A 113,426-nucleotide genomic window follows, 5' to 3' on the forward strand; every position below is an offset into this window, starting at 1 on the left:
AGCTGCCCTGGCAGCCCCCTGCTGTACAGACTCCGCTGCTGGTGCAAACCCATCCTGGGACTTGTGGTTCCCAGCCCAACTTTTTCACCCCCACTCTACTTCACCATTGGGCTGAGCATCTGAATTCTGACAGCATGTTATTAGCAACTACAATCCTCCTAGGACTTTCCCGTTTATCATCTCTTGTGTTTGCTGACGATGGAGTCCTTACTGTATCAGTAGAGTGCGGCACACAGATTTGGACAAACATCACACTCGATTTTTCGTGAAAATTCTCACGGTCAATTTATCATGCTGTTCGCATGCACTGTTGGCTTTTCTGCAGATCTTCCTCCCTGTCCTGGCATCACAAGAAGCAGCAGATTGGTAAAAGAACATAAAATATTAATTTTAAAATGCAGAGATATCCTGCAGCCTTCACGTCTTTACAACAGTCCCCCATGCCCGGAGGGCACAGTTGAGCAAGGTGTTGACTAAAGCTATCTCACAGGAGGCCAGCTGCCTTCTGCGGCTCCTTCTCTAGTCAATGGAGAGAGCAGGGGTCTGATTTAGGTACCCTCTGTTGCCACTGGATGAACTTTCTCCCTTAGTGCAAAGCCTTCCTCAGCTAAAACAAGCCCTGGTGAACATTGTCCCCATCCCCACGCCCAGGGTGTTCTCCACAGGGCCCTAGGTGGGCTTCCCACAATGCGGCCCCTCACTGGCCGTGGGACAAAGTGACCCACTCAGTCTGGCTGCCTTAGGTATAAAATGGGCACAATGTCCCGGCACAAGAAAACAGTCTGTCCTTTGCTGCACCACTTGCTTTATCACCCCAACATCAAGGAGCTGCCACAGCTCAATTGTAAAAAAATGCTGATAGGGAACAGCGTTGAGTCACCATCCATGACCATTGTTCCTGGGCTTGTTCTTGAGTGCACAAGTGATTTTCTTACGTCAATAAAGTATGAATCAAGGTATATCCTGTGCTGAAATTGCATGTCCTTTGCTTGCATCTGCTTTTTGGGCCAGGGAGGCATGGAACATCCTCTCCTGCTTGTCTCTAGCAAGCCATTTCAATGTGAGTATGGAATGCTGAATGAGCTTATCCGGTACATCTGGTATGACTGCAAGCCGTGCAGGCAGTTTTGCTGAAAAATGTGCAAAAGAACCTTCCCTCTGTCAAAACTTAAATTTTCATTTTTATTAAAGCATAATGAGTTTTGAAGGGGGAGCAGAAAGTGGTTTACAGAAATGCCAACTTTGCATTACATCTATGAGATCTTCAGGTTTCCCACTGCACTGTAGGATGTACAGCACGTCTGTATCCGCCTGACTTCGTGATTCCGAGATAATTGCTAGCGAGCAAGGCTCCCATTTTAAATGTTACTTCATGAAGTAATTCAGAATTTTTCCAGGGAAATAAGGACTTGAGTGACTAGTTACATTACTTCAAGAGGCCACCTGGATTACCAAACCTGGACCACACCCTGGCTTTCCACAGAGATCATGCCAGATCATCTTTTCTGTTGATGGGCTGAATTTTGTCCTAGAAGTTGCTAGAGTTATTGGAAGGAGGAGACTGTTTCCAATCCTTTGGAAGGTTGTCAGAGGTCCTCTCCGATGCAATGGTGAGAACCTGCTCTTGCTTTCCAGTCTAAATGTAATATGATTACTTGGGGTTTTTAATTCTTTTCCTTAAATAGCTCTTCTCTGTTCCTGGTATTAGGCCAACCAATATATTCTCAGAAAGAAATCAATACTCTACCATAGCCTTTATTTTTTAGACTAAGCAGCACTTTATGTCATCTCTTGTATGACATGCTTTGTGGTACCTCTCTGCACTTGTTGCAGATGAATTCATCTTTCTTACAGAAATATGACAGCAGCTGTGTGGCTGATGATAGGCATTCATGCGTGCCTTCTACAGTGAAACTCTCTCTTTGTGTTGGAAATACCTTGTCTGATGTATGCTATGAGTATGTACACCTTCTTCGTGGCTTCATCCCATGGTCGATTCATAGTCACCTTGTGATCACCTGTGACACCCACAAGTTCTCTCCGCCTGAATCATCTGTCATCTCCCTTAGAGAAGAAAGTCCTCATTAATCCTGAAGTGCCACTCCTTTACATTCTGTTCTCATCAAACATTTCTTCCCATTTATCTACCCGTTAGAGTCAGAAAGGTCTTAATATATGATAGTCTCCTTCCATGTCAGGAATGTCTCTTCATCTCCAGATTTCAAGAGCACACTGACTTCATATGTTAATGTAGTTAATGAAAATATTACCAGCACTGGTCCTAAAATTGACCCTTGAGGAACTTTTGCTGTAACTTGTTCCTTGACTCTTTTGTTTTCTTCCTTTTCCTCTGCCCTTTTCTGTCAGTCAGTTCTTCCCCACCTTTTGTGTCCTCTGTTAACCTCCATCTTCTTTTGCTTCATTAATATTTCCCCACTTAGGAGTGTATCAAGTGCTTTGCTAAGGTCCAAATGAGATTTACCACATTTTCTATTTTGGAAAATCCATTATCTCATTTAAGGAAAGCTATCAGATTATTCTGGCACCACATTCCCTTGGTAAACCCAGGCTCCTTTCATCTTGTTTTCTATTTAACTAGAAAGAATAATTTAATCATTCTTTCTCCTTTGGTAATTACATTATGTGTAGAAATGCAGAAAAAAAATTGAGGTAAATCACATTTACTTCCATCTGGGGCATATTTATATGTATATACATGTAAAACACGCATATACGTATGTGTACGTGCATATGCATATGCATGTTATATGTTTATATATATACACAGACAACACATACACATACATGTAAAACTATGTTTATACAAAAGTTTCCAAGCCACACTAAGCTTTTTAGTAAGTATTAGCATTTTAACTTTTCCATGCAATAAAGATCAATTAACGCTCATTAATTTTAAGACTTGTCGATATTTTCCTCCTATTCCACTCCAGTTCTTCTGGAGGCAGCTGACAGCCAACGAGACAAATCCAGTGTCCAGAATGGTTTTACCCGGCACTCAGACTGTTTCCTGCTGTCAGTCGTCATTACAAAGTCTAAGTGCAATCTAGTTGTTGGATAATTGCAATGATGAAGTTTGGACATCAGTGTAAAAAGCTGCTTTAATGGTCACGGTGAACGGAAAATGTCCATTCACCACCTATTTTAATGATGAGGGTCTGGCTCTTAATGAAAGAAACATCATCACACGACAAGAGTTTAATTAATGGCTGTTTGTCTTGTTATTCTTTCTTGTTTGACGTGGCAGCATGTGCTTTTGTAAAACACAAATTTACTGTGAAAGAAGGTGGGGGAAGAGGGGCGCAGCGCCTCTCTATAAGGTGGCTGTCCAGACAGGTGATCTTCTCCCCCACGTATACACAGAAGATAGGTACCGTATCAGCATGGCAGCCTTCGCTAATGGCTTCAAGCAGCTGGGATTGCCCGCCTCGTGGTGCACAACTCACTTGCCATCTCAAATGATGGGCTTCAAAAAAGAGAGAAAGGAAAGCCCAGGTTTCCAAAATTTGCATTCCTATCTATAATAGGGAGACATCATGTTCCCAGATGCATCTGAGCTGCGGATAACTTAATGACAACATGGCATTACCATAACCAGAGTCCACCAGCTCGTGAGGATCGGGCTCAAAGACACATAACTGTAAATTCATAACTTTAAACACTCTTACAAACAGCTTTTTTTTCCCAGATTAAAAGCAAGAAACATAGAGCTTTGAATGCTGCACAGGGGTAATTTTGCTCACCACTGTGTATAGCAAGCTCCAAACAACAGCAAAATTGTGCTCATGAATTAGAAGATGGCAAAGATGAAAATACAGCACAGATTACTTTGCTTGAAAAGTGGACTGTTGATGAAAGCCAAAAAAACAGAATTGCATTGATTTTGAGAACCTCTCCCCACCTACATGCCCATACCTACTCACAAGCTCTAGTCTGAATCAGTAAGAAGCTGCTGTCACAGACACCGTTCTGATACCTTTGCGTGGAACATTGAGAATGTGCATTTTGGGTTAAATGCACGCCTCTGCAAACACCCAACACGACACAGGTGCTGCACAAAATCCCCTTAGAATAAGGCTCACGTGGGACTCAAAATGGATCCAGATCCATGTCCCAGTTCATGGCTTTGGGGCCAACATCCACCTGCTAAAACAACGCTGGTAAATACAATTCCACTAAGTCTGGTTCCTTCGTATTTTCAAAATCCTTCCATATCATTCAGTGGTTTAATGAGTGGCACAGGGACAGCAACAGGTTCATGGATTTTCCAACCAGATGGGGCCATTGTTGTCACCAAGCACAGACCCCTGGATGGGGTGGGAGGGTTGCTGACTTCTTCTTTATCTGATCTCTTCAACCAGAGGCTGTTGAGGCCCCACCCCTGGAGGTGTTCAAGGCTGGATGTGGCCTTGGGCAACCTGGTCTAGTGGGAGGTGCCCCTGCCTATGGCAGGGGGGTTGGAACTCAATGATCTTCAAGGTCCCTTCCAACCTAAACCATTCTATGATTCTTCCCTTGACGCATTATGTGAGTTCTTTTTCATTTTGCAAAACCAAAGAATAACAAACTTGTGTTGGTTTGGATGACAAGAACCTGCTCTGTCATCAAGGCCGGTCCCCAGCTGGACCGGGTGTCACCCGTATCATGTAATACCTGTTATGAGCAGGTTAAGCTCCACCCCTAGTAATGTGACCGGTCTTGCCCAAATCCATTTCTTTCTATCCCAAAAGTATAACTCTACCTCTATCTATCTGTTTCAAGAGTTTTTTTTTTCTGTTACCACAATATTTGAGTGCTTTTTAAATAAAATGTATTGCAAAAATGAAGCTTCTATTGATCTTCAATAATGGATCACTGAGAATTCTTCCCTTTGAAATCTAGGGTCAGGTGGTGGACATGGCTTTGAGAGTTTTGTTTTGTTTTGTTTTTTTTTTTAATTTAGCCCATTAATTTCTTGCTTTTTTATATCCTCAAGTGCTGTTCTTCACATCCCTGCAATTCAATGATCACCTGCATTTTTATCTGACCTTGTGTTTTAAAACAAAACCACTAAATACATGTATATTTAAATAAAGGCAAAATGAAACTCAGATGCAAAAGCCACTCGCAAGGAGTTTAATGGAAAAAAAACCCAAGCAAACTCTTTAATTACATTAAATGGGGCTCGGATTTGAAGGATGCAGGCAATAAAAATTATTTTGTATTCCAAATGCTGTTTTTTAATCCTCTTTTTATAGGAAGCTGGAAAAATACTAGTCATGTTGTTGATGTAGGAGCAAAAGAGAAATGCCAGGAAACACGAGCATCAATTCTGGCAACTATCAGCAAAGGCAAAATTATACTTGTACAGAAACCTGGGAAGTATGTCTATTTAAGTGACAGAGAACCGGGGCACTTCTGCACATTTCCCATACAGGAACTAATGAATTACCTAACTACTTAAATTGTCTCCGGGCTTTGTGTTGCCTAATAAAAATGCTAACAAAACAAGTTAGTGTAAAGTCTAAAAAGGAAAACAGGGGAATATCAGCCCTGTGGAAAATAGTTTACTACCAAGGTGTTTATTGAGGCAAACACAAATGTCATTGTATGAGTAATTTCCCATAATGAAAGGAGACTGAACAAATAGCCCAGGTTAACAAGCAATAACCACATGGGGAAGGTGGGGATCACGGGAGTGTGGGGTAGGTCCCCGTTTGGAAAAGTCTGAGGATCTCTTGTGTATGTACCATTACAATACACCCCACTATTTGTGGGGCTCATAGTTTGATATTTTGGCTTGAGCCCCTGGCACATCTGGATGCTCTTGATTGTAGCAAGCTACTTGGTATAAACACTGCTGCTTCATTTATTCATCTCACACAGACATTAAAGAACAAAGCAGTTCCCTGTAAGCTCCCTCTACTTTTCAGCGCTATCACAAGCTCCCTCTCATCTAAAAAGAGTGTAATTGGCCCCAGTTGTTTTCTCCGACTCTTTTTCCGTTTGTCATACATATAGCAGGTGAAGTACCTCCCTTTCACAACTTGGCCAATCTTCCACCCATCCGAACACGCAAACAGAGCACAGCAGACAGGAAAACCTGACCTCCCACTGGTGGATGGGGAAAGTATCTCAGAGAGGTTAGCAGAGCTGGATGAGACCACAGAAAAAGTCAGTATCAGGTTTTGGAGGAAAGCTTTTCATTGTCCTTTTCAGACCATGGGACAATCATCCATTGTCATTTCTTGGACTTACTGCTGACACTGGATCTCAGTATTCTTAAAATAGTGATACCAAACAATTAGTGCTTAATAGGTACTTACTACTAATCTTACCATGAATACGCCAATGAACAAGCCCAAATGCCAAACATGCATATCTGCATGTTTTTTGATCTTCATAGATTATTACACTACTGAAAATACCTTTGCTCTTCTTTCTTTCTGTGTATACTTCTAATTGGTCTCAGTTTTTCCCACCTCGTTTTAATTTCTGTTTACAGATAATCTTGCACCTTGCTTAGTGTCATCTGATATTGGTTGCCTTCATCGCTATCAGGATCCAGACAGCAAAATGAGCTTCAGTAAAATGGGAAAGTGACACAAATGAAGAGTTCAATACATTACTGGAATAAGTTCCCAGTAGTATCTTGACAGAAGTCACCTTCTACATGTCCTGAAGTAACACACAATTCAAAACTGTGTTGAATGTGCTTGGCTTGTTTTTATTAGCCACTAATCAGAATCATACCAGCAAGTCCTCCCAGAAGAAAATAAGGAATGATAGAATATTACATTCTTCATTTGTTATTTTTTCTCCAGTTTATTTTCTTGAAATAGCCAAGACCTGGCACAATACTGTGGTTCTAGGAAAACTTCCACCCATTTATAAACCCCTCTGGCAGTTCCTGGTTTAGCAGTATCAAAAGCTATGTCTGACTTTGACCCAAGCCCAGTTTGAGTCGTTGCATTATTTGGTGAACAGAGAAGTGCTAGAGGCTCCACACGGGCCAAACCTAAGTGTTTCCAAGATATGGCATGTCTGCATTTGTGTATAGCATCCATCTGACTTCTTTGGAGGCATTTAAGATTGTGATTAATTTAGTATTAATCTAAACAGATTATCCTCAGCTTCAAGCAAATGAAATACATAAGTAGATTGTCAGGACGAGAAAGCAGTATTTCAGTGAAATGAAGGGATTAAAAAGATAAGATAAAGGTCTGACTGCTCGATCAGCTATAATCTTGATGGCAGGCCTTGAGAAATATAGGTCAATATGTTTAATGTTAGATACTTCAACAGTTCAGAGATTTAAATGTATTTAAAAAAATCATAATTCTAAATTTGAGACAGTGATTGGACTTTCAAAATGTTTTCAAGACAACACAGAATAATTCTCTCATTATTTTGCTACCTCCTCTCACTCTGAGCTCTATCATGTTGTCCCCAGTCAAGGTGAAAGGCACTACACACACAAAGTAAAGAGCTTTTTGTTTGCAAACAAGGACAGCCAGCTCTCTCCACGTGAAGTCCCTTCTCTTTGGAAGTGGGAACCTCTCAGGTGCCTGAGCTGAATCCAACAGGGATCACGTATCAGAGCTGTGAGCTGCCATAGCTCACAGCCCACTATATGAATGAAAATTAAGTTCAACAAAGGTCCATCTTAATAGGTCAGGCAGGGGCTGGATACACTGCTCGCTCATCTGTCTCTCTTTACCAGGCAGTAACCCCAGGAGAAGAAAGGGAGCGAGAGGGATACAAGCCCTCAAATGGCCCCATGTGAATCAGGAAAGCTCAGGAATCGGGGCTTGGTGTGAGGGAAATCATCCTTTGACGTGAAAACATGTCCCAGCTGGTCACAAGCTCTCGTTTATCCTGGGGAAGGGTCTCAGTAGAGGACCACACTGCCTGTTCCCTCCCACTGCAAAACGCCCCGTCCTCGCCCAGCCCCGGAACTCACACTGCAGCGAATTTGGAGAGAGATTTGGGATGGGAAGGTCTGTTAGACCAAAGTCACCACCGCTTGCTGAAAGGGAGATCAACAGGAAAGTGAAGCAAAATTATGCACAGTCCTGGTGAAACTGTACTAGTTTCTAAGCAGGGTAAGCATCAGAGCTGCTCTCAGTTTATTTTTGTGGTGAAAAGGTTGTAATTTAAGCATACTTGACACCTGCAGACAAGCAAGTAGAGAACTTATACTCAGTACATACTTATTTTTAGTCATATAAGAAGCCCCTATCTCTAGAGTACAAAAAGGTTCACCTTACTGTAGGCATTGCATTGCATAAACAGACTGTGTTGGTTTAAACTCTGCTGGAAGCACAACAGTGAAGAAAACAGTTTACAAATGAATCAACAGTTGCCAGCAGCAAAAGGGCACAATCCACGGGAAAAACAAAAAGTATTTTTTGTTCCTTGGAGGCTACCACAAGCTACTTGCAAAAACAACTCTGAACTGTACAGTGTTGACAACCGAGTTGTTGTTTTCCAGCCAGAGGTAGAATTAATTATGCTGTTCTAGACTGTCTTTATTGACTTCTGTTTTGTTTTGTTTTCTTGTTAGTTAAAATGACATCACAAAACAACTATTGGCTTTATTTCAGAATCTGCCTCTTTAAAAAAATAGTTACAGAAGGGAAATACTGAAGAAAAAATGCTGCTGAGATCTAGCCCTGAATTATATGGTCACTTTACAGAGCACCTGTATATGCTGTGGAGGGGAAGCAAAATTAATCACTGCGCAAGTTACACAGATATTCAAGCCCAGTTGATTTAATCTTTTTATTCAGAATCATAGAATCGTCTAGGTTGGAAGGGACCTTTCCTCGAGTCTGACCATCAACCTAACACTGCCAAACCCACTACTTCACTGTTGATCTCCCAGGTTTACATGTTCAATACCTGAAATACAAAGATACAGCGACCGATTTCGCCTCACGCTGCCCCGCACGAGACCCTTCTGACCCTTCAGCAGCGCCCTTTATGTGCCACCCAGGTCACTAGCCGGCCTTCATCCTCTGCCCTCCTCAGCGAACACCTACTGAAACGGGTGTCCCGGGCAGCCTTCGGAAAGGCTGCCGTTTCGGAGGGGCCACGCTTCCCTCCCATTCTGCCTGCTTTGAGACCCAGGGCTTAGAAACACGGGAGATTTCCTGCAGGTTTCTCGGCTTTCAGACCGTTCCGTCAAGGCTGAGGGACCGAGCTCAGCTCGACTCCAGCGAAGGCCCCGCCGGCGGACGGCGCATGCGCGGGAGGCGAGGCGGAAGCGGCGCAGGCGCCGTAGGGCCGCCCTCGTCCCCCCAAAAAAACCCGAGACCAAGATGGCGGCGCCCAGGGCAAGGAAAGGAAGCTGAGGGCGTGTGAGGCGCAACGGTGGGCTCTCGCGCGCAGGTAACGGTTCCCCACCACCACTTTTCCCCAGCGGTTGGGTGCGAGCGCGGGGCTCGCCTCCGGTCAGCCTCAACGGCTCTAACTGCTGTCTGCCTCTGCTTCTCTTCACGCTCAACCCCGGGCGGACTTCGTCTCCGGTGTCTGCAACCGTGCGCTCTCGGCCGCTCGGTTAGCCTCACCGCCCCGGTCGTGCCGCTGCCGGGGGGACAGCCCCTCGCAGGCGGCCCTCCCCGCGGCCCTGTGCCCCGCAGCACCCCGCCCCGCCGCGCCTGCTCTCCCGTTCGCTCTTTCCCGCCCAGGGAGCTGCTGGCTACCGTGCCCGCTTCTCCAGCAGCGGGCCACCCCCATGGGGCTTTTGCTGATAAACTGCAGGGGGAGAAAAAACGTAGGGAGATTTTTCTTTGGTGTTTTTGTGGTGAGTTTGTTTTTTGTTTGTTTGTTTGTTTGTTTTTTGTTCAAACTTGAGCAGCAGGGAAAAGAATGTGACTGCCTTCCTTGCTCGCAGGGTGAGTGCTGGCCCATCCCAAGTGATCTTCACTACTTTAATCTAAATTAAAGTAGTAGACCTTTACTAATAAAGGTCCCCTGTCCTGTGGGCTTATTACATCTTTCCGAAGCAGGGTCTCAACCTTTGTTCCTCCATCAGTCCAGCCCCCTTCTCCCTTCTTGGCACACCTTGCAGAGTTGGACAGTTTTGGGATGTAACCTGCTCCTTTGAAGACCCCACACAGTGCTGAGCTGAGGCGCCCATAACAGGGGCGGGGAGGGACACCCTTCTTGTCCTAGTCCCATGCATGCAAGCCCGGAAAGGCAAAACCACCGAGGGCCATATCTCTTGCATGTGCTACGTGGCCTTCCTTGGCCCAGTGTGTGACTTGTTGATTATTCACAGCTTGTGTATGAGGGGGTCTGGGACCATGAAAGAGGCTGCCAATCTTTTTCTCATCCTGGAATTCCATGTGTTTAAATGAGCTTTGCTCTAATGCTGTGTGACCCAGGCTGTGGCCCCTTTCACTCTCGCATCCAGTGCTCTGACACTCTGCTGGCGTGACCTCTAGGGACTGAGGTCACCCAAATGTGCCCTGGGAAGCATGACGTCGGCAGGTAGGCTTCTCTTGAGCTGTGTGCAGGTGTGGGGTCTAGCTTGTATCTTTCCTTTCTGTCTTCTACAAAGGATTCACATGTATATGCCATTGATGTTTTAAAAAATATATATGTATTATAAATTAGCAATGCTGAAAGTGGCCTACTGTAAGAAAGGGAAGTGCTCCTTTCTGTTGTAAAATAAATTGAAATAATAGAAATAAGTAATAAGGAAATAATTGATAAAAATAAGCAAAAGACTGCAGTACTGAAATGTTCTTGCTAATTATCAGCTGAGTGAAGAAGTGTAAGGTTACAAAGGGGGATAAATTAGGTGTCTTCTGAATAATGCGTGTGCACCTGCACTGGGAATCCTGAGTTCAGCCATGGATTTGTTATTATTACAAATATGAGAGATTTTAGAGATTAGCAACAAAAAATTCAAGGCACTGGCGTAACTTACACAGATAAAAAAATCTTTTAAAGAGGCTGTTTGATAAGTAACAGAGAAAAGGTGCAATTACTTAGATATGTAATGGTACGAGCAATGAGGGCTTGTGTGTGCATACACGGTGAATGTTAAGGAAGTAGAACTCCCACTAGCTATACTGGGGACCTAATTTAAGTGGTATAGCAATTATTTTTACTGATAGTGTTGCCATCATATGGGAAATGAATAAAAAACTCTGTTTCTTATACAGAGTTTCTCTACACAGAGATTTTACTGATATAACTCTGCAAGAAAAATTATGAACTGACTGAAATAGCTAGCTTGGTACAACAGTCTATAGTGTATAGGCCAGAGTTCAAAAAAAAACCAAACAAACCAACCAGAGATGATAGGAAATATTGATACAAATAAACAAGATTTAAGAAAAAGGAATTAGGACTGAAGATGGGGAAGATATCTTCTCAGCATGGGGTTTTTTTGAATGTCATATTCTCTACTGTAGGATGTAAAATCAGTAAATATCTTGCTGAGACTGATCCTAAACTTGCAGACTATTTGATCTTTTTCACATATGAGTAGTTTTATTTTATAAGCTTCACTCTAAAGCACATGGGGAGTCCTTTTAACTGGATTTTTAGTTGAAAGAGGGCTGGATTGCTTCACTTACTTGACTTAGAATCATAGAATGGTTTAGGTTGGAAGGGACCTTAAAGACCATCTAGTTCCAACCCCCCTGCCGTAGGCAGGGACACCTTATACTTTATCAGGTTGCTCAAAGCTCCATCCAGCCTGGCATTGAACACCTCCAGGGATGGGGCATCCACCGCTTCTCTGGGCAACCTGTTCCAGTACCACACCACGCTCATAGTGAAGAATTTCTTCCTGATATCTAATCTGAATCTACCTTATTCCACTTTAAAACCATTACCCCTTGTCCTATCACTACACTCCCTGATAAAGAACCCTTCCCCATCTTTCCTGTAGGACCCCTTTAAGTACTGGAAGGCCACTATAAGGTCTCCCCGGAGTCTTCTCCAGGCTGAACAACCCCAACTCTCTCAGCCTGTCTTCATAGGAGAGGTGCTCCAGCCCTCTGATCATCTTCTTAAATTGTATCTTGTCTGAACAATAAGTTTCTCGTGTAGTTCTTTCAGGAAACTATACTGACGAGGAAGCCCTTAGCAAAATAGTCAGTTTAGAATATCTAGTTGAAAACTACTAATTATAGTCATCCTCCCCCATCTCTTCTCAGTGATGACAAATTCACTAGTTTTACAGGATAATTTCATCCAACTTCCTCTTCTCCCTGTTTCATTCTGAATTTTTACTAACACCCTGTTAGCCATCTTCTTCTGTTCAGTCAGCCGAGTTTCTTGAACCTTCAGTTCACTGATCCTGCTTTTATGGGAGATTGAATACAAGATTTGTATCTTATTAGAGAAGAAATCTAACAATGGTTTTGTTCCATGCAAGGGCCACAGTTAGTTCTCTTGGCTAAAAAATAAATGCTTTTATAATTCAAACACATGGGAATAAAATGCAAGTACCGTGGAAAACAGACAAGTAATCTAAATCAAGCTAAAATATTTTTCATACCTTCCAATTTGTCTATAATAATAATAACCACTGAATTCCTGTTACATGTTGTAGACTGAAGTACATATTTTTGTCTTTTTCAGACCTTAAGAATGCAGTCGGTTTGTCAGAGAGTTGGTACTTGTTCCTCATGTTTGAAGAGACAACTAAGTGGCTTCCTGGGATTAATTAAATGGCAGAGAAGACTGGTTCCTGCTTGTGTCAGAACTATTTACAGTGAGACGGGGAAATGGGAAAAAAGCTATGGGTTGGAGACAAGAAAGAGAGTTGAAAGTTGGTGGCTCCCAAGAATAAAGGATCAGTTCTGCAAAATTTCAGAAACTGATGTAAGATATGGAAATTACATGTTTGATATTTTTGTTTTCTCAGAATGAAATTTATTGAAAATCAGTTGGTACATTTGTCTTACAATGATGAGATGTATGTTACATTTCAGGAGAAAATACTTTTACATGATAGTAGATTACTAAAAACATTTGATGAAATAGGTGGAAAAATAATAAAAAAATCTTGAGGAAAAACACAATCAGCAAAGCATGAGCTTGTAAATTTAGGAAGTGTTTGAGTAAGCAATTATTTCTTTGTATATTATACCACATTTAGGAACTAACTGTTTAAGGTATTAAAAGAAACATCTACATTCATAACTTTTGTAAACAATTAATTTTCTAAAGATCTTGTTCCCAATGGTTATGACAAGACACACTGTGATTCATTTAAACCTGTGTTAAGGAAAGGTGAATTTTTTAAGAATATCTTCAGGTGTTCAGTGTCCTAGGAGTGATAAGTGACTTGCAGGAAAAAAAAAAAGTTTTCCCATGCAATAAAACATCTTGAAAACAATTGTAATCTTGGTCTCTGACTCTTTTTGCCTTCACAGTTATGCTCAGTTACATAGATATCAAAATGCCCCTTCATGTTTGTTTGTTGTTCTTTCCTAAACATGCCCCATGTCCAACAAAAAAATGATTCTATCAAAGTATCAAAGAGAGAAAAGGAGCTTTTTCTGAGGAAGAAAACAGATGAAAATGGTGTATATGCATATGTGTAGCAGGGCAAGCATTAATTTAGGTTTGCGTCTGTAATATCTGACAATATATGTATACATAGGTATCACATATATATAGTATACATATGCTAAGTTCTAAATTGTATTTTTAATGATATTTTAATTTTATCCTTACATTTGAAGTAAATTTAATAATATCTGCTATTAAGAGGCTAATAGTGTATTGTGCTGCAATGAAGTATTCAGATTATTTTGCTATTATTGGACAAAACCTATAAAGCAGTAATATTTGATAAATATGAATAGAGATTGGTTCAGAATAGTAAAAGCTGCACACAATATTTTTTTTTTCAGTATTAACAAAAATAATTTAGGAACTTATCAAGCATATATCAATGGTAATTCAATGGTAAACAAGATGTATTAGGAATAATTTATGTGAGACATAATGTTTTTGTAACTTTTGTCAATTTACTCAAACTGAACTAAATGAAATTTTACTTTATTTTCACTATGCAAGATACTGCTTGTAAGATGACTTTGGGTCTGAGCATATGTAGTGGAACTGAACAGTGTCCCTTCAGCGAATGCTCGTGCAATTGCAAATGATTGAATTAGTCAGTCAGTGAGTTACTCCAGTTCAGCTGATGAAAAGCAATGGGCCCTGAGTGAGCTCCATGTTTGTTGTAAATACAAAGTAAAACACCAATGTAACTGTTAAGAGGATAATTTAATCTCATGTTTTCATTTTTTGGTGGGACAGATCAGGAGCATTTGGATAATCAGTGACAGATGCAATGGTGGGGAATGATGATTTGTTAAGCTGCAGTTGTGTTAATATATCTTTTGTTGAGTAAAAGTTGATTAAAAACAATTTTCAAGTGTCATATAAATACCAATATAAATTGATGAGATGGCAGCAAAGTCTGATGACACATATCCATTTACAGCCCTAAAAAATTTGATCTTAGAAACCTTGTCAGTGCTCACTTGGATCACTTCCAGCAGAACCTTGTACTTTTTTCATGGCACTGTGTAGTTTATAACGTGTGCATGTATTTATTTAAGTGAAATGCTAACTCATGTAGTTATAACTTTATAAAAATTTCTTTCTAGAAATCAAGACCAAAATTTTATGTGCTTTCTATGTTCCCATATCCTTCTGGAAAGCTTCACATGGGCCATGTTCGTGTCTACACCATCAGTGATGCAGTAGCTCGGTTCCAGAAAATGAGAGGAATGCAGGTAAGAAAAGACCAGCAGTAGGACTGGGTGCTTTTTCGATGTTTTAGTATCACAATTGGTCAGGAAATTATTATTTTCCAAAATGCATGAAGGTGAAGGCTTAGTCAGAATATATGCTACAGATGCATAAATAATGACCTGTGGAGCTTTGAATATTGAAATTTGAGATTTTAAAAACAGGTGGTGTTCAGACCTCACGGTTGATAGCTTTTAACAATTTGTTATCTCAAATGATACAGCTGATTCTGTGTCAGGTACATGAATCTATTGACATACGGTACAGTGTCGATGAGACGTGTAGGGCCACACCATTTCTATGAGAGGAGACTGAAGACCCTACTGCCATCTAGGTGGGAACATGGGGGAGTAAAACATGTAGCTGGTAAGAGAAAACAGAGATACCACAGAAATCGACTCACCTCTTCTGCTCCTGATGAAAGGTTGATGTCCTTTGTCTGCCTCGGAGGGACATCCTGCTCCTCTGTGCCAGCTTGGAGGGAAACCCGTTCTCATGACTGCCATAAGTTGGATGAACGGGGTCCCATTGCACACCACATCACCTGAGTCTAACTGTAGCAGTTTCTGTTCTGTAGCGGCCGACCCCTTGGCTTGCCTGTTTTAGCATTGCTCATACATATGAAACGCTGTCTTCTGAGGTAGACTAAGACAACTACAGGCAGCCTCTGCAAGGAGAAATCGCACTTTCCCTTCCACGTTCCTTTGTTTTCCAGTCTGCCCCATGCCTGCCATCATTTTTCCCTCAGTCCCTTCCCTCTCTCCGGTAGGTAGAAGGTGTAGGTGAGAGCCTAGTCCCTGCAGTCTACAGGTGGGATCTTAGTTGGTGTTCTGCAGTAAAGACTGGAGGGTAAAATTTGAAGGATGTGAGTAAGCTGTGGGAGAATTGTGGCCTGAGTGACAACCGTATTAAGGAGGAAGACGACCTTCAGGAGGGGAAAACGTTAAGAATCTGGGAAACAGTAGGAAGGAGGAATATGGAAAGAGAATACCCAATTTTAGAGTAGGGAACAAAAGGAAAGAAATGGCCATAGGCAATAATCTAGGATGAGACTTGGAAAGGAATCCTCTCTAATGCATGAGAGAGAAGGAGCAGTTCAAGAATATAGGAATCAGACCCTCAAAAGAATACAAAGAAGATGAAATGGAGAAATAAATGTTAGTTGCTGGTTGTGGTGCTAAGTGCAATTTCCTTGCTACAAGTGCTGCAGAAGTGTAGTGTTTGCTGAATTTATCACCATCCATGAGACTCTTAAAGGTATTGTCACTGAATTATTCAGTGTGCTGCCTTTCCAAATACTATGTATTTTATGCCAATGGTGAACATACTGTGCACTGAATATGTGCTGTTGCTTTACAGAAATGCATTCTCATGCTTTTAAAATTACAGGAGAAAGGAATAACTACTTAGACTTTAAATGAGGAAAAAAAATCCCAACTTCTGTTGTAATACTAGTTTTTCCTAACTCCTCTGAATGACCAGAACTTAGATCTCATTAAAAGAATTGAGCCAACTGGGCTCTTGAAGGGGCTTTTGATTCTTGCTTGACGTTAAGACCGCTTGGAGATGTTATTTCTGGACATAGCTTGTCTCTCATCAGTAACAGTGGAGACATCCGCTAAATTTCTGTTCAGAGAGATGAAAACATGCTTCCTCCTCTGCTAGCTAAAATAAAGTGAAAATAATTGTCTACATCCAGTAGGATGCTGTAGGTGTTAGCTTTTGAATACCAGGGAAGTAAGCATCTTTAGCAACTTTTGGAGAAAATGTAAAGATAATAGAATTGCAATGAAATACAAGAGCCACTGTGAAAGCAAGTTCTCTCTTCCATGATTGTCTTTTTTTTTTTCCAGAATAGTTTTGCAAGTCTTTAAAAGTTTTAAAAATCTTGCATTTCAGCTTATTTGAAGGGTGAGTGCCTGTAGAACATGCTGAATTTCTATAAATACACATCTTCTGTTGTGTTAACCACTTTGAACATCTATTTATGACTAGAGGTGGGCAGCCAAAGATTTTAACCTTCATGTAGGATTAAGAGACATTAAAGATCTCTCAAATGATTTTCTGAGTATATCGGTCTAAGAGCTGTTGTGTTAGTGATGAACATTTGCTTGCTGGAAGTTATATTTACCTTAAAAAACCCTTTTCTTTATTAGCCATGCTAATTTATCTATCATTTAGAATTAAAGTCTTTATAATTGATTTTCTCCTCACAATTAATTTATCAGCCTCTAGATGTTTTCTCTGGCCATTGTCACAGTTGTCCCATCTGTTAAAGATTTCTTTATAGTGATGGTTATAGGCTATGACATGGTTATGTCTTACCATACATAAAATTTGATATACCCAAGAAAAATGTTTTTCCCTGTATTCAGGGAATTACTGGAATTCTTCAGTACATAAAAAGAAAGAATGCTTTAGAGACAAAAAATATTAGTGTGAATAATTTGGAAGTTATTCTATTGATTTTTATTTTTTTTTTCTTTCTGGAAATTCAGATTTAATATTGCATGTTTGAAAGTTTAGGGACTGCTAATTTTTCCCAAGTCAAAATTCTAAGTAGAAGTGAATGAATTTCAGGTATTCAAGGCAAGTTTAGGGTGAGATTTTTGAGTAGTAATTGCTTCTGTCATTTCCAAACTAACAAAAAGGAAGAGTCATTGAAAATAATCTTAGGAACTATATCTCTACATCTAGATGTAGGACTGACCTTGGTTAGCAAGTCATAAAACTGTGCTAGAAGCAATACAGGTGGGTTGAAAGTCTTTGTAAGGCAATGAGGAATGATGAGCTGTTACCATAAAAATACAGGCAAAATCATTCAGACTTACAGTTACTGGGGAAAACTTCAGACTACAATGTATATTTGTTGTCTAATAAACAGTGAGGGAAAATATCTATGGTGTGTACATAGTTGACTAGTATATAAGGTTGAGTAAGAGAGTAATGTATGTTGAATAAGGTGGAGATATTTTTCTTAGGGAGCACCTTCATGAGAAAATAGTAAATTAATTTCACGTTGATTTAATCTGAACAGGCAAGAATTGTCTTTTTTGTTATAATACTTAATAATACAATACTCTAAGTGCTTGAATGCCTTTACAAAGTGATTAGAGATCCTTTAGTAAATTGGAGCCATTCATTGGAATGCATTTGTGTAATTTCTTCATATTAGAGGTAGTTTGAAATCTTAACTGGGAAAGTGTTAAATCATTTGGATGCTGTTTTCTTGTTTTTCTAAAATGGAAGATTAGTATTTCATTTTTTTATGTTTTTCTATATTTTGTTTCAATTAAAATATTCTAGAGAGGTAATACGCACTGAAATCTACTAATATTTGCCAGAAACCTGTACTTCACCAGCATTTTAAGTGGGAAAATAAATATTTGTTGCTCTTCTTTTCCCCATTGTTTTTGGAAGAAATACCGTTTCAACATAAAGCTGTAGATGATACTGGTGAGTAATGACACCGAAAATGGACAATCGAACAGATTACCTAATGAACAGCAGCCTTTTCTGCAATACATGACTGGCTGGTCATTTATTAAATGGTGTGCCAGGGTGGGATTTAATGCAAGTGTAACATCATGATAGGCAGTCACTTTTTCAATGTACCGATGAGTGATAAGTCTTGCAGAATTTTCGGCAGGAGGTGTACGAACGTGTGTATTGCAGTACAGAGGTAATCACTAGAGTTGTGTCGATACAGGGCCAGCACATTGATTGTGCTGATGGGTGATGAAGTCCTGTTTGTTTTACCCAAAGATCTGACCAGTGAAGCCTTGTCTTGTTCCAGCACTCCTCAAGTACCTGTAGGCAGTGCATGGAAAACAAACTCTGTCATACACTTGGATAAGATTGCTGGGTAAATGATTTGTAGAGTACATCTGTTGTAAGAGAAGTTGTTTTCATTCTAATTACTGAAGATGAAGTTTGAAGTCTTTGCGTGGGAACTGTAAACCATATCGATTACTTAGCATGAATGCAGTGAGCTAGTCTTTCAAAAATGTGTTAAGGATAACATTTTTCTTGAAGTGCAATTAAAACAATTTTTGTGCATGGAGAGTTCTAGTCACAGATCTTATTACAAACATATTTCTTTAAAAATGCTATGAAAAATCAATTTATATGTTTTAAATTACAAGTTTGTATGTATTAGTAAACCAATCCAGAACTAAACTGTGAAGCTTCTAGTTGTGCTTTTCTCTGTAAATTTACATGCATGTTGTGAATTCAAATGTATGGGTTTTGTAAGAAGTTAAGAGAGTTCCTGTTCATTATTTGAGAGTGCAATGTACAAATTATAGAGATATTCATGGTGATTTTCACCATGGCAGATTTCCAGTCTGCTGCTGCTTGGGGAAAAGTATTTACCGTTTCTTTATCATGCTATCATTATCATGCCTTTGATAAATTTCAAAGTGGATAATTTGTGCCTCTCAGAGGACTGAGAATAATTCCCTTAGCAATCAGTAAACAGAGTGTGATTCAGTTCAATAGTTTCTGTGATATCTTTTTAATAAAATTTTGAATTGTAATATCACAGCAAGGCTGTCCTATGGAAGTTGTGCAGAAATTAGTATGATCACTGGACAATTCAGGGTGAAATTTCTGTACACTGGATCAGATTTCTTAATTTATACTTAACCTGCTCCTCATAGATGGGAATGGAATAATGTCAGCGATATTTCCACAATATCCCAAAATGACTTAAACAATGTTTTCATTTTATCCAGAACATTTGTTGTTATTTTTAATTGGATGTATTTTCATTAGTTGTTGTCCCTTTCAGCAGTGAATCTTAATACTCTTGAAATTGCAAAAGTGAATGGTATTGAAGAAAGATAGGCAAGTTTAATTAAAACTTTATAATGAATTCATCAGTAGGATGAATTATTTCAATACAGTTCCATTTTCCGATCATCATTAGCTGCTATTCTTCACCATTTTTTTCTGTGAGGCTGTTGTGTCCTTTTGCCGGGTTATTTTCTGTGGTATAAACCAAGTGGAAAGCATTACAAGTATCATATGCGAATTGAATCTTCTGTAAATTTAGTTTTCCAGTAGCAAGTACTGAAAGTATTAATTACCTGTTTCATTTTGAAAGAAAGAGAGAGAAAAGGATATATTATTTTAAATGCAGTTATACAAGAATGTGTGAGATTAAAGAGGTGAGTGACACCTTTGTTTTCTAAATGTTTGTAGTGGTGTGTAGATGTAGAATAATTTCTTGTATTTTGTATCTTGTGAGAACACAAAATAAATGAGAGCATTTTATAAGCAGAGCTATTTTTGATAGAAATCTGTGTGGGTTGATTATTTTTTAATTTGAAAGTGCCTTATCAGAATGCAAATATGCAGCATTCTATTGCAGAGAATCATTGAAATAGTCCTTGTGAGGATGTACACACTTGTCAAAAATTCATTATTTTAATGTGTTTCCAGGTGTGCCTTGTCTGCTTGGTTTTTTTTTGTTTGGTGGTGGTAATTTTTAGCTGTTGCGTAACAGTGTTTATTACCTAGTACACTTAAACAATCTAGGCTGCATTCAGGTGGAGGTCTTGTATTTAAAATGTGTTGTATCTGTAATCTGTCAATTGACAAATCTGATTTTCAACATGTTCAGCCTAATTGGGGACAGCCAGTGGAAGGAGTTCTCTTTTTTTCCCCTTTCCAACCATGTGTCCTTACTGTCTCACTTGTATGTGGTTGGACTATTGTGAGATCAAGTGCAAGAAGGATAACAGAAGGTTGCTGCTGGAACAGAGGGTGTTTTCTGGCAGCTGGAACTCGTGACCACGGATGACCTATTTTGTCAAATTTTTTTTGGTTAGTTCACGTCGAGTGTCATGCATCTGTAACTAGAGACAGGAATGTAGACTTTGCTGTATTGATTCAAATCACTAATCTGTCAGCAAACCTCTGTTTTCATTTTTGGTTCTCTTATCACACTTTCTCTGAAATAAATATATTTATTTACAGGCATTTTTGACGCTGATTCAGCTGTCTGTCTTAAAATTTAGAATGCATTGATGCGGATGTAAGAAAGATACATCAGCTCCCGGGTCACAGTTTTGAGACAAACTGAGCCCATCAAGGAGAGCAAACAAATTCTTTGTTTCTTTGCAAACATTAAGGAAAATTCACTGACTCGTCTGTCCTTGTTATGTTGATAGAGGCAGAGAACTGAGTGTTATGAGATCATTGTCAGCTTTGTGTTATATAGTACTTGCTGATCTCGCCTACAAATGTCAGTGTGATGGGCTGATTGCTATGGCAGTGAATAGATGAAAATCCTCTGAGAGGAGGAGCTGAGATCTCAGAAGTGAATTAATGGATTTATTGTGTCTTCCTCTGCTTCGTCCCATGGTCGCATTAAGAGCTCTGGCCATTGTTAATGACAGATTTTTGACCATGCTGTGAAATGATTCTTACAGCAATGTTTCAAACTAATATGAAGTCAGAGTCTTTGGGATCTAAAATGTTTCAAGATGCAACTGTTTTCCTTTTTAGAAATCCGCTCCTGAAGAGAGCACTCAGTGTGGTAGTTACCAAGCACTTTGTTCCCCATGCAGCAATAAATCACTTCCTTCCAACTTCGTGTTCCTGTGCAAAACACAGTATTTCGAGTGGTCGAAAATGCCAGTCGTTTATAATTGATCCTGCCAGATCATGTGAACTTCTGAGGATCTTAAGCCTTCTGTGTTCAAGACTAACCTGGTAGTTTTAGCCAGGAAGAGTTTACCTGGCTACTTTATCGTGAAGACCAGAAACACACAGCTGCCTTTGGTGATTGTACTGGCTCCTGCTTTCTTAAAATGACTGTGAAACCATAGCCTGCCTTCTTTTACCAGGCATAGACATCCTTGGACTTAATGCAGGCCTCCTCTCTTACAAGATATGTTCATTATTTGTTTTTCTTTCTCCTTGCGGCTTAGAGAAAATACTGTCTCTACAGAGAGAAGCGATGCTTGGAGGAAAGGTCACTCGAGTGAGCAAATTGATCCCTCGGTTGCATAAGGTTTAGGAACTGCTGTTGGAAGCAATCAAGTCAGCATTCAAGAAAGTGGATGACTTTTTCTTCTTTTCTTCTGCTCATCTGTAATGCTGGAGGGAGCAGCCGTGTTTTCTGCCTAGTTAGAGCTTATGACGAACCCATCAAGGAGCTACAAGGAAAACCCTTTGGTCTTCAAAATTGCTTTCTTCCTATTTTTTTCTTTGTTTCTCTGTTACTTTATTCTTTGTGCCAACTTCTGACATGTTAGTAGTTTGTTTTCTTCTCCCCTTCCATGTCTCTTGAGATTTTTGATGTTTTTCAGAACTATACAGTTAATCTCAGCCTTGGGTTTTATGTTGGCTAAGTAGAGTTAAGATGTTACACCAAGCGCTGCCTGGAGACGGTGGCATTTTAACTGTAGATATGCAACACACATTCCAGCCAGAAGAAGCCAGCCTATTGTTTAGACAAATGCATTTCACAAACCTTTCAAATCCATTCACGGTAGAGAAGAAAAAGAGACAATAAACCTGAAATCATTTTCTAAACCACTGTGCGTGTTACATTCATCTCTATAGCAACTACATAAATAGATCTATCCTGGAGATTAATTTGAGGATATTTTTAATGTCTCTTTAAATTCAGGTTTCTGATTGAAACTTGAATTAGCTTATTTCTTCAGCCCTTTAACTTGAGGAGTGCTATTGGTTGTTAAATTGAACTGTCTTTTGAATGTGATAAGTGAATACACTGTATGATATTTTTAATATACATGCTAGAATTGGGAAGATCTGTGTGAGCAGATAACTCTTGCGAGCGCTGATGGTACAGTGATAAAATGTCTGCACATTAACTGTCTGGAGCATCAGTCAGCTCTTTTGGGGAGCTTGTAGCCGGCAGTGAAGCTGTTCTTCCCACATCCTTTTGCTCATGAGCATGAGAAATGAGATTGTACCTTGCTTTTGGCTGCTTATCTATAGCCAGGATATCTTCAGAAGCCAAATTTTACAAAAATTAATCAAGAGTAGTTTTTTTAATCTCACTTTATGTGCATCAGCTTATAGTAAAAGAAGGTATTTGTGGGGATGCAAATGGAGGGCATTTGTCTAAAGAAACAGTGTTTAAGTAGGAGAAAATACATATTCTAAGTGGACCAAAAAAAATGGTTTATTTGATCATTTCTGTCCAGAGCCAGTTGGTCAGCATTAGTAATGGTCAGAAAGAGCTGAGCTGCAGAAACTAATATTTATTGTGTCCTTAAAAAAAAAATCTATTGTGATTTGTAGTTTATGTAAAGTTTACCTATTTTTTTCTTTGCTTCTTTATACCGATAGTTTTGATTACTGGCAGGGGGAGGGAGAGGAGAAGGGCTGGGAGAGGTGTGCTTCAATGGGGTGTTGGCAAGAGGTCTGGGCTCCAAATGAGATTTTCCCTGTAATGCTTATAATGTGAGGAAGTGAGGAGTTAGGAAATCTGACTTTTCTATTTTCTGACGCTGTGATAGGAGGAATAATAACCTGTCTGATAATGGGGAAAATTTGTAACACAGGACAGCATTCCAGTTTCTGTGAGATTTATATATCAAAAATGTGCTGTGCATGGACCCTTACTGTACTGGCTTGAATCACAGTTGATCACAGTTTAATACCTTTGGTTTTGTTGCTGCACCAGCAGAGTAATGATAAACAGCACGTTTGGTTTTAGCTCAGTATTGAAATTGAGAATGCTGAGGAGTCACGTCTGTTAAATTCTGTTGCTTTTACGCTGAGTTGGTGCCTAAGGCACCTTTATAAACAGTTCTATACGATATTTTTTATTAAAGAATCCAATGAAGTCAGAGAATTGGAAGGTTGTGGCAAAGAAGAATAAAAATAATTTAAACCAGTGACAAAAGTAGCTCTTAAGCTTCAGAAACTAACAGATTTTTCACATGGATATAGCTTATGAGATTAGTATTGCTGGTCTTGCTTTCTTACTGCTTGTTTGCTTGCGTGCCACTGAAGAACAAGTTCTTTATATAAATATATATTTCAAGGGATAAAAAGATTTATTCTTTTAATTCTTACAACCTTTAAAATGTTACTCAGTCATGTTTTGCTATTGTTAAACTTGTGTAACTTTAATCATAATTATTGAATTTATAACACATTTGTAGGGATTGGTTTTATCAGGTTCACAATATGTGTGTTTAATGACAGGTTAAGTTATTCTTTCCCTGGTTATTAAACAATTTTTTGAATACTTACTGTGTTGCTAGATTATTTTTTCTACTTAATTTGCATGTTAATAGGGAAGATATATATCTAGTTAAAAAAAAGTCTTATATTTTGTAGTAAACATTTTTTCCATCTTTGAGGTCTTGAAATACAGTTTTTCAGTCTGCAGTCTATATTTACAAAAGACTTTTTAGTAAAATTTGACTATATTTTTTCCCTCATCCTCTTAATTTTATCTGTTGGATTTAAGGTTATCATAGAGTATTTTAAATTTTTTTTTTCCTTCAACAAAATAAAAAAATACTAGGCTATACATCAGGTATAGTTATAAAACTGTTGATTTGATTAGTTTTGGTTGCTTTCTTCTTCTTCTTTAGGATGAATATTTGATTCTGTTTAGCAGTAGCATCAACTGCTAATTTTGCCCACCACACAAATTTACAAAGGATTGATTTTTGTCATTGTTAACGTGGTATTGAAATAGTCATGAAGATTTATTACATAAAACTTTAAGCTCCCTCTAACATCGCATTGTACATGGCAAGTATGCAATATTCATCTTTTAGAAGAGACCTAGCCATAGCGGGCATGTTTTGAAGAGGTTCAATTCAGACAAAGCGAATGCTGAAATGCAAAACACTGTTCGCTATTTGGATACAAAACACCGATTATTATTTAGAGGCCTGTGTGTGTTGTTGATGCCAGTCCAGAAAATTATGTAAGATTGTTTTTCCTTTTTGCTGACAGGTGATAAATCCAATGGGATGGGACGCATTTGGTTTACCAGCAGAAAATGCTGCAGTTGAACATGGGCTTCACCCCGCAAGCTGGACACAAAGGTAGTTTTTAATGAATTTAAGTAATATGACATTTCCACTGTGAATACCTGTACTGTGCCCCCCCCCCCCCCCCCCAAACAACGAAACAAAGCAAAGCCAGTGTAGAAATAGAAGAAAAACAGTACAGAAAGAGGGTTATTGTCCAGCGTTTTATGGGACTGTGCAGATGATTCAGTTTCGAAAAACAAGTGTATCAGGATGATTTTCAAGGTTTTCATCTCAATTACTTTTAACTTGTAAAAAGGTAGAATACTGAGAGAGTGACATTTCCCAAATACCCAAATCAGTGAGTAAGAAACAAATCAGAATTTCGTTATGGTGAGTTAAATCTTAGTACAGAATACACAGTTGAAAATTAGGAGCTACGTGGTTAGATTTACTAGCCATTTTCAGTACCATGCAAGGAGGAAGAAGGTAGTTTTTTCATTTGAGACTGAGTCTTGGAATGTGATAACCAGTCATTATTGCTGCTGATTTCTGTGAAAATTTTGGGCTTTAGACCACAGAACTGGATGTTATATTCCCCTAATATCCTTTAAAAGGAGTAGAAAGTTATATAAGTAAACATTAATTTCTATAAATTACTCAGAAACCAATCTTCTTAAGTGAAGTTGTTGTGCTCTGGGTGCAGTAATCTAGCTGTGGCATCTTTTTGGACCTTGATCGATTTCCTCCTTTGATAATGTTGTTTCTTTTAAGTTTTTTTTCATGCTTCGGTCCCATGTTAAGATTGATACTTTTCCAGCTAAAATATGATGGCAACTGATTTCACTTAGGGAGAATGCATGAGTGAACTACACAGAAATTCTGAGTTATTTATGCTCATTGTTAAAAATTTTCTTCATGTATGGTTTAGATGAGAATATGCGTGAGAACCGTTTACCATCAAGACACAAAACCCTGGGTTTGTTCTTTTGAGAGTCTGAAACATCACTGTGCACAGTGTGTTGCGGGCTCTCAATTGTATTGTAGCACAGTCAATAAATTGATGATTTCTGTCTTCCCTCAATAAGCCTTCTGAAGCTCAGCTGTAAAACAAGTCTACGTATCTGTTATATCTGAGTGCCTTATTTTTAACTCGATTGTGTTGATGGAACCTTCACCAGGTAGAGTGTTATTGTGATCCTTACCTACATGACAACTGAGGCACAAAGAAGTGAAGGTTGTAGTTTTGAGACAACGAGGCTGATATTAAGTACTTGGTGACTACGGAAGGGTTAGTGTTCTCCCCTTCTCTCTACTACGTGGTCCCTCCTCACCAATTGCACTGGCTTTGGCACTCGTAGGATGTCTTGTCAAACTGACTCAGCTTGCTAACTCAGAAGAAAGCCATTCTGCCAGCTGACTGAGTTGAATGGCTCAACAGAAAAGCAGTGAGCGTGTAGGGCAGAGAGACTGCGATAGCAAAGTGCCGTATCAGCTTGGCCTGTCTCCTCTAAGTGGTTTGTCAGGATCATAACATAAAGTGAGGCACAGCTTGAGCTGAATCTCTTCTGCTACTTTCTGTGCCGTTATTTTTTTTTTTTCGCTGGTCTTGTTAATGGCTGAGTATTGTTCCATACACTTAAAGCAATTCAGCTGGTAGTTACAAGTACAAGATGTTTTATACTGGAATGAAATTTTGCTTTGAAAATTTTGCTTTGGAAATTTCCTTACTACTGAAAAGAGTGATTGTCTAGTTTTAAGAGTTGGATGAAGATATTATAACAACAACTGAGACAAGTTAGCAAATCATCATTGGGACTGATTCTAATAACATCCGAATAGGAAAATTAATTACATACTCAATTGTTTTGATTATGCTAAGGAAGGGAAATGGTTCATCATTTGGGCAGTTTAAATTATGACCACTGAAGTAACTGCTGTCTTCCGTTTTCTCCGCTGTCCCTGTCCTGAATGTTTCTCATGCCTGCAGCAGGGATGACTGAACTGAATGCGGAGCTGTGACAGTGTGGTAGCAACCTGATGTGTTTTAGTCATCCCTGGAATAGAGCCAGCCACCCATGTAAAAGGGGGCACCCTTTAAGCATTTCAACGTGCTTGGTTCAGGAGTGAACAACCATATTTCAGAGCATCATAATTTTCTGAAGAGGTGATTTAAAATGAGCTCCAATTGGCTATTACTTCTTATAGTCTCAAAGTTAGGAAAAAAAACCCACAAAACAAATTGAAGACAGTGTTACTTATACAAAACACACAGAAATATTTGTTAGTGAGAGTTAGTATAGTGGCAAAAGCTTTGTGAAAATATGCTCAAATTTATTTTTTTTTTTTTTATTGGTGCAGTTCATTTTGAGTGGGACTTTAATATATAAGCAGTACTGCTGAAAGTGTGGTTTCTCCCAGTGGAAACTGTGAGTCCATAAGAGGATTTCCTGGTATACCCGTACTGCTGAGACCCTGCTGGCAGGCCCCTTCTGGTGTAACTGGGGCTCTGCAACTGTTAGCACTGGATACTTGCATTACTCAGTTATTCAGCAGTACAAGTTTGTTTGGGGTCAGAATTAAACACTTGGTTTCACGACTGTCAAATTAGTCACCGTGGGGGGATAGACGATACTTTATCTGACATAAAGCATTTTAGTAGAAAGTTAAAAGTCCATACGAAATTTTAAGCAATTTTAAAGTATGTGATTGAATTCATACCAGGTCACTAGTTAATATTGTGTAATTGTGGGTATTTTGGTAGACTGTATTTAGTGCATTTTCAAACTAAAGCTTCACTGTATATTCTGACGTATCTTATTTTATAATTTTAATGTAATCCATCTGGGACAAGGCGTAGCCCGACAGGTTCACAGTTGACTTAAGTTTATCTATGACCATGGTGCCACCAGAAGTTTATGGATTCCTTGTTACCTCCCAGTATATGTGTTCCCACCACCTCTTTTGTACTGGCTCAGATGTTTTTGCAGCCACAGTATTGGTTTGATCAGCCTGTTGATCAGAGCGAAGCAAGAAAACTGGTGGAGTTTTTTTGAGAACTTTTTTTAGGGCATGTCTTCAGTTGAATGTGTAAGCTGATTCAACTCAACCTATAGCCACACAATCACCAGAGCCAAAGCAAAATACAGCCAGGATAGCATTGCCAAATTAGAGCAGGATTAAGCTGATTGCGAAAACATGTCCTACAGCATCGTGAAGATTTCAGAGGGTCCTTTGGCTCAACTGCAGTAAAGATAATTAAAAATAACACAAAGTGATGCTTCAGGAACGTTTCCCTCACACTGCAGTACCTTATTTGCTTTTCAGTTATGCTCAAATCAGGAGAAGAAAAATCATTGTCTTGTACACACAGCCATTGAAATTGAACAAAAATACACTAGGGACTTTTAAAATTATTATTTAAGATGAGTATTCTGATAGTTCCTTGAGTTTCACTGTTAGCGAGATACTAGTGTTTTGAGGTTAACTAGTGCTTTTGATTTCTCAGAACTTTATAAGCACCTGATTTTAAATATGATCTCATGATAGAAATATTTTTAATTAATTTTTTAATGTTTTATTTTGCAGTAATATTCAACACATGAGGGAACAGTTTGATGCACTAGGACTGTCTTTTACATGGGAAAGGGTAAGATTTTCTTTTTTAAGAGGTGCTGCTTTATTGTATGATGGAACATTGAAAAACATGGAATTTCACCTTTTTTTTATGGCAATATGGAAACTTCTGAAAGTATCCAGTTTCAGTTGTTAAACTGTAAAATTAGACTTGAAAAAGTGGGAAATTGAGCTTCCCTCAAGCTTCTTATCAAACTTCTCTTACTTTTGGCATACTGACATCATCTGATAATCTCAAGGTTTAAGAGAATCTTTTCTTTAAAGTAATTTCAGTTTTGCATTTCAATTTTTCTCCCTGCTTTTCTGTCTCTTTCAAAGTAGTAATTTTCTGTGTTAGCAGTTAGTCTAAATAGATATTTATGAAGCAGCATGCCTTTGTGTTAAGGTATATATGTTTTGAGGAGTGCTTTTTTCAATGTGTATGTTTTTATAACATACTCAAGGGTTTAAAGCTAGTAACTTGAAATCGTGGTCTAAGTTATGTTATTCCAAATCTGATGCTTAAGTCTGCATTTTCATAGGTGTTCATATCATGACTGTTTTGGAAAATAGAAATTTTATTTAAAACACTACTGCTTGAGAATCGAGTGTTCACCTTAAAAACCTTACCAACATGATCACACATAAAGTAATGTCATTTTCAAGATAAGAAATACATTAATTTTTGAAGCAATTGTAAGGTTATTGCATTTACCACTGAATCAATGTCAGTCACTGCCTTTATATTCTGAGCAATAACCATTGCTTATCACCTTAATATGATTCTGAATAGAGTGATGGAGATGCTAATCTTGGATTTTTATAGCAGCGTTGTAGATCTGAAAAGGAAAAAGATTAGTTTTCTGGCAGTCGGAGACCTGCCATCTGTTTTCTTTAATCTTGAAGGTGAAGTTGTTTATTTGTATGTCTTACATCTAAAAAACATATTTCGTTGTGTCATATATATGGCAAGATTTTCAGTATAAGCCTTTTTAGTAGGATTTTCATCTTCTTGATAGCCAAAAAAGTTGCTCTGAAAATAAAAGGTTTGTTGTGGAAGGCTTACTGCACGCATTCTTGACAATTATTTTCTTATATTTAAAACTGTTAGCATCTCAGAGATTTTCTGTATGTGCAATACAGCAATACTTCAAAACAGTATTGGAACACACCAGAGTTGAATGTTGCAGAGTACCTTTCAAGAAATCTGAGAAAATTCACTTCTGTATATGGACTTTTGTTTAACCCTTCTATTCTGAAGGAGAGATGGAGAACTGCTAGTGCTGAAAACCATGGCAGGAAGTATAAGTATACAGGGGAAAGTAATTTTTCATCTCTGTGCCTGTTCTTTGAGGCCTATCTTCACTTTTCTACTAAACTATGTTTTGGTTAACAAACTTTCAGAAGTCTCTGAATACTTGTGGAAAGGGCTTTGATGCTGTACTTAAGTTAATTTGAACAGTTGTATAACTAAAATTATTTAGAATGCTCTAGGGGCACATAGTTTGTGATTCTGAAAGGTAAGTTTTTTAAAACAGCTAAAAAGTATTTCTTGATACACAGTGAATTTTGGAGTTTTCACTCCTTAGCTTATTAGTTGAGTTTTATTTTACCTGTAAAGCCTGCCATTATTAACTGGAGTAAGAGTGACCTGAATGGTAACCATTAGAAATAGATATGTTTATTCATTGCAAAAAATGTATGATGCCTGATATTACATGATCTCCAAATGCATGGATACTTGAGCTAGCCATGAAAGAAGTACCTTTGGAAGCGGAACGGCTAAGCTGTGGCAGAGTGTAGTTTCCGAGCTGATAAAGCCTGCTTCTCTGCAAGGCTAATTAGGCTGGGCAGAGCATCTTACTGCCTTAGCTGCCCTGCTTCTGGGCTAACTCAAGCATCTTTGCACAGCAATGCACTGCACTGTGCAGATACTAATCTTAAAAGTGATCTCTTTGAGGTAAGGAATTTTCTTTTTATTATTCTGTACTTGTATGGCACTAAATCAGTGGCTTACAAAATACTGTGACAATGCAAACAAACCCACTAGCATTAGTGACTCCTATGGAAAATGCAAGAAAACCACTTTTTATATGGGTTAGTCTAGTTAACCAAGACTGTTGTACAAGACAAGAGGTTGTTTTTAATTTAATTGCATTGGTGTTGCTTAAATGTGCTCCTTCACTGTGCTAGAGCATAGTACCTAGGAAATATATGCTGGAGGGAACCCATTCCTTTAACTTAGGCCCCTATTTTAGCATGCAGTGAGTTGCCTTTTTAAACTGCAAACCTTTTATGTTAAACTGTTTGTGTTCTCTGTGGCATGCCTAGATGATGTGAAGGAAACTTAAGTAAATTTTAAGTAAATTAAGTAAATTTTACCATTTTACAAATGTTAAGGGGGGAAAAAAAGTGGGAAAATAATAAAAAGTACATTTTTAATACCTAGTGCATGTAGCTGTGCTGAAGAAGCTGACTGCTTATAAAGTCACATCTGGTGTTCAAGAAAGTCCTATCCAGGAATACAAAGGCTAATTGTAGTTTTATTGCTTGGTAAAATTATTATGAACAAATCCCAGTGCATGTGGGATGCTAGAAGTTTCCTTTTATTTATCTGTGGTTTTTTTTCATTGTTCTCTCTGTCTTACAAATCAAAATGCAAAACCATTTTTATGTTGTAGCAGTGAAATTACTTAACCAGTGAGGCACCACAAATACGGCATGATTAAAAGGTAATTAGGTTATTTCAGAAAGGCAGGTTACAAAGACACTTGAAAATTATTCTCCTAAATGTAATTAAATGCATAAAATAGCTCTGTAAGTACTTTGCTTTAACGTAATTTTGAATACTAATAGTGATCTGATATGTTTTCCCTGAAACATGTAGAAGGGCCTCAAGTAATAAATGTTATATTTTTAAATCACTTTGAAAATGGTTTGATCTGGGGGAGAGATGTTTAAAAAAATAATAAATAAGAGAGAGAACATTTCTATTCTGAACGCTTATGTTTGTGAGATCCAGGGTTAAAAGCTGCAGTTTTAGGATGAAAGAAATGTCTCCGAGAGACATTAAAACACCTGGAAAATAAAAGATATCTTGATTATGTTTTGTTTTTAAGATAACAATAATTTGGGCATTCCTGGTGATTAGATTTCTCCAATATATCATCCTAGACAGCGTAGCAAACTGCCTGCCATTTCTTTTGAACACAATTTTCAGGGGAATTAGGCAATATCATTTTCAAAGATTCATATCATCAGCAACAAGGGATGGAGAGTGTATAACATTTTTTCTTTCTTTTGCTCAGGAGTGCTGTCGGACTGAACGCATGTTCCCAGTAAGCCATCAGTTCGCCAGTGTATTATCAATCTGTAACTTTCTTCTAGAAGGCAGCTCGTACTGCCAGCATTTTTTAGTCTAAACAATTCCTGTATGCCAAGTGACATAATTTTTTGCATAAGAGTAATGTTCCCCTTCTGCTCTCTACATTAAAAAAAGATGAAATCTTTGCTAGATTTTCTTTGTGCAGATATTTTTCTGTTTAGTTTTGAAGTTGTCATTCTTGTGCACTGCCTGAGCATACATAAAACTGTAGCAGTAGATAGAGAATTACATATTAAATTTTCTTTTTATCCACATATCTCTGATAATCAGTCACCCTACTTGTAATTAAATGAAAAAGGAAACCGTTGATACAAGGCTACTTTTTTGCAGGAAAGATATTCATGCTCTAAAATTGAGGCACTGCATGATGTTTGTATTTGTAGCTGATAAAGCATGAAACTAACAGACTTTGAAATACAAATATTCAAATTAATTTAGAAACGTAGTTTTATTTAGCTGTAAACCTCTGAAAATCAAATAATTGTACTTCCAGATGAGGTGGTACATGCCCTTTAATACCAAAATAGGCAAATAATAAATTAAAGACTATTTAATCTTCCCAAATAGATTTAAAAAAAATCTGTTCAGACTTTCTTTCCTAAGCACCTTTTTAATAAGTATCAAGTGCAACATGGCTGTCTTCAGGATAGCATGAGGCTGTGCTAGAAATAAAATTATTAGTAACAATCTAGGAAATTACTTCTCTCCAGTCTAGTTATGTTATTCACAAAGCCTGGTGGATCTTAAAACAAATAAACACTTTTATGCAGCCTGTAAATGTTACTTTAAAGAAAAAAAGCCATGAATGTAGCTTGAAGATGTAACCTTCTTAAAAAAACAAACCAAACAAATCAGTTTTAGGTTCAGAGCTACATAATAGAAAGTTGAGAGAATGGAATAGATTTAGAATAAATGATGAATTATAAAACAAGGCATTTGAAAATTAGTTTTTCTTTTATTAATGGCCAAAATCTTCCATCCAGTTTGGGGTTTTATTTGTTTTTCTAGGATTCTTTACTGTTGGTTTTCCCATATTTTTGGTACCTGGAGTTTTTTTATCAGATTTTTTAATTATGAAAGGCCTTTAAAACTTAATGTGAAGCGGTTGCTTCCCAAGTCATGCTGCTGTCAAATCTAAATTGTAATACTGCTATTTAACCTGTAACTGAGAATTTATTTGCAAAAGTAAATCATGCTATTTGTTAGGCATAGCTTGCCGTGCTGTGATAGAGGGATTAAGCAAGGCAGTTTTGGGTAAGGGTAGGGACCTTTCTCTTATATACCTTGGCAATATCTGCTATTTTTAAAAGCAGACCACTTTTAAAGGTGGTTTGTTTTAATTGTTTTAATGAGTTGTTTTAATGAATGAGCGTCATTCCTATAGGAATAAGGAGCAGTAGCAGTAACCAATTATAATGGTGCATTTTGGTGACAGTATTAGATACTCTTTTCAACTAGGAAGCTGACAAAAAGACAAGGGAAGATGGTTGAGGGGGAAGAGGGAGTTACTGTCCCTCCCATTTTGTGGTAGTTTCTGAAATGCTGGGGTGATGGGTTATCACTAAATCTGTCACAGAGCACTGGAGAGCACGTGCAATGGACAGCTGAGCAGCATATTTTGTATTTGTAAAAAGAGTTCTGATTTTTAGGATATATTTTATCTTTGGAGATAATATTATAGAATCATAGAATGGTTTAGGTTAGAAAGGACCTTGAAGATCATTGAGTTTCAACCCCCCTGCCATAGGCAGGGGCACCTCCCACTAGACCAGGTTGCCCAAGGCCACATCCAGCCTGGCCTTGAACACCTCCAGGGGTGGGGCCTCAACAACCTCTCTGGGCAATCTGTTCCAGTGCCTCACCACCCTCAAAGTGAAAAACTTCTTCCTAATGTTCAATCTGAACCTGCCCTCTTCTAGTTTAAAGCCATTCCCCCTCGTCCTATCACTACATGCCCTAGTAAATAGTCCTTCCCCAGCTTTCCTGTAGGCCCCCTTTAGGTACTGGAAGGCCGCAATAAGATCTCCTCGGAGTCTTCTCTTCTCCAGGCTGAACAGCCCCAACTCTTTCAGCCTCTCCTCATAGGAGAGGTGCTCCAGCACCATCCTCGTGGCTCTCCTTTTGACATGCTCCAGCAGGCCCATGGCCTTCTTAAATTGGGGACTCCAGAGCTGGATGCAGTACTCCAGGTGGGGTCTCACGAGATTGGAGTTAGGGGGGCAGAATCCCCTCCTTTGTCCTGCTGGCCACACTTCTTTTGATGCAGCCCAGGATACGGTTGGCCTTTTGGGCTGTGATTGCACACTGCTGGCTCATGTTGAGCTTCTCGTCAATCAGCACACCGAGGTCCTTCTCCTCAGGGCTGCTCTCCAGCCATTCCCTGCCGAGCCTGTTTTTTTGCTTGGGATTGCCCCAACCCATATGTAGGACCTTGCACTTGGCCTTGTTGAACTGCATGAGGTTGGCTTGGGCCCACCTCTCCAGCCTGTCCAGGTCCCTCTGGATGGCATCCCTCCCCTCCAGCATGTCTACCTCGCCAAACAGCTTGGTATCATCGGCAAACTTGCTGAGGGTGCACTTGACCCCACTGTCCATGTCGCCGACAAAGATGTTGAACAGTACAGGTCCCAGTACCGACCCCTGAGGAACGTCACTCGTCACTGCTCTCCACTTGGACATTGAGCTGTTGACCGCAACTCTTTAAGTGCGACCGTCCAGAGAGTTCTTTATCGAGCTAGTGGTCCATTTGTCGAATCCATGTCTCTTCAATTTAGAGACCAGGATATTGTGTGTCAAAAGCATTGCACAAGTCCAAGTAGATGACATCAGTTGGTCTTCCCTTGTCCACTGCCACTGTAACGCCTTCATAGAAGGCCACGAAATTTGTCAGGCATGACTTGCCCTTGGTGAAGCCCTGCTGGCTGTCACCAATCACCTCCTTGTTTCCTACGTGCCTCAGCAGAGTTTCCAGGAGGATCTGCTCCATGATCTTGCCAGGCACAGAGGTGAGACTGACTGGCATGTACTTCCCTGGTCTTCCTTGTTTCTCTTTTTGGAAATAGTGGTTATATTTCCCCTTTTCCAGTCAGCAGGAACCTTGCCAGACTGCCACGACTTCTCAAATATGATGGCTAGTGGCTTAGAAACCTCATCTACTAGCTCCCTCAGGACCTGCAGTTGTATCTCATCAGGTCCCATGGACTTGTGCACCTTCAGGTTCCTCAGGTGGTCTTGCACTTGATCTTCACCTACAGTGGGTGGTTCTCCATTTTCCCAATCCTCACCTTTGCATTCTGTGTCAAGGGTAGTGTGGCTGCAGTCCTTGCCAGTGAAGACTGAGGCAAAAAAGTCATTGAGTACCTCAGCTCTGTCTCTGTCCCGAGTAACTAGTTCTTGCATTTCCTTCCAGAGAGGGCCCACATCTTCCCTAGTCTTTTTTCTCTCGCTGACATACTTAAAGACGGATTTTTTGTTTGTCTTAATGCCCCTGGCCAGATTTTGTTCTATCTGGGCTTTAGCATGTCTAACCCGATTCCTGGCTGCTCGAACGATTCCTCTGTATACCTCCCAGGCTACCTGCCCCTGTTTCCACTCTCTATAGGCCTCCTTTTCCCTTTTGGTCATTTCCAGGAGCTCCTTGTTCATCCACGCAGGCCTCCTGGCTTTTCTGCCTGCCTTCCTCTTTGTAGGGATGCATTGCTCCTGAGCTTGGAGGAAGTGGTCCTTGAATATTAACCAACTTTCTTGGGCCCCCCTTCCCTCCAGCGCTTCATCCCATGGCACCCAAGCAGATTCCTCAAGAGGCCAAAGTCAGGTCTCCCAAAGTCCAGGGTGGTCAGCCTGCTGCACACCTCCCTCACTGCCTTGAGGATCTCAAACTCGACCATTTCCTGGTCACTACAGCCCAGGCTACCCTTGAGTTTGACACTGTCTACCAGTCCCTCCTTCTTGGTAAGAACAAGATCCAGCATAGTTCCTCTCCTCACTGGCTCCTCAACCACTTGGAGAAGGAAGTTGTTGTCAGTGCAATCCAAGAACCTCCCAGATTGCCTATGGCTGGCTGTGTTACCCTTCCAACAGATGTCGGGGTGGTTGAAGTCACCCATGAGAACCAGGGTCTGTGAACGTGATGTCGCCCCTATCTGTCTATAGAGGACTTGATCCACTCGGTCTTCTTGGTCAGGTAGCCTGTAGCAGACCCCCACTGTAATGTCCCCTGGTCCCAATTTCCCTTTAATCCTGACCCATAGGCTCTCAGTTGGCTCTTTATCCATCCCTAGGCTGAGCTCCATGCATTCCAGCTGCTCCTTGACATATAAGGCAACACCTCCTCCTCATTTCCCGTGCCTGTCTCTCCTGAAGAGCCTGTAGCCTTCCATGGCAACACCCCAGTCACAGGAGTCATCCCACCAAGTTTCTACGATGCCAAGGAGATCGTAGCCTTGGAGGTGTACACACATCTCTAGCTCATCCTGTTTGTTCCCCATGCTCCGTGCATTGGCACAGAGGCCCTTCAGCCGTGTCTTCGTTGAGGCTGACTTGGCTGGAGCAGCTGTAATTACTTTGCGCTGCTCTCCAGGCGGCATTCCTTTGCTGTGTATTAACGGTGCCTCCCCATATATGGTAATATCCTGTTTATATATATTCACTGAACTGCTTTACGGTATGGGCTTCTGTATGTATGCTGTTATGCTAGTGCTCAGCTCACAAGTGAGAAGCAGAAAGTTACGTTTTTTGGCACGGTGGAAGTGCTCCATCATGCTATTTTGCAAACCCTTTTATAAACCCTTTTCTGTATTTCTGAGTTGTTAGTTCTGTTAATGCACTACAAATCTTTGCCATGCTCATAAAGTATAAATAGAAACGTTAATATTCACCTTAATTTAAGCATGATAGCAGCCTAATGGAAACTTTTTACCAGACATTATTTATTTAATCAAGATCAGTAACTGGCATACGTGGAAAATTATTTTTCACCGTCAGTCTTAATGTGCTAAACGGTAGGGAAAAAAACAAAACATTTTGAGATTGACAAGAAGTTGCTGGCTTGTCATCAGCAGCTCATTTCACTTGGTAGTGATGTAATTTTTCTTTCTTCGTTAACTTCAAATGTTACTTCAAACTTTCATGGTTATAAAGTTAAATTATGAGCTTGAGTGATCTTTTTGCAGCTCATTGACTACACAACACGTTTTCTTCAGTGATAAGTCTGCTGCTTTTCTTCCTGAAAAACGTCAATTTACAACTTGTGAGAGCGCATGGACATGAGAATGCGTTCCCAGGAGTTAGCTTGTCTCATCTCCTAAACATGCCTGTTTAGACTGAGAAACGTCATCTCTTTTTGTTTCAGTTAACACACATCTGCCGTTCAGGACCAAAAGGACAAATCTCAGTCCATTTTACTATTTTTATTTGACAACTCACTTCAGTTGTCTTATCTGTTTGCCTGTTGGTCAGATAATCTTATATTGTACCAAAAGGGATTCTCTCTCTTCGTTTGTGTCTCTGATACTAGAGTGATGAAGCTCTGTTGCCTGTAGTGGCATCACACTGGCAGAACAACTCCACTGTGTGGAGAAGTAGGGAAAAAAAAATGAAAATTATTAAATGGATAGTGTTTAGTTGGAGAGATGGAAATCAGAATTCTATCAAGTGTTTTTTTCAGTGCAGAGCACAGGGATTTAATCAAGCAACTGTTTTTCATGACTAAGGCTCTGCATGCTGTGCTGAAAACTTGCCATTAAATGTCTCTTTCTGGTCTTGAAAGCCTCTTATACGCACTTTTGAGGCATATCTATTCAAAGGTCATATTAGTTGTTCAAAGCAACGTTTCAGCACTGGAATATCAAGTTGTAGAAAAAGAATAGAATTTAATGCTAGAGTGTTCCAGATGTCATTTGAGTAGCAGATGATACTGCTGATGTCATGTGTAGGGGGAAGCTTAGACGGTAGGAAAGCCTGGGTGAAAGATGTCACATTTGAAGCTATTTCAGGTAGTTCATAACTATTTGCAAATGGAATAAATTGTATCAGTGGCTTGCTGTCAACCCTGTAACTCTAAAATCAGGAGAAGTTCTTCTTGATTTGGAGTTCAGCGTAGGAGTCATCTTCCACTTTAATAAGTAAAAATGTGGTCAAACAGGAAGTTTGTAGAAATGTTTCTTCCTTAAACAAGTGCAAGTTAAGCAGGAAAGCTGTTGAGGAGGGAAATGTGATCTGTTTATTGTTACACATTTGTGATATAATTAGAGCTTTAAATACTGAGTTACAGAGTTGTTTTCACTTTGGCCAAACTTTAAAATATGTGGGTGAAAGTGTACGCGTATCCATTGTGCCTGTAAAACACTGCGTTTGCGTAGAGAAAATTGAGACGCTATAATCATGTAATCCTGCAGTCATTGTTACGTATTGAGACGTTTATTTGAAATGCACTTTGTTTTTTTAAGAACAGACATTTAAAGTGTGGAACTTTGTAAGCAAGTGATAAGTAGGTTGGTTTTTAATTATTAGAGTTCACTAAGAACTTATAAAATGTTAGCAAGTTTAAAAAAAGCTATCTATTACATTGTTCCTGCCGTTCTCTTAACCCCCATTCCTTCTTCTTATGTCTTTTATTTTTATCTGTCTTTGTTTCCCTCTTAACAATCACTCTCATTTGTGACTTCTTTCACAACTCTATCTTTTTCCCCACACTCTTTTTCCCCACACTCTTTTTCCCCACACTCTTTTTCCCCACACTCTTTTTCCCCACACTCTTTTTCCCCACACTCTTTTTCCCCACACTCTTTTTCCCCACACTCTTTTTCCCCACACTCTTTTTCCCCACACTCTTTTTCCCCACACTCTTTTTCCCCACACTCTTTTTCCCCACACTCTTTTTCCCCACACTCTTTTTCCCCACACTCTTTTTCCCCACACTCTTTTTCCCCACACTCTTTTTCCCCACACTCTTTTTCCCCACACTCTTTTTCCCCACACTCTTTTTCCCCACACTCTTTTTCCCCACACTCTTTTTCCCCACACTCTTTTTCCCCACACTCTTTTTCCCCACACTCTTTTTCCCCACACTCTTTTTCCCCACACTCTTTTTCCCCACACTCTTTTTCCCCACACTCTTTTTCCCCACACTCTTTTTCCCCACACTCTTTTTCCCCACACTCTTTTTCCCCACACTCTTTTTCCCCGCATGTTAACCCAGAGCATTCTCCTACCTTGAGCTGGCTTGCCTTTGAAAACGATCTTTTATTTTACCTTTGATTGTGCGATAACCTTTGCAAGTCTTTCATCTTGAAGTTTAGAGTCTTACCCCATATTCCTTCCTGGCTGCCCCACACGTTCTGTCAACAGCCTTGGTTCCTCAGTGCTATTCTTCTGTCCTTCTGTACCAACTGCTTCTTCGGGTGTAGGCTCCTCCAGTCTGCTGGCTTCTCTGCAGCCAGCTCCCAGCTGCCTCTGAACAGCCGACAGTCTCTGTTCCAGCTTTTCATCACTGAACAACAGAGGAAAAAGCAACATGGCTAAGATCACTCCTTTCATAGAATTCTGCTTTCTTCTAGTTTTGCTGTTTCCCCGGTCAGGCAGCTGTGGTCATTTCCATTCGTCTTCTGTTCTTATATCTATCAGCACTGATTTTACAGGGTTCTTATAATCCATGTTAATGGGGAAACTTTTCTTTGCACATCAAACCCACACAAAGCCCATGTTCTCTGGTTTTGTGTACAGGTGAATATCACTCATTATAAACATTAGCCAAAACTGCATTTATGTTTTCTCTGTGGCGTATATTATACAGTCCTGAGTTAATTGTTTAAGTTAAAACACCGTAAGAAAATAGTAAGAATAACTTCAGGATTTTTATTTTATTTCATTTCTGCAGGAAATAACCACTTGCTTACCAGAGTACTACAAATGGACACAATATCTCTTTCTTAAGCTTTTTGAAGCTGGGATAGTGTATCAAAAAGAGGTAAGTACAAACTTTCTGCTTTAATACTTTGCAGGTACACTAACTCAAGTCACTCGTGTCAGTGGCGCGGCTCTGGATCATCCATTTACATTCCTTAAGTGGATAGGTATTTATTGTGCTCTGTTGGTTTTAAATCACTGCAAAATATAATGAATTTTATATATAACTGAATTTTATATATACGTAAATTTTATATGTCACTAACTAACATGAATGGGTATTGTAGCAAGTCAAACCAGAAATGTTTATTATCAGTGTTTTACACTGGAGTGCAGGATAAGAATATAGCTACTATTAGTTTATTTTGTGGCTTTAATATAGAATTTTCTAGATCTTAACTTTCCTCTCATGAAAACATATAAGATAATGGGATCACGAGGAGTGTCTTGCAAGATTATTTAACTGCATAACATTACTGTGAAGCTGCCTCAGAACTGATAAGATTGGATAGGATAGTTGGAGATTATGTGCCCAACCATCCAATTCCTGGACCTTATTTGTGGTCTCTAAAATATTACAGAAATACTTGATGCTGTAAGACTATCACAGCTGTTTTTCTGTTAGAGTACATTAAACAAATGTACTTATAATATTTTGTAAATAATACATATCAGACTATCTGAAAAGGGTGGGGTTCAGTTAACTTCTTACGCGGGAGGTGAAACAAAGGTGTTAAATGAGCATTCCAAACAACTCTCTGTATAGCCAAAGCAATGCAGTTCCAAAATACCTGAACAGCTGCACCTAAGCAAAGCTTCAATTTAGTGAATGTTTCTAACTTAAAATGGAAAATAAGTTTTCTTAAATATGCTTTGACATTTCATTTGTATTCTGTAGAATCCAGGAAACCCTATAGGATATAATTAGTGATGTACTCATTATTCTGTGATCGCGGAGAAAGAGGTTGATGGTGAAGGGCAGCATTTGGAATGGCAGGGTGTTACTGAGCTACTTCTCTTATGTCCATTGGCAAGAGGTATTCAGAGATCTTAAATGACAACCAAGCAAAAAGATTCAATATTGTATATGTCCTAATATGCTGGGTTGGGGGCAGTGGGGGGTTCTTCCTTTGTGTTTTTTTTTTTTTTTCTGTAATTATTTTCTGTGTTTGTAATAAAAAAAAATGAAACCCCTAGCTTTATCATTTTGCCACTTATTTTTATCTGCAAATTTGCTTGACAAGTGTTCCCAGGTGAATCTGAAAAGCACAAGGCTTGCTGCTTTGTTAGAAGCAGTGATGATATACAAACCAAATTTTCCTTGCATGCTCCCAGTACTGTGGGATCCTGGAGGTGTTTGGGTACCAGTGATTGGATCTGCTTCCTTCTTAAGAGTCAAGGATCAGTTTGAGGACTTAAATCAGCATCTGTTAACCTGCAGGGGATATAATCTCTGGTGGATATAAACCAGTTGCTTTTTGACAGGAAACAGATGGCAGAGATAGCCCATAACCATGGGTCCTTTCAAATAATCATATATACTTAAAGCATGTATTTATCCCATGTCTTCAGTCTACCTGCAATATATGTTAGGCAGTACTTTTGCACAGCTTCAAGTTTCCTGTCTTAGAATTTCATTTGGGTACATGGAGATAATTCATAGCCTTACTGTGGCAATAAGAATAATATAGGTAGAGTGTTCGTCTAGGTAACGTTCTGTTCCAGGAGTATGTGTGTCTGGCCAGAAATGACACTGGTAGGGAGATACGGACTTGGTATGTCCAGGAGCTGGAATTAGTGAGAATTAACAATGTCTGTCTGGGTGCTGCAGCATCCATAGAAGGCATCTTTATTCCCTGTAGCAAAATCCTCTCTCTTCTTCCTGCAATCCTGATCTAGTCCATGTAATTTAGAGGTTATTGACCTGGACAGATGTCGCTGTCTTATTTAGGTTGAGATTAACTTCTACCTACACCCTATTGATTATTTTGATTAGGTATCTGCAGACTATAGTGGAACCTTAGACACTAAAGCTGGAGACAGAGACTTATGCTATAGATACCTGAAGTTAGATGAGATGAATCCTATCTTGAAAGCATATGGTGTACATTGGTGTAGTGAGGAGTTCTAAATAATTTGTGGTCTCTCTACACTTTTGCACTGTGCCTGCTTTGTATAGATGACATTTAATGGCTTCCTGGGGCCATAGTTTCAGAGGCTGTCATTGTCAACAAGTTGCCTGTGTGAGGTTCGAGTAGAAACTAAGGATTTAATTTAATATCCTGGATATTAGTCAAAAGGCTGTGAGAGATGGAAGGAACAAAATGCAACTCCAAAAATTCACAGACGAGACCATTCAGTAATGGATTTCTAAAATGGGTATTTGCTTTGTTTTGCATGATTTATTTAGATAAATCTTCCTGTTATGACTCATAAGAATATGTTATACTAAATAATTATACTCATATAGATCAGTTCAGTTATCTTCTAAAATTTTCGCCATAAATTTTATTTAAGATCATCAAAACAGAAACAGTATTTTTTCTCAAATTTGAGTCATAGCCAATTTAATATGCTAATACTGCTTTAGGCAACTGGCATTTTATTACTTAATATTGTCTGATTTACCTCTCTTTAGCTGTTATTTTAACTTGGTAGTGGTGTGGGGTTTTTTCAGAACTTACAAATTAGAAGATCATTACTTTAGAGCCAACTTCGTAATGTGTTGTATCGTTACTGAAGAATTTGTGTGTTCTGAAAGTCTAGAAAATAGGTCTGTAATAGTGGAATATAATGATTCCTTTTAATTTCCAAATGAATTTTCAGAAGCCTTTTATAAAAACCAGCATGTGGTTATTGATAGGTAACAGATAAAAGGCAGGCAAACTGTAAAAAGTTTAAATTCCAGTGACATGCTGAATTCACACAATCTTCATTTGAAAGTGAGGATTTTTTTATGTGAAAGAATGGCTTTCATTCATTTCATTATAATAAATTTTGTATAAATCGATGTAGGTGATCAGACTTCATGTGCATACGGGTGCATGCATATACCACACATTGATAACAAAACCAGCAACAGTATTCCTAAGGAAGAGGATACAGGCATCTGTCTTTCTGCTGTCCTCACTGTAAGATTTGTAAAATGGTTATGATATTTCCTCTCTCTAAGAATATGTAGCATATTTAAAACTTAGAAATATCAGTTGTTTGGAAACTGGGGCATTTCAGAAGGTGATCAGTGATAGATAAAATGTAAAGTGAGTAATATGAGGACAGCGATTAGTTTTTAGGTTGAGTTATACTAAGTCTTCCCCATAACCAAAGAATGCATTTGAAATTTTCAAATTATGTTTAATGTATTAGAATGCTCTGGAGCTGGAGCTACAGTTTTTCAGTCAGGCTGATTTAACTTTGGTTTATCTCAAATACTGACTAACACTTAAAATAATGGATTACTTTATCGCTTTGTTTGTTTTTATATTTTTTCTTTTTCCTTCTGTCCATTTTTTCAAGTTAATGTCTAGCATTGAACACCGCTTCTGGAATGACCATTAGGATTCTTTTGTGGTCTTAGATTCTTTATGATAAAGGATCAGCTAAATTGTAAATAAACACTGGGGGGGTGAGTTTGATTTTTGCTTCCTCCCCAGAATGATATGTCTGGTATTTCAGTTGGCCCTCACAAAACAAGGTTTGTAAAGTTGAACACCAACATTTATTTTGCTTTAAATTTTCTTTAATGTATTTGTATTGATAAGGAAAGATGATTCCAAAAGTAATTCACGCAGTTGACAGAAGTTACGTGCAGAAAATATCACCTCTTTGCCTTGAAATATAGTTGAACACTATAATACATGTTTGTGATTCTGCCCTCTCAACTTGGAGATCCTCAGTTATTCATCCCTCTCAGCCTGACTCAACGCTTTTGATGCTTAAAAGCTGTCCACCACTAATCCAGACAATGGAATTTGCAGTATAGTCAATTGGTACTTACCTATTTAATATTCAAGTGTCAGCCTATGATGATCAATCAAGGCAGATGCTGCCAACTGCATTCTTGGTTTTTTTGAGTTCTGAGCAGATGAATATTCAAAACCTCTACAGTTGGGTCTACGTCGCTGATTCAAATGGATGTTATAGAAGGAATGTTTGTGGATAATTCTTTTGGTGTCTGAAAAATAAGATTCTGGTTTTGAAATAGCTGCTGAAAATATTTTTTCTTCTTGCAACTTTTTTTAGGCCTTGGTTAATTGGGATCCAGTGGATCAGACTGTTCTAGCTAATGAACAGGTGGATGATAATGGTTGCTCATGGCGTTCAGGAGCAAAAGTGGAACAGAAATACCTCAAACAGTGGTTTATCAAAACTACTGCTTATGCAAAGGTATGAGAATACAATTTTTGGAACTTATGGTAGCCCTTAAGAGAAGTGACTTTTCATCCAGAAATATTCATCAAGCTGCATGTGGTCTTTTATATATGCATGTCTGTGTAATATATAATTATATAATAGTATACATGATCTATCCTTGTGTATGTGTGTATATAAAAATTATTATCCCTGAAGTCTTTCTGTTCACAACTTCAAGAATTCTAAGTAATCAGTGTGGGATTAACTTTTGAAGAAATCAAAAAGCATAAATTAGATGTGAATGAATGAAGTCTGCATTCACACATTGTCATCCCATATTTACCATCAAGTGCTTTTCTGTATATTTTGAATGTACAGCTGTGCAATCTTTTGAACTAGAAACTTGTTTGTCTAATCAGCCTGTTGTGTTTATGGACACGGAGTACTTATAAGCAATGGAGTACAGCTTATTACCTAGTGTTCATTTCTACATGTGTCTGAACCATAGTTCTTTATGATTAACTGCTCTTTATTGAAGATCATCTGGACTTTCTGTTATACTTTACGTCATGCTCTATTTGTTTATCTGTAATTTTAAAAATATTTTCAAGTTATTTAGACATCCTTTTTTGTTATGAGCTCAAATTTTGATTGTGATGGGACAGCATAGCTTTGACACCTAGGAATTCTTCAACAAAATTTTTGGCTTTATGCTCTCTGAGATGAAAGTACCGACTTCTTGTTTTGTCTGGGTGAAGTTTTTATTCCATCCGAGTGTTCTGTGTGTTGAGACTTTAAGTATAGATTGAGAAACTTATTCCCAAAAATTCATTTTTGACTCTTTTTCTGAGGCTCAGGTTCAAGAGACCAAATTTCCACTATCATCCAGGGAGAAGAAATCCAAGTCTCACTCTAGGTCCATTCATAATAAAGAGAAAAACCTTAGATATCCTGTCTGATGCTTTGATTCCACATACATAGAGGGGGTGCTTGAGATGCGCGTTTTCTGGTTGTGCTGCCTGTTCTGGCAGTAAGGAGGGAACATTTGCTGTAGCTGAAGGAAAAATGTTGTATGTCTGCACAATCACAAAATGATCACAACATTCTGAGCTTTTCCTTGGTGCTCTTGTCACCAGATTTCATGATCACCTTTGTGATATTTCAGGGTCTGCCCCAACTCACTGTTTCCCTCAATTTGAGGCTGAAGCTTCACTAGAGTTTCTACCTGTACTGATACGTCTTTTGTCTATTGTCTTTGTAGAGGTTGTAGGAAATAATGACTAGTATTCTGGGCTGTACCCATGCTTGCACCAAATCACTGTTTACCTCTCTCTCTCTCTAAGCGGAGTGAATCAGCCTTAAATTTTTACTCATGAAGACCAAAAGACAAGACGGAGGAGCTTTTCAGTAACCTTGAAAACACCCGTGGCGTATTGGATTATTAACTCTTGCTCAATATCCACCCTTCTCTAGGGAGGACGATTTATCTTTGTCTTTAGTCCCTGACTTAAGAAATGTTGTTACAGGAAAGGCATCAGCTCTTGGGATGATCACGTCTCCCACATGTCATTCTCCAGCAAGTAGGCTCAGCAGATGATAAGAAGGAACTTGTGCCTTCACAGTACCTCCTCATCTTCCCCCCCAAAGATGTCACCTCAGGAGACTACCATATCCCCTATCTACATGAAGGGCAAAAGGGCAAACCATCCCCTTGTTCTTGAGCATCTTAGTGGCATCATGAATGAGAGCTGCTTCTGCTTTTCATTTGGGGACGAACATTTATATCAACCTCTACAAAACCCTTAAGCATTATTACAGAGGACAGTTGAGTGCTCTAGAGATCTCTGTACAGGTTTTCAAAAATTTTGTTTGGTGCATGATGGATATTCTGTATGGTCTATGAATGATGCCATATTGCTCCCAGCTCAAGTGCTTTGGCAAGCATTGCTTTCATGTGCTCCCACTTCTTGTACAGTGACAGATGCTACCAAGTATCAGCAGGTGGTTTGGATTTTCCTTTTTACTCACCCTCCACTGACTCCCATTTTTGTTGCTGTGGTTCTGGCACATTTTGAACAGTCTCACTCTACTTCTTTTGGCAAGGGCTTTAAATATTTGGTTGTAGAGGGAGAAAAAAATACTGTGGTTTTTTTTTTTTTATCCTAAACCTTCAAATAAGAATGGCAGATTACCAGGCTCTACTATTCTAAGTCCAATATCTGATATTAGGTGGATTTCATGCTTTGGAAGATTAAGATAAATAAATTCCCTATTCTTTCAAGTTGCAAAAGGCTAGATAACATAGCAGGTTGTGTCTTACTTTCTGAGGAAGACTGTTTTGGCCATAGAGCTCTGAATGGCCCAGAACTGCAAGCCGCAGCTGAAGATTGTCCATTGGAGGGAGACTCTCTCTGAGCTAACACTGGACAAATATTTCAGTCTCATAGGGACTCTGTACCACACTGACATAACCAGGAAGCTTCACAACAGCATGTTGACAGAAGCCAAATTACAGATCTTAAATACTACACTTTGGCTCCTCTTTCTGAATATCTTGACTAATTATCCTCAAAACTCAACTTTGCACACATTTCTTCATTCCTTACAGTAGTCATACCAGTACTTTTCAAGGAGTAGTAATAGACATGAGTACTTCCTTCTAAATCTGTTTCTTTGGTATACTTTTTCTTTGGATTCAAGCTGTTGATGGTTGATCTGAATCCATATCGTCCTAAATAGCATAGTGTTGAACGCCATGGTTACAGCAATCCCCCTTCCTAGCCTGTTCCTCAAGCCTTCTTCCCCACCTCTATTCAAAAGCCCTTCCCAGGAGACTGGGCTTTTATTGAGATGCTAATTTACAGAGCTTTTTGTCTTGGAGCAGAGGGGCCAGATTTTACAGAGCTAGCTCTAATAGGCGTGGAGGATAGAGACAAGTCGTAAACTTTGAGAAGCTAAAGACCTTTAATCACTAATATGATTTTAGGATGATAACATTAGTGGTGATAATACCTTCAGTTCAGCAGGGGGGGTTGTTCCGTGTATCTCGATCTTGAAGAAATTAATTTCCATAAAGATATTTTCCTGGCTTACATCATGGACCGAAACCACTACCAGTACAACTTCCTTTTCTTGAAAGTCTTTGCTATTCAGAGACTTCAGATATTTCTGCTTCTAATGATAAATGAGTACAACAATTAGGGTTCGTTTTTTTTATCCTTACCTGACAGTTTGCCAGTGAACATACCTCTCTTGAATAATACCAGGTTCTTTATGGATCTTACTTCCCTTTTTCTTCAGTTGTTTGGGACTCACCACGAATCTGTGTATAGTACCTTCTCTGCAGTTATTTTCAGGCACCTGAAGGCTCAGGATGCTACAGTAGTAGTAGACCATTTTTATCCAAGCTGGGCTTAGATGGTAAAGTTTACTTACGATGCTCCATATGCCAGAACAAATGTCAGAAAGCGCCACCTTCCCTGCCCTTTTTCTGCAACAAGGCTCTCTGCAAATCTGTTCCCTATTCCTTCCAGAAGTTATCCCTGAGTTTTCTTTAAGTTGACATGGTGGGAAAGCATGTTGAAAGAAAGCTTTGTTTCTGGTAAGTAACTCCTTTCCTGTGTGGCTTAGAAAAAAATCGAAGTCTTTATTTCATAACCATGTTTCATAGACAAGGTTCCATTTAAAATATATTTAAAGAATCTGCTATCCCCTAGTTCTTCATGCAAATTACCAGCTGGCAATAATGGTTGAATATGTATGCATACAACTTATTTTCTGCTTGGAGCATCCACAAATTATTTTGTTGTAACTACTCAACCTGTTTATACTGCATATTGATGATCTTTCGCGTTGTATTTGTTCTTCTCTTTCACCCATTTATCATTTTATGTTTTCTTCTGTATCTCACAACCTTAATGAAAATAAATACTAGTAAGGGTAATCTTCATCTGCGATGCTTAAATTACTAGTCAAATAGCAACAAGAAGTTACGTGATCAGTAATGAGCTGTGAAATCATGTTGTGTGTTACAGGAGTCAGTGTTTCATTCCTACACACACTATTCTTTAGATTTCTGTTGTGTCCAGAGGAATAATCTTCTGTGGATTTGATTTGGTTTCTTTATTGTCTGGAAAGAAAAAATGCAAACAAAGGAAGCGGTGTTTGCTCACATGGCAATTTACCATTGGCAATGAATTTTTTTCAAAGGGCAAAAATATTGACCATGCTTTAAAACGCTTAGCAGAAAGCATTTTGGTTATGTAAAGTAATAAAGTAATCATGACCCATTTTTCAAACTGTGAAGTGCATCTGAAGTGGTCTAGCAGCTTTTATGGATTTTTTTTAAAGAACATTTTAATTGTCATTTTTCTTTTGACAGATTTCTTTGATAAAAGTATAATGCCTTAACTGATGGCATTATTATTCAAATTGTTGTCTGTGCATTTAAGATGTTTAAGCTAAAACATTTAGTTGCTATGGTTACCCAGCTGAATCTGTAGGCACATTCATTGGAAAAATCTATCTGTAAATGTTAGTACTTTCTGTGTACCTGTAAATTGCTAATATTTTTTTTTATGCACAGAGTCCTCAAATGAGAATCTGCAAGGTTAGCCCTTGCGTAGTCCCTGTTCTTCCTAAATTAATTTTATACAATATTTTTTCATATTTTACTTTTCAAAAATCACCCAAATAACCAGAAGATAATCTTGTTTTGAACAAAACAAAATTGAAGCAACTTTGAATCTTCAAGTTTTGCCTTCAATTATCTCCTTTTCTGCACAGCAATAAGATAGTATATGTAGGTTTAATTTGAATAGTGGGGAAAGTGACAAGGCCTACAAAATTCTGCCACTCTAATTTACAGTTGCCATACAGAGAAGTAGTACTCTTTACTTTTTTTTTATAGTTTGTTTTTTTTTTTTTCATAAAGACATTTAGAGACAAATCCTTCTTACCTTGTGTGAAGCACGGAAACTTAGATGTTTAGCATGGTGCTAACTCTGTGAAGGGAAAGCCTCAAAAGATCTACCATTTCTTCTCCAGCTTTTCTCTGGGTTTGCACTACATCTGGCAGCCCCTTTGTCTGATCTGAATAGAACTGGAGTTGTTTTCCATAATTATGTTTTGCTTGATTTTTTATTTTCTATTATATTTCTGAGATATTAAGCAGAATGGTAATGAAATGTAATGAAACTGAAGTACTGCATTTTAGGATGTTAAGAGTCTTGACGGTACTTTGGATTTCATAGCATGAGGTAATGCCTCATCATTGAGACCAGAAATGCTGTCTCTCTAGTTTTTCATCCTTTATGCATGATTTTTTCACTTCCCACACTTGGGGTGTAGCTCATAGTTGACTTTTTCCAACAGAATGGGCCTGATAAACTTCACTTTGAAACTCTTCCTCTTGAGTCAGGCTGAGAGCTCTCTCCTGGACAGGGACCAAGAGCACTGTCTCCACAGTTTGCTTAGCACTTCATTGATAAAACAAAAGACACCTGTCTTGTCAGCTTGGCAAGACAGAAAATTGTTTGTGGATATCCAGACCAGGCTGATCTTTTCACCTTAGTTTAAACGCAGCATCTCATTTGATGCTACAGCAATATAAATTTAAATTCCTGTTTGTATAAGATTAATCACAATATTGAATGCACAGTACTCCTAAAGATTATAACAAATGTTTTAAAGAGCTTTTATATTTATGGAATCAATTACTCATTTATCTCAAAGATATGCTTCATTATATTGAAAAGGGAATATCTTCTCTTTGATAATTGTCACAATTAGAACAACTCTGGAGAGCAAATCTGGAGAAGAATGCTGGCTTTACTTTTTGCTTTTGAGAAATCATTTCTTTGCCTCAGTTCTACATAGTCAAACCAGAGGTGTTTGTTGACCATAAATTATGGTATGTGGTAAAGAAAGGGGAAAACTCTGATGGTTCAGATATTAATGAGAAAGAATTTTAAGCACACACAGTATTTGTGTTGTTGCTCCTTTTTAATGTATGCTTTCGGTATACTTCACACGTGGGCAGTAAGAGTCAGTAGTGACCTACGATAGAACAGGCAGAAACTACTGAAGGTAAAAACAAAACAAGAAGGGATTAAATACCAGCAGAAGTGGTTCTGCATAATCACAGTTGGAACTGTGCAATAGAGTGCAAAATAAAACAGTGGGCAGCCGAACTTTAATTTCCTGTACTTCAGTTAATATATTAAGTTGTATTAAATGATTTTGTGTAGTCTTTAGTTTATATCTGGTTACTCTTTCGAGAGCTTGATCAAATAAAGTGAAGAATTTAATTTTAATCCAAACAGATCTTGAATATTTCTTTGACTCTTCCTCAGAAGCAAAGCTTTTTATTTTATTTTAATTTAGTAGAAGACAATTTTATTTTGCTAATGAGTTGAACACTGTTGAAATGAAACCTTTTGATGACCTTTTTATTTTAGTGTTGTTATGTTGCAGATTTGTCAAACTTCATTAAAGTGTCTTCATTGAAAAAAGAGTAAACATTTGTCTTTATAGCTCATATTTAGATTTTTTCACTTTATTTAATTTACTGTCATGGAGGGGTTGAAATGCTCTCACTAAGTATGAAATTGGTGGTAGGCATTGATTATATGAAAAATTTTAGTTCCTGAAGTCAGTCACTGAATTTTTAGGTGCTCAGCAGAATCTTCCCTCTTTGAACTACAAACAGGAGGGGGACTTTTGGAGTTGAGATACTCTTGGGAAATTTTAAAGCACTTCTGTTCTTTGATTTTTATATACTTTTGTCTGTCTGGAGATTCCTAAACTGAAGTTCTGTTTCTCTATGAATCTTTAACAGACTAAACAGCTGGATATGTGAGATCAGTTTTCCACTTTCAGATGCTCGACTTTTAGTTTCAGACTTGGTCATCGTGTGTGATGGCTTTTCAGCAAACTCATCTTGATTTTGTGACTCTCTGATCAGCTGAACTGGTTGACTTTCATCTTCTAGCTATGCCAGAATTTTCTACGTGTTCTGAAAGAGTAAAACAGTTCCATGAAACATTAGTTTACCCTGAATCTTTAATTTCTCCAGCGCTTATGTCAAACTTTTCTAAAGGTGTAAGAGCCTTGAAGTCATTCTCATCCCTGAATGTAGCTTTGATTTCTTGTTGATTTCTTTAGCTTTTTCCTGAGTCTGTATATCTTTAGATCTGACTGCCAAAATGTATTTATGCTTTACCTTGACTTGTGTTTAATTAAGATGGGAGTCATTTCTCCTGTCATTAGACGTTTGCATTTTAAGTTTTTTGTCTCTTCCTGGGCCATGAAAAATGAAAGTAGAAAGACGCTGCTACCTAATGTTTCCAAGTTTCTCACTATTAAGTCATCATCAGAAATTCGAAAATTTAATTTATTTGAGAAGTTCATCACTCTCTGCTTACTGAATTGTAATGCTGCTGTTGTTCCGTGTCCCTTGCAGAATCCAACATGGTTTTATTTTTGTTTATTTGCCTAAGTGCTGGGAATCTTCTTGTTGATTGTGTTTTCTGTTACCTACTTAACAGACTTGTGCACAGATGACTAGGAGTTATGTACGTGCCCATAAGGGTCAGAAGTTTTGTTTAAGGAATCAAATCAGTAATTGCAAAATAATAATTGAAGCAGAGCTCGTGGGACTACTTTAACGGTTCATAAGATGTTTTACCAAACATGGCAGTGATCTTAAAAAAGAACATGGAAGCAAAATTCATGGAGTTAAATATTAACTTTTCAAACACTAGCTTAAAATATTCAGGAGTTTCCTATAGCCTAACAGGATGCATATAACTTTTTTAAATTAATCATAGTTTTAACATATATCTACAGATTTCTTTTTTTGCAAGGTGTAATGCAATTGGATTTGAAAACAAAAAGTTTTTTAAAAGGGTTTCCCTTAAGCAATTTTAAAAACCCTCCTAATTTGCATGGATGGATTTTGAACGTACAATGCATTAATGTAACTAAGAATTAATGTGCTTTTCTACTTTTCTGTTCGTGAGTATCCTAGGTAGATTTACCATCCAGCAACACTTATTAACACACTAGCAATATACACGCTATATTTTTTGCCTCTGAAATGCTGTGTAAAGTGTTTGTGTTTTACATGTTGTTCATTTTCAACTTAACCTGCTATTCATAGCCTTGACAAGGTTTTTTTGATTTTTTTTTTATCATGCTGTACTACTGTTCATGTGCATATTAAGATGCGAAGGGTTTGTGCTTGCACACTCTGCTAGGCTGTGTCATCATGCAGAATAAGTTTTGTTGTCTTCGTTCAGATGAAGCTAAGTTGGCTTTTACAGTGTTTAGCTGCATGAAGCAATTGCATTTTCAAGAGAAAAATTGGGCTGAGTCAAACTGTAGCCTATAGCTCCTAATAAGGCCAACTAACTAGAGTTAAAATCATTATCACACTGGTATTAAGGATCTTGATGTATTAATCCTGCAGTGAAAAAAAAACATCTAGAAAGTTTTCCTGGCAAGCAATTACAGACTGTACAGTTTAAGTAGAGCACATGCACATTTAGCTGCTTCTGCCAGCAAAGCGTAATGTAGATTAGGGTGGATATCCAAGCAGGAGAGTTTATAAAAATTTGCTAATGTCTACAGCCAGTTCTGTGTGTATTGGCACAATTTCATTCTTTCTAAAATGCATAAAATTCTTACAAAGAATGTATCCAAGTAGTGTGTGTGTGTATATATATGTATCTGTATATATCTCAAATTATTCATTATTCTTTGGTAGGTATATATGTACATGGATTACTCATGGCAGATAAAACTCAGTAGTCTCTGGAACATTAAAATTAATGAGAATAATGAGAATTTGGAATTCTCTGTGATATACTTGCAATTGTGAGCTACAGCTGATTAAAGTTACAGTATGATTAAGAACCTTCCATAACCTTATCATTCTTTTCTTTATAAACCATCAGAAAATGAATTTGATTCTAAAGGATGTAGAAAGCAACAGTAATCCCAAGTGGTAGTGTAATAATAGGATTTATGAAGGACATGCCTTTTGTTGTATTTTGAATGATAGATACACAACAGAGCATTAACTAGAAAGTAATCCTTATTGTGTCTTTTATGCATCTCACTGAAAATATTTAAGAATGTAGTTAAAACACCAGTTGAAAAAGAATGAGTTGTATATTCGCTAATTATCTAACAACCTACTATTTAAATTGAGCAGCTCGTAAGAGCTACTGTCCATCCTTGCAGGTTGTTAGCAATTAATGAGATAATAAAGAGCTTGCACATTTGATGTTGGGAGTCACAGCTGAAGGAAAAATTATTCAACATGTTGCCTTATTCTTAGATTTTAACTGTAATTGTTCAGCATATCCACCATCTGTCTGAGTGACTCATGCCTCTGGCTGTACTTCTGCCAAAGTAAAGGTTTTGGACAGTCATGGCATATTCATAACACAAATGTGAAGCCTTAGGAAGTGAAAAATTAGATGAGCATTGAGTTATCCATCCCTTTGTACGTCTTCACCTTTACTTTTTTATAGATTTCTTTTATTAAAAACATACTGTTCAAATGGTGTAGGCAAATATTAGTTGACTTGGAATAGTCTGTTATGCTTTCATGCCAGGCATCAGAAAGCACATAAATATATGGATATATCTCTTGCTGGGTATGAATATACATAGAAGTTACAGGTTGGCTGTTGGACATTATGGCTAAGAAGGAGCCAGCACTTAATTTTTTCTCTGCTGCATAATATATTGTACTATTATTATATTATTATAATATTATTATATATAGCTAATTTAATATGAACCTTCATTATTATGATATGGGTGGGGGTTTTTAGAGGATGATATCACTTAAAGATCCCACTTGATTTTACAGCCTGAAAAATAGATAGGCAGCTGCAAACTCTATTTTGCCATTTTAAGTTGGAGTTTGAAAATTTTAGGACATGTGAATGTCTTTTGTCTGACTGCCATCTCCAGGCTATTATGTAGAACAACTAATACAAATGCAGGCTTCATACCTGCAAGCACATCTCTTATATGTTTGTAGTCTTGCTCAGCTCATGAGGTCACCTACACTTCCCATAATTTACACCCATTGGGAATATTTTCTGTGTTTGGTTTCATCTGAGGGTTTTGTCCTGTGTTTAAGGTTTAGTCCGTTCAAAAGGAAGGCCTCTTAATAACAATAGGGTCTCTGTTGGGGACGTCATACCTCTGGCTTGCACTGTGTTAATTCTGTTCTCAAATAGATGAATTTGTGGCAGCAGCCATATAAATCACTTCTTCCTATGTTTCTACCAGCACTTTATCATTTTGCTCTTAGTTATAATTAAAACCGTAGTCTTAATTTGTATGCTTACAAAAGCGGAATATTCTAATTCTGTCTTTTATTGACTCAGGCTATGTTTGATGCTTTATCTGATCTCCCTGAGTGGTATGGTATAAAGGAAATGCAAGCAAACTGGATAGGTGACTGTGTTGGATGCTCTCTTGACTTCTTGCTAAAGGTAAGTCAGAAATTTCAATGCTGCTGTCTTGGTTGGGCTAACCACAAACCCTGTAATGCGTGATGGGAATGGATTTTCAGATCTAAAAAGTTTGAAACCTACTAAAAGATATTATTATATGCCCAGACCAGCACAGATCCTGAAGGCCATCACGTGTGGGTCGAAGAGATGCTCCCTGCTGTCCTCCTTAGGAAAGGGTTTGTGTGTTGAAGTGCAGCATTGGATGCAAATTGGCTGTGTGCATTTGTGCCAAAATACATGTGCCACCTAAGAAGCATTCCTGAAACCCAGGACATTTAGGGGAGCAGTACCAAGAGTGGTATCAAGTGGCACTGCACAAGTCAGCTGGGATGTAGCTGGGCTTTAGCTCCTCTCAGCACAGCACCTTCTCTGTCAGACCCAAGCTGACCTCAGGCAAGCCACTTTATTGACGTTTGCCCATTACTTAATTGATTACGTACAGTAATTAAAATAATGAAAACCAGAACATTAGGTAGTGATGGAGCTACAGAGAAGTCTGGATAGATAGAAAGGAGAGGAAGGAAAGAGAAAGCTTAAGACAATTATAATTATCTGGAGAAAAATGGTAAAATCTGAAGTCCTCCTGAAGAGATGCAAAAGGCTTTTTGAATATGATAATGACAGAAGAGATTTTCAGAGACCCTGATGGAATTTCAGCCCTTGGATTTCAAAGCTTTATGGTGCTCATTTACTCTGGTCTAACATTTTAAAAGTGACTTCTCATTTTAAAATACTAAATTTTTGGGAACCTCAAATTGAGACAGCTTAAGCTTTGTTAATAGCTCTGAATTGCACACTGCAGGAAGATGCACTCTTGTATTTAAGTTGTTTCTGTCAATTGTTTCTGGAAATGTATATCAATACCTGTTGTAGAAAAACCTTCTAAGACCCCCATACACTCCACAGTTAATTGACCTAAAATATAAAGCCTGTTGATAGTTCTGGGTGATAATTCTTAAGCAGTCTTCAGGGTTTATTACTCTCATTTTATGTCCAGTTGTTTTAATGTTATGCCACCTTTTATTATTTTATTCCTGTACATAAGTTGCAACATTGACTTAATCAGAGAAGTGTGGTGGAAAGCCTGGTAGTTGAGAAAATCTTAAATTCTCTTTAGATATCAGAGGTAACATCTCATTTCTGTTTCTTGGAAACAGGGCCTGCATATTAAAAGGGAATAGAAGGATTCCAGCTTACTTAACCAGGGATTAAATCTAGCTCAGCAGCACATTGTAATATTACATGTGATTTTAGAATATAAATATTTTTACATATATTTGGATAAACCGAGGCAAGATTGTAAAGCAACTTTCTCAAGGCCTTGAAAAAAAATTTTGTCAAGATTTGATTCTGGAAACTCCTTAGAGTGGGAATCTAGCTTTGATATTCAGAATTGCATATTTCTACGGGGTAATGTCTATTTGTGAGTTGCTTAAAAAGGACAAGGAATCTAAAACCACTGCATTTCCAGTACAGAAAAAAAGAAAATCATTGGGGATATTTTCTGCTCTTTTTCAGGTTAATGGTAAAGTAACAGAAGAGAAGCTAGCAGCTTACACCTATACGCCTGAAGCCATTTATGGAGCTTCCCATTTATGTATCTTACCGACTCACAGACTGCTGCATGGGAATAGCAGTCTCAAGGAAATCTTTCAGAGGGAGTTCATCCCAGGGAAAGGTGATATTTTTCTCATACTGCATTTTGTCGTAGAAGACTAACAGTTTTAGCGAATGATCTTCAGAGAATGCATGTCAAGCTGAGCATGAGCTGTTCCTGTTGAGAGGGAACAGGTCTTTTATTTCTTTGTATATGTCAAACAGTGTCACACCAGCCTGTCCTGGCTTCAGATACAGTAACAGCAGCTACATTCAAATCCTTCCTTTTATAACGGCGGTAAAACTTCATAGTATATAAAAGCAATGGAACAGATTCTTGTTTCTTCATGTACCAGAAATGAATAGTCAAGTTCTGACTACGTCAGCCCATTGGAAAATCTCATGGCTATAGAGTAATTTGTCGTTAGCACAAAGACAGCAGAACCAACTCTTGCACCAATAATGAACTCTTCCTGTCACAGGGAATATAAAGAGGGCAAGAGATCATTAATACATAGAAAAGTGGATCATCAACAGGTAGCAAAACAGTACTTTGCTGTGCAGAATCTTAGTTAATACAAGATTCTAATGGCGTAAATTCAGAGTAGCGCTGTGGCAGGTCCTGACTTGTACACAGGATACAAATAAGAGGTAACTTTTTAATTGGCATTGATTGGTTTCCTGAAAGCTCCTACCACCAATTCTGCCTTTATTTGACATCCCTGGCCATCTATTTTTTTGGTGTTTGGAAAACCTGAAAATCATAAGAGTAAATACAAAGTATACTGAATATTTTTTTGTTTCCACTTCAGGCTGGTGTTCAGTATTTACTTTTTCCTCACTGGTAAACATGTGGCTTCATTGTGTATATAACACCCGATGTCAACAGCAGTGAAGCAGGAACCTTATGAGAAATTGTGATGGTTCAACAGAACCTGCTTTATTTTTGAGTGCTTCATTTCTATAACCTTAATAATGTTCATTTGCTGGCAGAAAAAAATGGAGCCTGAATGTGTTGAGTATGTAGAGCCCTTGTATTTTTGCTGAGCAAATCTTAGAGAATTTTTATTAAGAAACAAAGGAAGAAATTTGCAGTTCTTACCGTTCAGCCAAATCAAAGCACTAACCTCAGAAATGCACACCCATGTATGTGCCTGTATCTTTGTTGGATCTTGTGCTTTAAGCCAAACCACACAGGTACAAAACTTGTTTTTAATAAGGACTAAAATATTTTATTTTATTTTATTTTTTTACGTGAAAATACTTGAGAGGCTTTTTCTGTGTCTGTTAGCCATAAACATCACCTTTGGGTTGAGCTAAATTAAGAAACTCTCATCTGGAATAATGACAGCCATAAGACCTAGAAAAAGAGGCTTCCAGAATTGTAACTCTGCTATTGTTGTGTACTGCTGCTACTCGGAAATATACTTATATCCATTCTTCAGTTGAAATTGGCTGATAATTCTTACTATTTCTCGAGTATTTCAAAGGCATGGACCGGTATTTTCCAAAGAAGAGAACATAAAGGAGAGAATTTCTACGTGGACTTTCAGATTTGCATTTCAGCAATGGTATATAAGAAGAGCCAACAATGGCATTTAAATAAAAAGAAATTTTTGATGGCCTTGGATAGAACATATTTTCACGTTAAGCAAGATTTTTTAAAAATATTCACCAGTAACATTGAAATTTTAATTGTTTTCTTTCCAGCTGAGATAGTCTTGTAACTCGCTTTCTTCACTGTGTTCTCATTTAGATAATTAGGAGGGTATGTTTTTATGTTTTCTAGGAGTGCAAAAATAATGATGTTGTATGGCAAAGTAACTTAAAGTTTTAATACCTTTACTCTTGGATTACAGCTCTCTATTTTAGGCTATTATTATTTAAATAGAGGTGAGCAATGGGTTTTCAAACATTCTGTCTTCTTTTAGCCTAGCAAAAGTTACGTTAGTTTAGAATCATTTAGAATCTGGTAAGTCTTCTAGTTTCGTCAATGTGAGGTATCTGGGATAAAGATTTGATCCTGACTTCATTATCTCATTGTAATACTATGCATACAGTCTTTTACATTTGTAACTGGAGTATCATGTCTTTATGACTATTATAATAATGATGTGAGCTAATGAGCAAAAGAAACTGGAGTTATTATTTTGGGTTCCAGCATAAAATCAAATTTATTGCTGGGTGGAAGAGAGAAGTTCTTTTTAAAAGCAGACTGTCCTACCCACTCAGCATCCTGTTCAGGAGGCTTTTTGCTTAGAAGAGTGAAATGATTCTGCTTGTACATTTTTTAAACAGAGGAGGAAAGCTATGTGCAGTGGTTTGAACGTGAGAAATTTTATCTAGAATATGGGTATCTCAGAGACCTGAAATTTGAAGAAGTAATAATCAGAAATAAGTAGATATATTGTTTGTTTTAACAAGACTGATGAGAGATAGTAGCCCTATTTGCTAAAATGCTGGGTTTTTATTTTAAACAGATTTTATGCGTAGCAATACAAGACTGAGACTTTCCTCAGCTTAGCTATGAAGATAGGTGAAAGGAAGCTCTTAGCAGTCTGTACTTTAATTATTTAAATTATTTAATTATTTTAATTATCATCAACTTAAAGGTGCTGAAAAAGTTAGAAACAGGTCCAAACTGAGATGTGGGGTTTGAATCCTCAAAAGTTGGAGTAGTCAGGTTTGATTTTCTTCTTGCTGAGCCACCAAAGCTCCACATTGTAAATCAATTTCAGTCTATCACCCTGGATTCTCTCCTTCTCTTTCCCCTTCCCTGTGGATATTAGCTTCCCTGTGGATATTAGGTTTCTAATCTGCAATACGAATATTCTGTTTGGAAATCAAATTATTATTTAGGTTACTTTTTTTCTGGTCAATATTTCTCATGCTTTGTAGTTCTTCTGCAAGAAAGCAAATCATAAATGTAGTATATATGCTCCCTTCCAGTTTCATCTGAATAACTGGATTTTTTTTTTTTTTTTTCTTAATTTTGTAATGTCTGCTAGTATATAATTCAGGGCTTACTAGAGCCAACTCATATAACTCAGCAGCACACAAATAGTGGTCAAGGACTCACTATTGTTTTTATTATAGTCCAAATCTTACTCTGTTTTTATTCAGGTGTTTGTTGTAAGTGTGTTTTCTCATCAGGAAAACTTATCAGTCAGACTGAAGATTTTAATACGTCTGAACTTTTTAGAAATGTGATTAGGCTTTTCATTTTCTTTCTTACTTAAAAAAACCTCTCATTCAAATTTCATGCATGTTTAAGACAAACTGAGTTTTAATAGTAAGTGACGTTCTTAGCACATTTTCAGTCATATTTTATTTACTGTGATCATTACATTTGTTTTCAGACTCGCTTACTTCAGTGACAGCTGTGAATTTGCTTACCAATCAGGAGATTCCTGTAGTCATCTCAGCAAAAAACAATTTTGAGAATTTTCTCGATACTAAAATAGGTAGGTGACATTTAATGTGTAAGTGAAAGAGTATAGTTTTCAATTGCAGTGTCGGAGCACCAGATACCGTTACGGCAAATGTTTGAACACAGTGGCTCTCCTCTGGACTTTGGAATCCTGTTCTTCATTACTCTTCTTCATTAGGGAAGAAGGAAGGGAAAAGTAGCTATGTGGAATCTGTCTGGGGGAGAGATTTACAGGATGATAAATTTTAATGGAAATATTATAAAATTAGTACGTTTAATGAGCTAAATTTGAGGATCTGCATATCTTAAGAGGATTGATTACCTAGAGTACAAGTGTATTTGGCTGTTTCTCATCATCCTTAATCAACACAGAACAGTACTATTGTTTGACATAAACATTTTGCAAACAACTCGAACTTTTAGCTTGTTTTATGTCTTATGTTTACATAAATTATGTACATCCTTATAGATAAATGTTTCAGACAGTAAATGTACAAAACTTCCAAGTTTGACTTCTATCTAATAATAATTGTCTTGAGGTCAGTAAAATAAATCAGAATAGGTAATAATTCTGTTCAGGTAGTCTGGGGCAGTTACCTTGAACTCTTTATCTCTAAAGGAAGCGTTCCTATAGTTTTGGCACCTAACTTAGGACTGAGCATCCATAAACAGAGGGGGAAGGGGATTGCTAGAGGATACTCTGACTCGCCTTGAGTGGGCTTCTCTTCTCAAAGTCATCCTATGAAGCAGTTTGTCTTACTCCTTTCCTGCACAGGGAGCTTAGTCCCCAACTTAGACAGTTAAGTACACATGCTTAGATGACGTGACTGTCATTCTAAGTGAAATTAGAAATGGTACTAACTTTTAAAGATTGTGTCCATTTTAATCTGCAAAGTGTATCTTCATCTGTAGCACCCACCAAGCTTTTTGTTTACTGTTGTGTTTTGCTGTGGTCTCAGCTGCAATGAGTAGGCAATGTTCTGTGCCAGTCCTAATAGGAAATATTTATTTATCTCTTCTTCCCCCTTTCCACTACATCCTTATCCCTTAAGTCCCTTTTGTTGCCTCCCTGTTTTTGATACTTCTTTCCTGCCCTGGAGCTACTCCTTTCTTCTCTACACTACTGCCAATGTTGGCTGTTCCTGCACGACAACTGGACTGAATAAAGCCAGCTGACACTGCAAAAATGTCTTGGATGGCCCTCACAAGGCTGGTAGAAATTATTCGCTTGGGTTCTATACCTCACTTACAACATGGCCGCATCTTACACTTTAAGAATTAATCTGTTTTTGAGAACCAGAACCTCTGCTTATGTAAGAGAAGCCAAATAATTGAGATACCTAATCACATTTTTCATTAAAAGCTTCCAGCTTGCTCACTGGCACGTACCTTGGCCTTACGTCTGTTGGAAACAGCCCAGCTCTTCCCAGGAAGTTCTGGATGCCAGCTGTTGAGCTTTGCAAATGTACATTAATAGCACCATCTTTTCAAAAGAAGGAAGACCAAACCGAAAAGTGGGGCCCGCTTTTTTTTTTTTCCATTTGTAGAGCATATTGTGAAGCCACCTGTTGCAGGCTGCAGGGCTCTCTGACAAATTAAGATACATACATTATTCTATAATAGGGCCTTGAAATGGCAAGAGCGTACATCTGCTGGAAAGATAAAATAGCGATTCCATATTTTGTTACTTGTCTCAGGGCAGTTTTGCTTGGTTTTCTTTAGTTATCTGCTTCCATACTTTCATATATTGACAGAGTTAATGTAAAGCAGGCGTTTCATTGCCTGAACAAAGACGACTGTTAAACTGGTTTTGAATGAAGTAGTTTGTATGTTCATAATTCTAATGTGCTCAGCAATATTTTGAGGGTTTTTGTCTGTAGTTTTCACCAACCTAATTTTAGCGTTGGCTTGTTGAAATAAGTTTCTTTGCCTTTTAAAGATGACAGCAATTGTGCAAGATTGTTCAAAATATTAAGTAAATTATCACTGAAAGGAAAAAATATGCAGAAATATGTGTGTCTCTGTGGAAATAATGGATCTGTTAGTATCTCAATGTTATTTCAGAATCCATGTGATAATAAAGTTAATAAATTTCTTAACTTGCCCTGAAAGGTAGTCCTCCAAAGTAGAACAAACTCTTTCAAAATGCACATAGCAAAGTTAGAAGGAAGATGTCATCATCTATCAATATAAGTAAGAAATATTTTAAAATAATGTGTCATTTTAAGGTGCTGGTAAATTGCTATAATAAAAAGAAGTCTACACGGCTTAGAAGAGGAACTTGTATTCAAGAAGTATGGATGACCCAAATAGTAAGATGCAAAAGGAGAGCATCAAGGGCCTTAAATACTGTGACTTCTATAACTGACTTGAACAGCGGTAGGAAGTGCTCTCAGTAGTTGTATTCCAAATAGAAAATGGATGTTATTTGAATTGTTTTCCCAAGATTATACACAAATCGTGTCTTTCATGATAAGTTGAAGGGATAGTAGTGTTAGAGACTGTTGTGGTACATTTTAATAGACTACGAAATTAGAAAGAGATTAAATTTACTACTGAAACAAGAGGACTATTTAGGCTGTTTGTTTAGTATTTTTCTGCTATTAGCAAATATAATTTACATTTGTATTATTTAAATATATTATATTATATTTAGATAATATAATTGTATTTACAATTTTATTATTTATCCAAATTTTGTAGCTTTACATTTAGGCTTTTTCTGAACCATCCAATTTTCATCCTTTTCTGTGGTGGGACAATGATTAATACTTGATTACAGACAAAGTGAGAAAATGTGTTTATAATTATGCTGCTTGAATTTCATTGCTTAAAGGACATAAAAACATTTTTCTTGTTCTTAGAATTTTAAACTCCATTGGGCAAACATAAGTCATTATAAAGAGTGTGTCACAGAAATAATGTTTTATCCTCAAATTGGTGATTGATATCCATGTTAGTCTATCCCAGAACTAATTTTTTTTTTCCACTTTTCCCTTGCCCCTAGGCATACCTAGTACAAGTGCAGAAGATGCTGCAGTAGCTAAGAATCTGGGCATTCCTTTCACTGAAGTCACTGAAACATTGCCAAATGGTTTGGAGAAAGTAATTAATTCTGGGGAGGTGAGTATACAACTATGGAGTTCTTTCCAACTTCCAATAACAATGCAAACTAAATCTGTTTGCTCAAGAGTGCCAAATAATTTGTATGTTTAAAGGCTTTTTTTTTTTTTTTGAGAATCAAGCCAAGCTTATGCTACCAAATTTCTAGGAATAATTTAATGATGAAATATGCTGGCTCTTCTGTAGCAATAAAACGAGGATTTTTTCCTTTTGTGCAGGAGAAGAAGCTACAGTATTGGTCTGAGTTTTATAGTGGAAACTGAGTAATTGATCCTGTGTTAAAAGTTGATTCTTATTTCATCATCTCAATACGTTGTTAAGCTAAATATTAATATATTAGTCCTTTTCCCCCGTATTCATTGAAATGTGGCATAAGCCTTTCTGGTAACATATCTACCTGGGGTGACACAGAAATATTATATTTAAATATAAAATATGTATTGTGTTATAGGTCTTGAAAAAATGCATTTGATAGCAGGCACAAAGCTCATATTCTGTTACATGACAGGTAGGGTCTTAGTGGTTAAGATGTATCTGAAAGCAAGAATAAAAAAAGCCCCAAATGAATGTAGGAGAAAGCAAGCTGTTTCATCATCCACACTTCCCCAGTCTCTACCTTGTGTTGGTGATATTCTGGAAGTTTCAGCATACAGCAGTTGATTAAAATATCGGCAGTAAATGCAAATAGCTGCCGATAAAGGTTGAAGGGGTCTACAGGGCTCTCTTTCAGCCATATTCTATTCAGGCCATCAAGAACATTACCCTTTGATTAAGAGGGTTTAAATGAATCAAGTAACTGGTATGTGCATAGCCTCTTGGATAGAAGGATATTAAGCAGCGGGAAGGGGAAAATAAATACGAGGGTCATAAACTTTGACTCTCTGAAATTGCATTTGTGACTTTTTTGTCTGTTCTTGCATTTTGACTGACAGCAAATAGACATTTTTCTTTCTTGTTCTGTTTCTCTTTTTTGAAATCAGATCACAGGCATGACTCGGCAGGAGGCTTTAAAAGCTATTACCCAGCAGGCCAAAAATAAAGGAATAGGTGGACACCTAACGAGTGACAAATTAAGAGACTGGTTAATATCTCGACAGCGGTACTGGGGAACACCTATTCCTATCATTCACTGCCAGACATGTGGCACTGTCCCCGTACCTATTGAAGACTTACCTGTGGTGTTGCCCAACGTCACCACCTTTACAGGAAAGGGAGCCTCACCTTTAGAAACCGCTTCAGAATGGGTGAACTGCTCCTGCCCAAGGTAAGCCAATGCTGCGTTTACTGCAGAGTAGGATACACCGCTTCGTACCTGCCTGTTTTCTTGTGCTCTTTCTGTAAATGTTGACAACTGACTGCTCTGACCCAGGATACTACTCCAGAATGATGTTTGGTCTGACCCAGCATAGGGGTGTTTATTTTTCTTATATACTCTGTAAAAGTCCTTTTTTGCAACACGTCCACTGCTATTTCCTCATAAACAAGCTGAAGCAAAGCTCGCTGTTTTTCAGTTGGAGGAAAGAAAAAAGGGAAAAAAGAATTATTTTCTCCCTGCCCTACATTTCTTAACAGTATTTCTCACTTCATTTGCTACAAGAATTTTCATTATCTTTCGCCAGCAGAGTTCATATAAAGCTTATAATGATGATTGAATTATTTCCTTTTGTTAAGGGAACTAACATTGTGTTCATTTTCTTAGCAATAGTCCAACAATAAAGTGTTTCCTCAGCTATGTAATTCTTTATCATGAAGAATCACATTCACTGTGTATTAGAGATGACAGCATGTAATTCAGATTGAAAGAGATAGTAAGTATATGCATCTTGTCAGTGTTGTAATCTTTATTGTTTGTAGTCCAGCTCTTTAAGAAATGAAACGGCCTGAATTAAAAAGTGAGAGAGACGTCATGAAAATCAGTTGTCTGATCTTGAGGGCTACTTAGATACTCTGTACGCTGGAGCTTGCATACAGGTCCTGCAGAAGAACTGGTAGAACATGATTTATCCTAGGGAAGTTTTTCATCAGCAGTGCAATGCAATGCTGCTACTAACAGACTGACCAAATGAGAAATATGTTATATGCCTGCCAGGCAGGGAAATCAGACATATAAATAGCATTAGGGCTCTCCTTGATAATTCAGCAGTTTCTTGACATCTCACGATATTTTAACATTTGCAGGGTAGAATATCAGTGTGGTCTTCGTTTCTAATTAGGTAGCTTACGCACAGCAGTTCTGTGGTTCTCTGGGAACATGTATTTTGACCTTTGTTGATAACATGTATTTTATGTAAAACACACATTGACTTCCATGTTTCTGCATAGAAAATTACTTCTCAGTTATGCCTATTTAATTTACACATAGTTAGTGTATTTCACAGTGTGACTCTTGCAGGGAAGCCTTACTAAACGACATCCACAGGTTTAGTAAAATCCCTAGAAATGCCTTGGTCTGCAATTCTTAATTTCAACTGAAAAATTTTCTTGATGTTACTAAAAGTCACTGTCTGCACTCCTGGCTTCCTCCTAACCTTAATGCAAAAATGATTTTGTGGTTTACCAGGCAATAAGGTACTTCTGATGTATAGCAAATCCTTATGGCTTCTGGATAGTTACTGTGGCTGCCCCACTTAGAAGTGAATCAAGGCGTGCACGATTAGTTTCTTAACCTAAAATATGGTAGTTTGCTGAAATTAACTTTTTTTTTTTAATTTTCACCTTTATTTAGCTTCTTAATTCTCACCTATTTGACAGCTACCTTCAGCATTGCTCATCCATACGTCTGCTACAGTTTCAAATCCTTTCAGCTATTGCCTTTGTGTGTGCCATCTTTCCCTGGTTTTCTTTGCTCTGAGAAATTACGTCATCCCTTACTTTAGTCATTCTCTCCAGTAATAGGGGTTTTTTTCATTAGTTGCATTTAAAATCTAGAATTAATAAGGAAAGCAAGATGGAAAGACACAAAAGTGTGAGTATTTGAGTGACAATAATGTAAGCAGTCATAAATGGGAGGAGATGCCCAAGTTATTCATTGTTGTACAAGTCCAGGTAATTGTGTTAGTTGTCTGAAGATTGTCTGATGAGATTACGGCATTGTGCCTAATTTACAAATTTTGAAAGATGCCGATGCTGTTTGTGTCTTAGTGAGCCATGTCCATTTAGAGTACAGGCAACATCAGAGGCCTGAAGCAGGTATAATTATGGTTCAATGCCTGTAACGTATTCTTGCTTTTGACTGAAAAGCCATTCTGCTTCAATATAATACAGTATTCTTTTACATTGGCCAAGTCTCTGCTTATACGTACAATTTAATACAATGGTTATTCTATATTAAAAAGTAGTCGGAAGTAAAATTTCTTTACTACATTAGTCCTGTTGAAAGAAAAACTTGCTGGTAGAGAAGGACCTGGGGCAGAGACAGAGAGAAGGAAAACGTTAATTGGTGATACTCTTCTCAACTTGCCTCAGCAAGCCAAGCTGAAGTATCAGGCAGACAGGCAGATACATGTTGCAGCTCAGTTATCAAGCCTGATCACAGACTAAATATGCAGTTAGAAAATGTTAAATAGCCCGTGCCCACCTGTTACTTATATTTATTACACATATACATACATTTAAATGTACATACATTTATAAATTGCATACATTTGTTATGTATAGCCAGTGGTATTTACGTGCAAGTTTATCACAGGTTGCAAATTTTTATTTGTATCATAATAATCCAATTGTTTTTTAAACAGTAAGAGTTTTAAAGAGGGATCGTTTACAACAAGTGAAAATTTATTAAATGTGATTATTGGCTCCTACAAACAAATAATTTATATTCAGGGAGAAACTAGCAGAGAGTAACCTGAGCTTCTAAAATTTATTTTAAAACTGTTTTTCAGGGCTGCCAATATAAGCAAAAATTGATTTTTAGTAATCACAAATTAAAATTGTGCTACAAGGTCTAGAAGAGATTTGCTACATTTCAGTGAAAGCTGAAATTAAGTTCATTTTTTCTAGAGGTGATAAATGGATTCTGCAAAGACCTTTTTGTACAGACAATCAGAGAGGCAACCACCTGCTCTCTCTGCTGACTGTTTATAAAATGATTTGTCTGCTGGTACCTAATGAGTGTGATATATATTGAGTTCCCATTAACTTTATGGCAAAGTATACTTACCTGTGCTTTAAGACTTGCTTCATTTCTTTTAAAATGGCAGTTCTAAAAAATTCCGGTGCAGTGACATCTTCCGCTATTGCTGGATGCTATAGCTGTTCAGGCTTCTTTTTTGGTTTGCGTTTTGTTTGGTTTGGGAGAGAGAGGGAAGGAGTGGGACCTGTTACTTGTGTTGGCCGCCTTCTGAACGTATCACTCTGCAGACTGTTCAGACCCGTTCAATTTTTGATCTGTCTCAACGTGGCCACTCTGTACACGGTTGGTTTTTTCCCAAGCTTGTCACTTATCTAAAAATAGCTTTTCTCCTTCTCTCTTGCTCAGGTGCAAGGCAGCAGCACGGCGGGAAATTGATACCATGGATACATTTGTTGATTCTGCTTGGTACTACCTGAGGTACACTGACCCTCACAACAGGGACAGGTGAGGGCTGCAGGCGCAGGGCTGCGGGTGGGCCAGCCCACTTCACAGGGCAGAATCCTAGAATCGTCTAGGTTGGAAGGGACCTTTAAGGTCATCAAGTCCAACCATCAACCTAAAACTGCCAAAACCACCACTAAACCACATCCCTCAGCACCACATCTACCCGTCTTTGAAATACCTCCAGGGATGGTGACTCCACCACTGCCCTGGGCAGCCTGTTCCAATGCTTGACAACCCTTTCAGTACGGAAATTTTTCCTTAAATAGCCAATCTAAACCTCCCCTGGCACAACTTGAGGCCATTTCCTCTTGTCCTATCGCTTGTTACTTGGGAGAAGAGACAGACCCCCACCTCACTGCAACCTCCTTTCAGGTAGTTGTGGAGAGCGAAAGAAGGGAAGGAAGAAAGAGGCCAGACACTCCGGTGCTTCTAGCTTCTAACTGCCTTTGCAGAAAGCAGCATAAACCCCTGGGCTGCCCTGATTTTGTGCCCATGCACTGGCCTGAGTGCAGCACGGACTAGGAATTGTTCTAAAAATGTGGCGTTTGGCTGCTCCCATGCCAGGAGATCTACAAGAGCAGGATGTGTAGACACAACTGTGTAAGCACAGGAGCTACGAGGCAAGAGGCAGAAGTTTGCATGAAAGGGGATTATGGGGCAGGGCACAGAGGAAATGTTCAGCTGAGGAGCTGAAGATAGTCCTTAGTGGAGCATGCTGTCAAGAATGACAGCCTCCCACCACTCTCTCCGAGACTGTGGTGAGTTGCATGGAGCATACCCTCCCTGGCAATACACCGCGTATTTCATTGTGTGGACAGACAGTGCTTTTCTGCCGGTAAGAAGAGGAATAGTCCAATGTAACATCCAGCCGCGAAGAACAGCATCCTCATTCCTCTCGTTTTGAATTCTGGTAACTCTTGCTACCTCCTCGTGCGCAGACCTCAAGTCAGGTGGCATCGTAGCAAGCTCCTGCTGTGTTGGCACTTCGACTATATGCAAAATTAATGAAAGGAGATTTTTCATGTGCTGTGTATTAGTGGCTGCAGCATGGAGAGTGTGGGAAGATAGATGTAGTTTTTTAGCTGTTTTTCTGCTTCATAGTCCACCTGCAGTAGCACTGCCGATAACACTCTTTTTTCCAAAGTGCAATTAGTGGAACAGCTCTACTGTGTAGTCTGAGGAAGACAGAAAGAATTGCATTTCTTAGGTATTGACATGACATGGAGGGCTGTTTGCAGATGCATTTATTTGTTGTCCAGAGCAGTGTCTGGGTGCATACTACATACCAAGTGATTTAGTACAGCTGGGTCAGTTATTTGTTCTTATATTGGCAGCACCAGTTTAGTTAAACTAAAGAATTCTCTTCTGTGAACACTTTTATTTCACATTAATTTTAATTATTTTCTAATGACACTGTGAATTTATTATTAATATTACTAAGTTATGCAGACTGTTTCCTCTCCAGTGACAATTTAAAATATGTTTTGTGCATGGACAAGAGGGACTTTTCCGGAAGTTGAAGATGGAATAGTCAGGTGTAACATCGAGCTGTTGAAGTAGCAGCTTAGCGTAGCTAAGTCTGTTTTACATTGAAATAACATTTTTATGGACTTATGCACCAGATCACTATCTCATTTTGATTAATTTATTTGTTTTTTTAAGCTAAGCTGGGTATTCATAAACCCTTTGTTTCCCTAAGTCATATTTCACAGGTCTAGAATTTGGGAGAATTACTCTGTTGATTTTGGAACCCCGTGAACAAGTTAGTTTTGATTTGTTCCACTAAAGACATGAATCCCAGAGCCACGATTTGCTTCTGGGCTCATCTGTGAGGAGAGTGTTGCTATTATGAAAATTACAGATGGAATAATCAAACAAGCTGACAAAACAAGTAAATTTGTTAGAATGGGGCCATAAAGCATACATTAAAGAAGAACATACATGCAAATGGTATTTTGAAGGCAGGAGCCCATTAGAGGAGACATAACAATATTTAATGAAGCAGTAAGCAATGCTAGGAAACCATGCAGGTGACCTCCAACAACATAGTAAATATGCCATAAATGACAAATTTACTGTAAATTCATAGAGTATCCTTCAGTTGGAGTACAATGACCCATCTGACTCTTCAAAATGTTTTGCAGCCTTATAGTAAATAGCTTCATTGCCCCCTAATGGCAACATTGAAAACGTCCAGTTAAAAAAAAACAACTGTTTTTGAGTGGGCATGTCTTTTGTCTTTCACTGTAATATATTTGTATGTAAAACTTGATAAATACTAAAAAAATTAATGGCTAGCCACAGAGTATTTATGAAAAAGTAATTTAAAGAGCAAGCAAATATTTTCATCGCTTTCTGAGGTAACGTATGTGAAATCTTAGTTGCTTCCCTTAAAATATATGAAAATAATATTTTTGTGGATCTGGTTTTCAGAGGCAATTAAAATTTTGTCTTCAATTTAGTAAACATATCACTTCTTAAAAATTAAAGAGATCTGATAGCAAAATAAAAATTTTATTACACATGTATAGCTCTCAGTAAATAGCCAAGTATGATGAGCTACTTTAGTAGAGCTGAGCTTTCTTTTCCGTATTTTATTTTTTCTATGTTTGTGTTTTTTTCAGGCCCTTTAATAATGACTTAGCAGACTACTGGCTGCCTGTGGATTTGTACATCGGAGGGAAGGAGCATGCAGTTATGCACTTATTCTTTGCAAGGTTTTTCAGCCACTTTTGCCATGACCTAAAGATGACAAAACACAAGTAAGCCTTAGATATTTCTATAAAAATCTTTCATATTTCATTTGACTAGCAAGAGTGTTAGTGGACATTGTTATGATGATAGAACAGTGCATTATTCTGAAGAAGCCTGAATTTTCCTGCTTGTCAGTCTTGGCTAGCAACTTGGTTTCTCACAGTCAGTCACATTTTCTCTATGCATACATACATAGCATTTTTATTACATGAGTATTAACTGGCTCAGAGCAAGTGATAAAATGTTGCTATACATTTTCAGCCTGCAAAAGCTTGCATAAACTAGTAACTTCAGGTTTTCTGAGTAGTGCTATTATTTCAAATTAGGTAACTTCATGCACAGTACTACCATTACTTTCAGTGGAACCATGCATATGTAGAAAAACAAGCACTCCTATAAATCTCTGCAGTATGGGAGCTGAACAGTGCAAACCAGTTCTTGATAAGCAAAAGCAGTATATGTATCTGCTGTCAGTTTATTTTTTATTTAATGACTTTTATATAATTACTTTTAACTACTCTTGTTGCTGATGCTGCTATAGCCTAATTCATTATCCTCTTCTTTTGGTTAGAGGTAAAGTTTGAGGCAGGAAGGTGCATCATCTGATGTTCTGTTCTTTGTCCTCTCAGGTTCCCAGCTTGACATCCCCATTTTTGCTGAAATTCTGCCCTTTTTACCCTAAAATGCCATCACAGGGCTGCCTCAACAGGGGGGATACTAGTGTCAGAATAGTGAAATACTGCCTCGTGCTCTGTCCAGTTCTCCCATCAGCAGATATGTTTGAATAGATCGAGTCAAAATGAGTAGTCCCACGAGAGCAACTGCTCAGTAATTTCTCAGCTGGCAACTCATATGCATTCATTCTTTACTAGTATCCACTCTAAAAACTTGATGTAAAAGAGGAACATACATATACATGGCACTGAACTCTCTTTAATGCAGCAGTTTTGCTGCAAAACTAGAACTTAAGTAGCTATGTGCCAGAAAAAGTTGGACTGGTTAGCGGAGCCAGCAGAATATTTCCCTGGGTTATTTCATAATGATTTGATGAAAACAGGTGATGCATTTTCATCACTCATTCTTGCCTGCAAATTACTTGCAGTGAAAGCTGTATTTGAAATTTTAGCCATGAATGATTTGTGTACCTATGTTTCACCCTGCTGTCTCCAGCTTGCACAACTGCAGTAGGAAGGCTGTTCCTTCTCTGAAGGAGTGAGCATCTTGAAGCAGACCCTTTCTGTTATAGGCACTATTCCTTTAAACAGAGAATTTCAGAGCTTTTTCTTGCAAGCAATATTAGGCTTATCAATTCTACAAAAGACTTTACAATCCTAATCTACCAGCCATCTAGTGGAGCTGTAGTGCACAGCAGCAAAATGTTCTTTTGTTAGTCAAATTCTTCCACCTCCCAGAACAACATTAACTATGGTGGCTGAAGTATTGTCACTGTAAACTGAGACCACAAGGAAGGGGAGGTTTGCTTGCAAAGTAAGGGGTCCACTCTGGTGTGCAAGAAAATGAGGAGGTATGGAAAGAGGCCAGCTTGGCTAAAAAGGGACCTCCTGAGTGTGCTCATGCATGGAAAGGGGAAGTGAGGATGGGCTACCCCTGGAAGAATGTGGAAGCATTAACTGGGTGAGCAGCTTAGAATTAGAAAAGGCGATAGTTCATCTAGAACTGAAACCAGTGAAGAATGTGAAGGCAGTAAGGAGGGCTTCTGCAGATACGTGGACAGGAACATCAAGAAAGTGTTGGCCTGATACAAAATCAGGCAAAGAACCTAGTAGCAAAGGACAATCTTTGACTTGGCCTTTGCTGTCAAGGTTTATGCTTAGTAGGAGAGTTTGAGGGAGAGAGGTAGTACCCACTGTAGGGTAGGATTGAGTTAGGGGTCACTTAAGTAAACAAGACATGTACAAGTCCATGGGACCAAATGGATGTGTATCCAAGGGTGCTGAAGGAGCTGGCCTTTACCATTGTGAGGCCGCTGTCAACTGTTGAAAGATCATGGTTATCAGGGAATGTCCCTGTTGACTGGAGAAAAGCAGATGCAAAACTCATCTTCAAGAAAAGGCAGGAAGGACGATCCAAGGTACTTATAGGCCAGTCAGCCTCACATTGGTCCCCTAGAATATTTTAAAGCAAATCATCCTGATAGTCCTTTTCAGGCGCATGAAAAACAGGGTTGCTGGGAGTAGCCACTATGGATTTACTGAGAGAAATTATGCCCAACTTAATCTGCCTTCTTTCTGTGGTGAGTTGATTCCCTCTGTGTGTAAGGAGAGAGCTGTGCGTATCTTTTACCATGACTTGAGCAAGGCTCTTAACAAGTTCTCCCATGGTGTACTTGCAGTCTGAATAGGGAGATGCAGACTGAATGGGTGGACTACAGCATGGATGGAAAAACTGTCTGGACCATCAGGCTCAAAGAGTCAACGTTCAAAGTTTGATTGGCAGCTGTTTGTAAATGATGTTCCACAGGAGTCGCTGCTGAGGCCGATTGTATTTTACATCTTCAACAACCGGGGCAGTGCAACAAAGTGCACCCTCAGCAAGTTCATTGCACACTGGGAGAATCCGTTGATATTCTGGATGGCAGGGCTGCAATGCAAAGCACTTTAACAAGTTGGAGGAGCAAGTCTGAAGTGCTGACAGGAATCTCATGAAGTTCAACAACGGCAAATGCAGAGTCCTGTGCATGGAGCAGATTACCCATGGAAACAGACAGGGCTGGACCAACTGTGTGAGGAGGAGCAAAATACAGAAGGGTCTTGGTGAACGCTAAGTTAGATGTGAGTCAGCGGTGGGCCTGAGAGTATTCTGCGCTGCATTAGCAAAATCATGTCCAGCTTTGATTATCTCTGCTCATCACTCAGGATGTCACATCTGGAATACTGTGTCCAGTTTTGAGGCCCCCTCCTGCAGTGTGTGAGACTTTATCAAACTGGGATGGGTCCAGTGGAGGGGCATTAAGATGGTCAGGGTTGAAGCATGTGTCATACAAGGAGAGGCTAAGGGAGTTGAGCGTGTTCACCCTGGAGAAGTCTAAGGAGGGCGTCTAATTGCAATCTACTACAAGGGGATTATAGAGAAGAAGGAACCAGACTCTTTTCAGAGATGTACAGAGAAAGGAAAAGAGTAACAGTCACAGATTGCAGCAAAGTCCAACTGGATAGAAGGAAAATAATTTTGACAGTGGTCAGACTGGAACAGTTTGACCTGAGAGGTTGCGGGATCTCCATCACTGGGTATTTTCAAAACTCAGCTGGATGAGGCCCTGAGCAACCTGAAGTTAGGTCTGCTGTGAGAAAGGGGTTGGACCAAATCACCTCTAAAGGTCCCTTCCAACCTACATTATTTTAAGAGTCCACAATTCTGTAGCTGTATGAATTTGGAATGTGTTTTGTTCATAGTCTGCTGTGACAGAGCAGTAGCACCAAAGCACTGTGCCTTGAGTGGTCTAAATATGGTAAATTGCAGAAAAAGCTCTTCAATGAAAAGAATGCTCAAGAAGCACTGACTATGTCTAGTGACAATAGCAGAGAAAATCAGAATTGCTTTCTGAAGAAGTAGTTTGCAAGACTGTGGAGAATTCCTTTGAGGCTATATACAATCTCAAGAACTGTTGCACATGTTGAAGATATGTTACAGCATTGCCCCTAGGATCTGCTGTTTGTACTGCTCGTACGTATGTGCAGAATGCAAGATGACTGTAGCAAATTCATCATCATGCACAAAGTTGTTTGCTTGCTTTAGCTCTAGGCACTTAAAGCATTAGGTGCTTTTAAGCCATGAAGTCAAATTAGGATTTTGTTTTGATGTGGAAATCTCAACTCCTTTATAAATATTAACATGTGTCTTAAATACGTTTTAGCATTCGTCAGAAGCCACTTTTGCTCAGTCTTCTGTTAAGACTGCCGGAGGGCTGGTCTGAGAGATCTGAAAAGGGTGGTTAGAAACAACAAGCTTATTTTTAGGAAGCTTAAAGTCATGGTGTTGAAGTGCACAGCTCCAAGGGAAAACATTAAAATGTTAAACACTGCCCTCTTGTGCATTTTCAGTCTTCCTCTAGTAGCTCAGATCTTGTTTGCTGATTAAATTAGTAAAATTCTGCAACATCTCAGTTAATGAGACCTGCAACCATTTAAAGTATTATCTAGTATCCTCACAAATTTTTGTGATTCTCCTATTAATCTGTAGTAATTTTTCATTTTGATAGGTTTTCTTCATGGAAATTGTCATTGTTTGGCTCCTGTCTGCTGACTTTCAAATCCATTGAAATATTTCCCAGTAGTCTCTAATTCTGTACTAATTGCTATTAATATAATAATGAGGTTGATAACAAAAGTTTAAAATTTCATAGTTTAAATTTTCAAAGCAATTTCTTCATATGATGTACATTATTACAATAGAAATATTATAGGTCGTTCATTTAAAGATGTCACACATGCTTTCATAGAAGATGCAATTATTATAGGCATCTAAAATTTTAAAGGTGTCAATACAGTTTAAATATCCCCTGAAGATGAGGCATGATCTTTTATTTTATTTTTTTTAATGCATTGAACTGGAGATGGTGGGTAGTGCTGCTCATTTTCTCAGTAATGACAAAGCAGAGTAGCAGCCTCTGGGTATTGGTATATGTGACAACAGATTTAGCCCAAATTGATGTCAGTTTATTCTAGCAATCTGGTCTGTAAAGTTCTGGAATTAATTCACAAGCCAGTCCGCCCTCCCAGCTGTGACCACCGCTGGGAGACGGGCCAGGTAGGCAGCTGGGGCCAGGGACCTCCTCATCCATCCCAGCTTAATCCACCCGGGCGAGTGCGTGCTGGCACACTCAGTTACACCTGCTCAACTGTATTATTGCAAGTACAAGTTACACAGAATTTGGCTCTTCCCTCGACTTTAGTAATCAGTTCTGTCTGATGAATAATTGTAAATGGAATTTAGCACACTCTCTCTGAAGAATTATGAAGCAATAAAAAGTTTATTATTACTGTGAAGTCAGCAGATTTGACTGTGGTGGAGAGCAAATCTGTTGAGTAAGAAGGTACTAGTTTTACATAGCTGCATTACAGAATAAAAGAAGATATGTGTGTGACAGAAATAGCTTATTCTGTAAAGGATGTTAGGATGTCACTATGTTCATTAGTGACTTTATCACTAGTGTTGATTTTAATTAAAAGCACTCAGCTATCGACTGTGTAAAACCTGAACGTTCAATAGTGTTTGACCTTTTTTCTGCCCAAAATGATCAGCTCCCACATCCCCCGGCCACTTCTGGCCTTCTACAGGATTGCCAGGTTGTTACAGACAGGTTTAACTACAGGTTTCACAAGCACCCGAATTCAGCTGGCGGTGACTGACCAAGGTCTTGCCTTGACTCTAGAGCACAGTGTCGGGCTCTCTCAGCCTTTCTAGAAGTGTGGGATGCAAATACATGCAGTGAACTCCCTTGCTAGAGCTATCCCTTCTTCTGAGTCCAGTGTTTATCACTGTTGAAGGCTCCACAGAGTCCTTCCAGCCAGGTCATTTGTAATTGGATTGAAAGTCTCGCTAGTCACCTTGCACGGAGCAGAACAAGGAGCCCGAGGACATGGCACTGAGCAGGAGTTCCTGACCTGTCAGTCACGTTTGCCCCTCCATCCATTACGCGCTCCTATATAGACAGATCAGGCTATCATAGAAATGAACCTGTATATGAATATTACTGAAAGGAAAAAGTTGGATTACAGACTTCATGGCTAGCACAGCTGATCCTTCGTGGAGGTGTCAGGCAAACTTCACAGGTAGGGTCCCATCTGCCATACAACACAATCAAAAGCTGCACACAACTAAGTCCACAGTGCCCATACTCCAGTGTGAGCCGAAACAGACTTACAGGTAGGTGAAGTTGTATCCCGTTTCAGCATCCTTACAACTTGAAATGTGATGGAGCATTCAGAGAAACTCAACCCAACCCTTCGTTTAATGTGCCAGTGTGTCTGTCTGAACACAGCCGAGTTTCAGTTGTCCCCAGTGGTGTGGCTCAGGAGGTCTTTATGACACCAGACCATGAGTGGGTGCTGCAGTGTTTAGATCAGAATTTGCATCACACCTGATGTGCTGCAGCATCTCGGCAGTCCCCTTCCTCAGCCAAGAAACACATCGCTTTCTCCAAAGGGGAAGGTTTTAGGTGTGTGGTTTTGTTAATGTAAATGAAAGCGTAACGTTACATGTGACCATGAGATGGAGCCACCACAGCACTGGCAAAACCACCGCACATCAGGAGAAATTCAGTACAGGGCTCAATTTGTTTCTGAGCCCTGTGTTTATTAGACAGGCTCTGGTTTTCTCATTTTGGGCATGTCTCCGTTCTCCTGCGGTCTCCCCCTAGGAAGACGTGGGGTTTTTTTTCCCCATACTTGGTAATGTATTTTGTATTGCATTTTTGTAGCCTCTGTCAGCATAAACAAAAATAGGAAATGCTCATTCCTGCATTCAGCTTTTAATAACTTGGCGTATGATCTGAACTCTTTGTCATTAAAAATAAGTGTTCCTTGAAAAATCACTTCCAGTGGAGAGGCCTATCTGATTTTGATGTTCTGGCTACCTCGTTAGCTTTATTTTAGATAGCAGCAAGTGTAGCTATTTTAATAACTGTTTGAGATCTTAACCAGACTGAAGTCTGAATGATAGGGGGGAAAAAGTCTTTTTATTTTCCCTCGGTGTAATTTCTTTAGTTTGTAGAAGAAACTTATGTTGAACGGTTATCTCCCGAAGCATTTGTACACCACTTTTTGATGATAGAATTATGAGGGGTTTGTTCAATATTTTCATCTTCTAATTCACTTGGATAATTTGAGATAATTTTTTGAGATTTTAGATAATTATTAACTCCTATTTTTAAAACACTTTTTCTTGTTTGTACTGTCTAAATTTGACTTCAGTTGTCATCCCCTAAGTTCCTGCAATCTCTAAACAACAGGATTTTTCAGGCAACCTATGAAATATTGTTTAGAAAAATATTTATAGAGATGCTTGAATTTCTACTCTGACTTAACATTGTTGACAAAACCAGGTGGCACGGTAGACACTAGTGCTGCTTGGTGACTGAATGATACACTATGTGCCTATACTTGCATAGTATTTAGAAGTATACAAATTATGCAAGGATGGAAACTTGTGTTCAAATATGAATATGTTGAAGGCAAAGTATGCAGCCTGTCACTTTCTCTCTCCCAGTTTAAAGCGTTTCTTTCAAAGATCTCCTTACTTCAGAGTCATCAAAAGGGTTTAAAGAGTAGTACTTGGAAGATATCTGCTTTAATACAGTTTTAAAAAGCATAATTGTTATATAATTCAATAATACTTTGTCTATATTATTAAATAAATTACAGTGGTTTAAATAATGAGATAAATTGTCCTCTAATTGATATTGCCTAATAATGTAAAATACTAAAATGATTTCATAAAAGCAAGTAGTGTTTTGGATTATGACTGTATATGTGATGTACATGTCAAGTAAAATGTGAAAACCTATTTTTAATTTTTCTTCTTTAGATGGATGGATCTATTCTAGCTTTTTGAAAAATATGTAAATATAAGTGATGCATTGTTTTTACATAAGTCGTTTTGGTAGATATGTGGGGCTTCGTCAGGTTGAAGTGTGGAAGATTCAGATTGCCTAATGTTGAGCACACATGTGAGCATTAGGAGATGCAAGTCAGTAGTAACCAGCGCTGATTAGCACATCCTCCAAAATGGTGGTCACCAATGTCTTTGCATTGGAGGATCCCATAAGAAGACTCCCCAGACTGTGTATGCCTTCTGGGTCTGGCTTCATACCTCCTCCTTGGCCCCTAGCATTCTTGGGGTTGCTGTTAGAACTGTCTTACTTTCCTGGCCTATTGAGCAGGGACCAAAACCTCTAGAGATTAATTTTTGGGTTTGTTTGGGTTTTTTTCAGTGAAAACGACGACAGACATTTGACTAGATGAATTAGAGGAATGAGGTGGCCACAATAATGTATCTGTCAACCAGAGCAGTGTTTACTTAGAGTTTATTTCTTGCTTGAGTGCACTACTGCCCTTAGCTTTGGTGCTTTTAAGGCTCTTTTTAGCTCTATCATACACACATTTGATGAGAATTTACTCTTCCTGATGTAAATTTTGCTATAAAAATAAAGTTTTAATGTTCAAGATTTAACTAAAAACTAAAAGTAAAAAATTGATCCACTGACATACGAACTTTCCAGCATTGCCATTTTTCTAGTGTACTTCTTTCTTACAGCTAGGTCCTCGTGGCTAGTTCTGCAAAGGGACAAGGCATGCAAGTGCTTATGTTAGAGAAACTATCTTCTCCGTTTATAGAAAGAAATGTGCAGCGCGATTTTGATTTGTTCAAAATACTGTGCTCCTCAGAGAGAAGCTAGAACTAAATATTTGTAAGACAGTGAGGCCAGGTACTTGAATGCTTTTACGCATGGGGATTTAGCTTGAAGTTAGTGAAATTGCACTCTTGGCCAAGAAACTTTCGTGTGTTATCCATATGCTAATTTGAAAAGTGATGTTAGAATAACTCAATACTAAATCAGGGTGCAAGAATGTGTGCAGAATACAAATAAATACTTACACTTGCCAGCCAGCCACCATGAATAAATGCACAAAGTACTCTTTCTAAGGTGACAACCATTTATGTATAGTCAACTTGAAATTCTTGTTTCGTTAAATAATTGTGCCTGATTGGCTCAACACCTGCGGCTTATCGTAAAGTATGCTTTTCACAGCTCTTTTCAACAGACAAGTTTCTTTTTCCTTCCATCCTTAGGGAGCCTTTCCATAAGCTCTTGGTTCAAGGTCTTATCAAGAATCAGACATTCAGACTAACAACAACAGGACAGTGTTTGAAGAGGGAGGAGGTTGATCTCACTGGTAAGAGAGACGGCATGGGAAAATCAGCATAGGTGCATACAGAAAGTCAGGGACTGCATTGGTGTACAAGTCTCAGTGCTGGGAAAATTTGGAAGAGAAGGTTGTAATACTTAAACTGGAGAGCAACCTCTGTGAATTTTGGATTCATATGCACTGCTGAGTGCACAGACAGCCTACTAATCCAGCAGCTTTTAATTGCATCCAAACACAGAAACAGTGCTGTGGTATTATTTTAGCTCCAGTGTAGTCCAAAAGATCAGATGTCGGTTTTCTTAAGGCACTACTCAGCAGCTTGCTGAATGGCACTAGTAGTCCCTGCAACCAGACAACCTACAAAAACATCACGGCAAAGCTAACATAGATGTTGGTGTGTTCTGTTTAGGAATGTAAAATGTGTATAGGAAAAAGTGCTGTTTCTCAACTTCTGTGCAGTGCCTTCACTGCATAAGCTGGAGCGGCAAGTCCTGGCTTGGGGACCTGTAGCAACAAGAGTGGTTTGGTCATATTTGCCTCCCTTAAGCACTCCTGTCGTGAAACCTTGTTTTCACTGTTCTTCTCCTGCAAACCCCGTAAGTCAGTTAACAAACAAAGAAACCCCCTTACGTTTACCGCTGTCTGCTATTCTATTTTCTTCCAGAAAAGCTAGGCCTTTTCTGTAGCAGGTGGTTTTGCTCAATGGCACCTGTATCAGTCTAAATGCCCCTTTCCATCTCTAAATTCATGCAAGAGAAGGCACGTTCTTGTCTGGATAACTTACTGCGATTGAAACCTGTAAGTCTGGTATTTGTAAAAGCTAAGTGCGGGTCAGAATTGTACCAAATCATGTCATGGTTATAAGAATGCTTAAATCTCAGGGGATATCAAGATAGCACATAGGATGAGTGCCAGATACAGCTTCCAAACTGTAGAAGGAGACTTTCTGTCGTGATGTAATGGAAGCATTGGAATATTAGTTGTGTTAAAACATTAAAGTAGGAAAAACTTCAGAAGGAAGAAGGTGTTTACAAGGGATGTTTTTTCTCTTTAAGCTGTTTGGAAATCAAAAAATCCCACTAGACATTGTTATTTCTTCTTATGCTTAGGGAACAAAACTACACATGCTACACATGAGCAAAATTCATTTTAATGGTTTACGTATGTCTTAAATATTTAGGAACTGAACCAGTTCACGTAAAAACCGGTGAGAAGCTCCAAGTTGCTTGGGAAAAAATGAGCAAGTCGAAGCACAATGGAATAGACCCTGGAGAATTAGTGAAAGAGTATGGCATTGACACCCTACGTCTTTACATTCTATTTGCTGCTCCTCCAGAACAAGATATTTTGTGGGATGCTAAAAGTAAGTCAGATTGTTTTGGTTGTTTATTTTGTGTTGGGTTTTTTTCTAGTGTGTTATATTTTAAAAACAAAATTAATACAGTCCTTGATGCCCAAGTTTTGGAACAACTGAATCAAAAAATTATAATAAGCAGGTTTTACTGTTTGTTTATTTTAAAAGAGAGGTGGTCACAAAGCTGTCACTGAGAGGCAGGCTTGCAAGATTATTGCAAGCAGCTTACCTCTTACAAACTAAAAGCATGTATGAAAAACATTTCTTAAGTGGTATTTTATTCTGCAAACTTGGACCTTGTTCTCATTTTTTATTAGCTACGATTGAAAATTATTTTAAGATTATTTTCTTCATTATAATTTTTTTAAATCATATCAGATTACAGATAAAACTTAGCAATTTTTTATTATTTACACATGTATGCAATGGCTTTTCTAAGCTGGACCATGAAATACTTCCCAGAAGAATCTCATAAGAAGATAATCAGAGTTCCTAGTAACTAGTATTTGTATACTCATGACATTTTTATGAGCTTAGTTCTTGAATATGAGAAGATTTACCCTCCTACACACTTATTTACTGCCTTCATGCAATTTGTCATACGGACAGATACTGATTTCTTTTATCTACTGTGGTTCATACATTTTAATGTAGTTTATGCATACATTTAAATCTAGCCCTCTTGTTGCATAAGGCTTTAATAAAACACTCCACGTCGATTTAAAAACATGTATTTCTTCATTCTTTCTTGTGTTAGCTTCTTGCTACTTAGTTCAGCCTGCACTAAGCATTATTCCAACTGGTGTCTGTCACCCTTTACATTCATATGTGTTTAGTTTCATATTATATTGTATATACTGGAGGAGTGCACTATATGACTTTTCTCAGTTGGCTTTCTGTCATCATCTAATCATAACAGTACTAGAGGTAGGCATAGGAAGAAGTAATGTCTCTTAAAAAAACCAACTGCTTTTTATCAAGCTGTAATTCCTGTGTCCCTAACAGTACACAGGTACATAATTCCCGCTGAAGCAGCTAATTCAGTGATACATCTTTTTGCTGTGTTTTTCCATCTTGAAAATGGAATAACTAAATTAGTATGAGAATTGTGGGTACAAAATCTTAGTTGCAAAGTATACTAGAGCTTGGTGGTTAAACATTCTTTAAGCACATGCTGGTATAATGCTAGCAAAAATGAATTTAGTCATTCAAACCAACCTGTCTACCACTTGAGAAATACAAAGAAAGATTTTGGAGTCATGTCATGTTAAAAGATTGTTGGAAAACGTGAACAAAAGGAGATGCTAGCAGCCTAAAGATATTTCCGGAGGAAAAAAAATGTAAAGTAGATGAAAAGCATCTCTGAAATCTTTAAGGTTTGGTCTGAATTTCTTAATGATACCAAAATAGTGAATGTTTAAATTGAAGAAATCAAGCAATTTGTGGTGGGTTTAACCTTGGCTGGACACCAGGTGCCCACTAAACCACTCTATCACTCCCCTTTCCTCAACTGGACAGGGGAAGAAAAATGCAACGAAAGGCTCGTGGGTCGAGATAAGGACAGGAAGATCACTCAGCGGTTACCATCTTGGGCAAAACAGACTCAACTTGGGGAAAATCATTTAATTTATTACCAATCAAAATCAGAGTAGGGTAATGAGAAATAAAACCAAATCTTAAAACACCTTCCCCCCAATTCTTCCCAGGCTCCACTTCACTCCTGATTTTCTCTACCTCCTCCCCACTTGAGCAGTGCAGGGGGATGGGGAATGGGGGTTGCAGTCAGTTCATCACATGTTGTCTCTGCCTCTCCTTCCTCTTCACATTCTTCCCCTGCTCCAGCATGTGGTTCCTCCCATAGGAGACAGTCCTCCATGAACTTCTCCACTGTGGGTCCTTCCCAAGGGTTGCAGTTCTTCATGAGCTGCTCCAGCATGGGTCCTTTCCGTGGGCTGCAGTCCTTCAGGAACAGACTGCTCCAGCATGGGTCCTCTATGGGGTCACAAGTCCTGCCAGCAAACCTGCTCCAGTGTGGGCTCCTCTCTCTACGGGGTCACAGACTCCTTCAGACCCATCCACATGCTCCACCGTGGACCTCCATGGGCTGCAGGGGGACAGCTTGCCTCACCATGGTCTTCACCATGGGCTGCAGGGAATCTGTGCTCTGGTGTGTGGAGCACTTCCTCGCCTTCCTTCTTCACTGACCTTGGTGCCTGCAGAGTTGTTTCTCTCACTTATTCTCACTCCTCTCTTCCAGCTGCTGTTCCCCAGCAGGTTTTTCCCCCTTCTTAAATATGTTACCACACAGGCACTACCACCGTTGCTGTTTGGCTCAGCTTTGGCCAGTGGCAGGTCCATTTTGGAGCTGGATGGCATTGGCTCTATTGGACATGGGGGAAGCTTCTAGCAGCTTCTCACAGAAGTCACCCCTGTAGCCCCCACACTAGTCTTATTTGGAGAATATTAAATACTGGTTCTCAGTTGCAATGATCCTTCTCTTCACTGGATGTGTTTTGATAGGCTTTCGAGGCTTGCTCTCCAGACTAGATTCCTTGTCTTTTCAGTGGTGGACATGTAGGCAGGGCCTCATGTCAATCTCTCGCCCCCTCCCCTGGTGTGGGCAAGAAATCTTCCAGACTATGCAGGACCAGGTGCGGTCAAAATTACCCAGCATCTTATTACACTATTACTACAGTCTGGATGATGCCAAGCCTACCATGTCTAGATGATCTACATGCTTCTAAGTGTGAACAGGAGATGGAAGGTTTGGGGAGGAGCATCATACTCCCAGTCCCACCTATGAGAGTTTCATGAGGATCATGCAGTCTAGCAGAAACACAACACACCTGGAAGAGCGAGCTAAAGCCATATCAGTGCCATACCTTCAGTAGTGGCTCTGCACCACACCACGTGGAGGACCTGGCTGTAAGCAGCAGTAGCTTGGTCTCTCTTGGTCTCTGTAGCATGGTCCCTAGGTCACAGAAACACATTCTTAGAGCAGCCATGGAGCAGGACTGATGCCTGCAGGGTCAGGGGGTACATCTTTATGATCTGCCCACCACAAACTAAGCTGTGTCAAAAGACGGTACCAAGGATCAGAGCCTATACTCGTTAGCATCTCTGTAGCAACAAAAGTATATGTAACGTCTAAAATCAAATTTTAGAAGAAATGTCTCAATTTAAAAACTATGTGTCTATATATGTATGTTTATTCTTCCATGATTTTGAAAAATTAGAGCACATAGAACTGTTTTGTTGAGTCATTAAAACACAAGATGAACATTCTAACATTGACATAACATTGGGTTATTTTACAGATTTTGCAAATATTCTCGCTATATATATGTTTTAAAGTCATTGCAGAAAAATAATTTTATCTTACCGATTTCTTTCCATTAAGGCAACCCAGCATTATTTGTAAAGGCATTTTTAATTGCATTGACATTTTTCATTTAAAATACAGGTGTTTGGTGGTTTTTTGTTTTTGTTTCCAAAATGCTTAACTCTAGTGTTCAGTTTCCTTTCTGCTTTTCTTTAAAGTTTTAGATTCATTCGTTGTAACTGGAATTTGTTTCTGCAATCTTTCATTAATCGCAGCTGATGCTATGACAGGTGTTCAGAGATGGCAGACGCGCCTCTGGACGCTTGTAACCAAACTTATTGAAGCAAGGACTTCAGGAACCATGCCCAATCCTGAGCTTCTGAATAAGAAAGAGAAGGCTGAAGCCAGAAAGATCTGGGAGCAGAAGAATCTGGTGATATCTGAGGTCAAAAGAAACACATAGTTTGTAAATGACTAAATAAGTTGCTACTCATGCTCAAACCATATGCTTGACTTACAGAGCCAAAAGGGTTTTTTTCCCCAGATGAGTAGCTTATGAAATAATTTTTAAGTGCCTTATTCTCTGTATAAGTAATTTTATTTACCTACAAATCTTATGGGACAGAACTCTTGCAAAACAGTAAGATTTGGATTGGGAAAATTTCTCTGCTGTGTGCCTCCTTTAAAGGATGAAGTGTTATGGCATTAAAATATTATCAGTCTGGGTTTGGAGTAACTCCATTTCCAGTAGCAAAGGTGAGTTATGCAGGTTATCCCGAACAAGAGCTTTTGATCTGTTTGCTGCACACCTCATTATCATGCCTGCTGTTTCATATGGAATGGAAAAAAGTTGGAGAAAATACATTAGCGTATCCTAAAAAAAAAAGTTATTGAAATGATTGTTCATCTCTTCTTATGTGTTGTCTCATGCTGTAATTAGAGTCAATTCAATTATCAGGAGACACAAATACCTGCAAAATTAATTTAAAATATTTTTCTATGGATAAAAACTTTTCCTGATTTAAATCCTGTGGTGAGGGACCTTCCAAGTGTTTTAACAGACATTAGAATTACAATCTTGCTATGGATGGACAAGCTGTCAACAATGTAACTGGATTTACAAGTATGATTGCCTCTTGTAGGGGCAAAGGGAAGGTATTTTATTAAAGAAAATAAAGTGATTACTAATACGCAGTTCTAATTGGCATTGATTGAAGCTTTTAAAATCCTGAAACAGAGGGAGAGTGAGTCAACTGAATTTTTATATGGTTATTATTTTCCCATACACACATGTGGTTGCATATATGATGTGTTTGCATGCCAAAGTGATTTTCATGTAAGAGGTAAGATATTGCATGTTTGAGAATTTTAAGTAATGACAAACCTTTTCTTTTAATACAAGGTAACAGAGTACTTCACAAAGGATCATTTGTTCAATGCAGCTATTTCTCGATTGATGAGCCTCACTAATGTACTCCATGTAAGTATGTGATATGAATGAAGGTATTTTTTCAGTCATATCCTGTTCCTGTAAGTTTTTATACAAAGCAGGAGCTGCTGAAACTATAGGTCCAGTATTCCAAAAGTCACTTGTAGTCATTACCGTTACTACTAACTCAAGAGACTTAGGTGGAATTATTTGGTTCAAAAGCGGCGTGTAACCCTGAAATATATTGTTTTGCAGGATGAGCTTGATGATCATATTAGAGCCACTAGGTTCTGATGTTTACGCCTGCATCCTGTAATTTCAAAGGATACATTTTGTTTAGCTCTAGTTCTTTCTTCTATTTTGTTTTTAAGCAAGTTGCATAGGTAGCTAGGTATAGCAGTACATTGTAGAATTACCACATATACTGATTTAAAGAAAAGAGTTATTCTTTACAAGGAAAATTGCACATAATCTTGCATTCCTCAGAGACAGCTTTCCCACTGAACTGTCTGCGAGTAATAGAGTTTGCAAATTCCCCTTTTTAAAACAAGTGTAGTAATAACTTAAGTCTTTAGCATTTTTTATTTAGATTGTTGTTTATCAGCCAGTGGTGATAGATCAAATGTAATAAACTCTTACCTTCATTTTTGTTACTACTCTTAGATCTGGTTGAGCATATAATGGTAAAGTGATCTAGACCAGAAATCAAATTAAAATTTGGGAGTTTTAGCTTCTTTGTTGAAATACCGTTTTATACCTTATGGATTCCAAGGAGATTATTCGCAAAGTCAAGGAACTTAATGAAAAGTTAAGTAGAGCATGCACAAGTGCTATACTGAAATAACGTAAGTCTGGGATACTGCGCGGTGTTAGAAAGGTGACGCAGGTTTCTTTATCTCCAGCTCAGTGATTCATATGCATTTCGGGCTCGTGGATGGTGATAAGTGAATGTTAAAAAAATAAATCAAGAAATTTAAAAATTAAAAAAATCAGTGTCCTATGGACAGCCAAACGTTTGACCACTGACATATTTCTTGACCAAAGAAAGTGTAGTATCCTTCAAGAACGAGTTTCCGTATAGCATGGTGACACTTCCTCTTTTGGTCCTATTTGAAAGGAGAAAGTGGGGAGGTGGGTGAAGATTAAATATAGAAAACAGGTAGTAGTTACTAAAGCTTACTCAAATCTAGTTTGAGCTGACCTCATTAGTGTCAGTGATAAAAAGTTGCCATCTGGCAACATTCGTGATCTGTATCAAACAAATCACCTGGTTTGGACAGTTTTCTGGTAGACAGGAACAGGTGTTCATCACACCCACCAAATAATTTGCACAATTATTGACATTTTTCTGTGCTGTTTCATTAGAGAGGCGAATTACAAAATAAATGCGGAATCTGAATTTACCATGGGATGTAATCTGTCTGAGTCAGAACAGGCCAAGAAAGAAAAAGTTTATCTGGCTACTTTTAGTGCTATATCTCTTCTGTTAAGATATAATAAATAGAGGAATGAAGGTTCAACTTTTGTCAGGCTAGCATCTTTTGCACGAAATTGAAAATTTTCTATACTAGAGAAACTGCACACTTTACTAAAACAATCTGAACATCAAGCTGTAAAAGGCTGTGCTGCACTTTTCATTCCCAACCCATCCTTCAGCTCTAAAACCTCGCTTCGTCACTAAATTCAGCTTTACTTAAGCCACTTTAGGATCCTGTACAACTGAACCTTGTCCTAACAGAAACCATGCTGCATTCAGCACAGTTTGACTCTTTCACACAAGTACTTCACCACTTCTCAGATAGCACTGATTTTATCTAAGATTGCACTTCTAGAAGTGGTAGCACACAAAATGGTTTAGAGGGCCACAGTTGTCTACACGGTCTGTGTTCAGACTCCCATACCAGAGCAAATCCCCAAGGGTCAGCATCAGCCTCTTTGGGATTAGCTTCCAAGTGTTAGAGAGCACTCTGTGGCCAAGAGTTGTGATTTTAATTCTCCAGAACTTTTCATATGTTTCTAAGTTACTACGAAATTATGCTGTCCTGAGCATAGACATTGATTTTAGCTTTTATTATTGCATTTTCTTCTTAATTACACTACTTTACCCCCCCACATCCCCCAGAATATTTATATTAACAATGATTTTTTTTTTTTTTTCCTTCTGTCTTTATGCTTAGCAAGCTTCTCGGCCTCTTATTCTTCACAGTGCAGAATTTGAAGATGCTTTGGCTACACTCTGCATCATGGTTGCACCTATGGCTCCGCACATTGCATCAGAGATGTGGAAAGGTATTTCTAGAAATATACTTTTTATTGATTTTGCAGGAAAAAAGGCAAAATTTTAACATAATGCATGTGTCACTTATCCCTCAATTCTGCATCTATCTTGTCACCTTCTGTCACAGCTCCTAAACAAACTTGAAACTTGTAGTGTTCCCAAATCTGTCTGCTTTTAGTTTCTTTCCCTTTGCATACAAAGGTGGGTTTCTTGAGACTAGGAAGAGAAAGGGAGAAGTAAGGAAAATTCAAGACAGGACTTGCATGAGGAATTCATATGTCAGCTGCTAGCTTTTCCTGTATGTAAACTAATAAAAGCTGAACCTGAGACTAGAAACAGCCCTTTTTCAAACAACTGTTTCGTACTCTTTGGACTACAAATAGTTTCTTTCAGGAATTCAGGCAGAGAGGACCATGTCAGAGAGCTGTATATTAAAAGACTAAAGGAGCGTTCAATAAAAATCCTACTCTTGGAAAATTCTCCAGAGTCTGAGGGATGTTACGCTGCAAATTAGCCTTGCGTGGAGAGTGGGAATTGTAGACAGGAAATCTTTTTTAAGATCTGTCACAGATCTGTAACCTTGAGGTCTGAATCCAAAGTGGGCTAAGTTGGGTGCTGCGGCTACAGTTAAAGCCTGTGAAATAAGGGATGTGCATGCTGGAGTTCAGCAGTTGATTTTAAGGGTTATTGGGAGAAGTCCCGAGTTATATGGGGAAAGATAGGAATATATTCGGCATTAAGACTGGCCACAAATTGCTATGGGGTTTTGGACCTAATATTAGCTTTTGGATGCTGTTTTAACAGTTTTATTTTCAACAGTCATCCTAAAACTTTCGGCGTTCAAGTGTTTACAGAGCAGAGCTACTTAATAACGTCTATTTCAGAGCTGTGCATGGCCCTGTAATAAAGTTTACTGCCAAAGAAAGGCTGCTCTTGTTCGGAGCAATAACATAGGGGCAGAGACTCTGGAAACAGTAAGATGCATTAGAGAGAGAAGGGTTTTTTCTGTGTTTTCGTTTCCAACGTTTTTGAGATGTCTTAATAAAAGCTTAATTGTTTAGAATAAAGAGTGGCATCAGACATGATCCATCTGGAGAAGGCTACTTCTGGTCAATATTCTCTTACAACGTGAAGTACCATCTAATCAAAATTATACTTAAATGGAAGTATTTGCCACGACTTTGTTTTCCGCATTGGTTGAGATGGAGGCAGAATAAGTCAAGGCTAATTACTTACACATACAGTGCCTTGTGAACTTGAAATTCAACTACATATTAGGGAATACAGAATTATCAAATATGTTTCATAAAATGACAAACACTAGGATGTCTTAATTAACAGAACTTGTCAAACCTAAACCTTAATCCTGTAACATTTTGAATGTTAGAGAAGGAAGACTTTTCTTACTACTAAAATCACTGGAGAATGATAAACATTTTCTGTATCTCTTTCTGATGTAGGAATGAAAAGAAAGCATATAAAAATTGGGAGTTTATTGTCCTCAGCTTCTGTCTGCATTTAAAGATAAAATTTTGCTTGTGTGATCCGAAGACTGCGCATTGTAATTCAGTGCAACTAGCAGACAAAAACATTTTGTGGTGATTATTGCCTGAAGAATTTTATGACTAAACATGAAAATCATAATCTCTTTTAGCATGGTCATCACTACATTACATCAAATTATTAAATGATTTTATCAGGAGAACAGATGTATGTTTAACTACTGCGTTGTGGTAAGAAGACTATATTATTTTGAAATAGCCAACATCTAGCAATTCTGTCCTGGGATTGGGATTTCTGGTAAAAAATGTCCAACTATGGTCTAGAGAAAGATTCCTCAAGTTCATGTTCTGAATTGCACTCTGGTTCCACCAAGTCTTGTTGCTTTTCTGATTTAACCAATTTATTATGTGTAGGTGATGATGCTTTCTTATTTTAAATAATTTCAATATAAAAATTAAGCTTTCTAAGTACTCTGTTTAGTTTTCTTTGTGCTTTAGTTCTCCATACACACTCAGAGTAAGTCTCTTTTTGTACCTTGGCTTTGCATCTAAATGTAGGGATAGCGCTGCTTCCTCTCTCGTAGTCAGGAAAAGGACTTTGTATATTATTACCTCTATAAATAGCACCTATAGCAGAAGACCCCCACGCTTTGATGGAAGCCTCTGTCTGCTATTGTAATGCCTATAATAAACAACACATAAGCAACATATTTATAATTAAATACTGACATTTCGTTCTAAAATAACTTGTACACAACCTTTGCATTTTGTTTGGTTTCATGATTAAAACAAGGAGCATTTTTCTTTCAACAGGGGAAAATGGAACTGGTAAATTTGGAAACCATGTAGTTAATATCAAACAGACAATTTTGCAGTTGAGTAGGAATGCTGGTAGGAACAGTTACTTGTGTTAAATCTGAACCACCTTGTGTATTTAAGCTTTTTTTGAAGAAATACCTTTTTGAAAGAATTCCTTTTGAAGAAAAAGGATTTTGCTTTCTTATTAGTGTTTCTTATTAGAAAGCTTTTACTACATAATGAGGGATGCCTAATATTAATTTTACTACAGCCTTGAAAGAGAGAGAAGAAAAGAGCATTCTCATTAATTTTGACTGTTTGCATTGTGCTTCGCAGAATGAATAATATGTTTACTGTTGCATTGTAATCTCTCCTTTTATGTTTTTCTGATCACTGATTATGTTCAAGAAACATTTAAGAAGAAATTACGATAGAATTTAAAACAAATGTGAAATAGTGACAACCTACAATGAGACCCTGACTTAATGTATTGTATTATGTTACATTAAATCTGCCAAGGATTTGAAGACAATCCAACCTCAGAACTATAGAACTTTCTGGCTGAGCACCTGGAATGAGGCTTTGTGAAGGTAATAAAATTACTTTTGACAACTGGAAGCTCTTCTGCAGGTGCAAATCGTATTTTTTCAGTTTAAATGACAGGTGTGCTGTAAATTAAAAAAAAAACAAACAAACCACAACCTGTTTCCTTTTCTAGTTTTGGCATGAAAAGCTAGGCAAAAGAGGCTAGCATCTATAAATGTTAAAGTTTTGAAGGCTCTGATGTCCAAAAATACCCGATACCGTTAGTTTTATTTAATTACATAAAATATTCTCCTTTGCTCAAAAAAGTAACGTTTAACTGCAAAACATGATATGATGAATTTTAAGGATCTAACAGATTTTCTTAAAATACTTGCATTCTGAGTGTGTTTATATTTTTTCACTATGAGGGTAGTAAGGCGCTGGCACAGAGAAGCTGTGGATGCCCCATCCCTGGAGGTGTTCAATGCCAGGCTGGATGGGGCTTTGAGCAACCTGGTCTAGTAGGAGGTGTCCCTGCCCATGGCAGGGGGGTTGGAACTCGATGATCTTCAAGGTCCTTTCCAACCTAAACCATTCTATGATTCTATGATATTTAAATAGCAAAAAATGCTTTTTTGCATTTTAATTGATTTCCATTTCAATCTAAAAGCGCAATGAAATGTAAAAAAAAAATGCAAATCAGTGTTTTCTAATACAATAGCTTGTAAAACTTAAAAGTTGGCTAAGTGTGTAAATATGCATGTAGGTATCCTCTTGATTAGCAAAAAGTTCTTTACAGCAGGATTTAACTGCAAATCAGTAAATCTTAATGATTACCAACTAATGAATACATTAGGAAAATTGCAAAGGTTATTTTAGAGTGTTAATTAAAGATGCTTTGCTTGACATTTCAAGTAATCATTAGCATCAGTGATATAAGTAATTTTGACTGTAATAATGCTATCCTGCTTTGCAAGAGTTGCATCAGAGCTAATTTGAAATTTTGGCTTTTTAGTCCACTATGTTTTCTTTGTTAGTTTGTTGATAAACACTGCGAATCTGGACTGCAGTTTGATATCCCAAAGATGCTTCTGATGTAATGTGCAGCTTTCAGGTGTAATTAAAGTAAAATTAGATAGATTCAAGGTACAGCAATTTTTGTTCTTCTGCAGCTGAAGAATTATTTTCCCATGGGGTTTAGTTTATATGTGACCAACTTGTTTTCACGCATCAGGTAGGAATGAAGAGTTTGGTCCCTTTGTGAGCTGAATGAAGAGTGTACTTCAGTATTGGCAGTAAATATTTCCAGTTTGAGTGAAGGGAAAAGCTGCTTGAATGCTGTTTGAGAAGTGCCTCACCTTTCAGCAGCTGAACAATAGTAACCCGGTGCTTTGATATTTTGTGTGTGAAGGGGTTCGTTCTCCTGCTTAGAGGAGGAACAGTTGTCAGTATTTTGGTGTTTCAACCTAAAGGTCCCGGTTGTGCAGTGAATACCCTGGTTTATCGCTTAATAACACAAAAAGCGACTATAGCCCCTCATTGTGGGAAGAGTTCATCCGGCTGACATCTTGGCAGTTTATGAACACTAACAGGATGAGGAAATCTGTTTCCTTCCTGAAACCTTGTATCTGAGGAATATACAGACACCATTTGAGACTTTTTTTTTTTTTTTTTAGTTTGTTTGTAGTAGTACAGTATTTTGCTGTCCAGATAAGGATATGAAACTGCTTATTGTGAGTTGTTACATTTTTATTAGAGATAGCACATGAAAGATATACACTGACGATCAACACATCTTAAGATGTATTGAAATGAAACATAATTATTGGAAATTGTAATGGTATAATTGTCTTAGCAACATTTTAACTGTCACCGTAATAGCTTTTCTGCAAGAATTTCTCTGTCTGAATTCAGTCCTTGCTCAAGAAGGCTTCTGTAAAGAATAGAGCTGAGCGGAAGCTAATTGATGTTGCAGATTTTAATTGAAAATTTGAATGCAGAAGTCCCCCCTTCACAAATCCAAGAAGTAACACGATTTGGAATAAAAAAAATATTTTCATTCCTCCAAGAGTAATAACCCAAAGTGAAGGATAGCGAGTCCTCAAAAATGCAGGAAGGCAGATCATTTTCAGAAGCTTAAAAGGATTCACGTGGAGTTTGCTGAATTGGAAACACATTCTAGAGTTAGCTTTTAGTAACCTGGGCTTTTCACAACCCACCTTGGCACTCCACATCGGTCACTCGGGAACATATAAAACGAATCCTCTAGTACCATACTGAGCAAATGTAAATTTTCCCGACTTTATCCAGTTCTGTACTACTATACCAGTAGTATCATACAGTTTTTCTTAGAGCTATCTGGAAACAGCTGTTATTGTATTGCTATCATTTCTTTGAGATTGCAAACCATTTCACATACAACTGACAGACACATTCCTCATGGGCTGCAGAAAGGTATTTCAGATATGCAACTTGCCTGAATCTGTCAAATAGGAAGATTCATTAAATAGTAAAAATTCATTAAATAGTAAAAATAGCATATCAAGAACAAAGTAACATGGTAACAGTCTTGTCCTTGAAAGAGGCTGCAGAGGCGAGTAAGATATTGACCGAAAATGCATCTCCACTTACCCTTACACACTCCTGGTCTGAGCTTTTTAAAAACTTTATCTGCTTGTCTGCTAATATGGTGGATTTTTACTTAACACAGATTTCTATTGTTTTGGTTTTGCTAAATCCAGAAGTTATCACCATTTGGATAACGCACCCTCATAGTCCCCTTATACTGTCCCCTCTGATCATCTTATATCTCCTGTTAGAAAATGCCTAGTCCTAAACTCTGATACCGGCGTTGCTTCCGATGCCTTCATTAACTTCCTTTTATCGCCCATTAAGACTTCCGTCCTCCCTCCTTGCCTTTCCTGCTTTGTAAACCTCCCTGTGCCAGCCCGTGTCCCCTGCCAGCTCTTACTCAGTTTACTCCATAATCACATCTTTTTCTCTTGCCTACACGATTTTGTGACAAGCTAGCTGCGCTACTGCTGGAATTTTACAGATAATTTTTCTAGTGCCTTTTTTCTGTAAAGCAAGAATCACCTTGCTGTTCTAACTTACCTTGCTGATACACTATTGCTTCCAAAACTTCCTTTTTAAATCTCTTTAAAATGAGAATCTGCTCTCTCCCCCTCCTCCCCCCCCCCCCCAAAATAGCACCTTAGGGGAAGTACTATGCTTATGAAATACTCATGTAATGCTAATGAAACATTGCCATGAGCTGAAACATTTAGACTTGTCCTGTCCCCTCCTCTCAACTCATTTACAGTAACATAATGCATGTTTAACTTGGTGTTTTAACTTGGGCTCCAATGCTGTGAGTTACTCGTTAGGGAAACCTTGTTTTAGTATTAGCTTGCAAGTAAAAGTCCGTTGAAGCACGTCCAGTTGCAGAATCAGAGCTTCAGATTGAGCACAAGGGGGGTCCTTGATCTGTCCTGTACAGATGTGTTCATATAAGTAAACGGCTTACAGTAAGTAAAAATATACTCAGGTGGCTTTCTGTCCTATGTCTGCAAGAGAATCTATAACCATAAAAGCAAAATATGTCAAAAAATGTAAAGCAAAATGTATGGTGCTTCATAATGTGCACTTCACTATGTTCTTTCCAGTACGATAAGACAATAAAACAGGTCTTTAATGTTTTCACAATAAAAGTCTGTGAAGTGGTTGGTTCTTAACATGTCAAACAGCACTTTCGCGTAACGTCTCAGAATCAAGTGGGAAGGCTGGAAGGAAGGGTTCTGCCTAACTCCGGACAAGTGGCCCATGGTCGTTCTGGATCATAGCGATGAGGTTTCTGGTTTTGTGTGTGTTGCGTTTTGAAAATGCAAACCAAATTATTGCATTTTCTGTGTCCTACAACTCACAAAATGTGAATTAAGGCAGGAAGCCAAACAGGCAACATAACTAAAACCTTCATTTTGGTTTCCTGACAAACTCTGTTTCTCTGTTTTCTGAAACTAGTTCTGTTGACTTTTGCATATTTTTTTTTTTTTTTAATACGGGTGAGCTCATAGCTCGTTTTGCAGCAAGAAAATGAACCAAAAGATAGACATTGTGCTAGTCACACTTTATCTGCTTCAGAAAGCATTTTATTTTTTTTTTTTTTTAGTAGTAGGTTTATTGGGACTGGCAGCTTCCACAGGGATTACAAGCAACCCTGGTTTTGCTTTTGTAGGTAGAAGCTCTTGACTTCTATCAGAAAGTAGTTTTTAAATAGTTTGAAGAATCCACTTCAACAGGAAAATAAGGAGTGGCCAGTATGCATGCTTCTGCCACAAGGCATGTGATCAGTTGGAAAGAAATGACCTCATCTGGATGTTCAAAAGCCAAAAAGGGAAGAATCTAGCAGCTGTTGTCTTTAAAGTCAATGTGATAATGAATCATCAATGCAAAAATATTTTTTTTTTCTGCTTGAGTTCCTATCTTTTGCTCTTTCAGTTTCTGAGCTACTGTTGCAACAGAAAAAAAAGGCACAAAACCTGATCAATTGAAGTGTTTTAATCAGTTATTTAGCTCATAAGATTGTGGCTTAGTGGTTATTCTTAGGAGGAAATGTGCACGTGCTTGCTTGCCATTAGAAATAGCTCCCACTGGTCCAACTCACTGCCCTTTTCTGAATCGCTCAGCAAATTGCAGGGCTATTTTACCGAAGTGCTTTGTCTGGAAAAGCACTGACAAAAATCAGGTGGATTTTTCTGGAGGAAGTTGCATTCCCTTTATGTCTCTGTCTGCTGTTATTCGCTATGTTAGCCTAAACAACCCAGCTAGGCAAATTCGTGTATGTATTATGCACGGGTTGGTTTTGCTCCTGTGTCTGCCGTCGTGCTGTGTTTTGAACAGCTTCAGGTACTTCAGTCTCAACAGCGAAATCCTGTGTTGATGGGTTCTTGCTGGAATTTCCTTAAACCAGATGAGATTTCAAATACATTTTGCAGTGTGGATGAAGCGCGTGCTTATAAAAAGTTTTAATCTGTATTCTTATTCATACACAGAGAATGTTTTTAATTTAAAAATCCCCTGGCTTCGTGAGAATCACAAGAGTAATCATCAATATTGATCATATTTGACAGCCTCTTGTTAAGTGAAATCTTTTTATTTTGTCCTACAGCTGGAGTAAACAGCAACATAAATTCCACTCAGAAGCTTTTATTTTGTTAGAGAATGCAGCTTCAGAATGAATTGCATCCTATTCTCCTATTACTTAAATAAATCAAGAATGAATTGTCTTGGGGAGAGCAAAGCCTATTTCATAAAAGGAGATCATTTATAGACATTTTAGGAGCTTTTTTAAAATAAAATCAAAGGATAAAGTGTTTCAGAATGTACGCATCATAAAGAGAGCAAGCTGTGCAAGGTATTCTTACGTAGCACCTCTAATTTCTGAGAAAATTGATACTTCACAAAATATGGGAAAATCTTGCAAGTAACTTGACTTGCAAATTTAGAAACTACCCAGCATACTACAGATGGTAAAATAATAAGCCATACTTGTGTATCATTTTGATTGAGGTGTTAGTAAAATTTTAATCAAACTGGTAGTGTTATTGAAAAAAACCCCGCAGTATTATGATTGATTTCTAGGGGTAGAGGTCAGCTTACGTTGCAGTATTTAAAATAATAAACAGTGGACTCCTGTGCTTTTGGCAAAGTTTTGGAGTGCTAATCCAAATCTAAAATGTGCCCACAAGGTTCATGTTAGCATCCCTACACACGGTATAAAACGAGCGCTTCAAAGAGATACATCTTTCTGTTTATAATGTGCTGTATGCTAATCTAAACAATGTTGTTTCCTCCTCAGGGACTTGCTTTTAAAGTCAACTTTATTCTGATCAAGCCAATTCCAAAGTTCTAATGTTCTGGTTACAGTACAGCTGAATGTTTGACTGGTTTCACTTTCCAGGTTTGGCACATGTGCAGAATAAACTTTGTACTCATCATCGCTGGGATGTTGATGTGCTGCGTCAGTCCTGGCCCGAAGTAGATCCAGAGTACCTTCAGCCATCAGATGTCGTGGAGATGTCTGTTCTGGTAAGAGCATTTTCATTTTTTTTTCAGTGGTGGTCAATTAATGCATTGAGAGCTCAGAGGATGACAAAATTTCTGCTCTTGTAGAAGTCAGTTGCCTTCATAGGTGGCTCAGTAAAAGGAGAGGTAGAACAGAAGCTGCAATTACCATTGTGCTGAGTAATGAAAATGGTTTTCTAAATGAAAAAATGTAGCAAGTCTGGAGGGGAGATGATCTAAATACAGCTCTTTTTGAGTGACTGCATATTAGTACCTGTGGAGATTTGACCAATGAACAGCTGTGGATAAAGATGGTACAACCAAAACTATGATCAGAATACAGGTCCCTCCAGATTTTTTGCATTTATGATCTTGGCCCTGTACAAAAACGTATAATTAGGTGATATTTCTTGTGGTACCTGCAGTGCTATGGTTGCCTAACACGACCTACCATAAGCTGGGTTAAGTTGCTGTGATTTTTGCCAAATGATGTTTCCTCGAGCTGAACTTTTGGCACATTTCAGCAGAGCATATTTGCAGGAATGAGACTGAGGAAAAACAAGTATCTTTGTTAATATAACAACTGCATTCTAGTTTATCTGTGAGGTCAAACACTTCCGTGGTCTAGGGAAAGAGCCGGCAGTTCAGTAGGGGAGTGGACATACAACTACATGTAGTTAACTTGCATTTTTCCGACATCTGTATGTGTACATGCACCGTGTAGTTTACTGTCTTATTTTTTTCCTGCATCTCTAATTAACTAGTCTGTATTCAGCATGCTCCCAGGCATCATAAAGCTTTATCATTAGATGGAGCACAGTAGCAGCTAATGCCACTGCAGGCCATAGAGGGACTGCCTGGAGCCATGGGTAGTGTCTCAGCTCTTCCATCAACTGACTCCCGGTCAACTTGCATTCAAGTTCTCCGTGCTCAGGCGTAAGGAGAATCTGTAATTACGTAGCTGCATACTATTAGATCTGCAGGACTCCTGCCTTTTTCACCGTTCACCAAAGAATAACCTTTAATATACCGTGCAAACATTCTAAACTTACATGTTTTAAATGAAATGAAATGTTTCAACTTAAAGGCTTTTTGTGTTTCTGGATATTGAATGAGGCGGAGCCTCTAGGAAGAAACGTCATTTGGTCATGTAAAACTGCATGTGCTCTGTGTGTGTGTAAGAGAAACAGAAGGAATGCATTTTGTCTGTATTTTATTGTTAGCTCCTTTGGGTAGAAGGAGTAAGGCAGTTGGGTTATTTTTGTTCAGCTGGGTTTTTTGAGGAGGGAAGAGATTGGTTGGATTCAGGGGAAGTCATGTTGCTGTAGATTTCCTTAACCAAAGTATCTTTGCAAATAATTTTCTTGCCAGATATCTCAGTCAGTCCACTTGAACAGAATAAGAAATATTGCTAAAACACTGATTTTCCTAACATTCATCGTACATCCTTAGCAGAGGCCACAGAGTATGTCTTTTTAGAGGAAATTTTCAATTGGCATCTTTTCCCAAACCAAGGAGAAGGACTCAAGTGCCAGCTGGGGTTAATAGCAGACTTAGGCTAATATTCGCTGTGGGTTTATTGCTTTTTTTCTTTCTTTCCTTCTTTCTGTAAGTCATAAGCATTTATTTATACCAGTAAAAATGTCATATATCCACAGAAGTCTTCACTGAGGTATCATCACTTTGCTCAAGCTTAAAATAAACCTTCACCTTCAAGCACAGCTAGCAAACATCTTAAATTCCAGCGTTTGGTTTATAAGGAAGTCATGAATGAGAAATTGTGTAATTATAGAAACTTCTTTGCAATTGTGGTTAAAGCAAACATATTATTAAATATATCTTTAAAATAAAAACTTCAGCAATACAAGGCAAACTCTGAACTCAATGTTTTTAAGACTGTACAACTGAACATAAAAACACATAAACATTTCACTGATGTCTTTCTGCTGACGTTAAATTTTCCTTCTCAAATAAGAAAACAGAAGAATAGACATTAAATTTGCTTTAAACAACCATTATGAAGATTATTTTTGTTTCTTTTCCTGATTAACTTTGTCAAAGTCATAGCCGTGTGTAGAAGCCCTCTAATGAGAGAAAGAGCAACGCCTGTGTGCTCAGCCATATATTCATGGAAGAATATTATGTATGTAAACACCTTCCTTAGTTCTGAGAAAGAAAGTGAATGGAAGACCAGTGAGACAAGTTTGTTTTTTGAACCGGGAATAATTCTTACAAATAGTCCCAGGGACGGGGGATGGGGACGACTGGCTTTCTACTGTAAGAGTAGGGCAAAAGGGAAATGCTGCGAAGCAGGGAAAAATCATCAGAAATGTGAATATTTTAAAGTCTTGTGGACACTGTAGGTTTTTGTATGGCTGTAAAAATAAATCGCCCTCATTAAACCAAGAAACATTTGACATACGGAGGAATGGGTTAGTTGCAAAGAGGCAGTGTCTCTTCACAAGGCTGCACAGACACACTGAGTCTTCGGGCCACAACCCTATTCTTCTCAAGACATCAAACTGCCTCAGGCTGCCAGGGATTTGCCTGCTGAGACATTATGGTTTTATTTCTCTTGACACAAAATACTTCATTATTTCCTGTCTGTGCTGGAGTTATGTCTTGCCATATTTAACCCAAAGCAGCAAAAGCAACCAACTCACTGCATCCTTAGCTGATACAATACAGATTGCCTACCAGAAAGACATTTAAATTCACTGCATGTGCACGGTACCTGTTATTCTAAATGTTATTGCAAAGTTGAATATTTTTAATCGTACCATATATTGTTATTGCTGTGAAAAATCTGACCTGAGTGTAGTGTGCGTTTCATCCTATGAGCACACTTCTGGCTAGCATTCCTCACATTTTCTAGGTCATACAGAACTGTTAGCAGCTGTAGTCTTGTAACTGATTTTTTTTTTTTAAAAAAGCTAAGTTTGTGTCATTTTTCTTGCGCTGGAATATGAGGAAGACCTAAAAGTGCACAGGTATTTATTTTCTCATTTTACTTCTCAGAAGAATTATGCATCAATGGTAAAAAAAAAATTTGAGTTGAACTAAAATTCCTCTCCACAGCCTCCAGGTGCTTATTTTTCAGTCTTTTGTGATTTTATTTTGTCCTTCATAACTTCTCTAGTCCCCTCTAGCTCCCTCTAGATCCAAACCAGTCTAAGATGTCAAATTAAAAAAAAAAAAAAAAAAAAACAAAAACCACCACACCAAAAAAAAACAAAACGACAAAGAAGCAGGTTCCTCCTTCAGGGCCTCATTTGTTTCTCCTCTTGCAGTTTGCCATGAAGGTTTTTCAGAGAAACAAGTCTGCCAGCACCCAAGTTTCTTGTGCTGGCACTTTTACCTGGAGCTGCCGAGGGTTATGCTGGTCTAGTGAGATCCAGAGAGAGAGATGGAGGCATAGCAGAAGACATTTGTCCTGCTGAGAACCTAACCCCTTGACTAAAAGGATGTGTGAATAGGATGCTTGTTATGCATAACCAATCTGCTGTTTGGTAAGATTTGTGGACTCAGCTCACAGGGTGGTGTGGGAAGATCAGGAGAGGTGCTGTGGGAAGGTACACAGTGTCAGGTCGCCCAGGCTCCTCGACCTTTCTAGGAAAACACAACCATTTATCTACTGTGTTGATTTAGACCGGTTGGCTTTTCTGTTGAGCACGGCACCAAATAGGCTAGTTGTAGCACGTTTCCCCTTGCCAACATCCATCCACTGGGACAAATTAATTTGCATCGTGGAGGACAGTGAATGACATTTTAACTAACCAGGCATAGTTTTGAACTGCAGGCTGTGTGTCCTAGCAGCGAGCTCACAGGCATGCTTTATACTCTCCATTTGGATTTTACCATTTGCTTTTTCTTGTGCCATGTATTTCTTCTCTGAAGTGCCCTGTCAAAAAGAACTACTTGTATTTATTTTTCACAAAAGCTTTAATAATTAACTCTTCTGTGTTTTTCAAGGAATTTACTTTGCACAAGGTACCAAAGGCAAAGTTTAACACAGCCAGCCTGTTATGATACCACATTATGGACACATAGAGGAATAGTTAAAAGCCTACCTACATTATCACTGCAAATTATTGTCAAGTCTAGTAAAAAACCAGAAATTACTCATCCCAGCTGCATTTCAGACTTCGTCTTGTTCCTTAAAAATCTGTTCCAACTTCCTCTCTCAGAGAATTATTTTATTTTAAATAAAATACAAACTAGGTAAATGAACTAGGTCTCTCTCGTTCACGGTATGTTGCATACATGTATCCTGGATAAAATCCAGGGGAAAACCAACTGTGTGCATTTTTAGGTCCAAGCTGTATGAAGCAACATGTGTTACTTTTAGATGATTGAAAATTCATTACAATGATGTCTAAAGGTCAAAGATCTGTACTGTCTGCAGCAAATTTTTATGCAAGAAATTTGATAGAACTGGATTAAAAAATTCCAGTTATTTAATTTGCTAAATGTAGGATTGATGTTCTTTTCATTAATCCACTGCAAGTACTCCATATAAATCTGAAAGCTTTTGTAATAATGAATTTTATGCTAATTCCAGAAAGGTACTCCGTAAGACTCTGTAGTCTCTGTCCTTTATCTACTCTTACTGGTTGACAGAAAAGCCTTACAAGATCATTTTATAAATTGAGGTGATTCCCACTGAAGGCCTTACTCAGTTTTGCTTACGTGATTCTGCCCTGCTGATGCAAAACCAGTATGGATGCTGCTCTGAAAACCAGCCATACACAGGAAAGTGTTATCTTATGAGTGAGTGGTTGTCGTCTTTGTGGTTGGTGTTGGCTTAATGAGTCATGCGTTTAGTACGAAGGCAACATATAATGAGTTAAAGCCTGTTTTTTGAAAAATGAGCAATGATGAACCTTTCAGATATCTGTTCAGCCACAATATTTTTATTTTCATAAATCTTGCATTTGAAGCCCTGCAAGGAATTGCCTTGCTGTAGAGAATCCAAATTGCGGCCTAGAAGTATGTACAAACCATGATTTCCACCTCACAAACTATTATGTTCACTTTCATTATTCCCCTTGTGTAACTATCACGTTTTTAAACTTAAAAGATCGCCACATTGCATAGTCACATGCTGCTTGCTATCTTCAAATCTAAGACTTCCTATGGCCACTTCTTCAATTTCCCTTGAGTATTGTGAGTCAGAGTTTCATTCTCTTATTTTATGGTAGAGGGACAGGAGGTCTGGAGAATTTTATCCTCCACTTCAAAAGCTCGGTGTTGGAGAAAAGAGAGTTTGATCCACTTACTCCCCCCCCGGTAATGAGGCAGACTGGATTCGGGAAAGGAAATAGTATAAATCAGTCTAGTAACTTCTCTTTTTTTCTTGTTTTCTCTTTTTCAGATCAATAACAAAGCTTGCGGCAAAGTTTTTGTGCCTCAGCAAGCAGCCCGCAATTTTGAAGAAGTCCACGAGCTAGTTCTTCAAAGTGAACTTGGAGTCAAGCATCTCCAGGGACGAACCATTACAAAGGCCTTTCTGTCTCCCAGAACTGCCCTTATCAACTTCTTGGTGCGAGAATAGCAAAGGCTTTCCTGGGCTGTAAAAGGCAACTGGAATCTTTCAAGATGAAACCAATTCAAAAATACCAGTTATGGTTATTTAAGTCTCGTGTAATGGTGGGGAAGAAATGTTGTTAAAATCAGGTTGCTGCTAAATCTTCATTTCGGCATGAAGAAATGTGCAGAATTAAAGTTTTTTTATCGGGTCACAGTGAGATGCTGTTTGTTCATATTCTGCTGGGGGAGAATGAGAAGGAAGCACAGAAGAACTAAATGATTGTAACAGAATTCAAATGATATAAAGCGCAGGGGTTTTAGTGTCAGCCTCAGGAATATGTCCTATTGGAAAGTTGGCTTGGCTAAATGCAAAGGCATAAATGCGATTCCAGGACTAAACAACTGCCCTGAGTATGTGCTACGCCAAATGTTAGGTGCGCTGCAGTCAGTCTTTGCTCCCTATATCTCATGTTTGGGTACCCTACCATTAGCTAACATTTTAAGTTGTAAGAAAATGTTACTACGGTGTGTTAATTTAAAAAAGGATTTGTTTAGCGCTGGACTTGGGCACAGCAGGTAGCCAGAATGCGGTGGTTTGATACATTTCACATACGTTTCAGAGCCAAGCCAAGAAAAAGGTCAGATTATTGAGTCAAGCTCTGCCTTAGCCAGGATCCTCCTTCCTCGCTGGCGTATTTCTGTTGGCTCATACGTGAGAGGTTCAACTTCAGCAAAGTGCTGGTGGTTCTTTCTGCACAGAACAGAATGGAAGGTAATTCCTACACACAAGCCAGCTCAGAGACTTCTGAGGGGATTCAAGAAAGGGGTGAATTGGCTGCTAGAAATGCAGCAGCGGGGAAGGCAGACAGCATACTTTTTGCCTCTACTCCTAGTTCTTGTAGTGCCTGGATCGTAAAACTTGAATTGAAATGTTTTCTTTTTTTTCTGAGGGGTTCATTAAGTGGAAATAGCCATCGTGTTTCTAAAAATCAATCAGACTTTCATAAAACACAGCCATTCTCATGCCTCATTTCAACCATTTTATTTGTGTACTGTGTTGCTGTTATATCCACATGGAAATGTTTATTGTATTTAGCAAATGCTTGAAAAGGGGTTTCCAAAGAGACCATTACAGGGTTCATTGTGTAAGAATGTCTATTCTTTAACAGCCATTAAACTAAGTAGTCCAATAAGCCAGCCATTTATGAGCCATTCTGACAGTAAAGAAGTCTGCAATAAGAACCAGCCAGGCAAATAGAGAGGTCTGTATTAACCCTCCAGCCCTGCAGTCATCCAGACTCTGTCTTGAGATTAAAAGAAAACCAACAAAAATCTCCCTCTAAACAGTAAATAAGTCCAACAGATGCTAAGCAACTAGGATCAAGGTAAATCACTTTGCAGTGTGAATACTAGTTAAGCAATACCAATATTCATTTTGATTTTATCCATTTTCGGTACTGAAGATGTAGCTGCATAGCCGAGATGCCGGGCTCAGCGAGCAGATTCGGCTCTACGCATCCCCACTTCTGCAACAAAACTCTTCTGATTCTGCTTCCTCCTGCAGCACACTTAGGCAGATTTTCTCTTCAGCAGTCCTTTGACACAAGAGTGACTAAGAAATGGAATATTTATAATGAAGATACGGTCTTTGTAGTTTTAAGACTGCAAAAATCTCAGCCACAAAGGAATGCATTCAGACATTCAAACACAGGCCTTTAGTTGGAGTTAAAATAATTTGAATTCCAGTGTCTGCCTGACATATATGTTGTTATAAATTCATAAAACTCCTGTTCAGAAGCCCCTAAAAGGACTGTGAAAGAGGCCCTTTAAAGTAAAATCTGTAGCACAGCACAGTCCTGCTTTTTTTCTGTGTAACAGTTTAACACACCCTGTGGAACCATTTTAACCACGTTTTTCTTTGGGGGGAAGGTGACATGTTTGGTGTAAATAAAAACTTTTAAAATTTACAAGGATGAAGAAAGATGTTGTGAGCCTGGCAGCCCTACGGTGCCTTTAAACAAAAGTTGCAGTCACTGCAGGGCTGAGCAGCAGCCCACAGTGTTTATTGCTGTTAGCACTGGCGGGTATTTGCTCTTGCCAGAGGAAGTGAATCGTAGATGTCACTTGGTGATTCAGGCAAAATCAAAAGAAGGAATGGACTTCTACACCCTGAAAAAGGAAAAGTAGTGAACAGCAGTTGCACAAAAAGTGTAAGGTCAGAAGTCATGCCAGTAAGCTGATGTTCAGTGTGGTCTAGATGATACAAAAAAAAAAAAAAAAAGCCAGTGAAAAAGTGAGAGAGATGATGCAGTAAGTCTGACAGAGCCTAATCCCCGGGTAAGTGTATGTTTGAAAGATGCCAGAGGTGCCAGCTGTGGAGTTGTGCAGTTGTCCTGACAGCTGCTGACATTTCTCATAAGGTTGACCTGCTCGGAAGCGCGGTTGCCATTTGTCTTAGGATAATCCTGACTCACAGGTTTGGCCCGTGCCTAGATGGGACCGATGCTGATGCACAGGCTGTAGCCCGTTAAGAAGCCTTTGTGAAATAACTTATTGCAGATGCCTCTCATTTATTTAACAGTTGTTACTTCTGTCTGGGTACAGGTGCATCTTTATGCCGAAGGTGGTATAAAGCGTTGCCACAGATTGTGCGCCCTTGAAGAGTTCAGAGGCGAAATAGTATGGGAGCTTTAGATCTGGGCAGGGATAGTTGAGGAGTGGGAAGGAAAGGTCCTGATGGGCATTCAATCAAATTGCACTGCGTTTAGACATACACACATTAAAATGGATATGGTGCCACTGTCCTTATTCCACGAAGTGATGAGCTAAAGATGTGGGAGATTTGCTAAACCCAGTGGGATAGACACAGGACAGACTATTCCAAGAAATGGATCCACCATGCAGAAGGGGCATTCCTTGCATCCTGTCACTCACGGTGATAGAAGACTGGTCACAGTGCTGACCCAGTCCGTATCAAGTTTCTGGTTTAAGTAATACAAAATTTTGAATAGAATTATTGGTACACTTTCTACCCCAGAATCGTTAATGTAACTGAAATTCCCAAATCTCCAGCCTTCAAACACTGATCCTGGAAAAACAAAAATTGGCAAAGTCCTGAGAGGTCACTAAGTACTTTTCTGATGCTGTTGATTGCATGCGAAGGATCTCAGATGCTGGGGAGATGGGGACAGCGTAATGTGCCAGAAGAAGCCACAGTGTAGGAAAATGTGGTATGAGGCGTGGGTGTTTCGTAGCTGTGACGGAGATGAAATGGACACACCAATTCTGCTTTGCAGCAAAGCAATAGGGCTTTTTACATCACATTAAGGAACAACGTCACAGCTTAGGTCACTAACTAAGGCAGTTCTCTAGCCAGGTTGTCCCACCTACGCTTCAAACAAAAACCTATGCAAGGGCGTTGCTGAACAAGCATGTATTTTTTCCATGCCCTTCACCTGAATCCAAAATGGAGATTTAGTGCAAAATAAAATCTGCGCTGCCTGTTTGCCATTTACCAGATTAAAGTAATGCCTCAGAACTGACATCTGGTTAATGATGGCTTTTTCTGATCTGGCTTTGTAAAAGCCTGCTTGTTTCTTGTGGAGGGAGACATTCCACAGATAACGCAGGTCATACAGCCCCTCTTCTTTGTCTCTCCTTCTTCACAGTAAAGCCTCACAGAAAGCTATTCCCCTTCTCGGAACTTTTTACAATCAACCTGAACTAGAAAGAATGTTAATTAGCACTTTGCTGGTTGTTCCTTCCTAGGGAAGTGTGCAATATATATGATTTTTCAAACAGCTTGTCTATAAATGAGGACAGGGGGAGAAATCACTGGTGTTTTTTTTCTAGTTTTGCAATACTTATTGCAGTTTACAGAGAGGGGATTGGCTTTATTTATGTATATTTACCGACTTGGAACAGTACATACGTTGGTTTTGCTGGATGCTTTTTCTGCTGCTTTATTTCTTCAGTTCCCTCCTGTTAGGATCTGAGCTAATTTTATATTAAAGGACTGTGCCATAAGAGAAGTCTTGCATGGGAAGCCAGGTCTATCACCAGAATCCGAGTGCTGAATACACTTATTAGCCCACTGATTCCTATCATTCCAGGTAATGTCCATTTTTTACTTTAAAAAATGTTGCTGGAACTACAGCCGTGTTACTTTTTTTATGGAAATGGGGTTCACGTCTCAAAGAAGGATGAAGCTGCTCACAGTAGATCAGAGGCAGTTTTTAGCACGTCCCAGCTATAGCGAGAGAAGAGCTGAACTGGAGCATTATCTCTGCACAGGAGGGAACAGGATCAGAGCTGTCATCTGCAGCCCAGATGATAAAAGAGATCTTGCCTGACGCGCGGAGGAAAGGTGGGATTTTTTATTTTTTTTTTTCCCTTTCCTGATTAAAGTGACTTTCCGGTACCACAAAGCATTCTGCAATTCCCTAACCCCGTCTGTTCCAGGAGGCCCCGACTCACACACGACCTTTGTGTCTCGCGGCACTTCCCTCGCTCAAGTAAGCCTTGGGTTGGGTAAGTTCAGGTCCGGTTTTAGCCCTGGAGAGTTGCATCTCCTATATAAAATTAGCTCTAGTTTTATGTGTAGTCAGAGAGTTTGAACAGGTTTTCCTGGGTTTATAAGTTGTTGGGGTCTCTGAATGGGAGCATCTTTGCCCAGGTGAAGCGACGTGGCAGAGAGGAGTCCTGATGGCTCTTGTTCTATCTGCTGGCCTTTATGTCGGCAGTGAGAGACTGGAATCTCAGCTGAGGTCAAGCGGATGCTTGTGTTTGTTGTCAGGTGAATGTGGTCCAAACCTGTGAAAGATTTTAATCACAGGCATCTCATCAAAAATACCCCGCGATATTTCCTCGGATGCTTCTCTGCCTGCGCCGCTCCAATTTGCTCTCCATTTTAAGCTGCCGAACTGCTCACTCGGCAAAGGAACATGTAAACGGGAAAGGCTTAAGTGTAACGAGCTAAATATCTGTATTGTTTCTGCTTGCACTTGTGACGCTCAGCCTGGGACATTTGGGGCATAAGAAGTGCTTTTATTTGAAGAGCCTGATCTTCTTCAGTATAACTAAGCAGAACATAATACGTTTACACGAACAGAAGACGCGTGCCTTTGTGCTTGCTCTCTTAGATACAAGCACGCTCTCTGGGCTGGCTGCAAGGGGAAGACCCACGCTCACATCTGAGGCTTTGAACTTCCTTATCTACCAGTAGTTTTTTTTACACATGCCAAAACCGAGCATAAAAGGTCCCGAGGTTCTCCCGGGACACCCCCCTCCCGCTGCCAGAAGGGACGCGCGAGCTGCCCGGCACGGGGACTTGCTCTCCAATAACAGTGCCTCTGGTGCCAACGATATGCGAAGCGAAATACATATAGTCATAACAGCTGTAGGTGATCCAGTGCACTCATCAGGAATAATAAACACAGGACACATAACCGGGGCAGAAAAGAAAGCGATTTAGTAAAGGAGCGTGACACATTGCTGGCATTGCTGGGTTTGTTTCTGATGAAGATTAAGAGAATTGGCATAACAGGAAATTGTTTTCTGCTACAAAGGGAAATCAATTGTCTTTAAATACACAGCAGTGCAATTAGCAAGTCTTACTAATTGCTGCAAAATAGAAATAACAAGCGTGCGTTGCAGGGCTAGCTAAGCCAAGAAAGTATTGTGAAAAAAAAAATAATAGTAGAAGCTTTTAGAAATGAATATTTTTCTTAAGTACGTCTCCGTCCCTGGAGATCCACGTGGCTGGATGAAATAGCAAGGGTGCAATAAAAATATATACTTCCCAATTTTCCCATGCGAAAGAGCATTTCAAAACATCTGTTAGTCAGAGAGCTTCTCCTCGGACGTGCACTGAAGAGCGGGGTGGATGCACTGACTGCATCTGGCAAGTCCACTCGAAGTCCACCAAGACATGTGAGGCCGATGACTGATGGCAGGATGTCGTCTGACCCACGGAGTGCTTCCAGCCGAGGATTACTAAAGGCCACTTATGTTGGTTAAACAGGTCACGGTGTCTTTTGTGTTAATGTGCTGATAAAGAGCTGGAAAATTCTCCATGTGAGTTCTTGTCCTGAGAAAAGGCTCTTTTTAGTAGAATGGAGAAAGCAAACTATTCTGTATTCATTCAAGCAGGGGTAGGAAAACCACCAAAGCCACCTGCATTATTTTGGTGCAACCCAGATGCCACCAAAAGCAAGTGTTTGGCCTGGTGGACTGATGGCAAAGGGAGACCAGGGTCTCCGCCACCGCTGGGCGTTCTCTGCCCCCATGCAGCAGCCGAGCACTCAGCAGCCGGCTCCGGCTTTCCTCAGGGAGACTGAACTGTTGCAGCTTGGGGATTCGCAGCCTTTTCTCTCTCTGCTGCTGCCTGGGCTCCTGTTTGGGATCTCAGTGATTCCCTATGGCTTCTCTCCAAGTCCAGGTAACCCTTCCCTGCCTCAGTTTTCCCACCTGTGAACTGGGCCCACAGCATCCCACCAAACTGATGCTGCAGGGTCCAGTCATTTAAGGAACATGACCCTGAAAGCCTTTCTATGAAGCATCCATACCAGTCCAGAAGGGCAGTTTGGAAAGCTGTCCCAGTGCTGCCCTGGGCCATATGTGCCATTAAGCATTAATTAAACGACTCTGAGCGTAATTTACGGCAGAGATGATGCCCCGTAGCAGGCAGTCATACTGCAACAGAAGCGAAACACCCAACTTGGGACCCATTTCTGCCCTGACCTCGGGGGCTGTAGGGGCTGCCTGCAGCCCTCAGTCAGCCCCTGCAATTTGGGGGTTAAACGTGCAGGCAGCACAGGCAGCAGGCAGGGCAGGCCTCCTGCAGGAATGCAGAGGCGCCTGGGGCAGCAGCGGTGGGGCAGGAACATCATCTCCTAACCCTGCCCTGACGCCTTCCTGCAAACTTTTCGGGAGGCAGAGGCTGAGGTTTGGCCTCTCCACCTCCACAGCGCCCCTTTCAGCAGCCTGGCCCCTGGCTGGAGCCCGGCTTTCCCACCCACAGCCGCCCCCCAAACCCACCTCCCGCTGCCAACTCCCTCCATCCTTCCCTCCGCCACCCTCTTATTTACCCTACAGCCCTGTGCGTCACCCCTCTGCTATAAAGCACCCGGCTGGTGCAGGTAAATGGCACGTTTATTGAAAACCTCTATTAGAAAGCCAGAGGGAGTGTTCATCGTTTCCCGGGTGCGATTCAGTCGGTGCAGAGTTCGCGGGATGCTGCGGCGCTACCTTGCGAGGGCCCAGAGATGTGTTTGCTCCTGCAAGAACCAAGCCAGGCTCCATCCTGGAAAGAATTCTGCCTTATAAATTTTTCGCTCTGTTTATATTCTAGCACTGAAGCCATTATTGCTTTCCTGCTAAAAGAGACCAGAGCATTTATCTCAGGCATTTCAGGGTGGCGTGCGTAGCCCAGGCTCCTGCGGGAAATGACCTGCCTGGGACAGCCATGGCCCCCAGGGAGGCACAGGCACCAGGGATTAGACCTGGAAATGTCCATAAAGAAACTGGTGCACTGCCAACCACTGGTTCCTCGAGCAGGTTTGCTGACAAATAGCGAGTATACGATATTTGCTTTTGGAGAGAGATCTAGCCATAAATTGTCACCCAGACACCTCCGAATCGTCTTTTCCCGCAAATTAGGCAGCTGTCGTGCCTCAAAATCTGAGGGCGTTTTCTCCCAGACAGATCCGCGTTTTCTCTGGCTCTCTGCAACATCAGCCCAGAGCCAAACGTGGCAGCAAGAAATAAAGACAGGCGATCCCCTCCTGGCTCTCGTTCACGACTTCCCTGTTACCCGGGCAGTGAGCGCTTTGCCCCAGCCTGCCATCGGCCCCGGCACCTCGCCGGCCCTGGAGGGTTGTGCCGTGCCAGTAGAAGGCCACAGCGACGTTCCCAGTGCTCCCACCGACATGGGGGCGAAATAGGGGAGCACTGCCGGGGACTGCTTCTCCCCAAATTGCCACCTCCCTCCGCCCCAGGGGCAGCTGCGATTGCCACGTGGAGTGGGGCTGGGTTACAAGCTGTCAGCATTATTTTGCATGAGTAATTGCAGCGTGTCAGCCTTGCCCACAGGAACAAAAACAGATTAAATGAGCAATGTTGGGGTTTTTTATTTTTTTTTCCTAAGGGACAAGGTTTAGAATAAATTAATTCAAACAGGTACGCAGATTTCGGTCCTGTGCTATGCTAGCAGTCACAGACCCCTTCACTCCTTAATAGGCATGGGCTGTAAAACTCACAGGAACTATTAAAACTGTGGGACCATATCTAATCGCAGCAGAAGGGTCTGCAAGTCAGTGTAGTATTACCTCTCCAGTCTAGAAGAAAGTCCGAGTTAATCATCTGCTCGCTTGGGAATACCCCTGACCCAAGCCTCACAGAAAGAATAAACCCGAGCACGAGGCTTCAAAGGTATTTTGTCGCCTAACGCTCACTGAAAACGTTGCGAATGCCAACGCCTTTCGAATCGCTCGGCTGCGGTTCCCCTCCGAAGGCGCTTGCCAGCCAAGTGTCTGCTCATGCGTGCAGAGCCCGGCAGGAGGCCAAGCCCCTCTTGCGACGGTTCCCCATCCACGGGGCTTCGGCGGCCTTTTTTTTTTCCCCCCACGTCATCCGCGTGAGCATTGTTCTGCCGATGGCCGATTTCATCCTTTGGCATAGGAAGGAAATGTGCTGTACAGAGCTGGTGAAGGTCAGCAGCATCCAGAGCGGCCGTTCGGCAAGAAGGCTGTTTCCCCCCACCTCCTCCTCGCCCCAAGGTGGTGAGGTACTGTAGGCCCAGCTGTAAAACGACTTACAGATGTTACGATTACAGATAAAAAAGTAATGGCGGAAAATGTACGCATGACGCTTGATAAAGAAAGTCAGAAAAAAACCCTATGATCTGAGGGAAGTTACAGATTCTTCCTTGGTTTGTTTGTTGACAGCTGAAAATAGACGTCTGTTCCCAAATACTTCTGTTCCACCAAAGGGAACAGAAAAGTTGGGAAAGGGAAAAGAACATTTCCTAGAAGTCTGAAGAGCCTCATCTCTGTGTGTTTGCAGGCAAAAAACCCCAACAGACACCATCTGAGTCTGTGATATGCTGGATAGGAACGTGCCTTCCCTGGATTAACTTGACCTCCTTTGGTGAGGAGGAGGGGAGAAGGTGGGAGAGCAATGTGTAATTTCTCGATTGTTCTTTGCCCACTAACGTGGCAGATTCCTCCTGGGAGTGAAGCAGCGGTGGGACCCTCGCTCCCGTCCTTATCTACCCGCTGCTCTGTTTCCTTTCTTTCATTCTCTCCAGCCATACAAATATGGATTCAAGCAATCCGTTGCTCATCCACTCTGGATGTCGCCAGAACCGGCCTTGCACTAGCCCTTGCTGAGGATGCTCTTTAGACCGTGAAACACGGTTTCGGCTTTTGCCACCCTGGCCGAGCTTAACCTCAGCCTCAACAGTTTCAGTCAAGTCCCTCAAAAGAGGTAGTTATTTTTGCTCTCGGTCACTGGTGGCCTGAGCCTACACCTGCCTGGCACAAAGCAGCTGCCGGGGGCCACCTTGTCGTCTCCTGGCCATGAAATGGGAGGCAAGCCTGGTCCTGTTGGGCCAAAAGGGCCCCGCCACAGGCAGGGACTTGCTGTGCTTTGCACGACGGACCTTCAGGTGTGAGTTAAGCCCTGGTTGAACTTCTGGGGCTTGTCCAAAGTGGGGTTCAGCCCCCAGGCTGAAGCCCCCAGCTTCTCCCACAGTGAAACGGGGTTTGTGGGGCTCAGCCCATGGCAGTTGCAACGCCCCTCCTTCCCTCACCCCCCCGGCAGAGGAAGGCTTGGGAAGGTTTGATCAATTTGGGCTGTTTTCCCAATACTGCGTGAAAGCTTCCAGCATTATTGATCCCTTTAAACACAGTTAGCGGCAGCAGGCACTGGGGTCCCCCTGCCCTGGCTCTTGGGGACTGGAGCAGCTCGCTGGGATGCCCACCTGCCTGTCTTCCCCAGAAACCATAAAAAAAACCCTTTCTTCTAACCCTGCACTACGGCTGAGGTAACTTTTGCGAGTCCGAAGCTTATCAAGCGTTATCTGCTCAAGCTCGAGCCTCAGGCTCTCACTGCCAGGATGAGGGTCTCAGTCCTGTTCGCAGCCTGCAAAGTGGCTTGGAGATTCCAGGGGCCGCACAGCGCCACGATTTTTAAAAACATAGGGCCAAAACCCACTGGAAGAGCTGGGCTATATTAGACCCGGCCTCTGTTGCCCAGCAGCGCTCCAGTATAGGAACTGGTTGAAAAAGGGAAGGGAGGATTTTTTATTTTTTTTTCTGACAGGTTTTGGTCTCAGCCCAATTCGTGATTAATTATTAAAGGCAGCGAATTTCCACGTTCCTTAACATCTGGCACTATCTCCTGGAGCCTGGGGGAGAATAAAACAACAAGTCCTGGGAATGCGGGACACGTGCCCGGGCTCGTAGGATCAACGGCACTGGTTGTTTTACTCAAGAGGCACCACATCTCCCTAAAAACCGGCCTCTCCCCCCAACCTGGCAGAGGTCCTGTCGCAGCCCCCCTGACCTCTGAGCACCCCCAGCTGTGTTTTGTCACGAAAATTTTGCAGCAAAGAGAGAGGCTGGGGAGGAAAGTACAGAATACCAGGGTAATTCTTTATTTATGTGCTGGAGGTGTCCCGTATGCGGTTTTACAGACAGTTCTTACACCTCTCCAGCATTCGGGCACGACGTGATTTTGAACCAGTTTGGAACTAGATGATCTTTAAGGTCCCTTCCAGCCTAAACCATTCTATGATTCCATGACTTGACCAATCACTGCTTAACACACAGATGCCACTGTTTTGCAAAGCAAAATTTTATGGCATCATCACCCATCTGCTTCTTTCTTGATGTAAACGTCCCCGGAGTTGGTCTTGTTGCAGTTACTCATCTATGATGCCAGGTAATGGAGGGGGGGAGGTTCACGGAGGTGTTGGAGGGGCTGTGATGCTGGTGTTATCTCGGGTGTCCAGGGGTATCCGTTATTCTTCAGGGTGGGGGCTCTCCTCCTTGCAAAGGGCTGGGGTCCTTCAGTCATGCTCACCTAAGCATGTCTGCACAGGTCTTACGAGGAGCAGCTGAGGGAAGCGGGGTGGTTCATCCTGGAGAAAAAGGGGCTCAGGGCAGACCTTATGGCTCTCTGCGACTACCTGAAAGAAGGTTGTAGCGAGGTGGGGGTCGGTCTCTCCTCCCAAGTAACAAGCAATAGGACAAGAGGAAACAGCCTCAGGTTGTGCCAGAGGAGGTTTAGCTCGGCTATTAAGGAAAAATTTCTGGACTGAAAAGGTTGTGAAGCATTGGAACAGGCTGCCCAGGGCAGTGATGGAGTCACCATTCCTGGAGGTATTTAAAAGGCAGGTAGAGGTGGTGCTGAGGGACATGGTTTAGTGGTGGACTTGGCAGTGTTAGGTTGATGGTTGGACTCGATGATCTTAAAGGTCCCTTCCAACCTCAGTGACTCTACGACTATGCAGCACACAATGTAAAATGCATCTGTATTAAGAAAATCCATGTAATTTTCTCCTATAAGGGCTAATTGGTACAGAATGAGATTTTCCTAACAGTTTCTTTTTTTGGGGGGGGGGGGGGGGGGGGGCTGTTTTTTTCACCATAGGCAGCAGCAACTTTCCACCAGCCTTTTTTCACGCGCGT

The 113,426-nt window shown here is 39.3% G+C and overlaps 1 protein-coding gene across 1 annotated transcript; it reads left to right on the forward strand.

The window, feature by feature from the left end:
- The first annotated feature begins 12,606 nt into the window (after nt 1-12,606).
- On the forward strand, nt 12,607-102,203 carry LARS2 (leucyl-tRNA synthetase 2, mitochondrial). Its single transcript, XM_082499346.1, has 20 exons — nt 12,607-12,846; nt 14,646-14,774; nt 24,751-24,842; nt 28,356-28,416; nt 39,644-39,733; nt 43,915-44,058; nt 54,435-54,542; nt 56,082-56,241; nt 59,519-59,623; nt 62,597-62,712; nt 63,693-63,976; nt 67,193-67,291; nt 69,916-70,053; nt 78,857-78,960; nt 80,114-80,296; nt 83,885-84,054; nt 85,012-85,089; nt 87,216-87,327; nt 96,101-96,228; nt 101,579-102,203. Exons 1-20 carry the CDS (start codon nt 12,613-12,615, stop codon nt 101,756-101,758), a joined length of 2,715 nt encoding a protein of 904 aa, XP_082355472.1. The 5' UTR covers nt 12,607-12,612; the 3' UTR covers nt 101,759-102,203.
- Nucleotides 102,204-113,426: the final 11,223 nt, after the last annotated feature.

The sequence above is a fragment of the Vanellus vanellus genome (assembly GCF_965231255.1).
Source record: "Vanellus vanellus genome assembly, chromosome: 2".
Taxonomy (NCBI): domain Eukaryota; kingdom Metazoa; phylum Chordata; class Aves; order Charadriiformes; family Charadriidae; genus Vanellus; species Vanellus vanellus.

Excerpts from the sequence above, each read along its gene's own strand:
- LARS2 (XM_082499346.1), top strand. The coding sequence starts at position 12,613 with ATGCAGTCGGTTTGTCAGAGAGTTGGTACTTGTTCCTCATGTTTGAAG. Across the intron at positions 28,417-39,643 it reads TGTCTTTTACATGGGAAAGG|GAAATAACCACTTGCTTACC; the intron begins GTAAGATTTTCT and ends TCATTTCTGCAG. Across the intron at positions 39,734-43,914 it reads GGATAGTGTATCAAAAAGAG|GCCTTGGTTAATTGGGATCC; the intron begins GTAAGTACAAAC and ends AACTTTTTTTAG.